Genomic DNA, 126323 nt, shown 5'->3' with positions numbered 1-126323 from the left:
TTAGGGACCGACAGATGGATGGATGGATGGGTGGATGAATAGATAGACCAACCCACCAACCTGTATAGATAGATATCCTCCCTCTCCCTCCCCCCCCCTCTCTCTCACACACACACACACACACACACACACACCACAACACATTGATGAATTCTATCCCAGAGGTTTTGATTTAATTAGTCTGGAATGTAGCCTCAGCATCACAGATTTTTAAAGCATGCCATATTGCTGTGCCATTTAGGCTAGGAAACATTAACCTAGGACCTGGTCAATAAAAAAACCACCTTAGGGTCCTCCCTCACAAGGTCACCTGTTTCATGTTGTTTAATTGTTGGGTATCTTTGTATTTTAAAGTTTTAGTAGTCAAATCATTAAATGCATTACCAAAATATTTACTAATGGAATGATTTTGTTGTTGTGTTTGGAGATAGATAAGTAATTTTTAACAGATCATACTGTATTTTAAAACTAGTAATAAGTCAATTTAAAGAAGATATAGATTTATTAATGTTCTTAACAAAGCAATTACCTTCTCTTTATTAATCCTTCGCAAAGTTGATTGAGATGAGAGAAAAGAGGACCAACTACCTGTTTTAGTAAAACTTCATGGGACTCTTAGGTGATGAAACCTCTCTCTTTCTCCTTCTCCCTTTCTTTTCACATACTATTAAAAGGTTGCTTAGTGAATACAGAATCAAAGGGAGAAAAGTTAACTAAATGGTTTTGATGCTTGATAGCTATCATCACCAACTTCTGAGGCTCCCAAAGTGGGGAGGATGTCTATAATGGCAACCTTCTCCCCTGTGAATTCAGACATGGGCCTTCTTCTTTTATTTATTTATTTTTACCAAAAATAAACCCCAGTCCTCTCAAATGAAGTTACTGTTAACAACTGAACAGCCACTTTCAAAGAGACAGTCTCTTTATGAGATTTACATGTTGAAATCAAATTGTCAGTGGAAATAAACATAAATGTTGATTATTGCAACAGTAAAATGCTGCAATTAATGATGGTAAATTAATTTTATGCCAAAAATAATTATTAAACTCTTTCAAATAGTTTACTATGGGAAGGTTCTGATAGTTAATATAAATCTTCAGAAGAGGGTATTAGCTAAGTAACTTTAGGAAGAAAATTTATGCACCTTGACACTTCCTATTACAGAAATAGTATATATCGTTTGGGGGGTTTTTTGTTTTTTGTTTTTGCATATGACAGAAGACCAAAGTAAAGGTGGTTTAAACATAACAGAAGATTATTTCTGTCTTATATAAGACTGAACATAAGCAGTGCAGGACTGGTATGACAATCCAGTGTTAGGCCCAGGCTCCTAATACCTTCCTGCTCTACCATCTTCAATTATGATGCAATATGGCTGCTCAAGCTCCAGCAATCTTATCTGAAATCAAGTGAGCAGGAAAAGGACAAGAACAAGAAAATCGTGTTTCCTGTCCTTTAAGATATGCCTCCTCTTACATGCCATTGACCAGGACTTAGGCACATGGCCCCTCCTGGCTACAAGAGAAGCTGAGTTTTTATTCTTGGAAGTCATGTGCTCTTCTAAAAACTGGGAATTCCATGAATAAGGAAGAAAAGGAAGAGATCAGGTCTTGAGGGGCAACCAGCAGCCTCTGTCACAAGCTTTAAAAGAATAATGAATGAAGCCAGGAATGATGGTTCATGCCTGTAATTCCAGCTACTCGCTAGGCAGGAGGATAGCAAGCTCAAGACAAACTTCAGCAACTTAGTGAGATTCTGTCTCAAAATAAAAATAAAAAGAGCTGGGTATGTAGCTCAGTAGTAGAGTGCCCCTGAGCTCAATACACAGTACCACAAAAAAAAAAAAAGGAATAATGAATGAATGAGTAGATTCTGCTAGAAATCCAGCTCACTACAACATGAGGAAAAGGTTGGATTTTGAAATCCTAATTTGCTACTTAATAAGAAAGTGACTTAATCTGAATCTCAAATGTCTAAGTAAAATTGCAATGGTAAAGATAAAAATACCTACCAAATGTACATAAAATTGTACATTAATGGACTATTTAGCACAACTTGGGACATGGTAAGAGATTAACAAATGTTAGTTTCTACCTCTCTGTCTTGCAAAGCTAAGGTCCAGAACCTGGGGTACAGTACTCTCTCCTACATTTTTGTTTCTCTGCCTCCTATTTATCTATCTGGAAGACCCCTGAAGAGGTCAGTAAGGAGTAACAAGTACTGACATTGGTAGATGAAAATTAAGACTAATCACAGGGAAGAGGAATTGCCTCTCCTAGTAAAAAATGAAATCTATATATAAGTGAGACAAGTAAGAATGATGAGGTGAGTGTGATGGTGTACTGAAGCAGGAGGATCACTTGAGCCCACAAGTTCAAGACCAGCCTAGACAACATAGGGAAACTCAGTCTCAAAAAACAAAACCACAACAACATAAAGAATGATGAAAAGAATAGCCGGCACATTATTTTACATTCCTTACCTTACAACAGTGGTACTATTATCCCAATATTACTGATAAGGATACTGATTGAATAAGAAAGTTACCCATGTAACCAGCAAGTAACTGACTAGATCAGAGGTTGCACCTAGACTATGTACTCCTGACCCCTTGTCCTGTCCACTGGACTGTGAACACCACAGGATAGGATAGAACAATTTCCTGTTTGATTTGTCTGAGCTCTCAAATTTGTTATAGGTTCCCTTCTTGGCTGGTTTCTTCCTAGAATTGTGTCCTAAATAATCAGACAACAGGTGAGAATTCTTTTTAATATCTCTCAGTTTGGTCAACCTCTGCAGTCACAGAAGCTGCATCCAGGATGTCCTTCTGTTCCCTGTATATGTGATAGAAGGGGCTGGTTACTGGTACTGGAGCCAAGAGTCGCCCACCACTCACCTCCCCGTTGTTTGCTTGTGATGCTCTTTCCATGTTTCACATTGCACCTGGAAGATTTCTCTCCCTCTCTTAGAGGACTTGGTGAGCCTTCAAGCACTTCACCAAGATACCACTTTCCCCTGAAAGGACTTGAAAGGAGGAATATCATTCCCAGGCCTGCTCCAGGGAAAATGCAGGGATACCAACAGTCAAGGGATCCATAAACAAAGAAGAGACACGTTTCTGTTTTTTGTTTTTAATAACTTTAATTGGAGACCCGACCTCTCTAAGTCAGGGAGCAGGACTGACTCTGTGGAGCCCCATCTGGCTCCAAGCAGGCCCAGGGGAGAAAAGCACCACTGTGGTGGAGATAGGGAGCAGTCTCCCTGGTCTCCCATCTAGAGTGATTCAAAATATTGCAGCTGGCTAAGCCTTAATAGAGAATAAGTTATAGTTGCCTTTCTTTTTCTGATGCTAAATCTTCCTCCTCTTATGGGAATTCTATTTAAAAAAAAAAAAAACTATTTGGGATCAAAACATAAGAGTGCAGATGCACTAAACATCTATAATCAGGAAGCTTCTGGAAACAGATACTGAGTTGACCACAAAACACTCAGGCCTGGGGAAGCCACCCTGCCCCAGCCCATTTGCTGTCCCAACCATTACCCAGCTCTGTTCAATGACAGAGTTCTCCCAGACTCTGTTCCAAAAGGATCTTACTGTACAAAAGACTAAAGGCCCACTGGTTAGTTTCTGTGGCCTGACTTCTTTGAGGCCCCTGACACAGAGCCAAATTGCAGTTTGCAGAGCTGTAAACAATAACAGCCATTATAGTAATCTTATATTTCTATTAGCAGTTCTTCCTAAGAACATTTGAAAAGACCTCAGTAAATGTATCATCAGGTTTATCCTCTCGCCAACCCCCAAAACAGGAAAAGGGGTAGACCTCTTCCCATTATGTTAGAGGGAAGCAAGAGGCACTGTAAGGCCAGAGGACTTGCTCACAGTTCCACCACGCATCAGAGCAAGGAACCATCAAGGCCCTCCACCTCCTCCACCTGGACTTTGTTTCTTAGTCTATATTGTTAAAATACTGGATGACAAATGTTTGACTGCTTCTCTGCATTTTCTAATTTGTTTCTTTCCTCCTGTATAGGCATTTTTGGTTTGGGGGTTCTGTTTCACTGATGTGGGATTTCCTCCCAGCCTCCTCCCTCCCTTTTCCAGTCCAGAGTAGACAGCACCTCAGTCCTGCAAGAGTCCTCCCTGCCCTCATGGCCCTTTCTGGCTCAAAGTTCTGTTCTAATGGGTGGAAGACACCACGTAGGCTGTGGCAATGTACTTCTTGCCATTTCCATAGGTAGTCTTGTCCCAGGGATAGGTCTGGATAGCCAAGGGATAACCACCCAGGCTTAACTGGCACCTGTGGGAAAAGATCATGAAATCAGAGGGGCCCACCACTCCACCTTGCCTCTTTCCCCCAGGCTGCAAGGATCCAGCCCCCTCCCCGCTCAAAAAAAAAAAGGGTTCTGTCCTTTATGACAGAGCTGCCACAGATTTCTGCTGCCACAGATTTCTGCAGCCACTGAGGCATCTGGACCTTATTTTCTGTCTTCGGAAAGAGGAGCTTTCCTCATCTTTCCCAGAGCAATATTTTAAAACCCCAGATTCTAGAACTGAAGTTCTCAGAATGAATATTTGTTTCATCTTTCAGAAGCATAGAACCCTGCCAGGTGGTGGCGCACACCTATAATTCCAGTGACTCATGAGTTTGAGGCAAGAAGATTGCAAGTTGAGGCCAACCTCAGCAACTTACAAGACCTTGTCTCAAAATAAAATGTAAAAAGAGGATGGAGTGGGTGGCTCAGTAGTAGAGCACTCCTTGGTTCAAACCCAGTATTAAAAAAAAAAAAAATTAAAATTTAAAAAAATTTTTAAATAGTAGAACCCAAAGTTTCCAACTGATACAGAACAGGAAGGCCAGTTGTTACCAACTGTTCAGTTTCCCTCAAACAGCCTCAAGAACAAAAATAGAGGCTTACAGTCCCCAAGACAACCTATTTCTAACTTCTGTGAATAGTAAGATCCTGCATAAAATTGCACTTGAGGGGAAAGAAGGGAGATGGGTTCTACAGCTAAGATGAAGTTTGGCAGCCTCCAATCTAATCTAACCACTGCTCGAGGGATAAAATGGAGGCACAGCACAATGATCTGTCCAAGCCCTCTCAGCCCCTGAGTGGCAGACTCCAGATCTCTGTGGCTGGCCCAGTACTTACACTTTGCCTGGCCGGGCAATGAAGCACAAGGAATAGAGTGCAAACTCAAACTCAGGGCTGCTGCCAATGAAAGCTGAGCCCACTTCCTTATAGTAGCCGTCCCAGTTGAACTGCATCGCTAACACGTCAGGGTAGGAATCCCACTGCAAAGAAAAGGGCAGAAAGGGGGGTTTGGTGAAGGCCACAGAGTAGCATTAGAGAGGTGCCAAATGCCAGCAGTTGGTCAGTAGTTGTTGAAGGTCCATGAGGAGCCTTCAGGGAGACCGGCTTCCTTAAGTAGAAGTACCTGAGCCCCACTCAGACCCTCTGTGTGGTGTTGACAGTGCCAAGGAGGCCAGAGTCAGCAGCCATAAGACCCAGACCAGAATGCCAGGGATGCAATTGTTCCTTATTGCCCCTATACCTGGAAGAGGACGGTTCATTTCCCCCAAATTATTTGCTGGTACAGGACAGCAAAGGTTTCTTTTTTGTAAATTGTATGTAGTTTAGCTCAGACTATCCAGGTTCAAACTCTCAGCCACATTTGAAAGACATTCGGGCGGGGGTGGGGAGGCGGATAATTGTATGTCATTGGTTCTTCTCCCTCAAAATCCTCCTCTGACCTCAACATCCCACCCAGATATGGTGTCCTCTGCCCTCTGACCATGCAGTTCTAGAGCCTTCCCTGGAAGGGAATACCATCTCTTGGGTGGCTAAACTTGCTGTCCAGCAAGGGAGGACACCACGTTCACAATCCCCACTGGGCTGCAGATGAGTCAGGGGGAGGAACAAGTCTGACTGTTCCAAACACAAGGATAGAAAGTGTGGCCACCAACAGGGCTTTTCCAGCACAGGTACTCACAGGTCCATCATAGTTATGGCTGTAATAGTCAACCAGGCCCTCCTTCTCCTGCAGATAGAAGCGGATCCAGTTATGGAAGCCAGTGACCTTGCCCTTTTTGATTTCACCTATAAAACAGAGCACAAGGTAAGTGATCTGGGCTTCTGGAACCATCCTGTCCCTCCAGTCCCCTTTCTCTCACCCCACACCAAGGCTGCCTCCTTCTCCGGGATCTGAATGTTCACCAGCTCAGTCCCTTACCTCACTCTCCAGAGTCCCTCACATCCCTGTCCTCTCCTCTCAGTTCAGCCAGAATGATTCTTCCCCCTAGCTGATACTAGAGACCACTCTGGAATATTCTTCTCAGCTGTTTCTCCAGGAGCAAGCCTGGCCTGGTGGGAGCCTTATGGGACAGGGCAGTGGGGAACAGACTGTGAACCTCTCAGGAAGCAGCTGACCAAGCTCTGGAAGCAAAGGACTGCTCAGAGGCTAACTACCTTGCCCCCAAACACTTGTTCATTCAAGATGTAGCCCCTTGAGAGCTCCAGTATCTGGTCTTCTTTCCCTCAGACCCGTCCCTCTTGGCCTGATAGTAGAATGTCCCTCCCTGACAGCCAAGTTGGCTGTCTATTCTTCAGGGTCAGGGCTGCCCTGCTCCTGAGCAAAGTCATTCCTTTTCACCCCTTCCACCCTTCCTTTCTAAGCAGGGTGCCCCACCTGAGAAGACATGTTCAAAGCCACTGGAGTCCGCCTCCTCATTGCCTCTTGAATAGAGCCCAAACCACATATTCTTCAAGTCGTCAACGAATTCTTGTTCAGAGACATAGCGGTCTGCAGAGAGGAACACAGAGGACGTTGGAGAGGGGAAGAGAGGTCGGGTCCTGGGAAACAGAAAAGGGCCACCTGCTTCAGGACATCAAGAGAGACATGGGGGCGCTGGGGTTGTGGCTTGGCAGTAGAGTGCTTGCCTAGCATGTGTGAAGCACTGGGTTCAATCCTCAGCACCACATAAAAATAAATAAAATAAAGGTATTGTGTCCATCTACAACTGAAAATATTAAAAAAAAAAAAAAAAAGAGGAGAGACATGGGTTTAATCAATCAACAAATGTGTTCAACTGCCCATTTAGCAATGATCAGCAGGACACCCACTGTGTGCTAGGCCCAGACCTAAAGGCTGAGGATTCAGCAGAGAAAAATAAGGACAGGGTCTCTATCTTAGAGTTTACATTACAGAGAGGGAGACAAATAAACAAACATGGAAACACTAAAGAAATCATGTGATTTCAGACACTAGAGTAGCCTGTGATGACTAGCTAGATGGGGTTGGAGTGTGCTGTTTTGAAGTATCCCCCCCCCAAAAAAAAAAAATATGTTAGGAATACCCACTGTGACATGATTAAGAGGTAGGATCTTAAAATTATGCTCCATTTGTGTACAATGAATCAAAGAGCTTTCTACTGTCACGTAATACTGATTAAAACTAATAAATAATAAAAAAAAAGAAGTGGGATCTTTAAGAGGTGATTACGCCAGGAGGGCTCTATCCTCATGAATTGATTAATGTCATTTTCACAGAAAAGGGTTCCTTATCGAAGGGATGGTTTCCTTAAAAAAAAAAAAAAAACAAGTTTGGCCTTCTTTTGCCTTTTTCTCACTCTTTGTCTCTGCCTCTGCCATGGGGTGACACAGCAAGAAGGCCATCATTAGATACAGTCCTGCGATCTTGGACTTCCCAGCCTCCAGAACCACAAGTCAATAAATTTCTGTTCATTATAAATTACTCAGTCTGTGGTATTCTGTTCTAGCAGCATAAAACATACTAAGACAGAGGACTTCTGAAAAGGAAGACCAGAAAAACCTTTTTGAGAAAGTAGCGCTAATCAAGAGACCTGAAGGATAAGGAGTTCACCACACAAACATCTGGGGAGAAGAATTCTATTAAAAGGGAACTGTAAGTGCCAAGGCTCCAGGTAGAGAGTTTATATTCAAAGAACTGAAAGAAGTTCACTGTGGCTGGAGCAAAGTAAGCAGGAGGAGAGGGGGCCTGAGAGGTAGGCAGGGACCAGATCCTGTAAGCCATGGCAAGAAGGCTAGATCCCAATCAAATAGTAATAATAACAAAAATATCTTAGATTGATTGAGGACTTTATGTGTGCCCAGCACCATTTTAAAGGGTTCCATATAACAATATTGAATCCTCAAGCCAGGTGCGTTGGTGCATGCCTGTAATCCCCGTGGCTCAGGTGGCTGAGGCAGGAGGATCATGAGTTCAAAGTCAGCCTCAGCAACTTAGCAAGGCTTTAAGTAACTCAATGAGGCCCTGCCTCTAAATAAAATATTACAAAAGGCTGGGGATGTGGCTCAGTGGTTAAGTGCCCCTGGGTTCAATCCCTGGTACCAAATAATTATTATTATTATTCCTCACATTGAATCTTCACATTAGTACTAGCCTCATGTTAGTAAGAAAGGTACTTATTATTTCCAATTAGAGAGAAGTAAACTGAAGCAGACATAGGTTATGAAACCAAGGCCAGATGGCATAACTCATAAGAGGTAGACACAGCACTCAAACCTACACAGCCTAGCTCCACAGACCTATCTCTTAACAACTCTACAGCTTTGGGCATAGAGAGACACTGAGGTGTTATGGTTTGAAGATGAGATGTACCCCAAAAGCTCCTGTGTTAATGCAGGAATATTCAGAAGTGAATTGATTAGATGAGGATAGCTGCAACCTAATTAGCCCATTCTAGTTTGAGTAGATTGACTGGGTGGTAGCTATAAGCAAGTGGGATATGGCTGAAGGAGGTGGGTCACTGAGGTCATACCCTGGAAGGGTGCATCTTCTCTGTGGCCCTTTTCCCTCATCCCTCTCTCTCTGCTCTCTCGCTGCCAGTAGTGGAGCAGTGCTCCTCCGCCTCTCCCTTCCACCACGGTCTTCTGGACATAAAGCAATGGACTTACCCACCAAGGACTGAACCTCTAAAACCATGAGCCAAAATAAAGTTTTCCTCTTCTAAGTTGTTCTTGTCAGGTATTTTGGTCAGAGCAACACAAAGCTGACTAACACAGAAGGAATTCGGGCAGAGAAATTATGTGATAAGATCTTTGCTTTTAAAAGATCATTCTGATTGCCTAAGTAAAAAGGTCCATGCAGTTTTAAGAGTGGAAGTAGAGAGGCCAATTTTGAAGCTAATGCTATCCAGGTGAGCAGTTGGAGATGGCGTACACTAAGTGGTAGTTGAGGAGAAGGTGTTTTGGCTTAGATCTGAAGTGTTCCCCTAAAGCTCATGTGTGAGACAATGCAAGAAAGTTTAGAGGTGAAATGATTGGGTTATGAGAGCCTTCACCTAATCAGTGCGTTAATCAACTTGAATGGATTAATTGGGTGGGTAGTGGCTGTAGGCCAGTAGGGTGTGACTGAAGGAGGTGGGTCTCTGGGGGTGTGATTTTAGGGTTTACATTTAGTGAGTGAGAGCTCTCTCTGATTCCTGATTGTCCTGTTCTGAGATGCTCTCATCCTCCATGATGTGCAGCAGCAATGGCACCATCCATCTATGGACTGAGACCTCTGAAACTGTAAACCCCAAATAAACTTTTCTTCCCCTACATTGTTCCTGTCAGATCTTTTGGTCATAGCAGTGAAACTGCTGACTAAAACAGAAGGGATGAAAAGCAGGAAGATCTGGGATATATTTTGAAGGTGGGAGTTATGGATGACAGTGGGGAGGGGTGGGGGGAAAAGAATCAAATCTAACTCCTGGGTTTTGGCCTGAACAGCTAGATGGATTCTATTATCATTTATGAGATGGGAAAGACCCAAGGAGAAGCAGGTCAGGAGGAAAAGTGAGAACTGTGAGTTCTCTTTACACTAAATTTTGTGTAGATAACAGATAGATAGCGAAGTGGAGATGTTGAAATGGCCATTGGGAAAAAAGGGAAAGGTGAGGACTGGAGATTTAAATCAGAGAGTCAGGGCTGGGGATGTGGCTCAAGCGGTAGGGCGCTCGCCTGGCATGTGGGTAGCCCGGGTTCAATCCTCAGCACCACATACAAACAAAGATGTTGTGTCTGCCAAAAAATAAAAATAAATAAATATTAAAATTCTCTCTCTCCCTCTTAAAAAAATAAATAAATAAATCAGAGAGTCATCAAATACTGACTGTTTATGGCCCAGAATTGTGTGTAGAGGATCTAAAAAGAGACACCAGAAATATTCTCTCCTTTCAAGGACTTAAATGCAGTTGGAAAATAAGTCTGAATACATAAAAAAAAAAAATAACAGATTAGTTTCGCAAGCTGAATAGTTGCCCTTACTAGCACTTACTTGGGGCCAAATTTTCCACTGGGTGCTTTACAAATATTAATCCTCAAAGACATCATTTCACAGATGAGACTCAGCAAGGTAAATAACTTTCTCAGGAGTCTTAGTTCATTTTCAATTGCTATAACTAAACACCTGAGACTCCGTAGTTTATAAAGAGTAGAGGTTTAGTTTGCTTATAGTTCTGGAGTCCAGGAAGTCCAACATCTAGGTGCTGGCATCTGGTGAATACCTTCTTGCTGAATCATAATATGGTAAAAGGCATCACAGGGCAAGACAGAGCAAGTACACCAGAGAGAACTCACTTTTATAACAGAGCTACTCCTTGGACAATCCATTAATCCATTAACTGATTAACTATTCATGAGGGCAATCCCCCAAGACCCAGTTGCTTCGCACAGCTCTCACATCCAATTACCATTAATATATAATATTAGGAATTAAGTTTCCAGCACATGAAATTTGGAGGACATGTTCAAACTGTAGCACAAGAGTCATACCACTAGTCAGTATCAGAACCAGGAGAAAACCAAGTCTCTCTGGCCCTAGGTTATTCTGGGTCATAGCCTAATCTCTCAGTCTCCAAAGGGATGCTGAAAACCAGCAAGAACTGAAGCAATTGAAATCTTCATAGAGGTGGTGAGACCTGAGCAAGAACCTAAAGAATAAAGAATAAAGGCTGGGCATGGTGGTGCAGACCTATAATTCCTGCAGCTTGGGAGGCTGAGGGAGGAGGATCACAAGTTCAAGGCCAACCTCAGCAACTTAGACCCTAAGCAAATTAGCAAGACATCATCTTTAAAAATAAATAAATAAAAATAAAAAGGAGTGGAGATATGGATCATTGGTTAAGCACCCCTGGGTTCAATCCCCAGTAGCAAAAAAAAAAAAAAAAAAAGTGGCATTTGGACAAGAAGGGAAAGAGAAATGAGAAAAAGTGAGTAATGAAGAACCTGGCCTCATATTGGAACCAAGGTTCCAGAGCCAGCTCTGCTTCCAACTCCTTTGTGGCCTGGGTCCCATCTAGCCTGGCTCGGCCTCCATTTCTCTCACTGAAAAGCCGACGGCTCACTCCACTCTCATGCGTTTACCACAGAGAGAACACCAGGGGGCGACACAGGACTGCATCATCTCATGGAATCACTCCTGTGTCACCTAAAAACAGCAGAGCTGTGGAGGCCATCCCACAGCCAGTGAGAGGAGACCTGGACAGCGCCACCCCTGAGACAAAGCCCAGCTGCCTGGAATTCGGGGAAGGAATCTGGAGGACACTGACAAACACAACCGGAGCCAAAAAGTCCTGCTGTCAAAACCTTTTTTGGTCTGACTTGAATGTATCTGTATCTGGAGACATTCCCACCAGAACTCTTCCCGGTAGGACATCCTCTCTGAACCTTTGTTGATTTTCTGTAGCTGTTCCCCACAAAAAAAAAAGAAGAAGAAGAAGAAGTAAGCCAAGCCCTTCCTGGACTTAGTGCAGAAAAGGCAAAAGAGTTGGGGACTATATCTGCCTGATCCATAAAGTGACTTGGATCCATAGAGGTGGCTAAGAAGTGCCCCGGGGTGAGGGAGTCTCATAACCCTGCAGAGGACCCTGAGACTGAAGCAGAGGCTGAGGGATCCACAAGGCTGCTAACATTCAGTCAAAAGATGGGGTGACTCAGGTATGGTAGCACACAACTGTGATCCCATCTATTTGGGAGACTAAGGCAGGAGGATTGCAAAATTGAGTTCAGGCTTCATGACTTACCAAGATCCTGTCTCAAAATAAAGTGAAAAGGACTGGGGATGTAACTCAGTGGTAGAGCACTTGCCTAGCATGCCCTGGGTTCAATCCCTAGCATAGAAGAAGCGGAAGAAGAGGAAAAAGGAGGTGATCTCCAAGCCAAACAGAGGATTCTGCAGCCCCTAGTAGGGCCCATAATCTCTCCATGACTCCCCTCTGGCCTTAACTCTGTCCCTCCCAGGTGTGCACTTGCCTCTGTGTGGTCCTCTGCTTCCTCACCTGCTCTCCCAACGCCCCATTGTGCAGCCCTCAGAGGTGTCTGGCTCTCCTGCAGACAGACCCGCATCCTCAACAGTGCCTCATGGGGCCTGGGAATGGCTCACTCACTCTGGTGATGGAGAAAGCTGTAGAGCTCCTTCATCACTGCTGTCTTCATGATCTCTCTGAGGAAGACACCCTGTTCGTCCAGCTGCTGGGCATTGAAGTGCTCCCCATGGCCCGTCGCCCGCTGGTAGTTGTTGAGCAGGTTAATGAAGGCTGCGTAGGTGGGCTTGGAGAACAGCTGCTCATTGACATACGTGAAGAGCCTGGGGCAGGAGGAGGGACACCCACAGAGGGGCCTGAACATGCAGCAAAAACTCTTCCAGAAACTTCCAGAGAGCCCAGGGGCAGCACATGAGGATTGGAGGGGGACTTCAGGTGCTCTTGAAGGTTATGCATGAAGCCACTTTTATTCCACTCCATCTCCTAGAAGATCTTCCCTGTCCTCAACCCAACCAATTCCAGAAACCCTCCCAAATGTATACCCACAGTCCTTCAAGGAGGCTTCCTTGTCTCTGAAGAACTATTTTTTCCCCTCTCCCTTTCCTCCTGCCTGATTTGAGGAGAAAAGAGTAGGAGCATCAAAGAAGGAAGGATTGAGGAGGGACTCTGTGGGCTCCAGGGGGACTCACGGCTCTGGGCAGCGATCCACTTGGTCTCCCGTCTCTGAAGGGGAGATGCGGTTTTGACTGTTGATAACGATGTCTTCCTTCTGGGCTTTGTTGGTGTCTGCCTTGTAGATCTTCTCAGAGATGCTCTGAAGCTCCTCTTTGGTTATGGCATCACTGCTGTGGGAGAAGCCCTCTGGGAGGAAATGGAGAAGGGGTGATCTCAGGGCCAGAGGGAAGGCAAGACAGGCCAACGTCTGTGTGCATCCCCTCCTAAGCACCTTGGAGAAGCCTGCAGGAGGTGGTTGGAGGGCAGGGGCCTAAGGACCCTTAAAATCAACCCATGTCTTTGCCATGAATGTCCACAGAATGTCCACCCTGCCCCTTCCCTCTAGGAAGATTCTCAAATTGTAGCAGGCATCAGAATCACCCAGAAGACTTGTTAAAACAGAGGGGTGAGCTCACCCCCAAAGTTTCTATCAATAGGTCTGGGGTGAGACCCTAGCGTTTGCGTTTCTTATAGATTCTCAGATGCTGGTGCTGCTGGTCCAGGGACCACACTTTGAAAACCACTGCATGAGAGTCCTTGTGTATCTGGGGCTATGCGGAGGGAGCAGACTGACCGTGGTCGCCACACAGGCTCTCGAAATCCTTGCAGCAGTTCCCAAACTCTTGGCAGCGGTCATTGCAGTGGCAGGGGTGGTGCTTGTCGAAGGCTTCGCGGCAGCGGCCCTGGCAGGAGCTGGGTGCCGAGTACAAGCCTGAGAGCCGAGGAGAGGCGAGTCCCCATCTGACCGCTAGAGGGCGAGCCGAGCGCCCGTGCCGCTCCCTCCCTCCCCGCCGGCTCCTGATCCTCCTCACTAGGTCTCCAGGGAAGGAAAACAAACAGGTCCAGTTCCTGCACGCCCTTCACAGTCAGGAAGTCCTTTCTGATGCTGAACTTTATTTTCTGGCCTGTTGTTTTTATAATCTTCCCACTCTAAAAATAAAACCTCTTCCACTTCCCTCCCCAGGCCTCGGACTCTTTCCTGGTTACCCCTCCCCTTCCCTGGCAACAGGCCCCTCTCCCTCTGAGGCTAGGGAGTCCTGCCAACCTCTCTCTTGGAGCCAGGCCTGGCCCTTAGGCCTGGCAGAGCCCTCCCCTCATCGCCCCTGGTGTCCCATCTTTATCCTGAAGGTCCCATTTGGGAAGGCAGGCTCACTATTATCCGGGGCCTCTTCTTCCAGCTCCAAGAATTCCTCTGGCTCCTCCTCGGCTGCAATTAGAAAAATAAAGTTACCCGCCATCCCTAAGGACTTCCATCCCTTACTGGGCATGGTGGCCCATTCCTGTAATCCCCATGACTTGGGAGGCTGAGATGGGAGGCTCACAATCTCTGGGACAGTCTGAGCAACTTAGGGAGACCCTCAGCAACTTAACCCAGACTGTGTCTCAAAATATAAAAAACTGACTGAGGGTGCTCAGTGGTAAAGCAACCCTGGGTTCAATCCCCAATACCTAAACACACACACACACACACACAAAGAAAAATATTTCCCTCCCCCTTTTTTCCTGGTTCTGAAGTCTCCCAGCCTCAGGGACAACCATGTGCACTGGAAGCAGATAGTAAACAAGGGCTGCAGTACAAAGGACTAGGCCCACATCAAAGAGGATGAAAACTGCATTTCCAGTAGAAGGAGTTTATTGAAAGCTGTTATCAAAAAACTAAAATAAGCTGGGCACAGTGAGGTAGCCCTGTAATCCCAGTGGTTTGGGAGGCTAAGGCAGGAGGATTGCAAGTTCAAAGCCAGCCTCAGCAAAAGCAAGGCTCTAAACAACTCAGTGAGACCCTGTCTCTAAATAAAATACAAAATAGGGCTGGGGATAGGGCTCAGTTCAAGTACTCCTGAGTCCAATCCCAGTACCAAAAAACAAAAAGCTGTTTGCAGGAAAAACATGTTCAGGAAAGCACTACTGCAACCTGAGTGACCACCTCCTGTGCTCTGGTAGAGAAGGGTGTGGTGGGAGTGAGGGGGAGAGGAAGGAATGTTCCCAGGAATCTGAGCTCCTCTACCATCACACGCAGAATAGCCCACCTCCACAGCTGTCCCAAAGAAACGGCCATGGTACAGAGTGACTCAGAAGCTTTTAGTGAGGCTGCTGGATAGGATTGTGATATCACAATCAGAACCACTAGTCAGGTTATTTGCTCAGTCAACAACATCTTCTGATCTCTTACTTTGTGCCGGGCTGTGTTCTAAGGGTTAGAAATCCATAAACTGTTCTGGGGATATAGCTCAGTTGGTAAAGTGCTTGCCTAGCATGCACAAGGCCCTGGCTTCAATCCCCAGCAACACCAAAAAAACAAAAAAACAAAGCAAAAAACACACACACACAATACAAAACTGAATCTATATCAAATCAAAGACCAAAAAAAGGGCTGAGGCTGTAGCTCAGTTGTAGAGCATTTGCCTGGCACATAAAAATAAATAAAATAAAGGCATGTGTCCATCTACTACTAAAAGTACTTTTTTTTAGAAAAGAAAAGAAATCCATAAACTCCTTAATTCAGCCACAGTTGATATTCATGGACTTTTGTGAGCTAAGCTAGAGTTACATCATTTACAATATTTTTTTTCCTGTAGGAAAGAGCTTCTGAGTTGCAAATCAGAAACTTAGAGATGAAGTGTTTCCAAGACTGGGTATGGCTACTATCTTGGAGTGTCAGTATGATCAGGCCTTCCTATGTCTGCTGAATGATAAGAAAGGAGAGGGCACAGAGGCAGCAGAAAATAGTGGGCTCTGATTCTGGCTCTGAGCACTGGGTTGGTGTTTTTGTGTAAATTGAATAAAGGGTCCGTGTGAGTGGAAGCAGTTCCATGAACACACAGCTGGTCAGCAGATACTACCTTTGGGCAAATTAGGAAAGACTCTCCTTTCTCTCAGCAGATATAGGTCTGCACCAGAGAACACAATTTGGTGAGAAGGGTACATATTAAATTTTAGGCCACTCAGCCAGGTGCCTTGTTCATTGGACAATCTGTACCACCAGATGTGGTATTTTGCTGACCATTACCTTCTATGGTTTCCTTGATCATGTGTTCCAAACTGGGAGTTAGGGCACATGATTTGACAATGAACTCAGCAAGTCTTCATGTCACAAAGCAAAAGATCATTTCCTAAGAGTTTGTTAAATTGCAAGCATCCGAAAAAGAAGATTATTCAAAAATGATTGTTCAAAAACTATTCACTTAGCCAGGCCTGGTGATGCACACCTGTAATCTCAGCTACTTGGAAGGCTGAGGCAGAAAGATTGCAAGTTCAAGGTCAACATCTGCAACTTAGCAAAACCCTAAGCAACTTAACGAGACTCTGTCTCAAAATAAAAGTTAAAAGGGCTAGGTTAAGTGGCTCTGGGTTCAACCCCCAACACCAAAATAATAATAATAATAATAATTATTATTATTATTATTATTCATTTAAGGCTGAATCATGGGAACAGTGGAGGAACAATTGGCCTTTACAGGTAGTGCATGTCCTGTTTTAATCAGTAGTCTGAGAATAAAAGTTTGAAGATGTGGCTGCTCTGTCCGCTCATTAGAACAGAGGGGTGCATTGTGACAGTCACAATGACACCTGCAGCCTTCCTGGTGGCAAACAGATTGTGAGAGAGCTCATTGCCATTTTTATAATTTTGTGATTTAAGGTGTTGAATAGGGTCTGAGCATGTAGCTCATTGTTACAGTGCTTGCTTAAGGTTCACAAGACTCTGGGTTCATCCCCAGCACCAAAAAACAAAAAAGAAAGAAAAAAAAAGTGTTGAATAACAATTGGTAATGTCACGATGCTAAAATAGAGTTTTACCATTTTGCACAAACTTTCATGACATTGTTAATCCTGATCATTCAGATATTCCAGGTAAATGGCATCTACCGTATTTTAAATTGGACTTCTTAGAAAACCTGAGACAAGTGATAGCCAAATACCTGCCCCCTGGCCCTGCCCCTTCCCCTCAGTGCACTCATCACCTCCGCCCACCCCCAGCCCTGAGCCCCACGCCAGACTGTTGCACACCCAGGTCAGTGGCCCCTCAGGCAGGCTAGACTTGCACCCTGGTCCTGCCTTCCACAGGAGACTGACCAGTACACAGATGTTCGTAGTCTTCACAGCAGTCCCCGTGACGGGAACACCGGCGGTCGCATTGGCAAGCAGCATCTCGGTTAAACTTCTCATTACAGCGAGATGCACATGATTCCAGGTTTCCTGGGGGCAGTAAATATTACAGACTCAGCTCTCTGGGGATCCTGTGCTCCTCCTAAGGGTGCTCCCTGAGGGAGAGTTCACAGACAAGGATGGGGGGCCCCCTGGTAGGTAAAGTTATTGCTATCTGCAGGAAAGAAGCACATCCAGATCCTTCCATGCGCAGCATAAGCCTCCTCCTAGCACCGGCCAGATGCTACAGGGCTCATAGCACTGACCAGACTCAAACGCCTTTTGGGGTAAGACCTGTGACATACACAAGAAAAGGAGCAGATATGAGGCCAGAGGAAGAGTTGCAGACTGTGAGAAATGAGTGATGCCCTGTCTGAAATTTGCACCCATTTCTCAGTTCCAGCCAACTGCAACTTGGTGTTACCAGAGGCTCCTGATTTTCAAGAGAAACCTTTTTTTTTTTTTTTTTAAACTGAGGTTAAGCAAGGGGTTTCTTAACCACTGAGTCATATTCCCAGCCCTTTTTTAAAAAATTATTTAGAGACAGGGTCTTGCTGAGTTGCTTAGGGCCTTGCTAAGTTGCTGAGGCTGGCTTTGAACTCATAATCCTCCTGCCTCAGCCTCCCAAGTGGCTGGGATTGCAGGCATGTGCCATCACATCCAGATGGAACCTTCATCCTTATGTGAAAATTTGCCAGTTTTTAAAACTTCAGGCAGTCCCATGAAAAGGTCTGTGGACTGGACATGGCCCACTGGCCACCATTCACCTGTCACGTAAAAGGGAAGTAACTGTGTTCCAGTGGTGTCCCCTACCCTTTTCTCTCTGACCTACCTCCTTGTTCCCATTCTGTTCCTTTTATGCTCTTTGATTCTGGTTCTTCCCTCTGCCCCAGTCTGGTCTTGGTTGCATCCACTTGTCCCTGTGTCACATCTTTCTGTTTCTTCCAGTCTTTGGAATGCATTCAGATGAGTTTAGGCTCAGGGTGGTGAATGAGGCATTGTGGGTGAGAATGGGGCTTTGGACAGGATCCTGTTCTGTAACCACAGACCACATCCCTCACTCCCGCCAAATGGTTCATGGTTCACAGAAGCAAGCTTCTGGTTACAAGGGGAGTAAAAATTTTTGAAAGGAATAGTACAAATTCACTACCATTCTTTTAAAAAACAAATTAAAATAGAAAGCCCCACCACAAAGACAACTCAGCAAAGACAGTGCCGATGAACGTCAGGAACCATTTCTTTCCACTCAGGGCTTTAAGGGCCACGACAGAGTCTGTTTCCATTTGACGTTCCTGAGGTTTAGATGTTGAGAATGCTGGGTTTAGGGGTCAGGCCAAGAGCATTGCACAAAATGTCAAGATCAAAGTCAGAGTTACCATGAGCATCGGAATCATATCAGTGAGGAAACTGAAACCTAACTTGGTTTTAGTTCACAGTTGGAGTTAGGTTTCAATTAAGGGCTATAGCTAAGAAGTGCCCTTGCATCAAATTTATTGATAAAGTAACAATTTTGTATTGATATTTGGATAAGGAATGGGGTAAGATTGACGGTGATGTTTAGGGTTGACAAATATATCAGGATTAGAAGGAGAGAACTAACTCCAGTTTGGAGCTTGACTCTGGCTGGGATTCAACAGGGATCTAGTATGCATATTTAAGCCTGGCTTGGATCAGAGGTAAATATTAGGAATATGAGTTTAGTAACTGTTTTGAATCCTTGGATTTATACTGTGTCTAATGGGAGATGGCATAGCAGAGAGGTGAGAACCTGTACCCTCACCAAGTTGCTTAGGACTAGAATTCTAGTTCTGCTGTTTTCTAGCTATTTGATCTGGGAAAAGTTATTTAAATTTCTTTGCCTTGTTTCCTTATTTGTAAAAGTGGAGGTATAGCTGAATAGTACAGCACTTGCCTAGCGTGTATGAAGTCCTGGTACTTAAAAACAAATAAATAATGAAGCTGGGCTCCTGTGGCACATGCCTGTAATCCCAGCAGCTCAGGAGGCTGAGGCAGGAGTTCAAAACCAGCCTCAACAACTTTAGCAAGGCCCTAAGCAACTCAGTGAAATCCTGCCTCAAAATAAAAAAGATATGGGGTATGGCACAGTGGTTAAGCAGCCCTGGTACCAAAAAAAAAAAGAAAGAAAGGTGATAAAATAGTGAAGCCTATCTCATAGAATATTTTTAAGAATTAAATGAAATAAAGGGGCACTATTTTATCATTAAAAAAAAAGAACTAAATGAAAGCCAGGTACATCAGTGTACATCCATAATCCCAACTACTAAGGAGACTGAGACAGGAGGATCACAGGTTCAAGGCAAGTCTGCAACTTAGTGAAACCCTGTCTCAAATAAAATATATAAGGCTAGGGTTATATATAACTCAGTGGGAGAACACCCATGGATTCAAGACCTAGTACGGTGACATTAATAATGAGGACAATTAAATGAGTTAAAGTTTGTAAGGCACTTAGAACAATGCATGACACATAATACAGCCATGTATTTGTTAAGCAAATAAACAGCGGGAACATTCCATGCCCATCTTCAAGGTGGCAAGTGTTTAGACTGGCTGGAGTTATTGTCCTTGCACAGGGACCCTGCCCACATACTCCATCTAGCCGACTCCCTCCCCAGGTTCAGCTGGGCCAAGGGCTGTGCTGTCAGCACACACATGTTGCTCTTGGTTTCCTGACTGACATAATCACGAGTGTGTTTTCTTTACATTAGAGAGGTGACAGGTCAAGGTTAACCCAGGTCTTAATACAACTTATTGTGTGCAGGGCTTCCAAGGCATCCAAGAAGACAGGACTGTGGTCCAGGGAATTGTCCCTAAAAGAGACCAAGCTCCGGGGCCCCTTGTTCCTGCAACCCCACAGGAACTCCTCTGGAATCTTAAATGATGCTTTTGGCACTTGAATGCAAAGGTCTTAAGGAGAAATTTTCATCCCAGGAGGAAGGCTCCGCCAGCGGCCCACTCGGTCAGCCTGGCAGTACACCCAGAATCCAAGGGAGAGAATGCAGATGAATCAGGGCAGTGCTTTAATGGGCCAGATCAGCAGAGTGCAAGGAAGGAATTCACTCCATTCCAGCGCTGGCCCTGGTTGAGAAGGGCAACCAGGGAACAGTCAACTGTGGAGTGAGGAGAACTCCCCACCAAACTGCCCGGACTTTTTCCTGTCTGTTCAGGAGTAGCCCTAGTAAGAACCCCTCACCGAGGGGTCCTCGAATGTCTCTGTGAACTAGTTCTGCTTCAAGGTGACCTTGGGATGTGAAGGTGGAGGGCAGGGTGGGAGGGACTTTTCTTCATAGGCGCCTTGCTGTGCTGCTCTGGGGACACTCAGATGAGCAGTCACCCAGACTACCCACTCCAGGGCACCCACCCAGCACCTCCTGCTGACACAGACGCTTTGTGTAAGCCTCACAACCAAGCCAGGAGCCTGAATCACCATCCAGCAGCTTTCCACCCTGTCCCTTTGCCTCATCTCTGGCGCTTGCTTTTCTTCACTTTGGCCTTTCTTCTCTTGGTCCTGCGTTCTCCCACCATTCCCCACAAAGAGCTGTGGTTCCTCCTCCCTCCATGAAGTACGAAATTTCCCTTCACCCTCTAAGATTTTAATATGCCACAGCTTTTACTCCCTATCCCTGCATGAACACAGAGTCCCTATAGGCCCACCCTCATTGCCTCTGATGGCTGAGGAGTCCCACTGTATGCCTCTTGAGGCTCCAGATTTCCACGGAGACCTAGTCAGCCAAAAAATCTTTATCCCCAGGACCAGCTTTGCAAGCTTCTGTTCGTTTGAAACAACCAAGGTCCTTGGCACACACCCAGCTCATTCGTGATGACCTGAGGCTGCCCCCCACTTCACCCAGTGATCCCCATTCTGGCATCCTGGTCCCAAGGTGTTGGGGTGGAAGAGACGTGAGCAGAGCCTCTTTCTTCCCATCTTCAGAGGCCTCATTGCTCCGGCCTCACGGCCCCACTCATGCTTCCCCATCAGTCCCACAGCCAGGTGTGATCACTGCCGGCCCCCAGCAGGCAGTTCTGAAGCAACTGCTGCCTTGCTCTCAGGGACATCCCCTGCGGACTGGATCTCTAGTGCCCTCTCCTGAGACTGAGATATCATGAGCCACCACACCAGGCCCAGGAACTCCCCTTTCTCCTCCATACCAGCTGGCCTGAGGCTGAGGTTCCCAAACCCCCTAACCCTCTCCACCACCCAGGGCCAGACAGAGTTGGGTCCTGGGCAGAGGTACATAGTCCCATCCAGTGTTGAGGGCCTGGGGCTTTTTCCTCCCAGGGTTTTCCATTCAGGCATCCCATTAGGGGACTTCTTATCCATAGCCTGATTGAAAATGCCCCAAGAGTCAGTTCCTCCCAGAAATATTTATAATCACGATGCTAACTGAAGTCAAATTCTCTGAGATCTCACCTCTCCTTGGGTGTTTCTCCACATTATTTTATTTGATCCAGGCAGGAGCAACCTGGGTGGGTGGAATGGGCATCAAGCTCTGACTCTTTCTCCTCGGGCAGAGGAGGATTCCGCCCACACCTCTCAGATGGGCCTCCTCCCTCGACACTTCTCCCTCCCCACCCATTAACTATCAGTTAACACATCAGTAGCAGACCTTTGCATGGTTACTAACAGCAAAGTGCTCTCTTCCTCCCTGGTGCCATCCCTTACACCGCTAGCAACTGTGGGCCAGGCCCCTTCTCTACTCCTAAGGCCCCCTAACACTGGGACCAAGAGCCATTCCTCTGACCAGCCCCAGATGGGATATGACCCACCTTCAGGTCAGGGGCCCTCGGGGTAAAGCCCATCTCCTAAGGCTTTACCCACAGAAAGTTCACACTCTGATAACCTCACTGGCTCTCCAGGAGCAATAGAGGGAATGACCAAGGTCAGACAGTCAAGCCACCCAAATTCAGCAACCACAGCCCCAGTTTTACATCATATAGTGGCCCCAGAAGATATAGTCTTTGTGAGATCCAAAATCTACCCCAACTACTGATGTTTGGAACTGATCCTTCTGGGTGTCAAGAAGGAGCCACCATGAAACGGGTCCATCATTCCTGCAACTTTCCCCACACGGCCTAGCCCACTCCAGAGACAGCTCCTGCACTCGACAGACCAAAAGTGCTGCATGGCTCTAGGACAGAGTTCACCCTCCCTTGTCCCACTTCCCTCACCCACTGCCAAGTTCTCCACCCTCTGTTCTTTAGGCAAGACCCTTACCACCAAACTCCCATGTTGAACAGATAATGACTCACCAGCCCAGGCCAGGCCACAGAGCACAGCCACCGTCAGGGGGACACAGGCCCTCATGGTGCCCAGTTGTAGGCCAACAGGGGACTGGCTATTGGACTTCCACTAGAGTCAAGGTGGATGTCACAACCCTCAGATGAGCCTTAGTACCCAGGATGATTCTTTTAAAGACATCAGGACTTGTGGATCTGGTGCATCCAGATCTGTCCAGGAAGAAAATGGGGAGGGAGGGATCCCAAATGGATGGGTGGTGGAGAGAAGGTGGGGCCTCACTGCTGTTTGAAGCCAAAGAGAAGGTGATTAAGCAGGCAGTTAGTGCCAGATGTTTAGAACAGGTCATGCTAGCTGTTAGTAGCTGGAAAATAGGCCAGATGAGCAGGCACAGCAAGATGGACCTAGTTCGGCAGGTTCTTTATCCAAACTAGGGATACCCATGGGCTATCTTTGAGTAACCCCCTAAATACTCACCCATCTGTGGTCACTTGTAACCATGAGGCTACAAGTCTAGGTTCAGATTCGGTGTGATTAAAGAAACTTCTGCTTTTTATATGATGCTATAACACTCCCCACGAGTTCAAGTTGTTGTCTTGCCTCCACTTGAATCCTCTGGTATTGGGGAGGGATGGAATTCACCTTCTGAGGGTCCCTTCACAGACCTGATTCCCAGCCCCTGGGACTATACAACCCAAGGCATGCTGGTGGAGGCAAAAGTAGAGAGTATGGGGAAAAATCCATTAAGTGACATATATCAGCACATACACGCAACAGTGACTCACAGATAAACTTAGATACCAGTACCTATACATACACAGATAAATTATATTGTATTTCAAGCAGCTTTCTCTACCCTGCCAGCCTGTCTGGACAGAGAACTCCACTGTTCTAATTCTCCCCAGTCAGGGTCCACATGGGTTTTCTCCCCTTCTAAGCTCTTCCCAGAGAGCCACAGTGGGGACCAGCCAGCAAGGTGGGAGTCCCAGTAGGTGGGGTACTGGAGACCTGGGGTGGGGAAAGGGTAGAGGGAGATGCATGGAGGAAGGTGGAGGGGCCCAGAATGAGGATACTAACAGGGATGGCTCCTCCAGAGCCCCAGAGGAGAGATGGTGCAGTTGTGGTACAGAGGATTGGAGGGTGGGGAAGAAGCTCCAAATATTTATTGAGTGCTCATTATATGCTGGATGTTACACTGTAATTGAACAACAGGGTTCAGGCCAGCCTGGAAAATTCTTTTTGGAATGGATTGTTTTCTGGTGGGACAGAGGACAGATAAGCCCAGCATTAGACAGCTGTTTGAAGTAGGCCCCACATGTCACTGGACTACTACTGGTGGCCAAAGGCCTGACAGGATCAAGAGACTGAGGGAGAGACTGGCCCAAGGAATTTGTTCCCAGGACAGCTTATTCTACCACTCATGTCTTCCTGAGAAACCAAGGTCAAGTCTTTTCAGCAGAGAACCACAGCCTGGAAGGGCTCTGCAACTGGCCCAGCACAGCTAGGCCTGGATTCACCTCCCAAGGGGACCTCGGCACCTGAAGATGATGCATCTCCATCCTCCATCCTAGGGATTCTCTCCTGGCCTCAGGAGCAAGGCCTAGGGTGGTCACTCATACCTGATCTTACTGAATGTGTCTTAGAAATGGCCGAGTGTAATTTCTTTCTCCACATTGGTTTGAAGGCCAAATGCTACATTGTCTTTCCAGGCTTTCTGTTTTGAAGTTTGTGGCAGCCTTGACATCCAGCGTCACACACTCACTGCCTGGCCTGCCTGGGCACATTTGTCAGAACTGCCAGCTGAGCCCATTCATCACAAAGTCCCAGACTACGCATCCAGTTCTGCCGGTCCTCTGCCTGGAATACCCTCTGCCCACCATCCTTGATGGCTGGATGGCCATCTACTGCTCACCTCCAGCCCACAGGAACCCTGTCCATGGACTTAGTCCTAGATATTTGTCCCATGTGCCTTTGACACATCACAGCCATCACTGATGGTCTGTTGCTGGCAACACAGCTTCGTTAACCCCAGCACTGCCATTTAACTTTCCATCCAGTTATTTCTTTAGCTCCCGTCTGAAATTCCTTAAGATCGTGCCTCCTGAGTCCCCGCCACCAGCTGCTTCAGATTGCCATCCAATGGGTAGATGAACTGTCAACACGTGTCTGGGACAAGTAGTAATCAATGAGGACGAGGGAACCTGGTAGCCCTACAGTGCCACTCGTTACTTAAGACGTGAGTGACAGCGATTAGCAAAGCAGAGGTGACTGGATGGACCCCGTTGAGCTGTCGAGTTTGTGTGTAGCACAGTTTGTATGTAGGGGACCGGCAGGCAATGGATGGAAGTAAGGCCTAGGAATTCATCTTAAAGTTGTGTTTTCATGGCAAACACGTTATTTTTGGCTATGTATGTATGTGCATTTGGGGCCAATGGAAATTTGGGTGGGGACCTAAATCCCAGAACCACCTGCTATAGTTTGGATGTGGTATATCCCCCAAGGATTTTTATGTTGGAAGCTTGGTCCTCCATGTGATGGTGTAGAGCTGGGCCTAATGAGAGGTCACTGGGAACACTGCCCTCAGAGAGGATTGAAGAAGTTTTCCTGGGACCCCTGGGTTAGTTCTCCTCCTGGTTCTGTCTTCTTGTCTGATGATATAATCTCTTATTCTCCAATGTTCTCCTGCTAAGATGCCATAGCTGTTAGGCCCTCACCAAGGAAGCCACTGATCTTGGACTTTCAGCCTCCAAAATTATGAGAAAAAGAAACCTGTTTTCTTTATAAAGTTAGCCAGCTTCCAATATTTTGTTATAGTAACACAAAACATACTAATACACCATTCTTCGGCACCACCACAGGCATCAGGCAGAACCCAGGATTCCAGCAGCCTCTGAAGCCACATGAAAAAGATGATTCAACTTCATCCTGCTTCTCTAGGATTCCAGAGTAACCACCTGCCTACACTTTTGCCAGCTATGCTAATGTTTATTTTAAATTGCCCAATAGTGATGATAAAGTAAATTTGCTATTGCAGGTCCTCAAACTTCAGCAGCTTCGGAGAGCATCTAGAGGCAAGGCATGAACAAAGACAAGTGAACGAGACAGGCAGACAGTGACAAGGAGACCTGGAGAGACAGCAAGGGAGCGAGCAAAGAGGAGATGGAGAGAGTGAGACCTGAGGAGGCCAACCAGGAGCCAGGCTCTGAGAGAGGCACCTGGCTGACCTCTTGCCCTAGGTGTGCTGGCACAACTGGGCTTTCCTGTCTTACAATGACAAGACAACAGGACTTGGAAGAGCAGTTCCTGACCTATGTGTGAAATTCTGCAATCTGTCAAAATTCTCATAATTATCATGCAAGGTAGTCAGGTTGTGGGAAGCTTCCCCCTTTCTCATGAATTCATTCGTTCACCTGACAAACAGGAACTGAGCACCTGTGCGCCAGGTGCTATGCTGGGAAAGGTGGATACCAGGGTGAGAGGCTCAGCATCTGGGAGAAAGATGACCAGCAAAATGCACCTAAAGAGGTGATTGGGGGGCAGCAGGGCATGATGTGTATACTGTTGATTCTGAAGCCACACTCCTTGGGTTCCAATTCCAGCTCTGCCACTTACAGCTGTACAACCCTAGGAAAGTTCCCTGACCCCTCTGTGCCTCAGTCTCCCCTACAGATGTAAAATAGAGGCAGTAAGAAGACCTAACAAAGCTCTTGTGAGGACTGAGTGAGTTAATGCTCACAACATTTAGAATAGTGCCTAGCACATGAAAAGACCGGGTAAGTGTTTGTTAAAAAATAGGAACACAAAGGGTCCAATTTAAAAGGGTAGTTAAGGAAAGCCTCCCTGGAAAAAATGGCATTTAAAACAGAGACATGAAGCATGAGAAGGTGGCACCTTCTTTAAACTCTCCATAATGTAATATTTCTTCCATACTTCCCAAAATCAAGTTAAAAACGTGCATTCAGTTTTTTTCAGTCCTTTGAGTCGGATGATCCTTCCTTGAGTCGCACTGCCTAACTCACCTGGTTTGATGCCAAAGGTAACCAGCTGGTTTCTGGGGGTGTGGCCTGTGGCCTGAGGCACTGTGCTTTGCTGGGGAAAATTAAGAGCTTCAGTGGGGAGCAAATCCGGGGTTCCAGCCTCCCAAGCCTTGGGCTATTAGATGAGATCACCTGCAGCTGACCTATGGGAACCCAAGAATCAAGAGAACAGAGGTGGCTGACCTCTGCTGTGAGCCACCAGGAAACCCCGCTCGCACATGCAGCCACTCTGTCTAGTACACAGGTGTTCCTACAAGACTCAGTCCTAGCAAAGCTAAGTAGGTGAAACTGGCCCCCTACCTCTCCTTCTGATTCCAAGCTTGGGGTGCCATGTGATCCCCAGGCTACTGCAAAATCCTGTAGGTAACACTCAGGACCTTGTCACCTTGCCCTGCCATAAAAATTTCCTTAATGCCTTTGGCTTGGGTCTTCTTCTGTTTTTCTCCTTAAAGTGACCAATAGAAGTATTCCTGAGAATCTTTCCAAGTTGTGCTGCTACATAACAGGGTCTTTGAGCTCAGACAACTAGAGCTCAGAAGAAGGTGAGCAGTCATGCACCTGGGCAGATTTATGAGTAGAGAGCCCTTTAAGCAAAACTGCGTGTAGTGGACTAGCCCTCCCATAGGCATCCCTGGCTAGAGGTCACCCTGGGAAAGTGCTCAGCGGGATCTGCTCTGCCTCAGCCTTGTGACACACTGAGCTGCCTAAGAGAAGGAAACTAACACTAAACACTTCTAATTCGAATCCCTGGATCTCATTGAGAAAACTGAGGCCCAGGGAGAGAAGAGATTTGCCCAAGGCCGCATAGCTTTTAAGGACTGAGGCTCTGCCCACCTATGCACGTTGCCCATTGCCCACCTGTACTGCCACAGCTCTAGTGGATGGGGGATTTTCTAGGTGGTTGAGGAAGGTTTAAATGTCCTGTGGTCAAGGTCCTAGCAAAATGTCACTCTCCCCACTGGTTTGTGGCTGGAGTCCTCTAAATGCCAGGAAAGCGAGAGCTGCCCTCTCTTCAGCAACCCAGAAACGGCTCCAGCTAAGTACGAATCACACCCCAGTGAGAAAACTGAGACTCTGAGCATTTTCCAGTGGCCTAGAGCAAGATGGGCATGTCAGGGCAATGCCCTAAGTGTCCAGCTCCCTGGCCCAGGGTCCACACCAGCCAGTCTCCATACAAACAAGCAACCAGAATCCCACATCTCCCAGCACACTGAGCTCAGCCTTCTTCCTGCTTCTGGGCTCCTTCTTGGTGTTCCACCTACCCCAGGACCCCATCAAGGTCACCTGCTCCAGGAAGACCCCCAGGCATGGGAGAGAAGATGCTCAGGAGCAGCTGAGTCAGACTTGGCTTCTTAGAGTAATCCAGTTTCATCATCAGTGGGAGTGAAGGTAGCCTTCCATCTCCTGGGCCACAAGCTCCTCAAACCTCAGGTATCATCAGACTAGGCTGCAAGGGGGCTGCCCCACAGGTCTTGAAGACTCTGGGAGGATCTGAGAGAAGGATGCCTGAATTGTTGGTGCAGACCACCCTGAACATCTAGCTGGGCAGGCCCAAGAGGGTACTTAGTGTAAGCCCATGGCCTTGGCAGATGCACAAGGAGACCAATACTTTGTATATTGGCAGGGTATAAGAACATGTTTTGGAAACATAAGTACCTTCCAGGCTATAGATTTGTGGGAAAGAGGGAATAATTAAAAATGACTACAAGGTCAAAGTTAGCTCCAACCACCTGCTGCCCTAACTATCTGATACTTGGGTGGTTTATACCAGTGGTCAGCTGGGAGCATCCCAACAAGAGAGGCAGAGCTGTGCAGATTGATGAGGGGGGATGCTTGGCTGGGGCTCTGGACCTGCATTCCAACATGGGAGCAGCTCTAGGCCTTGATGTTTGGGGGTGAGGGGGAGACATGACAACCCAAGGTTTCTACCACTCTCTGGATTTGACCCTGAAGCATGACTCCGTGAGGGCTAGGACTACCTGTCTTGTTCACAGAACCCCTACCAAGCCCATAGGTTAATCTTTGAAAACAAAGAGTTCTGGGAATGGAGAGAGGAATATCTCTGCCTGGATCTATTCCTACAAGAGAAGAAAATGTTGGGGTTCAGGGAGATAACACTGAGAGTGCCAGGACATTCCCAGGGCATGGCTGATACACATCCAATTACACCAGCCACCCAGTTATTAAGAAGCAGTTATGTGACCATAAGCAAATCTTCCTGTACTTCCATTCCTTAGTAAATATCAGCAGCACTTATTCTATCATCCGGATAAAAGTGACACAATAGATGGGAAAGTGTGAGGATGGGAAAGGGTGGACGCACTGTTCAAATCTGTCTATCATTGTAAGACCTGTGAATAACAGAAACGTCAAGATGAATCTGTGTGCTTGGGAGGCAGAGTGGCCACAGCTGTGAGGCCCGAGAGAGCAGGCCTGTCCCCTGCAGGCTCTGACTCAGTTGAAGCGGGGCTGGTGCTAGGGCTCTGTCTCTGTACTGATGGAGTTTCAGGGAGAGGGCAGGGCTGGCTCCCGGGAGAGAAGCTGGAGCAGCCCAAGGGTCAGGAGCCCCCCAAACTGTTCCAGCCCTTCATCAGGCTCTGTCCAGCCTCCCAGAGAAGCATGAACCTCCCTAGTAGGATACTAACCTGGCACTGCTTGCCTCCATCATCACAGGGAAACCAAGCCAAAGGAAAAGGGAGGAGTGTGTGTGTGTGTACACACATGCACATACACACATACACACACACACACACAGGTACAAGAATGACATTCTCTGCCCTGTTCTCCCAATGTACACACACACACACACACACACACACACACACACACACTCCCTGTTTTCCCTCTTTTTAGGAAATGGGTAATTTCAAGGATGGATCTCAGACCATACTCCCTCCCTCATTCTTCCCTCTCAGTCAGCCCCTGAATTCTTCCACCCACTGTGGCTTTCCTAAAGTTGGGACAAAAATGGGACCCCCTACACACAACCCGGACTGATAGGAAGCAGAAGGGGATGCCTCCCCTCCTTGCCCACACCTGGGCAATCACAAGGCTGCCATAACAGAGAGCCTTGTCCTCCTCCTCAGCCTCCTGTCCTTGAGTGCTGACCCACCCCTGCTTCTCCTGCTCCTGAGTGGGTCCTCCTGCCAACCCTGAGCACTGTTTCCTGACAAGTCCCCTGCACACAGCTCTGTGCCCTGTCTGAGAAGCTGAGGCAGCTCAGAGTTTCCAGAGTTGGTCAAGGTGGAAGGAAGACCCACCTGTAGCCCAGAAATTCTATCAGGACATAGGTGTGACTCAAGAAACTGGGGAAAGACAAAAGCCTGTCACATGGTTGGACTGCTGTAGCATTGCCACGCTGGTCTCACCCTGGAGTCTGAGAGGATGGCAAAGAGCCATGGCTTGGTGACTGTCGTGGGCTTGGCTGAAACATGGACAGACAATGGGCTCAGAAGGGAAGGCTCCTGGTACTCCTGACTCACCGATGCCTGGTCCTCAAGTCACAATTGCTCAGCTGGGAAAGCTCCGGCGCCTGTCAGCCTCCATCCCTTCCTTCAGGCAAGGGAACTGGCTGGGTTACCTGTGCACTGGCTCCACCTCAGAAGCTACCTTGGACATCACCCAAGGTGATGCTGCCCCTCTATGGGACTGTTCTCCACAGTCATTTCTGCCACAGAGGCAGGAGCTGCTGGTTTTTTTTTTTTTTTTTTTTTTTTTGTGCGTCATTAACAGATAGATGACAATCATCATAGCCATCTTGCAAATGGAGAAGTGAAGGCAGAGAACTGTTAATTGATTTAGATTCATTAGAAATCCACGGTATGATCCCTGCTGTGCTGCCTCCCCCATCAAGAACTCTTATCCTTTCTGGGAGCAGCTGGCATGCTGGCATGCGTATCCATGCGTATCCATGACCTCAGGGCTGAAAGGAGGCTGGCCATGTGGAGGTCAGGAGGAGGTGGGGCATGTCAGGGTGTCCAGCCTGAGCCTGGTTGGCTGGATCTGCTGAGCAGGTTTGGGAGCCACACCAGCGCCTCCTCTCCTGCTGCTGTGGGCCTGCTGCCTCAGAGGCCTACTCTGGGTCATCCTGGAGGCCTGAGTCTCTCTCGGGCCAGTGTGGCTCCTGCTGCCAGGCTCCAAGGCAGAGGGTAGGGTCCTTGTCTGGAGCTTGCTGGCATGGGTTCTGCCCCACAGGCAGGTTCACAGGGGATGTGCTGCAGGGGAGGGAAGACAGGACGGAACTGAACGGAGCTTGCAAGGCCCTTCTCATCACTGATCATAAATCCTGATTTCTGGAAGACTGTTAGTCCTCAGAAGGGATCAGCTGTCCTCAGAAGCCTTTGCCCAGATCTTCTCTATCCCTAGCCACCAAGATGTGTTCAACGGCAGAGGATTGGGGATTGGAGTTATGAGGAAGAGGGAAGAAGATGCTAGTTACATCTGGTCTATAGTAGTCTCTACCGTGGAGAATTGGTGGTTTCCCCTGACTGGCTGAGACAGAGCCTCCTTGCCTGGGAGGCACATCTGGGAAGCAGCCAGCCAGCCTGGAGCCCTGCTGTGGTCCCAAAGACCATGCAGGGGCAGTGGGGTTGCTGTCAGCCACTCTGGGAGCAAGCTCCTCCATAGCTCCTTCCCAAGGGGCAGGGTCTGGCTTTCTCTGCCACACCCCCACACACTGGCCTCGGAACACACATATCTTTGTTAATTTATGGGAACAATAAGGCTCCTCAGGGACCACCACTCCCAGCCAAACAGTCCTGCCCACACCCAGCTGTTTATCTCAGCTGCTGTGGAAAGAAAAGCAGGGCTCCCCGCCCCCATGCAACCAGGGCAAGGCCCCAACGCTGCCACACACATGCCATACATATGCAGTCTCTCTCGGTTCACTGTGAAAACAAATGCCAGGGCCTGGAGATGGCTGGACAACAGAGCCGTGAGGACAGAAGCTGGAAGAGGCCTGGTGTGGAGAGCTCTCTATTGAACACAGAGTCCTGCCTCTGCCCGGCTCTCCCACCCACTCCCAGGGCCTCACTGTCCCCCGTTCCTCAGCCTTGGGCCCCAGCGCAGATCCAGTCCGAGGTCCTCCTTAGCCACCGGTCATCACAGGGGACAGGTGCCTCCATGCTGCCCGCTCCAGGGCCTCGAGTTACTCCACGGAGAGCCCTGCCCAGCTGTGGCTGCCCTGCAGGCCTCTTGGCCCAGGCTTGCTCTGGCTTTCCCCGCAGGAAGTGCCTGCTCCAGCCTCAGCCCCTCCTCACGGCTCCAGCTCCCGGGAGAGGCGGGAGAGTTCACGCTGGTTGTCGATGACCTTCAGCTGCTGGACATAAGCCCAGGTGCTGGCTGGACTCCGGGTGCTCAGGGACTGCTCCGAGCCTGGTAGGGGGAGAGCTGTCAGGGAGGTACCACTGTCACTTCACAGAACCCACCCTGAACCCCTCCACGGAGCTTTCCTGCCTCCACCACCACCTGCCAGAACTCGTCACCAGTGCCCAGGACTGCCAACCCTGCACACCCCCCCCACAGATTTGGAGGACAAACTAACACTACAGCTAAGAGTACAGTCTGAAAAAAACAGATTAAAGGTTTCATACAGCATAATACCTCTTTACTAAGTTCAATGAGAACTAAAACTAAAAATATTTTGTCATTTTATACACACACACATACATATTTGATTTCAAAGGTGTGTATATGAGAGAGAGATAAAGCTATTCTGAAAAACAATGAATGACTTAAAATTCAGGATAGAGGTTACCTTGAGTGGGGAGAGGCAAGAGGACGGGGTATGTAAGTCATCGTTGATGTTCTCATACTTGACTTGGGCCCAGAGTAAATGCATACATAAGACAAGGGGCAAGGATGGCACTGTTGTATGGACCATGGGTTATGATTGACCCCACTTAATGCAACTAGGGTCCAATCAAACAGATGCAGGCTGGAGTCAAGGGCTTGGGTCCAGCTCCATCACCCCCACTCTGTCCTTCAGCAAGCTGTTTCAATGCTCCAGCTGTTTCCTCATGTTTAAGTTGGGACAACAGCATCGCCTGTCTTGCGGATGTTGTGAAGAGGTCCCCATATCAGGAATACAAGGGCTTGGCTCTGTCCTGGCACATGGCCAGTGCCCAGAGAATGTCTGCCATGCTAACTATGGTCAGCGTTCACCCCTGCCCCACACTTACATGTGGAAATCCTCGATGCCTGGCTGTCCTCGTGAAAGTGGGACACTCGGCTTCTGAGTGGTGAGAGAGGCACTGGGTGGGGCGAGAGGTAGGAGTCAGGGAGATGGGCCATGCCAGAGCCTTACAGGGGACACGAGGCGGGGAGGGGTCCCGCCCAGGGGAACCAGCCCTCTCACCGGTGCTGTGGCTTCGGCAGTGGTGCAGCATCCTCACAGCTCTGGCCATCATTCGCTGTGGGCAACACAAGGGCATGAGGTCAGGCTGCAGGATGGCAGCCCATCTTGCCCATGGGGAAGCTAGGAATCTGAGCTCCCTTGAACTGGGTGCTCCTTGGGACTAGTGGGTGGTAAGAGATGGGGTCTTGGCTGCTTCACCCTGGTACACCAGAGAAGGGACCGGGCAGAGGATGCAAGACAGCTCAGGAAGGACATAGAGAGAGGGGACTGGAAAAGGCTCTTGTATGTTTGAGGCTGATCCCTAGCAGCCCCCAATGGAAAGCAGGCCCCCCAGTGGGCTGTGGAGTAAGGCAGGGGCTACTTAACAGGCATTCATATTTCTATTATTAATAACAAGTCTCAGGCACCTCCCATGCTGCCCCTTCCTGGACCATCATCATACACCCCAATCACGCCAGTGGCAGATGCTCCTTCTGCCTGAACTCACCATCTTCTCAAAGTTGATGAGATTCTCCACTAGTGTATGGTTTCCCTCGTGGATGAAGGTCATGTCTGCAAAGGGATGGTTTTGCTTGAAGGTCCCCAGACTCCGTTCCCCTCCTGTAGCCCAGGAAAGGGGAAGGGATAATAACGGGGAACCTGGCCTGTTCCACCCACATGGGCCTTTGCTTCTAGCTCCTCTCCAATCTGCAGCTATTCCCAGTTCCAGGGCCTCAGATCATGGCCCTCCAGCATCACCCTATTTACCTTTCCATCTTAACTCTTCTTCTGCCTGAGAGCTCCTAACTCATGCTCCCTGGGGCATCAACACAAAAGTGCTGGAAGGTCCCTGATGACTCAGGCATGAGGAGCTGGCCCCCTTACCTTTGAGGAGAAGGGGCATGAAGGGGATGACGGGAGGGGAGAGCTTGGTGAGGGCCAGTCGATACACTCGGTGGTTCCACGAGGGGTCCTGATGCGGGGGAAGCCATAGAGAGAGTCCTGCACACCACAAGCCACCACAACTCCCAACAACCAAACATCCCACCCCACCCAGAAGGGGCAGAACTCCCATCCACATGGCCACAGCAAGAGGCTCCATGTGCAGCTTCTCCTTGGACCCAGATGCCACTGAGTGGCACTCTGTGGCAGGCTGGAGAGGGCCTGAGGCCACTAACACTGCCAGTCTGCCTGCATGTGGCTTCCCAGTCTCCCACTGGTCCCCAAGGAACTTCATGGCTATTAGTCACAGGGCCCTGAGGGTTCTGGGAAACCTCTGTGTGTCTCTCTGGTGAGTAAATTCCTCTAAACCTCTTGAGCCCCATGAGGTGAATTGTTTTCTCAAGAGCTCTAGGGCTATGCCAATACTACCTTGGCTCCATTCTTTCCTGAACACTTCAAAACCCTCAAAAATTCCAGGAGGTGGAGAGTTCAGCCTCTCAATTTATTCCTTACCCTATCCTTGAGGGTCCTGCAGGGGCCTCTGCCCAGGCCTGGCTCACAGAGGGCACTTAGCACCAGGCCCACTCCCTGGGTCCTTGAACAAAAGACCTGGAACCCAATGTCTCCCTGACACTCCCTAGCAATTAAGACCCAGGCCACCCCATATGCCCTGTCCTGGTCTCATATCCTACATATATTGAGTGGTATGGCAAAGCACACAAACTCTACAACAACACTACATACCCCATCCCTAGCCATCTCCCCAGACTCACAGACCAGGGGGAACTAGGCCCTAGGTCAGCATTAGGAACTCTGAAAGTGACCAAAGACAGGCAGAAAGGCTACTGAGAAGCCGACCAGGGTTTCTGAGGGAAGGAACAGAGCCCAGCACTCACCAGCAGCCTCTCCAGGGCTGAGTATAACTTCCGGACTTTGTGGGGCAGTCGCTGTGGAGGAGAAATGGGTGAGCTGCCACCATGGGATGGGACTCCAAAAGTGAGATCCCCACCCCCAACCAGGACTCCCAGGATAGGAAGGAGGCCTGACCTCAGGACAGGGATCTTCCAGGGGTACCTACTTCCCAGGTGTGGGCCAGGCGACTGATGGCTGAGTTGCTAAGGCCAAACATGATGGCAAAGAAGGAATTGAGATTCTTTTGCTCCTTGAGGCTGTGAACAGAAGACCCAGAGACCTTCAGGGCAATCAGCACACCCACAAGGCCCCCAAACAACAGCCAGGCCTGGGCCCAGGACCAAGCAGGCCAGCACTGCCTCTGCAGTGGGGTGGGAGGCAGAGCCTTTGGGGGACCCAGGAATATAAGGGATGACAGATTTGGCAACACAGTGAGCAGGAAGGGGGCGTTTAAGAAACGGGGGCCTCAGGGCTCCGACCACACACCCAACAGACACTCACTGAGCCGCGAGCTTGATAAACTTCCTGAGCAGCTGGGCCCTCAGGCCGGGCACAGGGCAGAGACAGAGCTCCGTAGCCACCCAGTACTGCAGCTCATTGAAGCGGCGCATGAAGCGCTCCAGGTTGGCAGTGGTGACATCCCGCAGATGCTGGGGGCCCAGTACATAGTGGATCAGCTCCACCTGGATGGGACAGAGAAGAGGTTCAGCGTATGCCAGGCCGGGCACCCCGCCACAACCTCTCCTCCCTGCAGCTCTGCCTCCTGCACCTGGTGGATACTGTTGAAGAGGTTCCAGTCGTGGTCTGTCAGCTGGCCTGCCAGGTCCTTGGCGCTCACTGACTCCAGCCCCTCAGCAGAGCCCACAGTGGGTCCCAGCTGCTCTGGGTGTGGGGTCTGCAGGTAGGAGAGTGCTCAGGGGGTGCCTGAGGAATCCAGGGAGAGGGGTGGGGTGGGGAGAGAGGGCTTGGGGCAAAGACTCTGTGGCTATGTTCAGAAGGACTGTGGGATAGGCAGGGGACGGCAGGAAGTGCAGGGGGCTCTTTGGGATGTAGTAGCTACATAAGGGGGCTTCCCAAGGAGGGAAGAACTCCCTCTCGGTGGAGTTCCTGTTCCCAAGGGGTGCCCTGATTACGGCAGGTTCTCTTTCTCCTTGGGAGCTGCTCCCATTCAGCATTATCATCCCCTTAATATTTGGAATCTTCCCATGAGCTGAAGCCCCCCTCCTTTCTCTTTTCTCTGAAGACCTAACAGCAACCAGAGCTAGACCTCTCCTTCTTTTCCCTAAGGCCCTCCCACAGAACCCACCCCTTCCACCCCCAAAACAGAGTTTCTCCCTAGGCTCTGGCTCCTTGCCTGGTCCCTACCAGCTCATGCATTTCCTGTGGGTCGACAACAAAGAGCCGCTCGTTGAGCCCCAGGGATGTGGCCACACCACGGGCATCTGGCTGCAGGCCAATGGCATCTGCAAAGACAGCAGAGGCTGCACTGAGTGGGGGCAGAGAGGGAGGCCCCGCAGAAGCCTGCTGGGGAGCTTCCTTCTCCCCATAGTGGCTAAAGCAGGGCATGTTGTTAATGCACAGGTGCACGTGCCTTCTCTCCACACCACCCCCGGCAGAACGCCCAAGGAGGCAACAAAGAGACTCGTCCAGACAGGCTGACCTTGGGCAAGGTTTCAACTTCCCTGGGCCTCAGTTTCCTCCTCTGTAAAATGGAGACAGTAAGACTTGCCAAGTCAGATGAGTTGACTTATGTAAATATGGCTGTAAGTAGGTGATGTAGATAAAAATCCCGTTGAAAATTGGGAAATGTCATGTATGTCTTGGTGTTAATTTTTTTATTACTTTTATTTATTTATCTATTTTTTTAAATATTTTATTTACATTTTAGTTTTCGGCGGACACAACATCTTTGTTTGTATGTGGTGCTGAGGATCGAATCCGGGCCGCACGCATGCCAGGCAAGCGCGCTACTGCTTGAGCCACATCCCCAGCCCTTATTTATCTATTTATTTATTTATATGCAGTGCTAAGGATTGAACTCAGTGCCCCACACATGCTAGGCAAGCACTCCGCTGCTGAGCTGCACTACTGGCCCTTGGCCTTGATTTTATCAGCTCCTTGTGGACTGGGACTGTATTTTTAGTCATGTTTGAGTCTTCAGTCCCTAGACCACCAAAGTAAAGAAGACTTTGTGTACAAGGAAAACATTAGCTCTTCTTATATTTATTGTTCTCATCTGTTTTACATTTTTTTGTGTGTATAGCTTTATAATTACATAATATTGATGAGATGATAAGTACATATAATTTATAAACAAATATATACTCAATGGGAGATTGGTTATAAAATGTTGGTTACTGACATGGGGGTCAATCAGTGGTCTAAAATGTGCCTGGCACATAGTAGGGTCTCAATAAATGTGGACTTTGGGAAATTGCAACTCACCAGGTGGCCACCAGAGGGCAGTGCTTCCCATAGCAGAGCACACAGGTGACCTCATTGGTCTTTCCTCACTTCCTAAAGGGAGAAGGCTTTTCTCATCTCCACCCCTTACCATTATTCCCTGACTGCCCCAATTCCTATCACCCTGGACTCTAGCTGTCTGTTCTGGGATGCACCTTTCACAGAGAACAGTGTTTTTCAATGTCCCAAGTTCTCCAATGGCAGGTCACGGTAATCCTCATGCCACCATAGACTAGATACCGACTTTGCCAGGCCCCCTGCTGCTTGCTCCACACACATTACCTTTAGTTTAATACCCACCACAACACCAATTGATAGGTACGATAATAGTGCCCATTTGACAGACAAGAAAATGGAGGTTCAGAGAGGTGAAGCAACTTGCCCAGTTAGCAGTTGATCTGGGATTCCAACCCAGACATGGCATTGGGCCTACACTCTTAACCATCCAGCTGATCTATCTTATCTGCCCATGGTACCTCTGACTCCATTGCTGACCCTCAAGAATATTTGCGGAATGTCTAAATGAACAAGGACTACCTAAGTCCAAAGGCCAGCTACCTTCTCACTGTAGAGCTTGGGAGAAACCACTGAGTTCCCTTGACCTTCAGTTTCCCTGTCTAAATATAGGATAAGGACCTATGTCACAGGCTTGTTATTAGGAGTAAATGAATAAATACATGAGAATGAGAACACTAGCAGCCAATACTCATGTGGTGCTGACAGTATGCCACAGACCATCCTGAACACATTACAGATGAGCTCATTTGATCCTCACAGTTCCTCTAGGAGGCAAGAACTCTTATTATCCCCATTTACAGATGATGAGATTGATCACAGAGAGTTTAAGTGCCCTGCTCCAGGACACGCTGCTAGTGAGCTGAAGGTCTAGTATCAGTCACGGGCAGCGGGCTCCAGAGTTCCTGCTCCTGAGCATTCTGTGCAAAGGAGAGAAGAGGGGAAAGAGAGGAGATGAACCTCTGGAAATGCTGCCAGTCACTAACCCTGACGGCGATGGTAAGATGATGATCTTAATTCGGAAAATCTGGACGTAGATCAGAGGGGGACCCTCCCTTGAGGTCCCTCCAGAGACAACTCACCACCTGCAGAATTGACCTTCACCAGCACCTGCCCCTTGGTCCAGCCGTCCTTCTGGGCCAATGCTGCCATCACCTCTCTCACAGAGGCTGTCACAGGTAGCTGCAGGGTCAGCACGGAATGGTCCGGGCGGCAAATGTCATAGGGGACTGGAGAGGAGGATGGGGCTGAGCTGTGGGAGAGGTCGCCTCATCCCCTGCCCCAGGAGGGAGAAGGCAGCAATTGCCTCGGAGGGACCCCAAGGGATGGGGAAGGGCGAGTGATGGAGAACGTGGTGGGTAAGCTGAGTGCAGCCAGGTGTGGAGCCCAGGAGGCAGATGTGCCAGGCAGCCTGGAACCCCCTCAACCCAGGCACCCTGAGGTCGAGGAGAAGGGAGGCAGAGACACTAGGGGCAGATTCAGGCTCAGATCACCAACCTTTGTCCCCAGCTCGAATAGCACAGTTGCTACTGGGGAGCGGCTCTTCCTGGCTGGGGAGCCAAGCAGGCATATTCCGGGCCTGGGAGAAACAGAAAGTAAGGCTTGGAGGACACTAGGAAAGAGTGGCGGGGAGGGGACAGCGAAGGGTGTCACTGGGAGCAGGAATGACAACACATACCACCAGAGGGGTCTGCTTGTCACATTAACCTGAGCCCAGATAAGGCACTGGGGCTCCAGAGAAGAGACAAAACAGGTCTCAGGGTGGACATGTGTGTGCCTTACACACTGTAAGTTCTTCCCTCTCTGGCAAATAGGTCAGACTGGGCTGGGGCTGGGGCTCAGTGGTGGAGTGCTTGCCTAGCATGTGTAAGGCCCTGAGTTCGATCCTCAGCACCACATAAAAAATTAAATAAAGTTATCGTGTTCATCTACAACTAAAAATATTTTTTAAATGTAGCTCTAGAGCTTTTCCAAGATGGAAAGACCTCAGCAATTGACCCTACTTTCTCTTCCTTTCCCTTCTTCAGCTGCCATCTGCCATGAACTAGGCATTGTTCTAAGTATTCTCAACAGTCCTTTAACAAAAGCATTATTCTCATTTTATGGATGACACAATTGAGGCTCAGAGGGGTTAAGTAACATGTCCAAGGCTACACATCTGCTACAGTGGCAGAGTTGGAATCCTAACTTGCCCCTTCCTCCCTCTGTGCTCTCATCTCCTGTCAAGCCCCATAGCAGGCCCACCGTGGGCTGCTACTACTATGGAACTTCTGCTGATGGAGCTTCCCTGACATGGGTTCCTTTTCCCACCCCTGACTGTTTTTCCCAACTCTGGCACTAACTCTTTCTCCTCCCAGCTCCAAGGTTCAGAATTCTGCCCACTGCTCTTCCCTGGACTTCCTCCCAGCCCCTTATGCCTGCAGCATATGGATGACACAACACGCTGCCACCAGGGCTGGACTCTCCCGGGCCCTGGTCTGGAAACCTCCCATACCGCTCCACAACCATGATCCGTTGCCCCAACCTCACACCCCCCCCCATGGCATCCCCCCACCAGCCTTCCAGACCACGGCCCCCTGGCCACTCTCCTGGGTCCCAGGCTGCTCCCCAGCCATGAGACCAAGCTGACTCCAGCTCCAGCTGCCCAGGCCTCACTCTGGCCTACCACGATGGCCCAGCTATTCTCCTCCCAGCTCACCTCTTGGGTCCCTCCATCCCTCCTGCTCCAATCTGCCTGACCAGGGCAAGCTTAAGCTCCTAACTGGCTTAGATGACCATCACTTCTGCTGGGAAAGCCCAGGTTATTCAGCTGACCTATTCAATCGCAAAGTAGATCTTGTCAATCCTTGGCTCCTACCCCTCTGTCATCTGCATTAATCCTAGGACAAAGACCACGCCCATTACCATGGCCCAAGGAGTCCCTCAGGCTCCGGCTTCTGCTTCTCCAGCCTCCCCTGCTGTCCCCGCTCTGTCTCCCTCCTCCAGGGCCACCTTGGGTCCTCTTTCTCCTCAACCCTCAGCCTCTGCAGCTCTCAGCTTCAAGGGTCACTTCTCCAAGGACCCTTTCCCTAATCCTGGACACTCATTTAGCTCTTCCCCATCTCTGCTTTCAGAGACTTCAGTCTTTGTCTTTATACATCATGAGGTTGTTTCTCGGTTCTGCCCTCACCCGACTGTGAGCCCCGGGGCCAACACCACATCAATGGCAGCTAGCACAGTGCCTGGTGCTGGGAGTGTGAGGCAGTTCCTAAATGTCAGCCAGGAGTCAGGCAGAGCATGAACACAGAGGAAGCAGAGGCAGAGACCCCAATCATGAGGCTGACGTTCCCCTGGGATGTGATAAGTTAACCGGCAACAGGTAAGTAACAAACAAAGTGATTGGACAAGGTAGTGTGCCTCAAAGAAAATCATACAGGACACCTTGCAGGGCACAGGAAAGGGAAGGAGTGCTCTGGGCAGGGAAATGGGAGGGGCCCTCTCGGTGAACTCAACGTTTTTGGCTGAGATTTGAAAGAAAAGGATCTACTTAGGTCAAAGAACGTTCCATGCAGGGGAGTATACAAAGGCCCTGAGGTGAGACCAAGGGAAGAGGAGGCAGGCCAACAGGCATGGTGGTGCACGCCTGTAATCCCAGTGACTCAGAAGGCTGAGGCAGGAGGATCACAAGTTTGAGACTAGCCTCAGCAATTGAGTGAGGCCCTAAGTAACTTAGTAAGACTCTGGCTCAAAATAAAAAAATATATATATATATATATATTTTTTTTTTTTTAAAAAGGGCTGGGGATAGAACTCAGAGGTAAAGTGTGACTGGGTTCAATCCCCAGTAAACACCCCCCCCCAAAAAAAAAAAGAGAAGGAGGCAGAAGAAGCCTGAAGCAAGCAGGTGGGTGGGACAGATGAGATGGGGCAGGTGAGGCAAGGCAACCTTTCCAGCCCTTTTCCCACTACTCTTCATCAACATCTCAGCTCCAGTCACATTGTATGCCCCTCTGCTCCCCCATCCACAGTGAGAATGACATTGACCACCTCTTCTTCCTGGGGAGGGAGTGTCACCTTCCTCTGGGCTCCCGTAGCCCTAGCTACCAGGAACCTTAGGGCCTCAGGGGCAAACTCAGCCATCACATTGCATCTCCCGGCTCACCACGAGCATGAATAATCTCTCAAAGGAAAAAAAAGCCCCTCAGAGCCCAGCGTGATGGCACATGCCTGTAATTCCAGTGGCTCGGGAGGCTGAGGCAGGAGGAACATGAGTTCAAAGCCAGCCTCAGCAACTTAGCGAGGCCCTACGCATCTCAGAGAGACTCTGTCTCTAAATAAAAAATAAAAAAGGACTGGGAATGTGGCTCAGTGGTTAAGTGTCTCTGGGTTCAATCCCCAGTACCCTAAAAAAAAAAAGCCCCTCAGAGTGGTGGGGGGGTGCCTCCTTATAACTCAGTGTCTCCCCAGGGCCCAGCTTGGGTGTCACACACAGCAAGGGCCTCAGGAATGTCCATCACAGACTCAAGGGCTGATCTTTGGGTGGGGAACCCTCCCACATGGGCCCCTCCAGGTGAGGGAGCTAGATGGGCAGAGGGAAGAAGGAGGAGCCCTGCTGAGACTGGGCAGTTACCTTCATCATAGGAGAAGCGTTCCCACAACCATTTTCCAACCTGTGGAGAGAAAGAGAGAAGGAAGGTGAGAGAGAGGCAAGGCATTCCTGGGGACAGGGAGCCTTGCAGAGTCAGGAGCAGATGGCCCCAGGCTCTGGACTCCACCCCTCCCCCACCAGCAGCTCAGAGGGAAGTGCGTCTCTATGAGTAGCCCAGAGTGGGTCAAAATGGGCTTGAAATCGGAACCCTGGATTCTGTGACTTTCCCAGGCCAGCTGGGGAGGAGCAAAACTAGAGGGAGACTCAGGCCCAGGGTTCCAGATGGAGCACTGTTTCAAGTGAACTCTCACCCACCCACCAACCCTAGCCATCCATGGGAACATCTGGGAAATTTGCCAGGCGGGGCTGGTGAGGCCGGGCACAGAGGGGTAATAAATGTGTACTGAATAGAGGAAGTGAGAACTACAGGTGCACGCTGGGCAGAAGGAGCAAATGAAGAATTGCATGTTGCTTGAGAACGGATGGTGAGCTGAACAGCAGAGTGACTGACAAGAACAACTAATTGAAGCTGGGCGCAGTAGCCTGTAATCCTAGCAGCTCAGGAGGCTGAGACAGGAGGATGGCAAGTTCAAAGCCAGCCTAGCCTCAGCCATGGAGAAGCACTTAGCAACTCAGTGAGACCCTGTCTCTAAACAAAATACAAAATAGGGCTGGGGATGTGGCTCAGTGGTTGAGTGCCCCTGAGTTCAATCCCTGGTACCAAATAAATAAATAAATAAAAATGAAAAAGGGTTGGGGATGTGCTCAGTGGTTGAGTACCACTGGGTTCGATCCCCAGTATTAAAAAAAAGAACAAGTAATTGAAGTTAGTGGTGCTGCCTAGACTTCAAAATCCAGGTGCTCGCCCGGAGTGTTCACTCCCAGTTCCCATTGCAATGCCGGGTACGAACAGGACAAAGTAAATTAAGTCAAAGGGCACCTGTGGTGTCGCCGCCTCTCCGGCCACTGCTCCCTCAGCAGGTTGCTAAGTCGGGCGTCCCTGCTCACCAGGTCTGAGAGTTTCTGTAAAGAATCAAGATTCCCTAAGATGGCTGTAGCTGTGCCAACCCTGAGCAGCTTGGCCAGTCCTTGCCTCACGCCCAGGTACCTGGAGGAAGTTGGTGGCCACAGGGTCTGTGTGGAGCATGGGGCCATAGAGGGCCACCCACTGGCTGACTAGACGCAGAATCTGCTGCCTCTTATTGCAGATGTAAGTGCTGCGCTCCTGCTCGCTGCCTCCCGCAGGCTCTGCGGGCTCCACATGGAAGGTGGGCACCAGTCAAGGGAACCAGAACTGGCAGGCAGGACCACCCACCACACCTGAGGCAAAGGAGCGGCAGGATGCCCAGGGTCCACCCACAAGCTGGGCCTGGCATGAGGCTGGTGCTGGGGGTTCACCACAGCCAAGCTGATGGGGAGCTCATCCCTCAGCTCCACATACCATCCCACCCTCGACACACATCACCCTGGGGCTGGAAGGATATTGGTGCAGGAGGGCAGCACAGAGCTGGGCGCTGGGCATGAAGACGCTGTGGGTCAGGAGGAAGTCACTGAGGAATGTCTCTGTTGGACAGGTAGGGGGACATGAGGAGCTTCAGAGGCCAAGTCCACTGATCACAGGTGTACGCACAGCTGGAGTCTCCCTTCCCCAAGTTCCAGCACTGGCAAGGTACCAGCAATGCCCAGTCCCTGAGACAGCACTCCCTGCCCAAGCCAAGAGCGTGGGGAAGAGGACTTCCTGCCAACTGGCTGTGTGGACCAATCCTGCTCCCAGTCAGGTCAGATGCTAGGTGCCTGGCCCCCTCCCAGGCTGCGCTGACCACCCAGTGAGTCAGAGAATAGGCAGGGTGTCTCCTGCCCTACCTGTTGGGTCATGAGCACTGGAATCCGGCCGCATGGCTTCTAAGAGAAGTTCTAGGATCTTCTCTGGGGTGCCAGACATCACTGTGTACCTAGCAGAAACAGCTCATCTATAGTGCTTTTGTGCCACTCCTCTCCATTCCCACACCCAGGACAGACATCTGTAGTAAATCATATGACTCTTCTTAATTTACCAACCCTGTCCCACCTTGGGATGCGGGTGAGGCTGATTCAGGGGCTACATCCTAGTTCCTTGATACTTCCCCACTCCCAGGGGCAGGAGGGCAGGGATATGACACAGGGAAAGGGGAGAAGCGTGGAGAGGGCACCACAGTGCTTCTGTTACCGGTTCCTGCCAGGGGTCGGGGGGCGAGAAGGGCCAGTGCCCTGAGAGGTTCTCTCCAACACCAACACTACTTTGCCGTGTTCTTCCAGTCTCATGGTCTTCGCTTCCACATCCTGGAAATAAGCCACATCTGGCATTTAACACAACCAGAGCTCCTCTCTGGACCCTCCCCACACCTCCTCCCTCCAGACCCTAAGCCCAGGAAGTTTCCACAAGGCTCCTCAGCTGCCTAGCCCCCAGCCTGAACCCCCTCCTCCACCCTTTTCCTATATGGACCCTGCTTCTCCATGGCACTGCCTTCCCTGGCACCCTAGTCTCCCACTTGTGCACCCACCACTCCCCTCCCTCCCACATCAAGCCTGAGGTCTCACTGAGCCCCTCAGCATGCCATGGGCATTCACCTTCTCACACACACCTGAGGTCCCCACTCCCAGTCACATATCCCAGCATCTCCCTGTAGGCTCTCTCTGGTCCCTACCCTTTGCCCCATACCACCTCCCTAGGCCTCTGTCACCTGCTTTCCCCACCCCCATATTGGCACCTTGACAATGCGGTTGAAATCCTGCTTGTCCACACGTAGGAAGTGACAGTTATCTTCTCTCAGGATGATGGTGGCCGCCCGGGGTGCATCATTTACCAGAGCCAACTGTCCAAAGTCATCTCCCTCATGCAGTGTGGTCACCAGTCCCTGTAGCCAGGTCTCAGTCACAGCCCACCCCACTCCCAGCCCTTGGGACAGACCCAGAAAGGAGACATGGGGAATCAGCAGCCTTGGGACTTGCAAAGGCACTGCCCACAGGACAGGGACCTAGGAATAGTCACAACCAGGATGCTGAGGTGGTCAGGAGGGAGGACTCACCTTGCCATGGGTCACCACGTTGACAGACCCCTTCCAGATAATGTACCATGAGGTGCCTTTGTCCCCCTGGCTGAACACTGACAGAGGCACAGATCAGACACAGCCCCTTCTGTCACCCACCACTCCTCCATGGCTCCCGCCCCCGTCCAGGCCCCTGTGCCCAATCTGACTTACACACAGTCCCTGCCTTGCTATGTGGTTCAAAGAGCAGAACTGCTGCTAATTCCCGCTTCACCTATGAGTAGGGAGAAGAGGGTCAGTGGGGGAAAGCTCAGGTGGAGGGTCAGGCTCGGGGAGAGGTGAGTACTGGGTGACAAATGTGGCCAGGCCTCCACTCATCCCTGGGATACAGCAGGAGATACAGCAAGGAGAAGAAATGACCAAGAGAGACGGGAGTATATTCAGACTGAAGGCTGGGGCCAGAAATTAGACCGAAAACCAAGCCACAGACAGAGGAGAGCAGGCTGTCTCCTGGCCAAGCAGTGGAAGTCACAGAAGAGGAGATTCTGGGGAAAGGGCTAGCCCAGCGGGACAGACTGGGGGAGGTGGACTGACCGAGTTGGAGAGGTGGGCCACAGCCTTGATGTGCAGGAGCTCCTCGAAGATGAGGTCCAACTCCTCATCTGTGCGCTGACCGGGGCTGCGGGCACAGGAGTGACAGGAACACAGGCTGAACTGTGGCCCAGGGCCAAGAAGGGAACCACCCCACCCAGCCAGCTTGCTTGCAGGGCCAGATGGCACCTCCGTCATGATCGTTATCAATAACGGGCTAACCTTTGCGGAGTGTGCCCCAGGTGCCGGACACTGTGCTAAGCACCTTACACGCGTGATTTCATTCTGTCCTCATAACAGCCCTGTGACGCGAATACTGTTATCCTCTCTTGACAGAAGAGGAAGCTGGCATCGAGAGGCCTGAGGCCACTTGGCTAGTAGCTGGTCAAGCTGGAATTTGAACCCCAACCTGCCTGCAGATATCAAAGCCCACCCTCCCTCAGCCATGACTGCGTCTCAGAGTGGGACGGGTCCTCCAGAGATCCTCTGGCATTGAGAGAGAAAGAAATAAGGTAAGGGGGGGGGGGGTGTCTCAAGATCAAACAGCAAATTCATGGCAGAATGTGGGTCAGAGCTCAGGTCTTCTGGGTTCCTTTCCTCAGAGATGAATCTGAGAGCCTTTGGGGTCTGAATGCAGTGTGGGTCCTGGCATTGGGGGGTGCAGGGCTCCCGACTTACGGCTTTCGAAGTGCTACAGTGAGCAGGGCATCGGGCCCCCGCTGGGAGAGCAGCGCCATTGCCTCCACCAACTCCTCCTCCATCTCATGAGCTCCTGTGGGCTCTGGCTCTGGCCCAGGGAACCGGTAAAACTGGGCATCTCGGTCCTGGAAGGTCCAGTCGTGTTTCACTGGGGAGCCGAGGCCCAAGCATGGAGAAGGAGAAGAAATTGAGGCCATGTAGGTATGAGATCCACACGTTGATGCCAGCCTCCTCTGTAATCCCCACTGGTGCCTGATCCCCAGGTCTGCCCTGTCCCCTTTCACCAGCCCTAGATGCCCTGTCCTAGGCTCAAGCTCACCATGGCAGAGGGCACCTTCATCCAGCAGCACCTGGCAGATGCCCACAGCCTGGCTCCGAGAGTGGACCCCAAGCCCCAGGGCCAAGACCCAGTCCACCAGCTCCCGACCAGAACAGCACTGCCTGTGGGAAGTGGAAGGAGACCAGAAAATCAGATGGAAGGCAGGGTGGGCGGAGGCTCTCCATCCAGACAGGCACCATTGGATGCCCAAGCCTAGTGCTTCTCCCAGAAGCAGGGGTAGGAATAAAGTAGGAAAAGAGAGAAAACAGCAGGCACCCCAGGGCCTCCACTCACCGGTAGAGCCTGAGATGATACTTTCGGTCACGGATGAGGGTTGGGCAGGTGGCCAGGAGATGTCGGTGCAGGTGCTTTCCAGCCCTGAGCACCCGCTCTGTGGAGGCCTTGGAGGGAGGAAGAGCATGACAGCCTCAGGTCCTGATCCCCTCAGCTGGTGGCTCTCTTCCAGTTCTGCCCCTCCCCCTCTCATACCTGCTCCAGGCTCACACTGAAATCCAGGGACTCCTCGCTGTTGGTGAGCGGCGTCTGAGGGCAGTGGGGAGAGTCTGTGGGTCAGCGCAAGACTTTCAAACAGCTCTGGAGCCCCTCACTGCTCCCCTAGCTCCCGCTCTTGCCCAGTCCCCAGCCCCAGATGCATTCAGTTAGCCATTCATGCAACAATTAAACATTTGCTGCACACCTTGTGAAACCAGGAATCACCTCTCCTCACACCGCCACCCCTATCACTAGACCCTTCTCTTTCTTGCACACCCAAGCACTGTGATCCTACTGATGAGACCCCAAGATCTCCATTCTGAGCTGGGTGTGGTGGTGCACACCTATAATTCCAGAAGCTCAGAAGGCTGAGCCAAGAAGAAAACAAGTTCAAGACCAGTCTCAGCAACTTAGCTAGGCCCTTAGCAGCTTAGTGAGACCCTGTCTCAACAAAACAAAACAAACAAACAAACAACAACAAAAAAAAAAAACGATGCTATATAGGGGAAAGAGCAATAGAGCTGGAAGAGCATAAGGATGTGATATAAGAAGACATGAGACTGGACAGGACAGGAGCAGCTCAGGGGACCTAGGAACAAATTTTGAGCTGTAGCTGCAGGCTGATCTCAAGCCCTGGTTCTTTGCCCAACCACAGGATGGTAGGCAGGTTTTATGCTTTCTGTGGGCTTTGGTTCAGCATAGTCATTAAAAACAGAAACCCCCAAGCCAAACTGTTGGATTCAAATTCCTACTCCTCCATTCACAGGTTGTATTATATTGAACAAGTGATTTACCCTCTCCCTGCCTCAGTTTCCTTATGTGTAAAGTCTATAAAGCACTAATATTACCAGTGTACAAGCCTTTGGAAGGACTACATGAGTTAATACATATTAAATGTTGAAGCCATTGTCCGGTATGTAGTTGTGTATACATGTTAGCTATTATTATTCATCTGTGAAGCACAGGGTGGGGCTGCTTGCTCGAAGGCTTCTGCAAGATGCTGCGAGTCCATAACCCTGTAAAAGCGAGTGCAGCCTTGGCAGTACACAGGACTGCTCAGAAAGATGGGGCTTATTGTAGACGCACTGGTTAACAAGGTTTCCCTGTCCTTGGTATCAGTTGAGCTCCCCAGACTCTAGATCCTGGATACCCTGGGATATCAGTCATGAAAGCCCCTCACAACCCTTCTTTTCCAGTCTCCTGAGAACGGGAGTTTGTAAACAGCTCTGGACAGGATGCTCTGCCCTCTATGAGCCCTCCCAAAGGCAGAGCACTTCACAGTTTACAAAATATATCCACCTCCTTGATGTCATTAGATCCTAGGTAACATAGGATCCAGGGTGAAATAGGCATAGCAGATATTATCTGTCCTGTGTGACTTACAGGGAAACAATGTCTTGAGGTAAAATGCCCTGTGTAACTGCCATGCAGGCTCAGGACCGCCAGCCAGCTATGGATAAACTGAGTTCTACCCACAGTGCTCACATTCTTGGTCTCACTCCACCCACCACAGTGCCTGTTTCCTCTTCCCCACTCCCCCTTCCTCTCAGCAGCAACACCTCTCCTGCTTTCCCACCTGCACTCTGGGCCCTGGGAAAGACCTGGTCAGGGAGCTAGGACCTAAGCCCTCTCCCCTGAGCTGGCAGGTCCCTTGTCGCAGGCATCTTGCCACTGTGCCCAGGCAGAGGCCTGAGGTCTGGCATGCTTGGGTGCCTGGTCCAAAGCTGGGCGGAAGTCACTAGGTGTCCCAAGGGTATCCCTGCCCGGGTCATGGGGCCCAGTCCAGTGCCAGACACAGAGCCCTGGAGACTTAATGACAGGAAATGAGGAGGAGGAGGAGCCAGGAAAGGAGGAAGGGCAGGAATGCTACCCGGCCAGACCCCTGTGTCGGAACAAACAGTGCCTAAGTGCTGATGACTTCTTGTTGTTCATGTCAAAATGCCCAGGTCGTCCCGGTCCCTGCCCCAGCTCCCTTTGGTGCCCACAACCCAGGTTTCAGCACTGGCTCCTTCCTGGTATTATTCTGACTTAGGAGGGCACATTGCAGGGGGGGGGGGGCATGTTCCAGGCCATGTGAGCAGGCTGGTCTTTCCTGTTCTACCCCAGGGGATGAGCACAATGGTCAGAAAATGCCCCTCCATGCCCGCATGCAGGGGCTCAGGACAGGATCTTAAGGCCTCTCTGTCATTTCACCAAGGAAAGCAGAAGCCCAGAGAGCTGAAGTAACTTACCAGAGGCACACAAGCACTTAGGAATAGAAGATTCTACTGATTGACTGCTCCCAATGCTGACCCTAGAAGTAGGTATTTGTATCCTATTTCACTGCTAGAGAAAAGGAGGCTCAGAGGTTGCATAACCTGCCCTACAGTTGGTAATCACACTTGGCTCCAAAGTTCTCAGCACTGCGCCCCACTGTCTCCTGTGACGCCTACCCCCAGCTTCCCCTGCTGTGTGGATACAGAGATAGCAGAAGTATTCTGCCCTCAGGAATGTTCCATGGGTAGGTAAGTTTGGAAAACATTGTGTTAAACAAAATTAGACAGCCTTGTTATGAGCTCCTCTATGCCCCGGGAATGTTCATGTGCATGGGAACCTCAGGGATGGGGCGAGGAGGGGCAGTGAGTGTCAAGTGTGTGTGCTCCTGAACCAGACATCTGAGTTCAAATTCTCGATCTTGCATTATTATCTGGTTGTGTGATCTTGTGCTGATTATTTAAACTCTCAGTGCTCTAGTTTCCTCATCTGTAAAATGGATTTGATAATAACAATACCCATCCCCTAAGGTAATTATGAGATCAAATGAGTTAATGATGTCAAGCATGCAGAGCAGTGCCCAGCACACAGTAACTGCTTAGTAAATGTTAAGTACAGTAACCTGACCAATAATTTCATGATGGGCACCTATTACCTGGACACAGTGCAAAAAAAAAAAATAAATAAAAATGCAGTTCTATGGCTGGCCCTGCACCTGATCGGATCACCCTGAGTGTCAGTTTAGTGGTTCTCAGTTGGAAAGAAGTGTGGGTCAAGGTCCTTGCCCTCCTCCTCCTCTCAGTCCTGAACAAGAAGGATTCATGGTGGAAGAGGAGGTGCTAGGTCCCCTGGCACTAACACAGTCGCCTACCCCACCCTCCCTCCCTGTCACTGAGTGTCAGAGCAGGGCTGGAGGGACAGGCACAGAGCCAGACAGCATGGGGACCTGTCAAACCAGTTCCCTTGGGCCATGGCTAAGGTCCCAGGCCAGGCTGTGCATAGTGGCCAGGGAAAGAGTGCATGGGGCGGGGATGCCATGGAGGTCAGTGCTGGACTCAGCAACTGGAGAAAAGTACTGCGGGGCAGTATGAGCATGGAATCCACAGCTGGACTGCCAGAATACAGTGCCCAGCTCTGCCACTTAGCAGCTATGCAACCCTCCCCTGTCACTCAACCTCTCTGGGCCTCCATTTTCACATCTATAAAATGGGGACAATGACATTAGGACCCATTCCACAGGGCTGTTGTGAGCATCATTTGATATAATAAAGGTAAGGCTCGTAGTACCTAGGACATAAACACTACGTTACTATAAGCTACCACCATTATTTGCACAGGTTGGATGAAGTATGTTTTCTGTCTTAGACAAGAGGGCCACCTTCCCCCACGCAGTCACTCCTGGGCTTCCCTGAGCCTACGGAACCCACCAGAGGTCACCCTGATCTTGCCCTGCCCCCAGATATCAGATGAGATCTCATTTCCCCCTTATAATTTCCGAAGAAGATGTTCTTCATCCCATTCTAGTGTCATCTTTGCCATAGTTGGTAAGTTCTTTCTGTATATAACCTCAAGTCCTCTTGTTGTTTTCATTTCTACTTGTCCTGGTTTAGAGACAGAAACAGCTGTCTTCAGACCTCTTCTTTGAGAGGTTGATGGGTTTTCCCCTGGGCTTTGTGAGAGGTAGGCGTGTTCCAAATAATTCCCAGCCTTGTCCTGAAGCTGTAGTCTTAACCTCCTTCAACCAGTGTGTGCACACTCCCTGTGGGTACTTGTCCCCTCATGGGAGCCCTCCAAGAGCCAAAGGCATCATCGAGAGGTGCAGCTTTACAGGCACCCAGAGCCCCTTAAACCTGGGCACAATGGACTGAAACCACCCCATCCCCCTTCCCTAGGGATGGCCATCAGGAGAGGGTGGGCCTCTAACAATTTAAGCTCCCTCCAGTCACCAACTCCCACTACCCCCCACACCCACCTGGCATGGGAGAGGCCTTGATTCTGTGCCTTTGACCCCATTTACACTCCAGCAACCCTCACCCCCACCCTTCCAGCTTCCCCAGCAGGCCAGCCCTTCAATTCTGGGGCCTCAGGAGACAGTGTGGCGGCCTCCTCTGCTCCCTCCCAGACTTTGGATCCCAGGAGATCCTCCAGTGACCTCATTGTCCTGGTACCTGACCTTCCCCCTCCCATCCCCTACCTTGCCTCTACAAGCTGGGAAGGGGACAGGAAATGCACAAGTAATTATAGTCTGAGAGGGAAGGAGGGAGGGAGGGTTCCAGCCCACTGACTCCAAGCAGTAGCTACTGCTGTGACGGAGAGCCAAGGGGTAGGGGAGCACGACCGATGGCCCCAGAGGCACCTATCAGGAAGTTCAGGGACAGAGGAGCTGGGGGAGAACTGGGATGGACACTCTCTCAATTCTGATTGCAAAGAGGACCCCCTCATCTTGAAAGGCCTTGGTTTTCTCAACTCAGCCTCATGTTTTGGTAAATAGAAATGGCACTTAGGCGAGGTAGGAGGAGGGAGAAGATGGTGGCGGTTCTACATGAAGGGCCTTGCTGATAAGAGATGAGATCTCCCGGGTTTGTCACCCACTCCTGCTTCCCCTAGACCCCTTTACCTGGTACCATCCTCCCTGCCTACCCTGCCATACATACAAGTGGGAACATGCAGTGGTCACACAACTGACTCTCAGGTGAAGGGACGCTATTAAGCCTGGGTGGTTGGAGAAAGCTTCCAACTGAACAGACTCTACAGTCATTATCCAGCCCCCTTTTCTCCCTAGCACCCCATTTCCCTGCTCCTGGTCCCTCTTTCATTCTTTTAGCTCAAGAGACTTTTTTCCCACTGGCAAAAAGAACTTCAGGATCCTTGATTATCCATATTTCTTAGAATCCTCCTGAGTGCCCCCAAAGTCAGATGCCTGGCATTGTCCACATGATCCCAAGATCAAAAAGCGGAATCAGCCCAGTTCAATTGCTCACTAAAGGAGAATGTTGCCACGGTGACATGTCAAGAGCAGTAACCAAGCTTACTTCACCTCCCACTTGAGCCGGCCCCCATATTTCCCACCCCCACCTGGAGAGAACACACAAGCACCTACTCAATGCTTGGCACACACAGGTGACAGATATTTTATAAGCTTTTTTTCTCTTTCCCTGTGCCCCGGTGGGGGTACTTGAGCACCACAGGCACACAGATACACAGGGTGCCGCTGTGTGAGCCACCCCCACACACTGCAGCCACACTTCTCCACTCTCCATCCACACCAGCTGCACCACACTGCACCCCCAGAGCAAGCTGGACCACCAGCAGCACCTGACATTACAGTACAGGCTCCCTCCAGTCCTGGTGACCTGGACAGGCAGAGGACACTCACCCATCGAAGCCCCTGGATGCGGCTGGGGCGCCGGTGCTCAAGCAGCAGCTGGTAGGAGCAGCTTCTGGGTCGATGCATCCTCTTCAGCACCATGTTGAGCAGTGTCCCCTCTGGCACCAAGTCAGGGAGGCCTCCCACTTGCGGTGCTCCCAGAGCCAGGTTATCCTCCACAGCCGGGCCCACCTGCCAGCGGCTCTCACCTGGCAAGCCCACCTGTGAGGGGGGGAGGAAGGTGGACAGCCATAGGCAGTGGCTAGGGCAGCTGGATAGCCACACAACTGCCCCAGGCAGAAGAAACACTTCCTTAGAGTCCTCTGGACTGGTCAGGCGGAGGTGCTGCTCCCCTGCCAGGAGCCGGGGGAGGGACAGGAAGACCTTCACCGGAGCCTGCTGGTCTGGCGCACTTAGGGGTCTCCAGCTGGCTTACTGAGAAGACCAGGCCCTTCTTCTCAGTCTCTCTGGAATTCTGCCCCACCTCACTGCTCGTGCCCTTGCAGGAATCTCCACTCCTTCCAGCCCGAGGCTATAGGCTCATGGATCCCCCAGAAATGCAGCTTCGGCTCAGATCCTCCTCCCCATTTCCCTCCCCCTCCAAAACTCTCCCCCCTTAAACTCCCCACGGTGTTGGCTTCCTCTCCCGCCCACTCCTGCTCCTCCTCCCTGACCCTGACCCCACCTCACCCACCTTCATGTTCCTTCTCAAGATCGCACAGCCTTGCAGCCTCTAGCCGAGATTGGGGGATCCCGAGTCAGCCCCCCGTCAGTTCCACAGGGGTACCCTGGACGGGTGCCGGGTGCCGGCCGTAAGTCCCAGGGGCAGTGAACAGGGCTAGTTCCGACCGGAACCGGCTCTGAGGACAGCAAAATGCAGGACTGGGTGCAGAGGCTCGTCTTGGGTGAGTAGAGGGTAGAGGGTGTGGGGGGAGCACCCCCCCACACACCCGGGCCCAGCGACTAGGAGCCCCGAGCCTCCGCCTTCGTCCCAGACGAAAGAGCCAGCTGGCACAGGGCGCTGAAGCGAGGCTGCCGCTGGCACTGGTCCGGGAGGGAGCTGTCACACCCCCTGCGCTGCCCGCCCCCTTCCCCTCCCTGGACTGGCCGAAGGGGTGGGGAGCAGCCGCTGGGCCTGACCGTAAGGGAGGGTGTAGGGGAAGGGGGCGGGCACTGGCGGGGGCGGGGTGGAGTCGGCACCCAGGGGTAAGTACAGTGGGCACCATCTGGAGCCCGGAGAAACCCCAGTGGGTAGGAAGGCTCTAGGGTGTGTGCAGGGGCAGCAGAGGCCGGGGTGTCGAGGTTAGGGCGGTGAGTAGCTGCACCGATCGCCACGTGGCCGGGAGGAGAAATGCAAACAAGGAAACCGAGGGAAGGGGGAGGGGGTGAGTCATTGCTGCCCCACCCGGGAGGGAAATCCGGGCTGGGGCCGCTTCCCGGCCGGGGGCGTCCTGCCTCCTGTTTCGGTTCAGGGTCTCTAGCATCCCCGGGGAGGGACTGGGCGACTTTCCCATGGGGAATCCCGCTACTGAGCTTCACACCGTTGTGTTCCCAGACACACTCAGCCGGAGCGCGGGCGCGGGTAGGGAAATTGTGGCTGGAGAGGAAGGAGCGCGCTCCAGTTTTTCATGGATGCGTGGTGAGGGACAGAGTTAAGGCCCCAGTGGGGAGGTTGCGTTTCTGGCAGAGCTTTGTGGAAAGTGGGTTTAAGAGAGCCACGCCCCTCCACCGCCGGCTTCCTTGTGGCAGGACAGGTGGAAGCAGAGACCTAGATTCCATCCTGCCAGACCGGCTGCGGACTAAGTACAGAAGCCCTCCACCTCTCCAGGCCTCAGTTTCCCCAGCCGCACAGATAGCCAAACGCCACCCTCTGTTGCACTCATGCTCCGGAGAGGGCAGAGACTGTGACCCTGGGACAGCGACTTCCGTGGCGCCCCATAATTGTAATTGCTCAGGACGATAATAAGGGTTTAGAAGAAGGCTCACAACCCGCCCCCAGCTTTCTAGGACTTACTCCCTTTTTACCCCCTCTCAACTTCTTTCCCATTGCTGTTGAGCCTGTCGGTATTGGAGGAGAAACATGGCAGCAGGCAGATCCCCTCTGCTTTTGAATGCTGAGCTCCCATCCTCCACTGAAGATTATTTTCTTGAAACAGAGAGGGGAATTTTAATTGTAATTAAAATCCCAGTTTTAATGTGCATGTATATAAGTTTTTCCTCAGGAGCTTATTAAAATGCATGTTCCAACTCCCAAATTTAAATTCAGTTTTATTGGCATGAAATGGAAAATCTGTGTTTTGGACAAACATATGAGGTCATCTGCAGGGTCCACACTTTAAGAAACATTAGTAGAGTTTTTAATGCCCCTCCAGGGAGTGATGGAAGCCTGAAAATATCTCTCCACAGATCCAAATCAACCCAACTACCTGGAATTTGGATAAAGGAAGACTAGCTTGGATACTGGGAGTCTCAGGTAGGAATGGGGAAAAGAGTTGGGAAGGGAGGGGGTAAAGTAATGAAGTTTCAGGTTGCTGGTGACAAAGACCTGGACTAGAAGTTCTTGCAGGAGTTGCCTGAGATTGTCAATGGAGTCATGAAGTGTCCTATTCCCTATTTCTGCTGCCCCTGCTTTGGGCAAGTGGAAAAGATACCAGGGAAGTGAGGCAGGACACCTACTTACCTGTAGACCTTTCAGTAGAGCCACAAAAGCCAATCATGTCCCTTACAGTCTTCCCAAGTGCTTTCCCTAACACTGTCGTATAAAGTAGATACTACTACCATCACCTCCTTACATATGGAAAAACTGAGGCTCAGAAATATTAAGTAACTTGTCGAGGTCACATGGCTAGTGAATGGTAGAGCTGAGGCTAGAAATCAGGTTGTCTGGTTATACTTAACCCCATGAGCTCTGTATGCACTCTATTCAATCTTCTAGACTTTACTGCCTAGGAGAGGATGCTAAAGAATGGTAAATGGAACGTGTGCATGGCAGGGAGGCCTGGCTGGGGACAAGCATCTGAAGAAAACCATTCAAACAGATAAAAATGAAACTGTTCCAAACCTACACACATACACACACACGCACACACACACACACAGTCCTCTCTCCTGGGAGACTTAGAAGATGGCTTGAGTACTCAGGTGGCCTGGGGACACCATAGGGATTGAACCTCCCATTTGTGTCACTTTTCTTGCAGCAGGCAAGGCCCCCAGCCTCCTGCCAAGGCAGGTGATGGGGCAGGGCTTTCCTTCTCTGCATGAGGACTGGACAATGGAGTTATTGCTCAGTCGATATTTGATTGAGGCTGAGACCTGGAGAAAAGCAAGAGACTGGGAAATATGTCTGAGAAAGACATCCAAGTCAGATGGTAAATCATCTTGGGGACCATCATACCATGTCCTAGTGTAGCCTCCACCCTACGCTGACTGTCATTAAATGTCTGGCAGGTGTGTTAGACAGAAAAGAAATAATAACACTAGTAACATTTGCCAGGCCCTGTTCTTGATACTTTCTATGCATTCACGGATTTAATTGTCACAACCAAATGTGATAGGTATTATTGTGATCCCAATTTACAGATGGGGAAGCTGAGCCTCAAAGAGATTAAATGACCTGCCCCATGGAAGTAATGGAGCAGTGAGTGATTCTAACCAAGTGGTTTTGAGTCTGTGTGCTTTACCACTTTATAGTGCTACTTCAGAAACATTCTGACAGCTCCTACAGAGACAAGCCCACAAATGGATAATGTCTCCACCCCTGAGTGTACTAGCTCCACAGGTAGGAGATGAATAAGCAGATAGTGGAAGCTATACAACACGCCCCCCACACACACACACACAGTTTGTCCATGCAGTGAGCTCCTGTCAGAGCATGACTGTCCTCAACCCCTTCCTATCCCTTCAGGCAAGTGACAAGGGCCCATGGAATAGTCAAGAGAATGGAATGAGGAGGAGGACTAAGAGGACCCTGGCTTTGACTCTGGACTACATTTCTCCCACCTTGGCCTCTTCGCTCAGCTCTACACACATTAAACCCATAACTTCCTGGATTTCCACAGGAGCCTTTAACTCCATTTGTCCAGAACTCCCTTCGGGCCCAAGGCCCCCTCCACCTGCCTCACTTCTCTTAGCTCTTGGAGACCCCCACTGCCTAAGCAAAGAACCTGATGGCCTGTCCCTCCTCCCACATCTAATCAGGTGCTAAGCCTGGTTGATTCAACCAATGGAACGTCTCTTGGGTACCTCTATTGTGCCGTTTTCCACTGAAAGTGCTATAGTCCAGTTGTGGTCTCTTCCAGCACTTTCTGTCTACAGCCTGCTGTGTTACTCTGAGGTACTTTGTGGACACCTTTTTATCCTCAGAACAACTTATTTGCAAGTGAGGAAACTAAGGCACAAAGCAGTGAAGTAACCTGCCCAAAGTCACACAACTAGTAAGCAGTAGAGTCACACTCAGGGAATCTGACTGCATAGTCATGTACTTCACCACAATTTTGTACCACAACCTCTCCCACTTTCATCCCTGATTGCTACTCTCAATCTTGCCTCCCCCGGTCATTCCCATGCCACACCACAACATCTCTAAAGAATCTTTAATCTATTCAACAATATTTACTGTAGGTGCCAGGAACTCTGCTGAAAAACTGGGCAGGAAGATCCCATCCTGAACTTTCAGGAGCATAGAGCCTAAAGGAATTATCTTTATCCCAGTAACACACCAATCTCCCTCCCCAGTAGAGCATCTTGCATAAAATAGGTGTTTCACTGCTATGAGTGGAATGAAATGAAGAGGAGCCACGAAAGTCAGCTGGTGCCTTGGTGGGCCTACAGACAGGCCGTGGAGAAGGGAGAAGGACTAGTTTTCCAGTTCATTTTCAAGCTGTTTCCCTCCATCTCCCTCATTCCTTGCTACTTCCTTGCCTCCTATTCTTTTCTCTTTCTGTCCTGTGCTGCAGACTTTGCTCACAAGGTTCAGATGAGTCATTTGAGGTTGGTTGCTGGGATGGAGAGAGAGGTTGGGGGAAGCTTTAACTAATAGGCCTCTGGTGGGACTGCAAAGAGTGAGTTTGGAGATAGAGGATGAAAGACCTGCTGCCAGCCTTTCCCCCTTATCCCTAACCTTCCCTCTTGACCAGGGGAAGAGGGAAGAACAATGATGGGGAGAAACTGAGATGAGAAGCCAGGTATCCTCATCTGGACTCTACCTCCTGGCGACCTGGTCTAAAGCGCTCTGACTTTTGCCCAGGTTCCGGTTCACTTCATCTCCTCCCCTGCTCATTCCTGGGGTGGGGAGCAAAGGCAGGGAGCAGGTGTTGATGGGCATCAAGCCAAACCTTCCTAGGGATAACAGGCCACAGCCAGCCACTCACAAGCCACTGGTGACAGTGATCAGTAGCAGAGGAACCTGGGTTCCTGCCTTTTCTTGGTGGGGGAGTGGGCAGGCTGGGGCTCATGGTGAGGGTTGAGGGCCAGCTGGGAGTTTGCTGAGGCCAGAGTGGGGAGGCAGTACAAGAAGCCACTTTCCTGTAGACGCATTCTTCTGGCTGGTATGCAAGCTACCCATGTATGACAGGGGCAAGGATACAATCGCTGAGTAGATCTATGGTGGTTATGGTGGTGGCTGGAGGGCGGGAGAAAGCAGGAGAGCAGGAAAGAGGACCAGGTCTGGAGGTGCCCAAACGGGGGAGCAGGCCTACCCCCTATGCAAATTTGGTGTTATGTGAAGGTGCAGATATTAATCACCACTTTCTCTTCCCAGCTTTTGCTTCTCAAGTAGTACGTGTGTGTGTGTGTGTGTGTGTGTGTGTGTGTGTGTGTGTGTGTCTCCCAAGTACCCAGGAGCCACTGCAACTGACCTTGAGTGGTCAGTTCTCTGAAACAGCTACTTCATTCCAGCTACGGCCACTGTCCCTTACACTCACTCCTAGCCTTCCATGCCCTTCCCCAGCCTATACCAGTCCCCAGCCTCTCCTGCAGCTGATGTACTACCTGTGTTACCAACTAACTCTTTACAAGGATCCCCTCTTCCCCCAGCACTGCACTCAAGCACTTCTACCCTCCAATCCATCCTGGGCCAGCAGCATCTGTTCAGGATGCAAATTCTGCACCCTCCTGGCCTTCTAATTTCAGAGTCATGGCAGAGATGGCCACAGGAGCCTGGGGGAGGGATCCCAGTAGGGTCCTGGCCCAAGCTCATGAGATACCCAGTTCTGTCTTCCAGGATCTGTGGGTCACTCTCTCTATATCCAGAGCACTGGTGGAGGTGTGGGGAAAGGACATGATTATCAGGCAATCAGGCCAGGAATAAGGATCCCTTCCTAGCATCACAGCAGACCCCAATCCCATCCCCAAATCCCACTTGGGAATTGCTGAGGCCAGAGAGGAAGCTGCGCAGTCCAAAGACTTCCTGGCACCAGACTCGCTGCCTGTTTCTTCCTTCCAGAGAGGACCTTGTGAAAGATCAGGGGAGAGTGCAAAGAATGGGAACAGGGGGGCTGGGGATAGAGCTCAGTTGGTAGAGCGCTTGCCATGCATGCACAAGGCCTCATGTATAATCTCCAGCACCACAAAAAAAAAAAAAAAAAAAAAAAAAAAAGAATGTGGATCTAGAGAGGGAAACAAAAAATAGTGGCCCAAAGAGGGAAGCAGATTCAGGAGGGGAAGTAAATCTACAGTTCTGACTGAGAGAGACCTAGGCCACTCTTTCAGTCTTTGTCTTGGGATGGAGAGGCAGCCCTAGCTGCTTAGACTTCTGACCCAGGGGGGAAAGGAAATCCTTCCTGATCCCCAGCCTCTACCCTTCTCCTCAGGGCCTTCACCTCCAGTGGAAGTGGAGAATCTGGTCTATGTGCCCCACTTAGGCACTGCAGGGGTGGCCTGAATCCTGGTCTAACCTTCCCTGCCTGCTCCAGTTCTGCCCAGACCTGGCCTTAGTGGAGGGCTCTGCTGGGCCTGAGAGCTAAGCAGCAGTAGCCAGCCTGGCTCCTCTCCCCATACAAGGCCAAGCCTGTGTCACAATTCCCCCACAGGGTCCTATTTCCCTGCCTCATGTCTGGCACTCACCACACTGAAATTAAATGCTTGTGCACTATCATCTAGCAAATCCTTTCTGAGAATGTAAGCAGCCAGCAGGCAGAAACCGGCTCTGCTTTGCTTGAGGTTACATACCTGATTGGTCATTGCCTTTGTACGTTGAAGTCTGCAGGTAAGGTTTCCTGAATTATAGGTCAACAGATTTCCCCTCTCCTGCCACAGGTCTTTCTTACCTCCCTGGTGGCTCCCTCAAGACCTGTCTTTCTTCCTGCTATTTTTCCACCCACTTCTTGGCCTATCTCCATTTCTTGTACTGCCTTAAGCTATCACTGGTCCATCCCTTCCTCCTCCAGGAAGTACCATGAGGTGTGGCCACCTGAACTATACCTCTGGGGTGCTGTTCTTGGATGATGTAGCAATAAGGTGATGCCTTATTGCTAGTCTTTTTTTTTTTTTTTTCTTTTTGGTACCACAGATTGAACTCAGGGGCACTCACCCACTGAGCCACATCCCCAGCCCTATTTTGTATTTTATTTAGAGACAGGGTCTCACTGAGTTGCTTAGTGCCTCCTGTTGCTAAGGCTGGCTTTGAATTCGTGTTCCTCCTGTCTCAGCTTCCCGAGCCACTGGGATTGCAGGCGTGCACCACGACACCTGGCTATTGCTAGTCTTTTATTTCACCCAGTGCCCTAGCAACTGGACTCCAAGGGTATCAACCTATACTGAGGAAGCCCCTGCAATGACTTTCTCATTCAATAAACCCCAACCCAAATTCTCATCTAAAAGCCAACATTTATTAACCCCTGTGCCAGGCTTTGCCCTTTGGAAAGAGTTAATATTGTTCCCTCCTACACTCACACCTTGGTGTGTAGCCTGCCTTTCTTCACCCCCTTGTCGCCTCCAAGGAGTCACCTGCCCCAGGCTCAAGTCCTTGCTGAAGTGAACTGCCAGCTCTTCCTGTCCCCTCCTTTCCCCATCCAGCAACAACCACCCAGTGAGGGAGGAAGAGAACTGGATGACAGGTGAACCTATGATTGGAAGATTCAGGCCAGGAGAAGAAGGTTCCCCACAGAACTCCAGGAGAGAGGGTGCAGGTCTGGGCCCTAGCTTCTTCAAGCTGCTCTCCCTAGGCTGTAACTACGACTGTGATAGTATCCCCTTCCCTCTGATACTCTTCTAGCTGTTGCTCAAAGACCTGTTGCCTCTGCCCAGCATCTTTATACTCAGCATCATACCCTCTTCATGGACCCTAGGCTGTCAGTGGACAGGCAGAGGAAGTGGGAGCTCAGCAAGAAACCAGACTCCCAACAGTTTCACTCTATCCCTGAGAAGTGAGGAAATCCCCTTTTAGGGGCAGAAGGCAACCCTAGTTCTGGGGAGGCACATTCTGGGGCCAAGGTAACCCCTAGATCTGGGTTCTTTCTGCAGCCTCAGAAGCTGAGATGCATGGTGATGGAGGATTCCCTGCAGCCATCCAACTGCTGCTTCCCTCTGGGACAGTCCTTTCTGCTCTGTGGCCTACAGTTCTGACCTCAGGAGGAAGATGAACATGCAGAAGGGGAGAAGATCGGCTGGGAGGAGGCTCTACCTATGAGTCAGGCATAGCCTCAGGCCACCACATCCAGGCTACTCTGCCTTGAACTCTACAAGGGTTGGGGAAGGACCAATGACCAGGTAAGGTGTAGGGAGAATATTGTGGAACTTATTAGCTAAATTTACACAGATTTTAGCCCAGCCTGCACAGCTGAGTTTGAAGGCACAAGGTTAGGAAATGCTGCCCCCTAGAGACAGGATCAAAGAATTTTTATGGACTGCCTGCCATTATTTATTGCAGGGATATTTATTGGATTATCTACCTACGCATCCACCCTGACATCCTTAGTACTCGAACTACAGAAGTGATTAAGGCAGGCCACATGGGGACTAACCATAACGATTTGCCTTAGAATGAGGGATTTCCTGAGATATGAGATTTTCATGGTAAAACTGGAAAAGCTTTCAAGGAGGTTGCAATCTGATGCAGATGGTGGGCTGGGTGGAAAGGATAAATTCCCAAGACAGTTTCACAGAGTGGTGAGTGCTGTGGAGAGAGAACAAGGATGGCCTCTTTAGGGGGGAACCTTTGAGCTGAGACTTGAATGATGAGAGACCAATCTTATAAGCCCTCAGAGAAGAGCTTTCCAGACACAAAGTACAAAGAGCCTGATGCAGGAACAAGTGTGGCACATTTGTGTGCCTGAAGTGAAAAGCAGGGTGAGGCTGGTTGGAGTGGGCAAGATGGTGACCAGTTTTCACTAAGAGCTAAGGGAAGCTCTTCAGGAATGGAAGCAGGGGAGTTCCATGTTCTGAATGTAATTTTCAAAAGATCAGGCCAGCTTCTGGGTGAGATGGAACTGGAGGGGAGGGAATGAGCAGAAGGACCAGGTAGGAGGCTGTTGCAAGTGGGCAGGTGATGATGTGACTGGATGAAGTTGGCAGTGGGTATAGAGAAAAAGGACAGGGAAGATCATCTGGATTTACCAGGGCATTGGATGCGGCATGTGAAGGAATGGGAGGACTCAGGGATGGAGCCTGGTTTGAACCTGTGGTCATGGTGAATAAGGACATGCCTCAGGGGACATCAGCAGTCCTTCTGTGTGGTATGAAGGAAGAGAGAGGGGGAAGTTCTGACAAGTCAAATAAACTCAATCAACAAGAAGATAGCTCAGGGCAGGTGTCCTTGACGTAACACTATGGGAGAAGATAGATGTTTGGAATGTGGCTTTTTTTGTGGGGAGTGAGGAAGGAATTTCTTAGGAGGCAGAATGTCTGCAAATGGGAGTTAGAAATCTGTTTTAATGGGATGAGGACATAGCTCAGTGGTAGAAGTGTCTGCCTAGCATGCACAAAGCCCTAGGTTCCATCTCCACCACTATTTAAAAAAAAAAAAAATTCTGTGTTAATATTGGTGAGGCCCAATTGAACTCTTTTTTTTTTTTTTTTTTTTTTTTTGTGGGATGGGGTACCGAGGGTTGAACTCAGCGGCACTCAACCGTAGAGTCGTATTCCCAGCCCTTTTTTGCATTTTATTTAGAGACAGGGTCTCACTGAGTTGCTTAGCGCCTCACCTGGCTGTTACTGCAGCTGGCTTTGAACTTGAGATCCTCCTGCCTCAGCCTCCTGAGCTGCTGGGATTACAGGGGTGCACTACCATGCCCAGCTGGTGAAGCCCAATTCAAAAGTGACTTCAGAAGGATTGCCGATTCAGTTAATCTATATAGAACCTGTTTAGATGACTTGAAATGGAATGAGGGATAATATTATAGGATAACAAGTTAGCTGTAATAAACAACACCCAAATCACAGGGGCTTAACACAACAGAAGTTCATTACTCATTCAAGTTACAGTTCAGTGCGGTTCTAGGGAATGAAAGGGGGTGGTTCCGCTCCATTCATTTGTTTATTCAGGGCTCTTAGACTCTTTCCATCCTGTGCTACCACCATCTTCAACATATGGCCTCTTTAAAATCATCACACATTGAAAAGAGGGACTGCAGGACATAAGGGAAATTGTCATGAATCCAGCTGGAAATGGCACATATTGCTTCTGCCTTCATTCTATTTCTCAGAGCTCAGTCCTGTGGCATCCATTCAACTACAAGGAGGCTTGGAAGTGGAGTTCAAATTTAGTAGGTCACATGCCCAGAAGAGATCCACAGATATTGGTGAGTATTAATGGTCTCTGCTACAGACAGGGACAGTTGCTGTCATGTAGGGGATGCAGGGATATCTACCCTGGGATGGGATAGGTGTGTGCTCTTAGGAAAGGAAGTTGATGTGAGAAGACTCGTATGTGTGATAGCTCCACAGTCCATTCTTTCCCATTCCCATGGTCTCTCTCCAGATAAGATCTTAATTATCCCAAATGGCCTTATAAAGGCTTTCTCCTCTATAATCTTCTTTTCCCATCAAATCTAACCAGGATGTCACAGTCTAGCTAATCTTCTGAAGACATTGCTTATTCCTGGTATGCATTTCAATATTGACAATAAACAATTTCAACAACAGCATTAATAATTTGTTGAGCCAGGTGTGGTGGCACACACCTGTAATCCCAGTGGCGTGGGAGGCTGAGACAGGCGGATCTCAAGTTCAAAACCAGCCTCAACAATGGCAAAGTGTTTAGCAACTCAGTGAGACCCTGTCTCTAAATAAAATACAAAATAGGGCTGGGGGTGTGGCTCAGTGGTTGAGTGCCCCTGAGTTTAAGCCCCAGTACCCAAAATAATAATAATAATAATAATAATAATAATAATAATAATAATAATTGCAATAAAAAAAATTAGCTCCACAGTCACATTAGCCACATATCATGCACTCAGTAGCCGCATGTGACTAGTGTAGAATGCAGATATAAACTGTTTCCTTTGTGGCAGAAAGTTCCACTGGGCAGCTCTGAGTTAGGGAAATCTGTCCAGGGTCATACAGTAAATGGTGAAAATGGGCCTCTGATCCCATTTGAATCTCAAGCCTTTTAATAGCTGCTTTCTGTTTCCACAATTTAAAAAAAAAAAAATCTAAAATACAAAATTGATCATGTACAACCTGAGCCTAAACTACTGTTACATAATTGTCTTTTTTCTTGCACAATCTCACTCTCCAGCTCGTTTGCTCTCTCACTGCCCTCTGATACTCCTACTATGTCCACTCAATATTTTTGCTGTCCTCCTTTCTGTTGGCCCAGCTAATGAATTCCTGCCTGACCTTTAGGTTCAAATAGCTTAAGTGTTTCTGGAATTGGCTCCCTCTCTCCCTTCTCTCCACTTCCACCTAATCAATTCTGAGGCCCCTTGTCACCTCTCGATATGACAGCCTTCTGCTACTACTAATTACACTTTCTGGCTTTTGTCAAGTACCTCTGATGTGCAAGGCAGTCTTCTCAGCACCCACTCCTCGTCACAACAACTTGAGGAGATATCACAGCTGTCTTCATCTAAGAAATGCAGTAACTTGTGCACCAGGAGTTGATCAGGTGTCCTACTGCCCTCTGCATCTAGTCTTTTCTGGGTACTCTGCCCTCGCACTGTTACTCTCTTCAGTATTTCTAAAGCACAGAGTTGTTACTCCCTCCACTACCACATCCAACCCAGCCCTGGGTTTGATCTCTGTTCACTCATACTCACTTATTCAACAAATGTTTATTAAGGGATTATTATGTGCCAGACATTCTTGTAGGTGTTGGGGGTTGGGGGGAAGGCAGGGGCAGAGGCCAAACAAGAGCCTTTCTAATCTCAAACCCACCACTGGAAACCTGAGTGTCTAGCCACATACTTTCTGATAGTTCCTGAACCTGCCCTGTTATTCCTTCCCTCTGGGAGGTCATCACATGTGCTGTTCTTTTTGCCTATATTGTTGTCCATCCTGGCCAGCTCAGAAGGCATCCATCCATGCAATGTGCTCTGGACGATGGAGTTCACCCTCACTTCTGAACAACCAGTAGCTCCTAAAGGAGCACTGAGTGCTCAGCTTGTTGCCTTAAAATAGCTTCTTATTTAAAAAAAAAATACACTCTCAGAATCAATACGTAATAGGCAGAAATAGGATTTGGACTTAATGTTTTTATTTTTTGATTTATTCTATTTATTTATTTTTGGTATCCAGGAATCGAACCCAGGGAGACTTAATAACTGAGCCACATCCCCAGCCCTTTTTATATTTTATTTTGAGATAGTGCCTTGTTAAGTTACTTTGGGCCTTGCTAAATTGCTGAGGCTGGCTTTGAACTTGTGATCCTTCTGCTTCAGCCTCTGGAGTTACTGGGATTACAGGTGTATGCCACCATGCCTGGCTAATTTTTTTTTTTATTATTATTTTTAAATACAATCTTCAAATTAATCTGAAGTAATGCAAAGGTAATTTTCACTAGTTTATATCACTCATTTGACAATTAAGCATGTCCAACTAGGTTCCCTGTGTGTAATCCCCTTTATTATTATTTAATTCTTTATTCACTCATACTCACCTATTCAACAAATGTTTATTAAGGGATTATTATGTGCCAGACATTCTTGTAGGTGTTGGGGGTGGATGAAACTAGCATCGTCCTCGCTCATGGAATTTACATTCCAGAAAGATATGGTAAGCAGAATAATGGCTCCCCCAAGATGTCAACATTCTGATCCCCACAACCTGGGAATGTGTTATCTTAACTGGCAAAGGGATTTTGTTAATATGATAAAGTTAAGGATCTTGAGATGTGGAGCTTTTCCTGGATTACTGGGGTCCTCAATCACAAGGAAAGGTGGGAAGAAGACAGCCCCAAGTCAAGGCCCGTGGGCAGCCTCCAGAAGCTGCTGAAGGCAAGGAAACAGATTCTCCCCCAGGGCCTCCAGAAGTAAGGCAACCTGACAGTCCCTTGATTTTAGTCCAGTGAGACTCCTATTTGTATTTCTAACCTACAGGATGATAAAAGTTTGTGTTGTTTTAAGCCACTATATCTGTGGTAATCTGTTAAAGCAGCAAGAGGAAATGAGGCCAAGGAGTACTGGTTACCTATTTTGTGCAGGTCTGTGATGAGCCTCCCCAAGTAGACTTCAAGTATTCCATGGCCCAGCCCTGGTTAAGCTTTGACTCTCCCGCCAGCTCCCAGCATGAGCTGGGCCCACAGTGAGAGATCAGGGTACTGCTGCAGATTCAGGCTCTACTCGGGCATCCTCTGATTCCAAGTGTTGGGGGATGTTTAGTGGGATTTGGAGGATGAGAATTGTGAAGACAAAAGGAAAGGGGAACTTAAGTGAAGATAATGTGTTTGGGGTTAAAAGGTGACTTTGGTGTGTGGAGGAATCTTCTGAAATGTACAAAAAGTCTGTGGGAAGGGATTGGTTGATAGGAATGTGGGTGGGATAAATTACTACTATATTCACTAATTTTTCTTTTTCTTTCTTTTTTTTTTGCGGGGGGGGGGGGAGTGTAGATTATTGAACCCAGGGTCTCACACACTGAGCTCTACCACTGAGCTGCAACCCAGACTTCCATATGTAAATCCCAGCACTACCCCCAGATGTGTGTGTGTGTGTGTGTGTGTGTGTGTGTGTGTGTGAGTGTGTACATACACACTCATAACACATATATGCTGGGAATGGAACCCAGAGCCTTGCATGCTAGGCGAGTGCTCTACCACTTAGTTACACCCCCAGCTATTTAGTTACTTAGTTAGTTAGTTAGTAAGTTTGTTCGTTATTTTTGAGACAGGAACTCACTAAATTGCTGAAGCTGCCTCAGCCTCCCTAGTTGCTGGGATTACAGGCATGTACCACCACGACCGGCTCTGTATACATTAATTCTTAACGAGAAACTGCCGTCTTAAACTTTAAATGAGAATGCACCTCCTATTCAGAGATATTTTTAATTTAAAACGTAATCACCGAAGCTGGTTTGTTCAAAGGCATATTGGGCGCCGCCAAGGCCCAACTATCCTAACTCGGTAGCTCTGTCTGGGAATGAGCCGAGGAACCTGCCCTTCCAGCAGACACCCCCAAGCGATCAGGTGGTTTGTCAAATCCGGGGTGATGCGGTCGCCGATCGCGGCGCGGGCGGCCTCCGGCCAGGGAGGGCGCTGTGCCGGCGGCGCCGGGGGCGGGCTGGGGCGGAGCGCCGGGTGCCCGTGGCTCGGGCTCCGGCTGGGGCTCCGGACCCTGCACCTGTGACTCGGCCACGTTCGCGCTCGGTCCTCCTGGCGCCGCAGCCCCATGGCCCCGTCCCGGCTGCAGCTTGGCCTCCGTGCCGCCTACTCGGGCATCAGCTCGGTGGCCGGCTTCTCCATCTTCCTGGTCTGGACGGTGGTCTACAGAGAGCCAGGAACTGCGGCGATGGGGGGTCTCGCAGGTACCCCGGGGGCGCTTGGGGGGACGCGCGGGGGGCGCGGGCCCCGACTCGGGGCAGGGCGGGCGCTGTCAGCGGCTCTCCGCGGCTCCTCCTCGATGGCAGCCGCCGCCACAGGAGCTGGCAGGGTGTTTACCCAAAAGCTGCCGTTGGCAGCGCAGGCCCCGTGCGGCCCGGTCTCCCGGGCATCTCTGGTGCCTCCGGGACCCGATGTCCGCCAAGCCGGCGCAACCCGGGGGTGCCAATGGCCCACCCCTGCCGATGGCACGATCCTGCTCCCTACCCGTCAGCTCTCCTCCCAGTTGCCCCACGACAGCGTTCTTTGCGCGCCGGGCTTGGCTGGCCACTGCCTTCCACCGCTGAATGGGAAGACCCCTTGCCCCGCAGCACACAGACACTCATCCTGGAGGATCCTCGCTGCTCCTGCGCTCTTTATAATAAGTGGGAAAGGAAGAGGGCTGGGCGAGGACGCGCGTTCCTGGGGAAGCTCTGCTTCTTTCCAGTGTGGATCCCCAACCCAGCAGAGCCCCAGCTCAGCGGAGAGCAAGAGTACTGTTTTAGGGATCTGATGCTAACTGGACATTTTCTTTCCACCCACATTGGTGCCTCTTTGCCACCGCTTGTGGGTTCCTTGGCCAAGGTCTGCCAAACCCCTGCAGACCCCATTTTTTTGTGTCTCAGGCTATCAATGTGCTGGTAGAGGCCCTGTGCTCAACACTGCTCTGTTCTTAACTGTGCAACTTTGGGCATGTGATTTAATCTCTCTGTGTCACAGAATTGGTGTGAAAATGAAAAATATTATTTCTATTTGCTAACATTTTTTTGATGCTTTCTTTGTGCCAGGCATTGTGTTAAGCAGTCTAACTCCATAATCTCATCTAATCCTTACATTTGTCCAATGATGAAGCTTTAGTGTTATACCCATTTTACAGATAAGAAAACAGGCTTAGAGTAAATCTCTTAACTAATGTTATAACAGTTACATGAAATAATACGTGTGGGAAAAGGACTCTGGAAAAACGTACACACAGGATAATACTTTTACATATGATGAACTTATTCCATTATGAAAATCCTCTGCCAAAGTCTTTAAATGGAATAACTAAAAATAATAATTTACTCACTACCACTGAGCTTTCACTGAGCGCGATCCTTGGGTAGAGAAGGAACATTTTTTATAAGAGGGTCATATGTTGTCAGGCCTAGGCCATGGCAAGCAAGGCACTGGGGTCACCAGGAAGGGGCAGGTGGATTCCCTGGCAGGGATGTTCACATGCCTATCTGGATACCCTACCTAAGGGGTCCTGTCCCTCAGTTATCCACAAAACCCTGGCTCCTCTCTCCCTCCCCCACCTCCTCCCCATATTTCCTATTGGTCCTGCTGATCTCTCCTTTAGAAGGCTCTGCCAGCCCCCAATGACTGTGTTGCTGAGACCTCAGATAAGCAGAATGTTTGGCAGAAGGAGGGAGGACCATTCCAGGGATCCAAGCTGAGTGTGTTGAGAGTTTGGCCTGTGAAAGTGGAGGTGAGCCCTATCTAGCCATGTGACCTTGGGATGTCAATGCCTCCTGGGCCTGGGTTTCCTCATATGGGAGGAGTGGGAGGAGATGCCACTGAAATACATATCTGACTCCCTTCTAGATCTAAAATGGTACAATGCTGCTGTCCCCTCCCTGAAGCTTTCATCTCCCAGCTGTGGAAAAGACTCTATCTTACTCCACAGGGAGTCGCCCAGGGTTTCCTTCTGACCCAACCGCTGCTCTCTCCCTCACCCCAGGCTTCACTGGGCCTCCGAGGCAGGTGTGGAGCTGCGTTCAGGGAAGGGCGCCAGGGCAGCAGTAGCTGGAGTAGGGTCCGTCTCCCTGGCAGTCAGAACTTTGACAACCAAAGGTGGCCACGTAAGAGCCAAACTGCTTGATGACAGCTGCAGAGGCTGATAGAGGGGTGGAGGCCACACCTTCCCCACCCTGAGTGGGTTCTGAGAGGTCTGCAGCTAGCCAGCCTTCTTCCTCTTTTGGGGTGAAGTGTCAGCGGGTTTCTGACTGGATGTACTCCACTTCTGACTTGATGTTTTGTGGCCCAAAAAGTTGCTGAGTCACTGGAGAGCAGCCTCAGGGTTCTCTGACCTGTGCTGGGCCAGGCGGGGCTGATTGGGCATGCCAGCTTTTGGGCCTAGTGGGCAGAGGGTTTGGGGATGGGGAGACACTGATGCTGTTTTCCTGGAGAGGCTGTTGGACTCACCTGCTCCTGCTTTGCTGTATAAACCCCAGGGAAACACACTGGTGCTTGCCCGAGGTCTGCTGGACCAAGTGAAAAGAAAGGAAAAAATTTGCCACAGGGATCTAAAACAGCTGGTGTGCTTCCCACTTGACCTGAGTGAGAGGAGCCCTGGGCTCTGGGCCTCTTTTCTCCCCAGGGCAAGGAGAGAGAGCCAGAGTGCGTAAACAGGCCCTGACCCTGGTCATGTCCTACCTGTCTGAGTGTACCTATGACCTTCCTTGATGTCTCCTGGGTCCTCACCTCCAGCCCTGAAACTGGGGATACTTTCACTGAACACCCCTGTGAGCCCAGGGGCCAGGCAGGAATAAGAGTCATGTCTCCCAAGGGCTTGCACTCATGTGGGGTTGGGGACTTATCCCAAATCTTCCCTGACTTGTGCAGATGAGGCTCTCTGTGGTCCCAGAGTATCCTAGGGAAGCGTGCAGGGTGGAGGTGCCTCCTGCCTGAGAGGGGACCAGGGAGGGACACTATCTTTTGAGGACCCCTCAGGGAGACTTGATGGGGATAGTCTTTCTTCAAGAAGGGTGGTGAGGCGGGGCACAGTGGTGAATGCCTGCAATCCCAGCACCTCAGGAGGCTGAGACAGGAAGATCATGGGTTTAAAGCCAGCCTCAGCAATAACGAGGCACTAAGCAACTCAGTAAGACCCTGTCTGTAAATAAAATACAAAACACACCTGGGGATGCGGCTCAGTGGTTGAGTACCCCTGAGCTCAATCCCCAGTAACCCCCCATAAAAAAAGGAAAAAGTGAGAGCCAGGGTGGGTGGGAACGGGCCTGCCTCCAGGATCAGCATGTGCTTATCTGCGGAGGGTCTGTATGCAGGGCTGGAGCAGGGTTGAGGGGAGATGGCATGTGGATAAAGTTGTGCGTGCTTATTAACAAAGAACACCCCAAAACAGCCATCTTCCTTTTCTTCCTGCTGTCTGCCCTTTTTGGTATATAAGGGGTAGGACTTTGCAGCGACCTGCTGGTCATGGTCAGTGAACTAAGAGATGGCATCCTCACAGTTCCCTACTTCAGCATTTTCTAACCCAGAAATTGCTGAGTCACAGAGGATTTGCTCTGACCTCCTTATTTCCTCCTTAAGCTGACTTCCAGAATTTTCTAGTGGGAAAGGGTATTAGAGCTCATCTATTGCCTGCATGGCATGAGGAGAGAGGATATATGGGCCTGTTACACAGGGGTGCCCTTCTGATACTTTTTGAATGTGCTTAGTGTCAACACGCCTCATCCCTGGGGCCCTTAGAGAAACCAAAGAGCTTCCCCAAATGAGGCCTTTGGGTGTCTGTGCGAGGAGCCAGAGAGACTTCTGGGACAGATGGCTGCCAGAAATCCAATCACGTAGGATGAAGCCAAAGCCATGGATTATTATTCTATCTATTGCAAGCCTATCCAGCCTCCTGTGTAGGCAGGATGGAGAGCTGCTGATCGTGGTCCACCTTGATCTCAGGGGTGGAGAAGGCCATGTTCCAGGCCCCCAACCCTGGAGAAGGTTGAAGGTAGACAGGGGCAGCACTGAAAGTTTATTGAGTCAACAGGGTGGGAGGGGAAGCTGCAGAGTAGGTGGGTCTCCACCCTCCTACGGTGGAACCCTGGGGCCCCCCTTTTATCCAAACTGGCAGGACCACAGGGTTTACCCATTTTTAGAAGTGGGAATACCGAAGCTCTGGGGCACTAGAGCACCAGGCCCCAGTTTTATTGGCTTGCAGTCTCATAGAGTTTTATCCCTCACTAGGCTGCCCAAATCTTGACAGACAGCTGAATTGGTTACCACAGCATAGCTCCAGGATAACTAGCTTTGCCCTGCCTTTCTCCTCTAACTTAAAAAAAAATGTGAAATATTTCAGGCACATAAAAAAGGATAGCTCATTTAATAAACACCATTACACTCCCCACCCAGCCTAAGAAATGAAGTATCAGCTAGAGATAATCACTTTCCCAGTCAGATGCCTGGCTTTCCTGTGCGCATGCGGGAGACTGCTATGCATGAAATGCGTGCTGCTCCCTGTTTGAAAGGTCTCCTGCCTCAGCTGACTCTCTCGGGCCAGCCATCTGAGTGCTTGGCAGCTGGTTCTGTCTTCCATTGCTAGGACCCCATGGCCCTGCTCCGGACCCTTGCCAGTGGAATTGATATTTGTTCCACTCTTTGGGTCATGCCAGCAGGCACTGCCTGGTACAGAGGCTTGCTGTGTTCTATTGTATTGGCTGAGTAGCAGATGGCCTCCTTGAGGGAAACTGGAAGGACATCCAGGCCAGAGGGCAAGCCCAGGATAGGCTCCAGAGTGTTGGGCCTGCCCTTTGCTGCAAACTGAAAAAAAAATGGACCTAGCCAAGATCAAGAAGGTCTCTTGGGTGCTAGGTGGCCCTGGGAGCCTCCTGGCTGGACTTCCTCTAGGAATGCAGAAAGTCTGGGAAGATCCCTGCTGCCCAAGAGCTCTGCTATAGGTCCTGAGCCTTGGTGATCAAGATGCGGGAAGAGCATGGGGGGGGGGGGGGGTGAGGGACTCCTTACCCCTCTCTGTAGCCTCTGGGTAAGTAGTGGGAAATGCTCAGAAAGCAGGCTGGACTGCCACAGTTCTCAAACTTTCTGGTGTTCAGATCCCTTTATTTAAAACTCTTGAAGTAAAACTCAGAGCAAATTTTATGTGAGTTCTATCTATTGATATGTACCATATTGGAAATCAAAGCAAATGTTTTTATGCACTTTAAAGTCATATTAAAAAAACATTTTTCAGAAAGATACTCATGTTTGAAAAAAAAAGAGGAATGGCATTGATTTATATTTTCACAAATATCTTTACTGTCTGGCTTCTTAGAAAGCAGCAAGAGTTTCATGTACTTCTGCATTAAAGTTGTGATGTCACACTCCAGGGAAGACTCCACAGTCATGGGGTTGTGAGAGCACGAAGATCTGTCCTTTCAGTATTATGCAAATAGGTCTGGCCTAGTGAAACGAAGACTCCTAGGATCCTGGAGTCACTGGGCTGGAGTAGGGTGAGGAGAGGGGGCTGCATCATGGTGGGCAGGTTCGCAGGTCATTCTGACAGAGTTTGTCCCCCAGGTGTGCTGGCGCTATGGGTCCTGGTGACGCATGTGATGTACATGCAGGATTACTGGAGGACCTGGCTTAAGGGACTACGTGGCTTCTTCCTTGTGGGCATTCTCTTCTCGGCCGTCTCCATTGCTGCCTTCTGCACCTTCCTCACGTTGGCCATTACCCGGCACCAGAGTAAGGGTCCCCCAGGGAGAGCAGGGTGGGTATGGACGGAGAAAGCCTAGGAGTAGACCCTGAGGTTCCGATCTTGGTTCCACAATTTATATCCAACGGACTGGGCAAATCACTTAACCTCCCCATGCCTGGGTTTTCTTATGTTTAATGTGAGGAGAATGAAAGTCCCTGCCCCTGAGGGAGAAGGTGTGAAGTGTTGAGCATAGAGCATGGCCCATGTAAGTATCCTCCAGAATGGTTATTGACACCATTTAGTCTCGGCCCATCTCTGAGAAGGGTGCGCCCTCTAGTGGCTGTAACAGGAAGTGGACAGAGGCCCCGCCCCCTGCCCCTCTACAGGCTGATGCACAAACAACTTGCAAGTGGCCTGGGGTACATACATGATACAAAAGCAGAGTGTCAGATACAGACCTGTGACTGGCCAGTCCTGGCCTTCTCTCATCTCCATGGCTTCCTGCCTGCAAACACTGGAGAACTCTTAAGACTTCCTACCCGCTTCAGTCTTCCTATAGGACTGGAGTGGCAAGAGGTACAGGGATGTTTAGTGGGAAGGGTGACCAGCTGGGGAGTAGTCATCTAGTCACAATTGGGCTCTTCTCTTCTGCAGGCCCCACAGACCCAAGCAGCTACTACCTCTCCTGCGTCTGGAGCTTCATTTCCTTCAAGTGGGCCTTCTTGCTCAGCCTCTACGCCCACCGATACAGGGCCGACTTTGCCGACATCAGCATCCTCAGTGATTTCTGACCCAGGGAGTGAGGTCACTGTGGTCCGGCGGGGGGGGGCCCTCAGGACCTGGACTTGGCCTTTGAGGCATCAGGAGGCCCTGCCCCCACCCCCTGGGGACCCAGAACTGTGTCAAAAGGAACATAGCAGTTTGAGTGCAGTTTCCCGGGAAACTGCCTGGTCCCTTTGGGGGGAGACCTGGGTGCAGTGGAAAGGAGGTCCAGCCAGGTAGCTCATCGGCCTGGCTGGAGGGCAGCTTTAGACCTTTTCAAATGGATCTATTTTCTTAGCACTTGGTGAGCAATCTTTGTAAGTAGGACCAGGGCAACAAAGTCAAAGGGTCAAGGGTAGGACCGTGAGGCCTTGACCTATGCCTGGTGCCAGGGGCTAGGGGCAGGTGGTTTGGTCCCTGCCACTCCAGGCCCTCTCCCTGAGGCTGGGGTGGGAACCTGGTGAGGTCACATCAAGGGAGAAATCGCTAATGGAGACCTCTCACTTCCCACCTCAGCACCCTAACCTGTTATTCATCAAGGGTCAGGTAGCTGAAGTCATCAGTCATAGGCAACTTTTGGCTCTTTCCCCAAAGCCTGGGGAGTTGAGTGGAGAGTTCTGTGACCTTCTTCCCACCCTTTCTCCCAGAGCTGGACTTCTGAAAGTACACTATGGCCAGACAGCCATTCTCCCCTCCACCCCCTGTCACATGCACACATCTACACACCCCAGAGCAGGCCTGTTTAAATTAAGGGCCACGGGGATCACACTCCTACCCCCAGAAGGGTATTGGGAAGTGGGTAACACAGTGCAGGCTGAAAAGGAGCCCTAGGCCTTGTGATTCCACCTGTTCCTCATTGCACCAGACCAGCCCCAGCCATGAGAACTTCTCCCCCAACTCCAGCCCCTGCTCACTGCCCTTCAACTAGAGCTTTTATCTTTCTAAATCTCCCTCCTGAATCTCCCTACACTGGCCCAAGGGCTCACCTAACTTGGGAGGGAAGGGGCTGTTACATGTATCTTTTTTATATTAGGTTGCCATTTTGCACGTCTCCTCCTTCTCCACTGCCCCCAGCTCTTTGCCTTATCTGTGTCACTGTCACTTTAGCGGAAATACAGCGGCCATTTATATCAAACAGTCTCTGCTTGGTTCTTGGGAGGCAATCATGGGGGCTGTGGGAGTGGTAGAAGGGTTTCTCTAGCTGAGTAAATCATTTCCTAGCATGCCCAGCCAGGGAAAGGAAGCCCAAGGTAGAGCCTCAGCAGCCCCTTCAGGGACCCGTGTCCTCTCCCAAGCCAGGACAGGTGGGAAAGGGTTGAGCACTTCTTCCCTCCACCCCTGCCAGGCTGCTCAGGGCTAGGGGCCAGGCTGGGAAGAATGGTGGACTCAAAGCCAGGAAGGCAGGCACTGGCGCCTCCCTTTGCTTACACTGGATGGGCTTGTCCTGGCCTGTTGCCTCGCCCATTCTTTCTTCTCATCTCATATATGCTAAAGAAGTCAGGGCACATTAGAGCAGGAAGGAACCAGAAACAATGCTACTTCTGGAGACTTGTACTGATAAACAGAGGTCTCAGGAGGTGATGTGACAGCTGAGCTCCCAGATGGGACTCAAGCCTGGGTGTGTCTGCTTCAGGACCCTTTGGGGGTGCACTGGCTAGCTATGTCTGAACACACTCCCTCTTCCTCCTACCTAGTTCCTGGATCCATGTTTCCACCCAGGGCTGCTTCCTCTTTCTCACCCTGTGGTGGAGAAAGCAGGGGCAGCTACAGTGTGTTCAGAGGGCTTCTTCCTGCAGGGCAGTAGCCATGTAAGGGCAAAGGGCTGGAGAGGAGGCTGAGCCCAACCTAACTGTGCCCCTTCTTGGCCTGAATCAGATGCACATTGTGCTTTAGAGCCATGTACCACGTGCTTACCCACTGACAGCCACTAGTCATCTCCAGGAACCCTCTCACAGGTACTTTAAAGCAAATAGAACATTTATTGTTCAGATTTTTTTTCCTTTTTTTTTTTTTTCTTTTTTACAAAAACATGCAGACATACACAAGGTATGGTGGGTCCCGGGGAAGACATGCATGCACACGCATGCGTGCATGCGCGCGCGCAAACACACACACACACACACACTCACACATACACACACACACACTCACACATACACAAATACTTCCTTCTTGGCCCCAGGCAGGGATCCCAAAAGCCTTGAAGATTTTGCCAGGGCAGTCTGTGTCTAGTCTCCTGCCCTCTTCCCCCTCAGCCAAGCCAGTTCTACATGGGGCAGAAGTCAGAGCTGGGGCAGGAGAGACCCCAGAAATAGGCTCATGAAGGAGGGCAGTGACTGAGGGATCCCTGGGGGTTGTGTTGTGCTTCTGAGGGGAGATGAAAGTTTGGCACCATTGGATCAGGAAGCACAGGGCTCTGACAGCACCTGTCTACTCCACCAGGGCACTGAGATGGTTGGTATAGGGTGGCCTCTGGCAGGGACAGTGACCAAATGGGAGGTCTGCAGGTGACTTCTCTCAGAGAGTTTTCAGAGGAGCTTTCAGTGCCCAGTGGTGCAGGAAAGCTTCCAGAGGCACTGGAGGAAGTAGGTGAGAGACAGAACTCCCTTTGCACTCAAAGATAGGGGCCTCCTTGCCACCCACCTCCAGCCCACAGAACCTAGGAAGGGCCACCCTAGCTGAGGTCAAGTTCACATTTCTGCATGGAGCCTGGGACTGTGTGCAAAGTCTGGGGTCTGGAGAGCCAAGAATAGTGGTTAAGGGCAGGCCCACTTATGCCAGTCCTCCTCTGTGTAGTCCTGAGGCATGGAGGCCACAGCTGAGGGCCCAGACACAGGAGGGTTAGACTCCATTCATAAGAGCCCTGCTAGGGCCTGGTGCACAGCCTGTCTGCTTTTAGGGTCTTCTCTGGTCCCCATGCAGTAATCGTCAAGGCAGTTCTCAAGCCTTGATCTTCTCAAGCCTCAGGCCTTCTCAAGCACCCATGCTGTAACTGTCAAGGCAGGCTGTTCTCTGGCCCCAACAATCTGTGCACAGGATCTAAGAAGACCCAGGAATAGGGCTGGTGGCAGAAGTTAGGAGAGCCATGTCCGAAGGGTAGAATGGGTGAGCGGATGTGTTCCAAAGTCTTAGAGATTCATAGGTTCTTCCTCTTCCACCAGCTGTTCTGAGGGCCTGAGGGAGGGACAAGGGCTTCAGGCACAGCCTTAGCAGAGCTTCCCTCACAACCCTGGTAGTTGGGTAGCTGCATGGGGTTTTGGGGTTTTCAAGTTGGGAGGATCTGAGGGGGTGAAGAGACCATGGGACCAGGAGCAGGGGTCTGGCATTACCTCTCCTCCGTGAGGAGGCCCACAGAGAGGGACGCCAGCGCAGTCACAGCTTCTACTTCTTCTGCATCGGCCCCTGGCACTCTGGGCACCCAGGAGTCTGGACAGGAGGCCAGGCGCTGCATGCAGCCCCAATATTTACCTGAGACAAGAAGCCAGGTCAGAAAGGTTGGGGAAAACAGTCCCCCCACCCTGCATCCCAGATCAGACATGATGCTAGTGGCTTGGGCCGAAAGCCCAATAGTGAATGAATCCTCAGCTTGGTATTGGCTCTCTTCTTGGCCCCTTCCCCCAACCCACCCCTCCCTCCATAGCTCTGAAGGGTGAGAAGAGCAGGTTCAACATGGCTATGAGGTGTCCTTGCAGTTGCCCAAATCTTTCCCATCCCCACTGACTAAAAGGCTACCTCCCACCATTCCCCATATGTATGGAGATCTTGGAAAGCACGAGAAGGGCCCACTTGCCACTAGATGGGGTCTCTGTCAATTATCTCATATGTCCCTGAGCTCTGGCCTCCTGGAGCACAAGGTCTCATACAACCACCACCTGTGCTCAGCCCCACCCCCAGGACAGGGGAGTGTGGACTTGGGAACACGGCAGCCCTATCTGGACATGGGAATGCTCATCCTGCCCACAGCTGTGAGCAACACTGGACATGGAACAGTCTAGCACAAAAACTTAGGAAAAGTTTTGGCACTTAGGAAAGCTCCGCAAAGGCTCAGCCATGTCTATACTATTTTGTACACCTCTTTGGCCAAGTCCTTGATGTGGGGACTCTATTTTATTCATTTTTTTTATCCTTAGCATAGATCATGAAGTGCTCAACATATGTTATGTTGAAGTTGAAACTTTAAAGTGCTTTCCAAATATGGGGGTTATTCTAAAACCCCAGCTCTAAGCATGTAGAACTCCCAAGAACCCTATGGCCAGAACTGAAGGGGAGGGATAGGAACCAGCCTTTCAGCAAATAAGGCCTGAGTGTTGCTGTCAGCCTGGCCCTGGTGCAGGGCTGTGGCGAGAGATGTGAGGCCAGTCCCCTCCTTGAGGAGGTCACTATCTGGTGGTCCCTGCTGGGTCCATCTGGAGAGCTAATGGGAGGCTGCCCACCAATACTGCTGAGTGTTTTGCAGGAATCCCTAAGATTCTGGTGTCTAGAGTCATTGGAATCCTTGGGATCCTTTCCCCTGGGGGTAGTAGATCGCTGAGTTTCTCCCAGGTTTGAGATCAGCAGGTGTCCTGTCACACACTCACTGTGCACCCGGATCACGGCTTCCAGAGAGCGGATTGCATTAAGGTTGGGTTTCTGTTTCCAGCCTTCTTCTGAAAGGGGATCCACCTACAGAAAACAGTCCACCAGTCACCAGTCTCTCAAGGACTTACAGGCCCAGCTCTCTCCAGAAGGGCCCTCGCCTTCTGGACAAAAACAGGTATGTGCTCCTGGCTCTGCCCAAGTCAGGAGATGCTGACCCCAGATCTGACTTGGAAAGAGGTGTCCACTGTGCCTACCTCATTCCCCTGCCTTATCTGTCTGCCTACTCTTGAGAGCAGGCCTGTGAGAGCTGGCTCACCTGTCCTATAGCAGCAAGGGGCAGGGGCAAGGGGCAGCTCACCTTGTTGCCTAGAAGAGCAGCCACACAGGCCTCAGAGGCGTCACAGATGGCTGTGAGGTCATGGCCACCCTCCAAGGCCAGCACCACTGCACCTCCTGCCAGGTTCATCAGTTGCTGCGTCATGTACCCAAAACCTAGATGGTTGGTTAGTGGGGAGAAATAGGAGGGAACAGGGATGAAGGAGAGGTGGACCCACTCTCCATGTCTGATGTTTCTCTGCTTGCTTCCTCCATAAATAAGGACTCAAAGGCAAAGTGCTTTCACATGGAATCCCATACAAAGCCTATCACGGTGCCTCATCCAAGGCTCAGAGCAATTAAGAGACTTGCACAAGACCCTATGGCAGTAAGTCACAGGGCTAGGGCTCGAACCTGGGGCATCAACTCCAGCCTGAGCCTTTTTCATTGAGCCACACCACCTCTTCTCTGTCCCCAGGGCCCATGACCCATCAGGCTGCATGGGTACCCTCTGTTCTCAGGACACTGCTCCTCCCCATCCTCCCTCTAGAGGAACTGCCAGCCCTGCTTGGAAACCAGAGTTGGGGCGGGGAGTTCTTTGGCTGAATTTCCATCTGTTAGATGTAAGTCTCCAGAGTCAAGGCCTCCATAGTAAACTGACCTGGTCCTGAGAAGGGATCTGGGCTATGCTAGGCTGGGAGATCCCAGTGAATTCCAGGGCCAGCTGCCATACTCCAGTCTTCACACTCAGCCCTGGGCTGGCCACTGCCACCTTCCCCTTTAGATGTGGGAAGTGCATCCCCCCCACCCCCTCCATCCCATACAGCCTGGCTCTCATTCCCTACACACCCTGCTGGCTGGGGCCCCCTTACATTTGGCAGAAACATGATAGCCACCCAGTGGAGCTGGGTGACCCTCAGCAGCATCAAACCCAGCAGACACCAGGACCAGGTCTGGAGAGAACTCACGGGCGATGGGCATCACGACTATCCTGTGAGGTTGCAAGGAGAAGAGGGGCCTGGCACACAGCACAGAGAAGCCAGGGCCAAGGCCGAGGCCCTGCCTATGCCAGCCCTCTCCTGCCAACTGTGCTGGGGGCATCCTGCTTTCAGGATTCCAAGACACTCAATCTCCTAGCAGGATTTAACGGATCCCTCTGATTTCTTTGATCTTGGCTGGCCACCATGTCCCTGTTATACACAGCCTGAGAACTCAGTCACACAGGGAAGTTAGCTAGCAAGAGGCAGAAAGGGAGGATGGGCACCAGATGGGAAAAAAGCATAGTGTGTGTGTGTGTGTGTGAGAGAGAGAGAGAGAGAGAGAACCTTTAGAGGGCAATGGGCAGGGTCATAGGGAAGGGACAATCTCACAGCCAATTGAGCAGGACTCTGGTCACTAAGCCTTGGGCACTGAAAATAATCAACACCCCACTACTTGCCACTGGAGAGCTGACCTGGGCAACTAGACCCTCAGGTACTAGGCCACCAAATTCCCAGTATCCTTTCTCCTGGAAGACTCCCAACAGCTACACGCCCCCTAGCCCTGATGCAACTCTGGGGTCCATTTTGGTCCATTCTTTAAAAAGCCCTGGGCACAGATGCCAGGAAGTCCACCCAGGGCTCCTATGGAATTAGCTCTCATGGAGAATATCTCTAAAATGTCTGGAGATCTACTTCCCAGATCCCTTTCCCTGAAGGAAGTACAGGGGCCCAGAGTGAAAGAGGTAAGGGCTCCTGACAGAGCCTGAAGCTCTTCTATCTAGTTTTTTGAAGTAGCTCCTTCAATATGGCCATCATCTCTTTTCTCTTTTTCCATAGTTTTTCTCCTCTCTTGCTCAATGCCCACCTCCTCCAGGCAGCCTTCTTTGAATATGATGTCTCTGCTCCCTACACTCTGACCATCTCCTGACACTCAGCTCAACACTGGCTCTTGGTAGTGTGTGACTTTTTTAAGTACTCTTAGACTTTCTCATTGTGTGCATCTCATCTTCCCATTAGGGCTAACCTACAGCGTCTAGTAACGGAGTAAGAACAGGCAGACATGCCAGCTGATCACCTCCAACCTGGTGCTGGAGAAGAAGGGGCAGGGCAGGGTGGCCTTGCTGAGCTGGGCCTCCTCTGGGTTCCTAGAGTATTTTTACCTGAAGGCAGCCAGGTACTCAGGATCCCCTATGGGGGGTTCCAGGCCTCCAGCCCAGGCCACGTTGACATTGAAGCCCTCACCACTGCCAGCCCCCACCTGGGAAACAGGACAAGAGAGACATGAGGAGAGCAGAGGCCCAGAAGAGGAATCTCAGGATGCTGGTGCTGCAGGAAGAGCTCATCAAGACTCTTCACTTCCAGATGGGGAAACTGAGGAATGGAGAGGTTAAGCAATCTGCCCAGGATCACATAGCTCCCATGGCAGGGACAGGGCAAGGGCAGGAGGAGAGTCCTGATGTGTGTTTACCTCTTCTACAGCCCCACTGCCTGGGAAGAAGTTGCCGTCATCGTGGCGATGCAGGGAGATGTAGAGTACACTGGGATCCTGATAGAAGGTTTTCTGGGTGCCATTGCCATGGTGAACATCCTGTGCAGGGTGGTGGAGATTAGGGAAGGTCCAAAAGCAGAGAAATGGAGGCCAGGATGTGTTGGAAGGATTTCAAGGTTGGTGACCATTCTGAAGGTCAGAAACCTAGACCGGAGGTTAGGAAACTAGGGTTCCTAGAGCTACATGGTTGAGTAGCCCCAATTACTCTATGGAACCTTATCTCTCCATGTGGAAAGACATTCTCTATGTATACATATATATGAGTAATATATAAATCATTTCTCTCTACCTATCTGCCTTTCTATCAATCCATCTAGATATCTAGATATCAAGATAGCTAGCTAGGGTAGGCCAGACCACAGGAGAGAGGAGTGTGTGGGGGTGAACCAGTATCAGGTAAGGAAAAAGTACAGAATCATGCTCATAGTCCTTCTACTGCATCTTGTCCAAGTGTGTGATCAGAAACCAAGCTCAGTGACAGAGGGTCAGGTACATGAGCCCAGTCCCATCCCTCCTAAGAACTGGGTCCTGCACTTGACTCACGGGACCATGCATGGGGTCAAGTGTGCAAAGTTCCTCCACTGTTCTCAACTTCTACTTTCATGGCTGTCGGTGCAGAAGAAATGTAGCTTAGTTGTTAAATGCATGTACTCTAGAGCTAATAGGCCTGGGTTCAAATCCTAGCCTCACATATCATGAGGCGAGTGAGTGTGCAAGTTACTTCACCTCTCTGTGTTCACTTTCCTCATCTGTGAAATGGGTTATGGTCAGGATCAGATGTAAAACCAGTGTTTGGATGGGATTAGTGATATAATGATGTTCTCTGATGTTATTGTTATTGTCACTACACATAGGGAAAATGCAGAAATCACTAGATCTGCCAAAAGAAGCCAACAGAGACCAAAAGACAACACTCAAATGGAGCTCCTACCCACTGTGGGAGTTTGTATGAAAGTCCCAACACCGTCTTCTCTGGGCCTCCCAACAGCTCTGTGATGTGGTGCTATCTATCTTCACCCAAACTTTGCACAAGAGAAAACTGAGGCTCAAGGAGGCTTAATGCAGGACCAAGGCATGCAGCCACAGTTCTCATGCCAGGCTCAGGGCTCTTGAATCTAAAGGTGCGAGGAGCCAAGACCTACCCAGTCTACAATGAGAATCTTGCTGGCCTTGCCCTGTTGTTGCAGCTGCCGGCAGGCTATAGCCACTGAGTTGAAGAAGCAGAAGCCCCTGTGAAAAGCAGAGCGGGTCCTGTCAGCCTATTCATTCCCCATGCTGGCATCTGTCCAGTTCCCTATCCCCCAGTACCTAGCGTGGCCCAGCCTATGAGAAGGCTCAGAGGGCCTGTCCCCACCTCATCCCACCCAGGCTTCTCCCAGTCCTTACATAGCTGTGGAATGATCTGCATGGTGTCCTGGGGGCCGCACCACAGCAAAACCATTCTGGAAAGGGAAAGAGTGCTTGTCACCAAACAGCCAGTCCTTGACCTGCATCTGCATGAACCTTCCCCCAGGGCCCAGTCTCCTCTTCTGAGAAGTGGCCACAGTGCAACAGCTGCCAACATGTCTAACAATGTCCTGGCTGGTGCTGAGTGGCCCAGGCCTTGGCCCCCATGCTGGGTGTCCACTGCTTTTAGGCTGAACTTGAACAGAGAATCCTTCCCTCTTGTGTTCTGGTGGTAATTACTTGGCAGTGACAGCTACTGAGTGTTATGTAAAAATTACACACCTGGCCCTGTGCTAAACACTTTCTATGTGAGCCATAGGATAAACATTATCACCATTTCCAGTTCATAGATGAGGAGGAATCCAGAACTTAGGTAAGTTAAGTAACATGTCCCAAGATGCCTGGTTGTAAATGGTGGAGCCAGGATTTTAATACCAGAGCTGTGCTAACTGCAAAGCTTGGCCAAGGAGAGCTGACACTGAGCACACTGTGAACACACTGGGCTATAAGGTCCTACATGGCAGGCATGTACACTTCAGGACAAAACCCTAGAAGGTGCCCCGCTTAGAGCAAACAAGCATGACACCAACAGTTGTAGAGCCCCTTGGCCCTACATAAAAGCAACAGGCTAATGCATGAGGTCCAGAGATGGCCTATGATTTATCTACAGCCATGCAGTGGGTCTTAAATGGTCCTGGATGATCAGGACCCTGTGTCTCTAAGAAACCAGAGTCCAGGGGCAGAGTGGCTTGATTCCCCAAGTAACACAAATCTCAGGTTCAAATCTTACCCTGCTCCTCAGAGCCCTCGATTTTGCCTCCCAAACCCTGTGGCAATATCCAAGAGGAATGAGAGGTCAGGGATTTGGGCTCTGAATCCTGCTTCCCCATCCTCTGCCTCCTCCACGGTGTGCCTGCCTTCAATCAAAACCTCCTACCTTTAGCTCACGGGAAGCCACTTTGAAGGCGAGGTCAGTGACGCTGCCAGAGGCCCAGCGGGCTGCATTGGAGGAATGCAGCTCGTTCCAGATGGTGTCAGTATCCACCTGTGGGGGCCAGAGTCAGAGCCCGCATCATCCAAGGCTTCCCACAGGAGCCAGCACCCAGTGGGGTGGTACCCATCCCATGGCCAGGACCCCAGGGGCAGGGAGCTGGGCAGACGGCGCTGCCTCCCCAGTGCCCCACCGCCCAAAGGCAAGGCCTCCTGTGTCCCCCAATCCCAGCAGGGCTTCTCCTTCCCAGCATAAGTCCCAGCACCAGCCTATTTGTGGCCAGCATTCTGCTGGCAGCATCACGCCTGCCTCCCCGGTCAGGGGAGGGGGCATGGTGTTACCTGGGCGGGATTGGGGTTTGGGCCGGGAGGGGGTTTTAAGCCCCAGCTGACTCTGCTCAGGCCCTGCGGGACGGTCGGAGCTGGAGGGGCCGTCTGCACCACTGTCTTCCACTCAGGGCCCCTAGCCCAGGCTGGGAGGCCCCCCAAACCCAGTCCCTGGGCCTCAAGGCTAGGGAGGGGCCGGGGGGCATGATGGGGAGATGGGGAGGGCGAGGCGGACCAAGAGAGGCGAGGAAGGCAGAGAGAGTCGCAAGAGGCTGGAGAGAGAGAGAGAGAGAAGGACAGAGAGGGAGAGGAGGGAGGAGAAAACAGAAGCAACAACAGTTGGAAAAACCAGAAAGTGGCAAGAAATGGGGAGTTGTGAACAGGGCACTGACTGGCTCCCAAACAGCCCCCCCACTACAGCTCCCATTTTCGCTGAACTTGACCTCCATCCCCTGCCTTCACACACCATGCTTGATACCACCACAGGGAGAGCCTTGCCAGAGCAGGCAGGAAGCCCTTGACAGGTGAGGAGTGAAGAAGCAAAGCTGGGGGTTGGGAGGCTGGGTCCCGGCTAGGGAAGTTCCTGGATCTCCAAGGACACAGGGAGAACCACCTCAGCCCCACACTATGCCTAGTGGGGACCAGCCTGAGGCCACTGTGACTGCTGACAGGCCCATTGCAGGGCAGACAAAGGAGCCTGGGGGCTGGCGTGGAATGGCCCATGCCCAGCCACTGGCGCCTTAATGAGAGGGGACAATCTTAAGCCCCAATTTTGGCCTTGCTCTTTGGGCCTCAGTTAATATCTACCAAACATCTTCTAAATAGGTGGAGGCACTGGACTCCACAATCAGGGACACTGACGGACCCAGGATACACCCATCCACAAGGAGATTCCAGCCAGCAGAGGGGCATCATGGGAAAGTCCCTGGCCCACCAGGTCTGGCAGAACCACAAGAACAGCCAGTGGGGGCTGGGCCTGGGAAGACTGAAGGGAGGAGAGTCGAGAACACTAAGCAATGCCCACTGGAGACCTCTGGGCACACTTACCCCAACCCCACCACAGGGCAGCATCACAAACATCCGCTGTGCCAGGAGCCCTGTGGGGAGAGGACCAGTCCATGTGAGTGTGGATGTTCTCAGCCTCTGGTGTGGCTGGGAGCAGGGAGGCCCAGAAGAGGCCAGGTAGGTGTTGAGGGAGAGAAACCGGGTAGGGAGAGGAGTAGCTGGGCAGCAGAGGGATGGGAGCAGTGAGTTCAAACGGGGATGTCCAGGAGGCTGGAGGAGGCCGGCCCGGCAGGATGGAGAAAAGAGCATGGGAGCGGGTAAGGTGGGTGTGCTCGGGGATATCTGGAGCCAAGCACCATCCATCTCCTACCTTCTAGCTTCCCATTGTCCAGTTTGAGGCGGCTGAGTGGGTTGGTGCCATAGAGGAGCACATGTCGCTCAGAGTGGACTGACTGCAGTTCCTCCAAGGAGGCCTTCCGGCCCCGGAGACACTGAGGAAGAGCCCACAGAGTTCCTAAGCCTTTGTCTACCCCTCCGCTTCCATCTCTCACCCTTTCTTCCCTCCCATTACCTTTACCTCCACGGGCTCTGAGACCCCCACCCAGCCTCCTCACCTCACACTGGCTCCGGAGGCCTCGCTCCTGCAGCCGGGACCAGATGCTCTGGATGCGGCCAGCGTGCTCAGGGTGCCTGCTGTTGTCTCCACAGGAGCACTGATGCTTCAGCATGACTGAGTCATAGACCAGCCCTGCCGGGAGCAGGGTTCAGGGCAGGAGTGCCAGAGAGCACCCCAAGCCCCCAACAGTGAACTACTGACAGACCACCCAGTGCCCACATGGATCCACCTAGAGTCAGGCATGGCACCACACACCCCATACAGACCAGCATTCCTCATCCTGCTCCGCTGCTGAGCCCTAACCCTGCACTTCCATATGTACAACTCCACGAGTGCCAGGGCAACTGGACAGCCTGATGGACACATCAACACAGGGCCAGCCAACAGAGCTGCCACACGGCCGCTGTCTCCCCACATGGCCCATCACATCTACCGTGCCCTCAAGGGCTCAGGGAATAAACAGCCGGCCTGACAGCAGGCATTTCCCTCTGGGTATCGTGAACCCAAAGGCCACTAAGGGGGAGCAAGAGGAGAAAGAATTCCTAGGGAACCCCCAAACTGGGAGCTAGGTACTCCACAATAACACAAGGCCATGTCATACAATGACCACAGCTCTGGAGAGTGACTATAGCCAGCTCAGCCAGCTCTCCCAACTGGGAATCAAAGTATTCAGGAAAAAAAAAACAAATTCCTAGGTACTGAACATGTACAGACATTTCTTCTTTGTCATTATTCCCTAAACAATATAATTATATAACTATTTGCACAGCATTTACATTGCAGTAGGCATTATAAATACTCTAAAGATGATTTAAAGTATATTGGGAAGGGCCGGGGATATAGTTGAGTGGTAAAGCGCTTGCCCAGGATGCATGAGGCCCTGGGGTTCAATCCACAGCACCACACACAAAAGAAAAAAAAAAAAGAAAAGTAAGTGTGAGGATGTGCACAGGTCATATGAAAATCCTATACCATTTTATATAAAGGTCTGGAGCATCTGTGGACTTTAGTATTCCTGTAGGGTACGAGGTAGGTTTCTGGAACCACTCCACAGGGACCAAAGAATTATTTCAGCCTGACCCAGGGGAAGCTTCTAGAGGTCGGTAGAGTACACTTCTATGGCAGGGTATCTGCATATCTTGGGACACCACAGACCTTCAAAATGCTCAGACCGTTTGACCCAGGAATGCTACTCCTTAAGAATGACCCTCAGAAAATAATCCCAGGATGAGTAAAGACTTATGCATAAGAGAATTAAAATGAGGAAAAATGAATAACAATCTAAACATCCAACCAATAAGAAATAAAATAAAAATAAAACCCTGAGATGAAATAAAAGAATCTCAGTTTTGAAGGTTAATTATATCAAGACTAACTTAATAAAGCGGGGTACAAAATCTAGTCAATGTATTCATGGCATCTGCACAAGTGCATCTAGCTAGAACACAGCCTGTACTGACTTACAGCAGAATTTAAGATGAGTGACTTCTGGGTGGTGGGATACTACTCAGTGACTTTTATTTTATTATTATGCTTTTCTATATTTTTCAAAATTTCTGAAATGCTTTTGAGCTTTTTAGAAACAAAACAACAGTAATAAATAACATTTTTGAAAAGGGGTAGACATGGTGGCAGGGGACTCAAATTCTTATACTGGCCAACTTGTTACATTACCAGAGGCTTGTCACAGGTTCCCTGAGTCTTGGTGTCCAAGTGTAAAACAATAACTTATCTATCCACCTGCTTCATGGGATACTGTAGGGGTCCAGTAAGACTAGGAAAGCACTCTGAAGTCTCTAAAAATGTACCAAGTGCCATCATGTACAGACAAGGACTCGTGTTCCCAGGCCCTTCCTTCTGCCCCGCACTCTAATCCTGGCTTACCTGTGGTGAAGGGCAGGGTCCTGGGGGGTGCCTCTGGATTGGTGAGGACTCGGGCCTGGCAGGTGGGCTCTGGGGTCGGTAGAGAGGCAGGTGCAGCTGGGGAAGACTGAGTCCTGGACAAGGGCCGGTGTCTGCCCTGGGCCAGAGGAAGCAGCACAGAGTCCCCGATGCTTCCCCGGGAAAGCCGCCCGGCCAGACGCTGCTGTTCCCAGAGCAACATCTGAGGGAAAACAGGCGCCTCAGTCTCTAGTTTCTCAGAATCTGCTCCATCTTCTCCTAACCAAAGTCTTAGGAACCTCCAGGCATACTCCTTTCCTGAAGAGATTCCAGGATGCATCTAGCCCTGCTTCCCACCTAGGCTCTGGCTTTTAACTCTCCGAGACTCCTACCCTCGACAGGCCCCTTAAAGACCTACACCCGAGATTGACCACCCTGTTCCACCAGAGCTCCCTAGGCACTTCAGCTCACTCTGACCAGGATCTCCTCATCTACAAGAGCTATGCTAGAACACAGGGACTTGCAGAGGCACTGTATATATATGGACTATTATCAAGTATTATCATGAAATTGTGTCCTCCACCAAATTCATACACTGAAGTCCTAACCCCCAGGACTTCAGAAAGTAGCCTTATTTAGAGACAGGCAGGATCTTTGCAGAGAAAATCAAGTTAAAATAAGGTCATTAGGGTGAGCCCTAATACAATAGAACTGTTGTTTTTATTAAAAGAAAAAAATTTGAACACAGACTGGGGGAAGACAGTGTACAGGGAGAAGACCACTGTCTGTAAGCTAAGGAGAAAGTCCTAGAACAGATTCTCCCTCACGGCCCTCAGAAGGAAACAATCCTGCAAAGACCTGGATTTCAGACTTCCATGATTGCCTATCTACCTCCTTTCCCCATCTTAGGCCAGGCTCTAGGCCTTCTGACTACACTTTCTGACGGGCAACTTGGGCACAGCCATACCTGCTGGTGCTGTGGGAGAGAAACGGGGCCTCTGGCTTCAGGCTGCCCATGGCTTGACTCCCTGTGTTCCAGGACATCATCCACCACCTGCCCTACTCCCCGGCCATCGGTCTCTAGGTCCTCAGCTGAGGGTATCTGTTGCAGTCGGGGCTTCTCACTCATCTTGGCTGGTCTCTGGGGAGGTGAGATGGCTGGCTAAGAAGCCAGGTGGAGCAATAGGGGTGAGGTAGGAGGTGGTGAGCTGGGCAGGGCAGCCATTCATCTTACTAGAACTCTGGTAGTCATCTTCTCTTTTGCCTCCCAGGTTCCTGCCCTCCATAAGCCCCCTTCTTCTTTCCCAGGATCCCAGTTAAGCATCCCCTCAGTCCCTCCTCTACCCAGTTCCTCTCACCTTGATCAGCTGGATGTGAGGTTTGAGCCGCTCCGGGCGGGTCTGCAGGGGGCCCAGCAATGGGGAAGCAGTGGCACTGGGGGGCAGGGGCTCTGAGCGGGTCCAGCTCAGAGGCCAATGGAGGCCTGACCCAGAGAGCCGCTCGGTGGTCAGTAGGGACTGGGCTAAGTGGAAGGGCAAGGGCCCAAGCCCGGGCACTGGAAAGAATGGGGTGGGGCATAAGGAGGGAACCATGGGGAGCCAGGGAAGGAAGCAAGGGCGTGGTGGGGGCAGGGGCTTGGCAGGGAGACGCACAGGACTAAGTCTGGAAGGATGGATTCCCTCCTCAAGCGTGGCCCTTGGCAGGGTGCAAGATCCAGCCCCTTCCCAGGAGAAGCCGTAGGACTCACCAGTCAGCAGAGGGGTGTGAGAGACTGAGGGATCCAGAAGGAGAATGGGCTGCAGGCGAGAGGGCAAGGTGCCCCCAGCCTCCGGCTCCAGACCGTGGGGCAGGAAGAGGGGAGCATGGGGGCTCCCCAGGACTGGACGAGGGCCCAGAGCTGGATGGGTCCTGCGGTCACCATCACCCTAGGGGAGAGGCAGGGAGAAGTCATGGGGAGAAGATTCCAGCAGAGGACTGTGAAGGTGATGGGGTCAGACAGGAGGACAAGGGTGTGAATGAGGCTGGATGAGCTTGGAGTGGGGGAGGGGCGCCCAGCCACTCACCCTGGCAGGGGCGGGCAGCCCCAACGTGATTGTGGGCAGCAAGGACACTGTCGGCAAGGCGAACGGGGCCAGAGAAGTCTCCTGCAGCCGCAGCCTCTGGCCCAAGAGCGCCTGCCATGGGGAGCAGGGCGACGGGTCACCGGTTCCAGACCTCTACCCCTGGCACGCCTTTCCCAGAACACCCAGGAGGCCCTGGTGGGGGCTGCCCAGACCCTGTGGCCCCAGGCCAGATTGGGCCACTTGCTGGAAAAAGGCTGAACCTCAGAAGTGCCCCAGGAAGCCCAGTCCCCACAAGGCCTTACCTCCGAGCCCAAGACAGGGTTGGGGCCATGCTCGCTGTCATTGGGGGAGCTGCACCCTGACGCAGGCGTGCTGCTACTACTAGGGGAGGAGTCTGAGGGTTGGGAAGAAAGGGAGGTGTAATCAGGGCCAAAGGGTAGATGCAAAGGCATAGTGTCCCCTGGTGCAGGATTCCCAGGCACAACCCCTTCCCCAACAGGTTGCCTCTGCTTCCTGACTTATTCCCTGACGAGCAGGAAGATGGCAGGCCACAGCTAGGCTACAGCATCTTGGGCAATTTTTTTTAAAGGTGCTCCCTTTTCAGACAAATGTCAGTTTGCCCAGTAGGAGCTGCCTATCAACCCCAACTCACCTCACAGTGGGTGTGTGGGATATAGTACAACACACTTGGTAGCCCCCAAAGGGAGACTCCTGTCTACTAGGGGTAGGGGGGACCCAAAGGGTCAAGACCAACTAGGGCCTAGGACAACCCCACCCACTCTGCTGGCCCTCACCTCCGAAGGTCTCTGCCGGCCGGCGCCGGAGACTCGGCGGCGCACTCTCTTTTCTAAGCAGTGGGTTCTTCCTCCGCTCCAGGGACTTCTTAGGTTTGTAGCGTAGTTTCAGGTTGGGCTCAGAGACTGGCAGGGAGTACCAGCATTACTCAAGCCCCATGGCAGCCACCCTTCTCTCCTCTGCCCTTAGGTCCCTCCCCTTCCGGTCATCTCTGAGAGCTATGTAAGAGAAAAGCCCACAGCATGCTGTTCCTGCCCAACCCAGCACTCCCAGCCCTCCTGGCTCTGCACTACTGACCCAAATTCAAGGCCCTTCCCCTAACCCTAATCTGAAGAGTTCCTGTCTGTCTGTCCAGCTCACCTGTCTTACGCAGGGGGAAGTGTTCTGGGGGGTCACTGGGCAGGCTGGGAACAGGAGGCAAAAAGCTGCTGAGCATGGAGCGGGCAGCTCCTTCTGTATCCAATGGTTCAAGGGTTCTGTGGAGTGAGTGCCAAGGTGCTTCAGAGGGGCGGACACCCAAAGGCCCACAGAGACCTCACACTGCACAGCCGCCTTCCTGAATGTGGGCCCTGGGACCTGCCAGGGAGGCAGAGATGACAGGGCCAGGCAAAAATGGGAGCCATCTCCAGGTGGCAGCAGTGGGCTACCCATGCTACCCAGCAGCCATAATGCAGACCTCCAATCTAGGCATAGAAGCCAGAGTCTGGGTGCTTGGTAACAGGCCCACTAGGGACTTAGTCCCCTGCAATAGAAACCTGCTCTAGGAACTAGGATATTTTTGTGCTTAGGGGAAAACAAAGAGAGAGAGTCTCATGTGCAAAAGAAAGCCAGGATGGGGTGTGAGTATGTGTACAGGAAGGGTCTCAAGTGAGAGAAGGAGAGAGAATGAATGGAGAGAAGGCAGACATTGGTTGAGGTGTGTTTGGAGGTGCATTATGTGTATAGGAAGGGCGATGGGCCCTGGGGAAGAAAGGGGGCTGACAGGGTAATATGGGGGTGGGGGGGAACGGATGTGGGAAGAACCCGAGGGACAGGTGGGGACAGGGAGCTACCTGTAGGGAATGCTGGGGCTATTGGGATGGACTGTTCTCTCCAGGGCTGCTTGCTGTTTCTTCAGGATCACTTCTGCCAATTTCTGCTTGACCACGCTGCTGGCTACAGCACCTGTGGGGCAAAGGGTCAGAAGTGGGCTGGGAGAGGGGAAACAAGTGGCCTCCCAGAACATTCTCTGCCATTGCCCTGTCCACATCTCCAGTACACAATGTCTCAGGGACTCCTCAGGCAAGAGCCAAGCCTACGGCCTCACCTCTCCCATGAAGCCTGCAGACACCCCCACACCCACCTCCATTTACAGGCACGCAGAGAATGACCCAGCAGCTGTGACCCTCCCATTTAATGCTTCCCAGACCCAAGGGTAATCACAGACACCCAAGTGGGGGCAGGCAGAGATCCCATCCTTACTTCGCTTGCTCTTGTCCTTATTGAGAAGCTGCCGCAACTCTTGCTCCTGCTGTGCCCCCTGCAATTCGGGCATCATCGGTGGGTCCATTGAGAGCTGTGGGTGGGGCCAGCAGCCCAAGAAGAAGCAGGAGTCGAGGCCTGAGACTGGGGTGGAGGAGGCTGCAGGGAGAGAGGGAGGGAAGGCATGTGCAGGGAGCTCCGTCTTTACCCTCATGGGCTCGGCTGTGCGCTGCTGCTGCTGCTGCTGCTGTTGCTGCTGCTGCTGCTGCTGTTGCTGCAGGCCTGCTAGGAAGAGGTGGCGATGAAGGCGCTGAGGATGCTGCAAGGCCAGCAGTGTGGGCTCTGGCTGGGGCTCCACTGCGGGCCGCTGGCCCACTCGCAGGTCCATGGGCTGGAGCTGAGGGCTTGGCGTGTCTGCACGGGGCGTGGGGCAGCCTGTGAACAGAGGGGCAGGGTCACTGGAAAGCTGATCTCCAGGGACTTGAGCACAGGCAAACTCAGCAACAGCAAAACACCTCCAATGGGCCTTTTCTCTTCTTAATCCTGGCCTGCAAGTAAGTGCTATCAATTCTATTTTGCCTGTAGGAAAGGCAGTCATAAAATTACAAAGCCCCTCTACCACTGCATTGACCACTCCTCCCCAGGCCTGGGCTGAGGGCTATGGGGATTTACTCACACTGCATCACTGCTGCAGCGGTACATTCTAGGCTCCACCCTCTCCTTCCCTTCCTTCCCTCTGGAATGAGGGGGTTTGCCCAGCTACCCTCTAATGGGTTAGGCTCACCAGCAGAGATCAGACAACAGACCCTAAATTGTGACCTCTTGTACTCTGTCGTGAGTCCTGGGATTCAAAAGTGATGGCTGGGGCCCATAGCCAGCCCTAGTTGATCACCCTGGACCTGTTCCCAGTGTGGAACACTGTTCCCAATGCAGCTTCCCTCAGCTCATCAAACCCACATGCTCACGGAGGCTGCTCCCAGCCCCTCCAGGCCAGCTCTGGGCCTGGCCTGGTGAGGACAGCAGGCTCAGCTGCCTCTTCTCCAGTGTCCTCTGCACCCACGCCAGAAGCACCCTGCCAAGCCCGTGGGTGCAGGGGTTATTTATAGTTAGCCACCAGACCAGGGTCCATGCCAGCACAGCCAGCTGGGCCAGGCTGCACTGAGCAGCCAGAGACTTGGAGATACTGGGAGGTGGAGCTGCAACAGGGGATTATCCTGGGGAAGGGAAAGCAGGAGGAGGTGGGAGCAGGCCATTCCTACTACAGGACACACCATGAGGGAAACTTCCCAAGAGAGCCTCCTTCAGGCATCTCTTTATGGAGCAGCCACAGCTGTCCTCTGGGCCTGGAGCTGAGGGGACTGGAAAAGCATCCTGGCAAAGTACCAGTTAGGGAAGCAGGAAATGCAGCCTCTAGGACCAACACAACCACTAATCACCATCTTAACATCTATAGTGCACCATGTGCACAAGAGTCTGCAAAATCTGTCATCTCATCACCTCCACCTGTCCTGGGAGGTCATTATTACTATTCTGATATGCTAGATGAAGAAACTGAGGCCCAAACATAAAAGGCCTGTTCAAGGTCACCCAGCTAGGAGCACGGTGAGCATGGTTCCCAGTCTTACAGAAGTCAGTGCTCTATTTTCCACCAACTTCCAGGAAGTTACCTCCTTTGGAGGGGGTTTCTTGCTGCGCAAAGGAAGAGAGGCTGACAATAGGTTGTCACTAAGGGAAATCACTCCAACACTATGACATAGACTCAAGAGGGGCAAAGCAAATAGAAATCCACCGCGACTCTCCAGATATCAAGAAACCTGAGGAGATGGGTGTGCATCCAGATGTGGCCACAGTAGACAATGCACAGCTTTGTCCCACCTCCTCCTGCTTTCCCTTCCCCAGGATAATCCCCTGCTGCAGCTGTGTCCTCACTCCTCATTCATGTGGCTATTTAGGAGTCTAGAGTCCCATTCTGGTTGAGTCTGGGTCTCCAATGCCAACACACTCCTGCTCTATGAAAGGTCTCAGTCCTCCGAGGTTCTGGTTTACTGGCTTCCTGGGATGACTCCCCTAATGATACAGGGCTTAGGGGAAACCAAGGTTGGTCACCCAGAACTAAGGACAGTCACTTCAGCCACACACACAGGCTAGGAGCAGTTCCCCAACAGTCGCCCCATTCCTTACTCTCAGTACCACCACCACCTAATGCGCAGGAGGCTGCTGAGAACTTAGGGAGGGCTCTGCCTGGAGTCCTGCGGAGCCTGTCAGGGTGATTTAGCATTTGAAGACTCGATAATCTGGTCCTAACTCGGCTTCTCTCAACTTGGTCTCCTACATCTGAACTCTCCTACATCTGAACACAAACCTTCCTCCTCAGCTATCAGCTTCCACCCAGTAACAAGCCCACGTACAGAATGTCCTCTGAATTTTTTCACAATGTCCTCCTACTAGTGCTGTCCTCACACTTCTACTTCTACCTTTTCAAATCCTACCCATTGCTTAAAGCCCAACCAGTGTCTTTCCTCTTCCCTGGACCCAGTGCAGAGCCCAGAGTCCCTCCCTCTCAGATTTTATGTTCACTGCTCCCTGGCATGATAGGCACTTTGTGGGCAGTCCCATACCTGAGTTAAGCTCCAAGGGCAGGACTTGGTTTTGTGAATTGCTCATTTTATTCCCAGGCCTAAAATAGTACCTGGCAAATGATAAATTCAACAAACATGGAATCAATGAATAAATCTCTGTATCCCTCCTAAAATGCTTCAGAAGGTACCCTGGCACAGTTATGGGGCTCATTAAAGATTCTGGAATGAATGGATGAACTCATGAATCAGACACCTCTCATTGGATATTCGTCACATATTGCATTGTACTATTTTTTCTCTCCTTTCATTTGTGTGTTGTCTCCCCAAACAGCCTATAAGCTTTAGGACAGCTGGGACTGAAACAAAGATCCTGAGTTCCATTCTCCCTTCCATACCAAATTACTAGGCATCAGGCTGTGCATTCTGAGTTGTCATTAAGGAAGAGAAAGCCTCAGACCTCTAGTCCCAAACTAGCCCTGTGGGCGTGTCCTAAACCAATGCAGCAACAGAAAGTCCACTCTGAATTTTTTCCCAGAGTGGCCTAATAACAGAGGAGGTGTGGGCTAGCAGGGAGGACAAGGAAGAGAACCTTCTCACCAAGGCAGAGGAGTCTTTTCTGTTCCACTGGAGCAGCCTGGGGCATCTTCCCACCCCTCAAGGTCTACCATGCCCTCCCTGCAGGGTCAGCTGGGAACTGAACAAGTCAACAAACAAGGACACACCTTGCCCAGTGCCTGACGTGGGGCAGGGGTCTGAGAATAAATATTAGCTTCCTACTTTCTTTCCTGTTTCACTAAACCCAGCCAGGACAAGAGGAGCATCCCGTCTTTCCTTTTCATGTTGTGCTTCCCAGCACTGCAAGCAGCCTGGACCCAGAGGTGCCTATGATTCCATTCCTCCCCTTCAGCTAGAACCCCAACTTTGTCCCCTCCACTGGAACCCCAACTTCCCAACTCCGGCCCATCAGCCAGATCTCTGCTTTTCCAACCCTGAGTCCTCACGCCTCTTATGTCCCTTCCATCCACTTCTACCTCCCACCACAGTGTCCCTCAGGCCTGACTCTTACCTGTGCCAGGAGGACTGGGGCAGTGGGCACCCGGGCTCACCTGGGTCCCATCTGTAGAGAGAAGAGAGACGGAGTAAAGGAGTGCTGAGAGGGGACAGGGAAGGGACAAGGGAGTAGAGAGGTCCACGCCAGACAGGCTCCCTGCTGCTGCATGCTGACTGAGAAGATCTCCAGCTCCCTCTTCTTCAGTCAACTACCGAGAGTAACTCAGATACCTCAGTCGCTTGGACCCGGTCCACAGCAAGAACTGAAGGAGGTCCCGGCTCACCCAGCAATGCCCTCAGCCTGCCCTGATTCAGTCAGATACAATCTTCCCTGGGCAGCCACACCAGGCTCCCATAGTCTGAAGGGAAAGAAACAGACTGGGGGGAGAGATAGGAGCACAGGGTGAGGAAGTCAGCAGGGAGTAGGGGAGACCAGGCCTGGAGAGGAGAAGCAGGAGCTAACAGGCCTTCCAGGTTCGAAAAGAAAGGAGCAGGCAGGAAGAAAAAGGTTTCTACAGTTGGTGACTGGGTTATGGCCTGGAGGGCCGCCTCTGGTGGAACCTGTAAAGTGGTTGGATCTGGAACTGAGGACCCCACAGTGAGGACCCCTTTCCTCCTACTGCCCCATCCTTTGTCCAGCTGCCTCTGTTGTCCTAGAGAAGAGACCCACCTCATTCTCCTTCTTGGATAATCTGAGCTCCTAGGCTCCTAAGTCTAACTCTGGCCTCCTATCCCATCAGAACCTAGGAATCTAGAGTAGAGCCCGGGGTTGATTGGCAACAGAAATACCCCTGAGTTGGGCTGATAGGAGAAGACAGAGGTGAGTCCTAAGGCCACCTGTCCAAGGTAGACATCTTTCCCTCCTGCCATCCCAATTCAGGGACAAGGACCAAGAGGCCAGCTGGAAGAGGCATTTGGGGGACACCTGGGCCAAAGTTGGAGGAAATATTCCCTTTTTTTTTAATATTCTTTGTTTTTTTTAAGTTGTAGATGGACACAATAGCTTTATTTTATTTGTTTATTTTTATGTGGTGCCAGGGATTGAACCTAGTGTCTCATGCATACTAGGCAAGTGCTCTACCACTGAGCCACAACTCAGGCCTCAGAAGATATATTTTCTGAAGCGCAAGCAGAAGGTGGTGTGCTCTAGACCTGAGCTTCAGGGACACTCACAGTTCCTCTTCCAGAGCTGAGAAAGGAGTACTCCATGTAGGCAGGCACTGTGGGGGAGGGGAAGCTCCAAGCACAGGGACTCCCACACTTGTGCCCTCAAACACTAGTGCCCCATTTGCTTTGGTTGGTTGATGAGAAAGTTCAGTCAGGACATGTCATCCCACCTATTCAAATTCTGCCCAAGCCCATCCCCTCTTGAGGATCACCCTGACCTCTTCTCACTTCCCACAGATTTGCTCTTTGTCCATCGCTTCACTAATCATGGTCTTGGTGGTGTGATTTGTCAGAATATCTGCCCCTGATTGCTTGCTGGGCACAAGGCAGGCCCTGATGGTGATGGGTGAATTGAACATATGATGGTCTCCTGACTCCCTACCTAAAACATGGCATGAATATTTCTCAAAGTTTGTGATCCCCAAGGAACATGTATGCTAGAGGCAGACTGCCCTCCCCCTGTCATGGTAACCCTCAGGCTGGGTGTCCTAGGACCTCTTCTTTCTTCTGTGGTACGTGGTTCCCCCAAGAGAGGTCTCTGGTCTGGCTCCCAGTGTACTCCCAGAGACCACGTCAGCCCTCGCGTCCCCTGCCTTCTGAGAATTCTGTCCCACTTTCCCTTTAGTCCCTGCCCAAGGACTGGTTAGCAGCCTTCACACTTAGGAGCAGAGCCAGGTTCTCTGTGCCTCTCTCCCTGGTAACCACAGATTCTGGACACCAAGCACTCTCTGGACAGAAGAAAAATTAATGACCCTGAAGTGTGTGTTGTCAAAGGAACTATTTCCAAAAGCACTTCCTAGAAAAAAAGTCTTGCTTCTCCTTCCATTCCCTGGCTCTGTGCTGAGGGCCTTCAAGTTCAGAGGAGCACAGCAACTGAGACAAGACCTTAGGAACAGCTCTCTTTGTGTCCCAGAAAGACAAAAAGCATCTCATGGCACCCATCAGTAGACAAACTGAAAGGAGAAAGCAAAACCTGCATTCAGGTTCTGGCTTGAGTTTAGGAACAACCCCCCACCCCTTCTCATTGACCTCACTGCCTCTCTTAGAGGGCTGTTAATCACTCATTTGGGGTCAGACCAAAATAAAATGAGGAGTAAATGGACCCAAGGGACCAAGAACACTCACTGCCCAGGGTTGGACTCTTCTCCACACAGCTCTCTGCAGGTTGAAGAGCTCTCTTTCTTAGAATCCTGGCTACTCCCCATTTCTATCTTCTTTGGAAGCAACTGTGTACAGTTTAAGAAGTAGTTTACTCAGTATTGGGCATCTGGGCCTACTAAGTCACCTTCCTAAATAAACCAGAGAACCTGATCTCACCCAGAACCAAGAGTCACAGAGTCCCTGACCTGCAAGTTTCCCAGCCCTTGGTTACCTTCAGAGTAGACATAAACACCACAATCTACCCCATGAGCACCTAAAACAAGCTAGGTTCCCCACTACTCCTACCTTATTGCCTCAAGCCCCAGCCACGGGCTTACTTGCCCAGCAGTTGTGACTTTACCCCCTACAAGCCTACACCAGATGGCCAGAAGACTGAGACTTGGTGATCCCTTATCTCCCAGGGGCTTCTGGCATTGTGTTGGGGTACAGTCTTTTCCAGGATCATTGTCACCCAAATGCCTTCTCCCAATGTCTCTGATGTCATTGTTCAAGATGTTCCCACCTCCCAGGACTCCTGACTAGCTGAAAAGGAAGCAACAGAAAGGCTGGGAGAAAGCAGGCAGTAGTAGGAAGTCAGCATTCAGGGCTGACCCCTTTCCCAGCCTGTGTTGCAGCCTTGGATTCTCTGTCCCTGACCAGGAGGGGAAGTTTGACTCTACAAGGTGGCTGGCAGAGAAGGTGATATGGCTTCAGGAAGATTCAAAAATAAACTAAACAGTAGAAGAACACTGTGACGGCCAGGCCCCTGAGACCCAGCGAGGGCTGAGCATGGAGAAACTGCTCCTCTTCTAGGCATCTGCCTCTCAGAACCCAAGCTCACTAAGAGCTGATGGGGCCTTAGAGGTCATTCAGGCTGATGTTCTCTCACTTGGCAGAGGAGTAAAGAAAAAGGGGGAAGATGCTAGGTCATGACCTCCCAGAAGGCCAGAGGTCTAGCCAGGCCAGGCCAGTGCAAGAAGTGGATGCAAAATAATAGGTGCTTGGGCTGGGGTTGTGGCTCAGTGGTAGAGTGCTCGCCTAGCACATGTGAGGCCCTGGGTTCGATTCCCAGCACCACATATAAGTAAATAAAATAAATGTATTATGTCCACCTACAACTAAAAAATAAATATTAAAAATATATATATATATATGCTAACTCCCTTCACAGGAGGCCACTGATGTTGGGGCTGAAGAGAAGAAAATATGAATGAAACTTGTTTCTTACTCTCAGAAATTTCAAATATAGCCCTTAATTTTTTAAGGGGTACTACTTAGAGATACTTAGAAAACTCTAATAATAATAATAATAATAATAAAAGGGAGATCAGTAGAGTAGACAAAGAGAATCAGGGGGAGGGAGGAGGGGAGGGAAAGGGAGGGTAACTGGGGAATGAGATTGATCAAATTATATTATATACATGTATAAATATGGCATACTATTATGTATAATTATCATGCAACCAAAACCAAAAAAATTCAAAGAGTCCAAAAGTATAAGACAAAATCTCAGTTCCTCACTCATCCCAGACTCCCTAGAACCAGCCCTTTGTAACAGCATCTTTCTTTCTTTTTTGTTTTAAACAGTAGTAGGGATCAAACCTAGGGCCTCGAACATGCTAAGCAAATATTCTGCCACTGAGCTACACCTCTAGCCCAAACAGTGTCTTGTGATCCTCCTCCAAAAACTTCTATATCACTATCTTGGTACTAAACTACTTTTTTTTTTTTTAATTCATAACACAATTTCTATTTCCAAAATTCTGAATAAAAAACAAAGAAATTTAACAACTGATTATCAATTTATTAAAACAGTTAACTTACATATCTGCAATGGTGACTTCAACCTCCAATCCTGACTTAATACTGATGGAAGTAATCTGCTTAACGATCTCAAGAGGGCTGTGCAAATCAATGAGTACTTGTGGATTCTCATCTGGAAATGTTCCCATGCCTTGGAACCTTCACCATAAGGTGTTTTCTAAACTGCTTCGTGTTCAGATTTATCCAGAACCCAGGGGCTGAGACTGAGCTGGAAACCTCTGCCACGTGAAACCTGGTAGGCCACAAACTGTGAGAAAAGTGAGGGTCCAATGCATAGAGGTCACTGGTTTTGAGGTCAGGCAGGAGTGCCAGAAACACACTTTAACCTGGTCAAGCCCGGCAGCCCTATCTGCCATCAGGAGATAAGAACACCTACTGGAAGAGGCCAGCTGAGCTCAGCAGTGCCGGCTGAGAGGTACCCAGCAGGTGAGGCTGTTCCCTCAAAGCTAGCGATCCTCACGGTTTGCCTCCCAAACCTGTGTGCAGCCTCCGTCTGCCATTAGTTATGGAGTGTCTGGTCCCCACTATCCTGTCTCCTCAACCACAGACCATTTTCTCCTGGATGCCTCCCCCACCCAATCTCTTCTCCCCAATCTCTCTTAAGTACAGCCTCTTCCCTTTCTCATCCACCTGAACTTTTGTTTTGGTGATGGGGACTGAACATGCTAAACTAAGCATGTGCCCTAGCTACCCTCCAGCCCTAACGAACCTCCATAGGCTAAAATTTCATCATGTGCCACAAGCTGTTCCAGGTGCCTTACACTTGCTCGGTTGTCTAACACTTATGACAAGCCTATGAGGTGGTTACTGGTTTTATCCCCATTATATACATGAGCAGACTGACACCCAGCAGCATTAAATAACTTGTCTGAGGTGACACAGAGCAGCTCCAGAATCCCTGCTCTCAAGCAAAACATCCCACTGCTCTCTCCAGCATTTACACTTCTCTCTGGTGGGCCAGCATAGGGCAGTTGCTGGCCCTTAATAGGCATGAGGAAAGATGGGAAGATCTCAGAGCAGAGCCCCCGAAACTAAGTGCCGGTGGTAATCCCTAGGCCTGCTGCAGGTGAGAGGGCAGCAGCTGCCCTTCTGGTCTCTGGGCGCCCTTGAAGGCAACCTTGAAGAAACACTTATAGCAACTGCTGACTTGCAGAAACCAAGCAGTGATTTGGGACTGCATGCTAAAAACAAGAGCTGGCAACAGGTTGGGTCTTAGAAGAGCATCAGCTCCATATTCCCTGCTCTTGGTGCCCTGCCCGGTGCTTTTTCTAGAAGATCCCAAGTCCTTCTGAGACTCTCATTAGTATCCCAAAGCAAGCTGCATGGTTTCTGTGTACAGACAGAGGGGCCAGCTGGCCCTTGGGGCAGAAGCTCAGCTGGCAGGTGAGCAGCCTGGAATGTCAGTCTGCCCAGATGGAAGCTTCCGGTCATCCAAAGCAAGGGGACAAGAGGCCCTGTAGGTTCAGCAGCTGTGCACCCAGAGGGCAGAGGCTGGATATGCAGACTACAGACTGCCCTCCAGCCTCCACAGTGAGCATGCCCCTTTCCCCGTCACCTCTGGGTGGCTGGGGCCCTGTAGCAGCTATTTTTAGCTCTTGACACCTGGGTATTTTGCAGCCGCAGGATGTCCGGTTTGGAGTCTCTTTCTGGGAATCCCACATGCGGCTGTTGTAAACAGCCCCACGCAGCGGTGGCCTGAGCTGGGAGCCAGTACCCACCCCCCTCACTTCTGCTGTTTGAGATGAATCAAACAGGAAGCAGAGGTAACCATGGCAGTGGCAGCTTGAGCTCCCCAGGGGTGGGAAAGCATTCTTCCTAGCTTCTTGTCCCCCACCCCAGATCTGTCCCACTCTGGTGGCCTCGCCTCATGGGAGGAGACCTGGCTAGATCCTGGGACCAGGGGTGCTGGGCCATATCTCAGTTACATGTGGACGTGGTTCCTGGGCCTGGCACTCTCTGGAGAGTGCCGGGTCCTTCAGGCCCTGCCACCTCACCTCTCAGACCACCCCTCAGCCTTCCCTACATTGTGGAGGGAGGGCACAGATGCTTCTTCAGGGTGCCAGACCTGGCAAGCCTGCATCCAGTTCCTATGACCACAGCTGCCTCCTTACAGCTAGGCCTGCTCCCCACTGCCCTGCTCACTTAGGGAATTCCTGAGCAAGCAGGCTTCCCTTGAATCTGAAGTTCCTAGATTCAAACCCTCAAATACGTAAGTTCCACATTCACCCTCAACTCCCCCACTCCAGTGTCTTCAATCCCTAAGATAATAAGTTCCCCCACAAAGTCTAACCACCATCTTTCCTATCATAAGCAAAACATCCTGAGCAGGCAAGATTTGAGGCCCCATGGTAATATAGGGATAAGAGTTTAGGTCCTGTCAGCTTCTGCCTTAGTCTATTCCCCCTCCCCCACCCCATGGCGCCCCACTTAGACCAGCTGCTCCCTCTTAGCAGCCAGTCTGAGCCAGTCTTTCTCAAGTGCTTGCCCCAACAGGAAGCACAGTCACCGCCCTAGGGCTGCCTCTCAGGGCGGCTCCTTCTCCCCTCTGAGGTCTCACAGGCATTCCCTTGCTCTCTCAGTTGGCTCCCCCTGGGCCAGACCCTGTTTCCCGGTATATCCTACTCCTGTCTGCCTCTCCCAGATACACCATGAGCCAAGAGATGTCCTCCTTTGGCTCCTCTTGCCTATGCCACCCAAAAACAAGCCAGCCCATTCACAAGACTGTGACTATTATAACCAGCAAGTTATAATATTAATAATGATAATATTATCCTAATTATTAATTAAGAAGATCAATATTAATGGCATGTGTTAATTGCTAACAGTGTGCTGGTTACCATACTAAGCATTTCACTCTAACCATCTCATGTAGTTCTCACAACAGCCTGTAAGGTGGAAACTGTTATTACAAAGAAGGAAACTGAGGCTTAGAGAGAGAGGTTAAGTAACTTGCAATGGTTGGGGGTGTAACTCAGTGGTAAAGTGTTTACTTAGTATGCACAAGGCTTGGGGTTCAAACGCCAGCACTACAAAAAATAAAAATAAAAATGAAAGAGAGAGAGACTTGCAAGGTCACATGGATGGTACATGGGGCAACTGGGACTCGAGAACCTAAGGTCATAATCAATACACTGGTGTGTATAGTTAACTCAGCCTACCTCCTAGTAGATGGTGATATGAGGCCACAGAAGGGACAATATAACCCAAGGGTGTGATTCCCAGCATCAGCATGTTCCTACAAAGTGTGCTGTGCTCCATCCAAAAGATATCAACAATAACAAAAATAAAAACAGATCATGATCTTGGTCTGTGTCCCTCACTGGCCTCCTGTCTCCAGGAGGCCACCCCCCATCTTCACTTCCTTTTTCATCTTGTATTTTCCCTGCTTTTCAAATGTACATTTTACCATTTTATTGTGTTTCCTGTGGCTGCCTCCAGTAGGGTATAAGTAAACTAGCAGACCTCCCAGGGCTGCTTTGGAAGATCACACGCTGGGCAAGCACTCTGGAAACTGTCAAGCCCTGTAGAAAATTTGAGTTGCATAACCAGAGCAAGTCACCAGTGGAGTGGTACTCGGGGTGAGTTCCCTTGGAAAGAGATAGTCTCTCCCTCACTCCCAGGCCTCACATCCGGGCAGATCTTGGGCAGGTGGATGAGGTAGAGGCAGAAGGAAGCACCCACCTACAGGGTGGCTTCCTGAAGACTAGGTACACAGCCAGATGGCATAAAAAGGCAGAGGCTATCCCGAAGACCCTGGCCTTGGGGTGGGACACTCAGTAAGAACAGGCAAACTGAGGCATCTGAATGAGTCCAGGAATTGCAACAAGCTCAGAATACTAGCACTCACAAGGATGTCACTAATATTAATGACAGTTAATACCCTAGAGATCCCAATCTAGTCATGTCTTAATATCCCCTCTTTTTGCCTATTTTTGGAAAATGGAAGAAGTCTTTTGGGGAGATTCTCCAGGTGCCCCACTTCCCTTGTGCAGCTAGGATTGCCCTTGACACTTAGTCCGAGATTTTTCCAGATCACAAATCCAGCCAGGGTGCTTACACAGCTTTCAGGGAATTCAACAGACAGATGCATGATCCTGGCACCAATTGGAAAAACCAACTGTAATAAACAATATATGGCCAACTGAGGACCTGATGAGATGAAAGTTAACTGCAATGAGAAGAGATCCTTGACTGAAAAACAAAAACAGTATGTGCAGTGTGATCTCATGTTGATAAAAAGGGATGTGAGGAATGTAAAGGTGTGCACTGTGGGCCTATGGTAGTCTCTCTGACTGCGGTGTTACGGTTTTTATTTTTTAAGGTTTGCGGCTCTGTATTGTCTGCTATCTTCAATGCCCATAAAGTACCTCTGCAATAAGTGCAGTGTATATATGCATGCACATGCACACAAAGATGGTACAACCTATGGGAGCAAACACCTGACCCCAGGTTCCTGTGAGAACTAGGCCACAGGACTTTCTTCGCCTCCATGTTTTCTTGGACCCAGAATTCTCTGAGGTTCCATGTTATCTACAACCTAGAGTCCTCTGCCTCTTCTGAATCATGCTCAGGGCCTAGCCCAGGCTAGGCATAAAGTCAGGCCTTCCATTAAGAATGCCTGTTGGCTGAATAATGATCATTTCCTGAAAGAAATGCCTCATGCCTCTTCCAGGGCTGCTGTGCTGGGAATACTCACTGCTGACGTCACTAACCTGCCCACCCTCCGCTGCTTCATGTTCTTCTTAGGAGCTGTCACCAAGGAGCTAAAATAAAGGTCACTGCAGCAAAGGCTGGCAATGAACCCCATAGCAAGGCCATTGGGGTGGCCTGTCCCAGCCCCTCCCCTGGCTGACATAGCAGCCCCTCCCAAGGGCCAGCTGGCTGCATGCTGGGGTCTCCCCTCACCCTGCCCCACTGGGAAGGGAGTTAACAAGAGAAGTAAGGGTCCACCCTGTGACTTCTGGCTACAGATTCCTGCTGTTCCAGGCCCTTATGGGTGGAGGAATCTGGAGCAGGGAGTTTGGCCTGGTTTATTCTGTGAACTGGGGCTGGGCCCAAGTTTCTGTTCTTCATGTCTTCAACATTCCCTGTCCCTGACCTTCACAAATATGAACAATAACATCAATAATAATGATGAGTATTCAGTGTGCACTGACTTCATACCAGGCAACCAGGCATAGAACTAACTTTACTTACGCTAAGTCCTTTAATCTTAAGTGGGTTTTTGTTTGTTTTTTGGTACTGGGAATTGAGCCCAGGGGCACTTTACCTCTGAGCTACATCCCCAATCCTTTTTCTTTTTTTTTTTTTTTTTTTTTTAGGCTGACCTTGAACTTTCAATCCTCCTGCCTCAGCTGGGATCAGAGGCCTGCACCACCACACCCAGCTCCTTTAATCTTTACAGCAACTCCATGAGATTGAGACTATAATTATTTTCACATTACTGATGAAGAAACTGAGGCACAGTGAGGAAGGTGCCCAAGGTCATGTTTAACTGCTTGCAGGAAGAAACAGGGATTATGCCAAGGCCATCCATTCCTCCCCATCCCTTATAGGATGAGCCTATTAGACTCTGCAATGGGCACACAGGGGTCTAAGGTGATAATTAACATCTATCTGTAGGGTACTTTAGAATCCACCAAGTGTTCATGTTGGCAAATGGGGGGCGGGGGGGGGGGGGCTGGACACTGAGTGCTCTCAGCATCCTTGTGCACCCATTCCACTGGGATTCAAACCCAGGTCCTGGGCCACTTCTTCCCCCATATCACACAATGCCCCGCGGCCAAGCTCTCAAGACAGCCCTGAAGTCCCAGAAGGGAGAGTCATAAACCCCTTTAGCTCTGGGCCTCTGGGGACCCGGCCTGCGCACGCAGCCCCTTGCCAGGCCCGGCCGGGTGGGGTGCTGTGCTGTGCCCTCACCTCCGCAGCTTCTCCACCGTGACTCACTCCCGAGACCCGGGGAAGCACAGCTCTGTTTGCTGCCGACGCCCCGCCTCCAGCTCCCCGCCTCCACATTTGCTAACCGAAACCCGGCTGCTGCTATTTTTAACCCTCCAGCTCCCCCTTGCCTGGGGCTCCCCCCTTCACCCTCCCACCCCCTGCCCCAACCGGGTGCCACCAGTCTGTCATTCTGAGAGCAGTTCTACAACCTGAATGCCCCGGAGGGTGCAGCGGATGCCCCGGACGTGCAGGTTTGTGGGGCAAGCAAAACAAGACGGTTGCAGCCCTGTCGCCGAATTCCCCCACCCCGGACTCTTTCCGAACCTGTAACTCCCAGCCTGCCCTGCTCCTCCCGGCCATCCTGGGGAGCGGCGGTGGGAGGGTTGGGGACTTCTGGGGGCGGGCGCGGGGGATGTTGCTGTAGGACCCAGAGCTGGACTTCTTGGAATGGGCACTACTGGGAGTTAAGCGGAACCCAAGGGGAATGGGGTCCACACATTATTCCTAGCTTGTGAGGCTGGCTCTGAAGGCCCAAGGTTTCTGACCAACAGGGTTTCCATTCCCTGTAAGAACATAGGGGAAAAGTTAAGTGGTGTGGAGACAGGGTGGGGATGGAATTGTAGCCCAGAGCCTTCCTCATAGGAGCCTGCTGTGCTGCTCCTGCAGGGAAGGACTGGGAGGGCACCCAGCAGTCTGAAGAAAGGCCCAAGGAGAAGACAGACCTGGCAGCTAGGAAGAGGAGGAAAGCAGACCCCGCCCCCTTCTCTTACTTGAGGGCTCCTCTAAGGAAAGGGCTGCACTTCCCTGCTGGAAGCTCTGGGTCTCCCAGGGAAAACTTCCACAGAGGAGAGGTTGGAGGCCAGAGAGTCTGAAGGCTGCTTGCTGACCTAGAGGAGGAACTTTTCACCCAAGTTGCTAATGTGAAAGTTAACCCCCTGAGAGAGGATGCAGGGGCAGGGCTGCAGGTGGACCCAAGGGGGCATTTCCTTCTAGCAGATGTAGAGCAGGTGGCTCGAATCAGATCCTTCTGCCTCTCTTATCTCAGAGGCTCACCCAGTTTGAAAAGCAGATGCCAAGGGCCTACAAGAGGCTTTGGAGAGCCCAACCAAGGGTCATCTGGGTTCAGACCTCTCCATACTCTCTACTATTCTGGGCCCTGCAGGGCCAACCTCAGCCCTCTCTTGAACCCTGTCCTCTTTCTCAGGGCCCAGGTCCTCTCTAAGCCTTGACTCCCTCTAATTCCTGAGCCAGGTAAATAAATCCCAGTGGCCAGAGGTAGCCAGGGTAGGCTCAGAGGGGAGGGACTGGGTACAGTGGTTCCCAGGCTCAGCAGTTCCCAAGTGGGGAGACCTGGAGGAAGGGAATGAAATGAGAGGAAAGGAAAGTCAGGAATGAGGTGGTGCTTGGGAGCTCCAGCAGGGAGGCTGGCTCCTTTCTAACAATTCTATATGGCCACAAGGTCCTGGACTCGACCTCCACCCCAAGCAAGGGAGCAACCTGGATTTTGGCTTCTTTCTGCTCCCCCTGATTTCCCCCTGCTCTGTCCCAAAGGGGCTGCTTAAGTAGAGGAGACTACTGTCCTCCATGCCAGGAGAGAGGCCAGCAATTCAGCACCAGTCCTCAGCCCAAATCCCCCACCTGGGTCCAGGAAGTCCTCAAGCACGACTCAGCAGGCTTTGGGGGCACATTGTCAGTCCAAGGAGGTAGAAGAAGTAATCAGTGTTTCAGCTGGGCCTTCCATGGCCCTATCTAAGGAAGTTCCACCTTGTTATTTTTTATTGCTATAGCTAGTCATTTCTATGTAGGGCTTATCACGATGTGTAACTAATCACATATACTCATTCCTTTTTTTATTTTTATATTTTTTTCTGTTGGTGCTGGGAATTGAACCCAAAGCTTTGGCATGTGAGGCAAGCACTCTATTAACTGAGCTATGCCCTCATATACTCATTCCTTTACTTGCTTTCTTGCTTCTATTTGTCTCCTTCACTAAAGGGGAAGTTCCCTGAAGTTAGATGGTGTGCCTTTGTGTCCATTGCACATCTGTGCCCAGGCTGGCTGGCATACATAAGGCTCAGCAAGCATCCAATGAATGGATGAACTGCTGATTGACCAGCTGGGTAAACGAGTGTCCCTGGCTGCCAACATCAACCTTTAGGACTGATATGCAACAGTTCCAGGATTTCCCCCAGGAGGAAACAATGTAACAAGAAGAACAAGGTCAAGAAGGCTGGGACCCCAGAAGAAAGTTCATCCCCCATCAGAGTCAGAATCTTCACCAGCCCGGTCTGGTCCCCTTTAACACACCATGTGTGGGTGTGTGCACATACAGGATTCATGGTTGAGCACTAAGTCCTGGACAAGTTTTGGAAGACTTGCATCATATCTTGGTTCTTCCTTTTAATAACCCTCTGACCTTGGACAAATTATATATCTTATGCAGTTCTGTTTCTTTAAAGAAAAAATGAAGAGGTTGGCCCAGATTGGGTTTTCTCAAACAGCTTTGCACCAAAATTACCTGAGGTACACGTTAAAATCTAGATTCCAAGGCCCCCAACCCTGCAGATTCTGACAGATTCTGGAATAGGGCCTGAGGATGTTTATAACACATTCCTCATGTGATTCTGAAGCAAATGGTCTAGGAACTGGCATTTGAGAACCATGGATGAAATGGTGCTTTACAAGTCAACATCTGGACTTTCATTTAAAAGCCACTGCTACACAGGTATTCATTCCCCCAAACATGTCCATATACCCCACACAGAGCCACAGATTGCAAAGGTATATACTATACAGATGACACACATCTGTACTATATGTGAGCATACCCCCCTCCCAAATACCCAGCACAGAGCCACAACATTGGTCACAAGATGCCATGGAACCACAACATCCATATTCACAGCTCACAGCTGGGGCAAACAGACACCTACCCACCACACACCCAGTGTGTGTGCACATACACATCATATGGAGACTCACACTTTAGAGATGCTATCCTGAATTTATTTTGCCTCTGGGAACTGGTCCAGAACCAAAGGAGCTATGCTCTGCTGATGAAAACATCCCTCCCACCTCTGCCACCCACACCTCTCCCCCTTGCCCCAGGCAACATGCTGTTCACCTCCCCCTTGTGTGGCTAGAGGAGGGCAGTAGAGAGAGATGGGATGAGGAGAGGCAGAGACTGAGACTGATGACTCAAGTTTCTAGGAGCCCTCCCATATCCAGCACCCTTTCTGTTCCACGGCCCCCCAAGAGATGACAGAGGGCCACCACTGAGCCTCCAAATCAATGCTCCCTCAGGCTACTTGCCTGGATTCCCAGGCCCTGGTCCTAGGAAGCCAAAAGGGTTAATAGGTGGCTAGATCTGGGGACTCCTCCTAATACGTAGGCCTCTAAGGAAAGGGCTGTCTGGGGGCACTTTCCTGCAGCCCTAAGGCCTAGGTCCCCCAGGGAAGGTTACCACAGAAACAGGAGAAAATATTATAAAGGAAACACAATACCCGGCAGGGTCACCTGCTGACCGGGCTTCCTGCTGTGTTTCCCACCCCCATCTCATTGGCCTCATAGCCTCCTTCTCCAGCCTCAGCCTGGGCCTCCTGGCCAGCATCTCTTTCCTGCCTCCCCTGGATTGGCGGAAGCAGCCTCAAGGAGAAACTCTTTGTGGTCCCAAACATCAGGGATAGCCCAAAGCTGAGCCCCCCATTCCTAATCCCTACCAACCTCCCCACCACCACTACCACCACAGGAAATCAATGCTTCCTGCCCCAGAGGAAGTGCCCATCCACCTAACAAATCCAACACACACAAATTCATAGTCTAGGAGCTTGAGCCTCCAGGGGACATATGCCCTCCCCCAGTCCCAGGTCTTCCTGGGGCCCTGTTCCAGCAATATCCTGCACTTCACTGGAAGCCCCAGCTCCACATCTACGCATGCACCAGGGTCAGGAGAATAGGCACCAGCAGAGGCAGAAAGCCTGGTCCCAGCGCATTCAGGCTGCCTGCCATTCCCTGGCTGGTTGACCCTGGCCCTTGCATTAGTTCATCTTGTCTCAGGCCTCTGCCAACTTCAAAACTACCAGTTCTTAATGAAAGGTCAGGGGAAAGAAGACAAAGAGGAGGTGGGATTACAGAGGCTTCTGTCTTCCAGTGAGTCTTACAAGAGGGTCTCCATCCCCCCCGATCACCACCACATACAAGTTTCTCAATTGCCCAAAAGTTTTATATCACAGTTGTGAAAGTTTCAACTCTGATGTCCAAACACCAAAGCTGAGGTCCACTATTCCTAATGGAAGTCGGGGGTTATAATACACACACACACACACACACACACACACACCTAGTTAGACACTGACTTATGTCTTTATGGTCAGCCACTCTTGCTCTGTGCTCTGGATAGTGCACTTGGAATTTCTGCCCCATTTAGTGACAAGGAATCTGAGCTTGAAATAAAAGTGGTTAGAAATTAAAATGTCCCTGCCTCTACAACCCAAAGTAAGCCTTGGTGGCCAGGGAGATACCCACACAATAGGTTGAACTAAGGGACAGAATGCTCCTTATAGGAGCACTACCCTCAACCATTCCAGGTGCAACACCAAGGGGTAGCTCTGAGTTTGACTCTGCTCCTGATGCTGCTAGGCAGGAAGGAGCTAAAGGCAGGGGACTAAAGGCAGGGGACAAGTCACAAATGGGTCCAGGACTTGTTCCAGTTTCAGTTCACTGGGTACCATACAGTGAAACTGCTGTGTGCCTCAGTTTCCCTCAGCAGTGACTGAAAAGAAAAATTAGGGAATGAGGGCAGAAGGCAAGGAAACAGCAGGGAGGGTGAGGGAAATGCTAAGCAATGAGAAGCCCAGAGATGGTTTGCAGACGCTGCAGAAGGGCTTGGAATGTATAAGAGGGTCAGGATGAGGAGGGAAGTATGTGTGTCAGCCCAGAAGCCTGTGGGATCCTGTCATGGAGAAATGGGCCACCAAAGTGCCCCATTAGAGCACAGTAACCTGAGTCATAAGTCTCCTTTCTTTCGGCCCAATGGCTGGATGGGGACTTGAAGGAAGGTACCCATGGGTTCAGGTGCAAGTCTGGGAACAGGCTGATGGTTCGGATGTTGAGCTCCCATCATGGTTGTTGAGAACCAATGCCCATTCACACCTTAGAAACTGGCAGGCAGTGGGGGCTTGAAGTAGATGTTGAAGAGGGGTGTGGGAGGGATGGTTAGCAGCAAGACAGCCAGTGTTCATTGCAGGAGGCCTTCTGGTATATCGTACAGTCAATAAGGACAAGGAATGAGGCGCAGCAATGGCTGGTCGAGGTCAGACACAAATGGGCAGCCAGAGGGAAGGAAATGGGGGGACGCACACAAGGTGGCCTGCAGGCCTCAGATAGCTGTCCCCTAACCTGCAGGCCTAAAAATTGGTAATCGGAATCCAGCTTAGTTTGCCAGATTTGCCTCTGCCCTGCTCTCACATTCACAGGCACCAACAGACCCTAGGACTAGAGATCACATATTCAGGTCCCCAGCCTTCAGTATACAGCCAGTGGTCCCCACCTTCCGGTTCTCCTGCAGGTACTGCCCTTCCCAGCTCACTTGGGCACAGGTGTCTCTTTACCCTGATGGGTGAGCAAGAGTCAGTGCTCGGATAAGTCTCCCAACCCGAGACCCCTCCAGAGGACCGTTTTCTCCACCCAAAAATCTGAGTAGGGCCCTGCCGGACTCCGCGGGATGAGGGCGCTGATGTCCAGCCCCAACAAGCTGGGCTCCAACTTAGTGGGTCCTGCCCTTTGCCCCTGAACTTCCAAACCTTCCACTTCGGAGTACCGCCCCCTCCTCGGGCCACGGCAGCCGTCCCTGCTTCCCCGGTCTCCCAGCTTGTCCTCCCCGGGAATAGGGGTGATGGAACGCAGGGCCCGGGCACCCACGGCCCGGGGCCTCCCAGCTCCCTCCCTCGGGCCTGTCGCTGCCCCGGGCAGGCGGATGTGGGCGCCCCGCAGGAGGCCCGAGCCCTCCGGCCCCGGAACCAGCTCCGGCCCGGAGGCTGCCCGAGCTCCGCGGAGCCAGGCAGGGCGGGTGCGGTCGCGGGGCGCAAACCCGGCCCGGGCCGCGGAGCTGGTCGGAGCCCGAGCTGGAGCCGGAGCCGGAGCCCGAGCCTGGGCGGGCGCCGCTGGGTGCCGCACAGGGCGGGGCGGGCGGGGCGGGGGGCGGCCGCCCAGTACTCACCAGCGCTGGGGCTGTGCATCCAGGGACCGGGGCCCTCAGAGCGGGGGGCTCATGGCGGAGCGGGGGGCTGGGGCGCCGGCCTCACATCCCCCCAGTCGCCGGAGGCTGCAGAGCGACTGAGAGACGGCGAGAGGAAGGGAGGGGGCCGGGAGGGGGAGGGCCCTGGCAGCCCGGCCGGCCGGGTAGGATGACAATGGAAGGAAATGCTTTATCTGAGTCTGAGAGCGGGCCAAGGGGGAGGGGAGGGAGGGGGCAGGCGCTCGCGGCCCTGGGACACACCACCCCGGCAGACACTGCACTGCGCGGCGCACAGGCGGGCCGCAGACACTGCGCGCCGCCTGATCGCGGCGGGGAGCGGTGCACCGCCTGGCCTACAGCGCCGAACCCGGAACGCCGGACGCGGTCCGACCCGCGCGCTGCTGCCGAGCCCCAGCCGCCGCGCGGCGCTCCGACCGGAGCACAATTCCCGGAAACCCAGATACCTGAGCGCACGCACCCTTGCATACAAAACGAGCATACATCCATGTTTACACAGGGGCAGGATCATTTACACAGACACACGCTTCAGGGAAGGACCCCCGTGCACACACCTATGTACACATACAGTCCACGAGCAAATAGCCGCATAGAGGGAAAGATGGACACGCTTCGAGTCCCATGCAAAGTCCCACGCAAGGATTCCCAAACGGACACCCCCAATCTCTCTCTCTCTCTCTCTCTCTCTCTCTCTCTCTCACACACACACACACACACACACACACACACACACATACACACACACTCTCGCCTCGGGAAAGTTCCAGGATCTGATTTGAATCACTGCCAGCCCTCCCCCACTGGCACCCCCCCCCCATTTCTGCTGAAGGGAATAGAAGGGTCCAGCCTGTTCCTATTAAAAGAAAAAGGGGATGGGGGTGGTGCAGATTTTGAAAGTTTTCTTTTCTTTCTTTTTTTTTTTAAAAGAAATTTCTCAAGGGATTTCCTTCCCTCCTCTCCTCTTCCTCTCTTTCTCCCATTCCTCTCCCTCTACAACCCCCCCTCCTTTCCCCCTCCCGGTCCCTATGAGTCAAACTTCAGCAATGTGCCCAGTGTCCCCCAGTGCATTACAGCGGATCACAGAAATGTTCCAGTCTGTGAGTCGGAATGTAGCCGCCTCCAGCCCTCCCTCAGCTAATAAACTCAGCTCAGGGCAGGCTTTGCAAAGCGGCCCTCCCTGCCTCTACCCTCCTCCCACCCACTCACTACCCCTCTTTGGGCTGGAGAGAAGGTCAGATTCAGAGGTCAGGGGCTGAGGACCTCCCCGTTGTACTTCCTGGCCTACTATCAGCAGTGTCAGCCTCCAGCAATATGCTGGGTCAGAAAGCTCCTGGGAAGGCCAGAGGTCCCTGACCCAGAAAACAGGGCTCTCCTATAGTGTGGGTGAGGTGCCACTGGAAAGCAGGGAGGAGTTAGTTTCCTTCTGACCTGAACCTACTCCCTCAACCTAGGACCTCCAGAGTTTACAGAAGTTGAGGCAGACGCAGTGGTGGAACCATGTTGGATTGGAAGCAAGAGTCTATAGGGGCCTAGAAGTGTTTAGCCATGCTGAAGAAAAACTTCTGACCACAGACTTATTCCCTCAGTCACTGCTCTGGCCTGTGATGCTTAGCTGCTGACTTCCTATTTCAGGTGCTTTTCTTGTCCCAGTGCTCACTGGCAGGTAGATGGAACTCCTCTGAACTTGTTAACTTATATTCACAAACTCCTTTCCTGATATTCAAGTTCTCCTATAACATGGTACCATGCTACACACCCCTGACCTTGCCCAGTGCTTCCTGATACTTAGTGATTAATGATTTTATTTACTATTGGTACTATTATTTTTTTAGTAGACTGAAATAATAGCAGACCATACCCCTCCTGTCTTCATGCTTTCTCACTCCATGCCTTTGGCTCATTGTTCTCCCTCCAAAAATAAATGTCCTCACCAGTCTCTTTCTCCTATTGAAATCTTTCTACTTCTTGCCGGGCGTGGTGGTACACACCTGTAATCCCAGTGGCTGGGGAGGATCACAATTTCAAAGCCAGCCTCAGCAAAAGCAAAGTGCTAAGCAACTCAGGGAGACCCTGTCCCTAAGTAAAATACAAAATAGGGCTGGGGATGTGGCTCAGTGGTTGAGTGCCCCTGAGTTCAATTCCCGGTACAAAAAAAAACAAAAAAAAAAAAACTTTCTGCTTCTCAAAACCCATAGTCTTCTCCAGGAAGGCAGATTCCATTGCCAGTAGGATTTTTCCCTTCCCTGAAAGGACCTGCCCCCAGTGTATTGGTTTTTCTCTCTGACCTTCACCCACCTCATCAACTAGTTTCAACTCTTCCTTCTTCCCCAAGAGCTTCAAGAGTAGATATCTGGCTTGAATGCTGCAACTACTGCCAGCTACTAGCTGAGTCATGGCTGCATTTCTGATAGTGCTTTGAAAAGAAATCAAACTCCATGTGGGTTTTTTGTTGAACTGGGACAGATGTTCATGGCCTTCAGGAACCTTCTTTAGCTGGTCACCCCCAAATACACTCTTCTGTCACATGAGTATCCATGCTAGCTCTGCAAGACACCTGCTCTTACATCTCCCCAATGCTCACTTCCTAACCAGATCAACCTCTTCCAATCCCTCCTGTAGGCCCACAGCCCCCAACAAAATTCCTATTTACTGCAGACTCCAGTAACCCCAGTTACTACAGACAGCCCCTATTATCTCCCTCCTGTATCCCCACTATACACCCGCCCCCCCATAACACATGTACCTCTCGCTCTGCTATGTCTATTTCTGTGCTGAAGTTGGGTCCTTTTTTGCTCATTTCTACCAGGTGCATCATTCACATATTTACCTATAAATCTGCTTTTTCTTTTCAACCTGATCACTGACTTGTGAGTGACCCGAACAGAGATGTCTTGCTGCCTGTCTGTCCTTACAGTGTTCAACATGTGGCTTTCTATACACACCAGGACTCACTGCCTGCCAAATATAGGCAGACAGTGTGTGTGACCTGCAGCTGAGAGGCTGGACTGTGTCCCTCTTTCCCCCACTAGATTTACCTACCACTCCACCAGCCCCTGCCCTATTGTGGAGTCCTAAGACAGTTTCTAAGTCACATGTGCCCTGCTGGGATATGTTAGAGAGCCTCCATGAACCCTAGAGACATGAGACTATAAAATGCAGGCTATCTCTCTCTCCTCTACCCTGGTTACCATGGGGAGCTTCTATAAAGTCTCTCAAGTCCAGGCCTTTCACAGCCTGCTGAGCTAAACACCTAGCATAAGAGATTGGCCCCAAAGGACTTGCCTCAAGTCTTCCCTGGGGTCTCTGGCCCACACAAAGCCTGAGCACACCCCTCTCGGCTTCCCTTTGGGGCTCTGGGACTACTTGACCTTCTCTTTATCCTTCTTCTTTCTTCCCTTAGTTAGCTACCCTTTACTGACTGTTTACCATGTAGCAGACCTACGCTAGCCCTTAGACAAACATTAGATCATTTATTCTTAACAATAATCCTTGTTATGCTCGTGAATAAAGTATGGCCCATAAAGATGAAGAAACCTGACCAAAGTTGCACAATGGGTAAGTTATAGGGCCATTCATTCATTCAATAAATATTATTGGGTGCCTACTTTGTGCCAGGATTCAAAGTTCCAGAAAGTCCTCAAGTCTAAACCTCAAGATCACTCCTGTCCCAGCCTTCTCAATGTGGCAGCTTCAGCAACAAGTCCTCCCATAACTGTGCACTTACTACAGACAACCTCTTCCCACAGAGGCATGCTCACTCCCCAGGGTCTCAGTGGACAGCCATTGCATGGGATTGGGCCAGGCCTTGTGCTCCAGTTTCTGGGCCTGGGATCGAATGCCAATGCATAGAGTTTCAGACTTGTAAATTAATAGGGGAGGTTAAATCCCCAACTCCAAGTAAAGGGGTTTCATGGGACAGAGAGAAGAAGGAGAAGGAAGGAAGAGAGTGGGAGAGGCAGGGAGGGGAAAAAAATTGAAGATTTCTTGAGCATCTCCTATGTTTCACATGTTGTTCAAGGTCCTTTTGCTTACACCTCATTATCATCCCCATTGTTTTAGTGAGCAAACTACAGTTCAGAAAGACAAAATGATTCGCCTAAGGCCACAGAGACAGTAAGTGACTTGATCTCAAGTATATTCTGATTCAGAGCCTGTGTTACTTCTCCTAGCAGGTCAGAACAGTGGCCAAGCTTTGTCAGGGTCTCCTATTCCTGAGCAGCCTGATTCCTTGAGTTCCCTGTTGACCTGTGCATATCGTTCCTGATGCCAAGTCTCCTGTCTTGCTGGCTCCAGTCATGTGGTCATATCCTTGTTCCCTCCGCCCCCTTTCTCTGTTGCTTTGCACAGGATTAAGGAGCTAAGTAAGCATCCTGGGTATGGCTTTGGGCTGCAGGCAGGCAGACACTCATCTAAGATTTCAGGGTCTAAGACAAGAGGTGCCAGGTGCTTCTGGACCAGAAGTGAATGAATAAATCAGGAAGAGGCTGCAGCATGGCTGCCAGTCTAGATGGCCCAAGTTGGCAGGGGAGATGACCGTGGGATCTTGAGTTGGTGGAGAACTAAGCAAGTCCCTTCCCCCGGCGTGCCCTTACCTCCTTTAGAGTCAACAAAGGTGGTGTGGTTTACCCTGTGGTCTGTTGCCCTAGACACCTGCAGTTCTGAGTAAGCTTGTATGTGTCTAGGTGCCAGCAGTGTGGTGGGGGGACATGAGGAGAAAGCACTGGGACAGGATGGGGAGGGGCAGGAAGTCAAAGACAGGGTCTCTTCAACCCCAAAATGAAAAAGGTACAGCCAATGAAAAAGATGACAGAGGTCACTACCTTGATAACTACATCCAAGCACATAAGGAAAGAGCCAGGAGAGAGGCATTGTGGGTATCAGGGCCCTGGGTTGGAAGTCAGGGAGCCTGAGTTCTACACTCAGTTCTGCCACAAACCTCCTGGGTGATATCTTTTTGTTTGTTTGTTTCTAGAGATTAAACCCAGTGGCACTCTATCACTGAGCTACATCCCAGCCCTTTTTAAATTTTAAAACAGTCTCGCTAAGTTGTTCAAGTTGGCCTCAAACTTATGATCCTCCTACCTCTGCACCCCCAGTAGCTGGAATTACAGGCATGAGCTACCACGCCTAGCTTGAGTGATACCTAAATCTAAGTTTTCTGTGTAATAGCAATATCTTGGCTATCTACCTCACAGAGCTGCTCTGAAATTATACGAATAATATATGCAAAATTTTATACCACTGTTTTTTGCTTTTTGATGTCTCTGTGTGGCTAAACAGCACCACTATGAGTAGTAGTAGAATTTTTGCCCTGATACCATGTGAAATACCTTGATGTCTCTCTCTCTCCTTCTCTCTCTCTCTCTCTCACATACACACACACACACACACACACACACACACACACACAGCCCTCCCCAGAGTATGGGAATAAAGAACATTAAAGATAAAAACACAAACACAGCTACTGCCCTCATATTAATCACGATGTGTTGAGGAAACCAAACAAGCATAGAATATACTTGAAACCCTCTTACAAAGCCAACTATTCAAGAAATCTCACAATCTGGGTGATCTTAGCCAAGTCACAGCCTCTCTAGTCCTGAATTTTCTCATCTACCACAGGAAGGGGGTTGATTTAGATCATCCCTACTTATTTTTCCTAGTCTATAGCCATTTTTCTGATTCTGTTATTCTAAGTGTAAATAAGCCTATGACGAAGAGGAGAGAGCTGAGCAGATCAAGGCAGAACAGGGCCTGGATGAAGTGGGCGAATGTTGAGCTGGATTTTGAAGGAACCCAGAAATGTGAATCAGTGCAGGGAGAGCAGGGGGGTGACATTCCAGGTAGGGAGAATGGCATGTGCAAGGGCGAGGCAAGAAAGCAGAGGGGTGGCAGACAGATTAGCAGGCTCAAGAATGAGGTTGGCAAGGGCTCCAGGGAACCTGGGGAGGAAGTCAGGAAAGGAAGGGTAGAAGGGGCAGTCCCCAGAGCTGAGCAGCTAGCTGGGAAAATGGGGGAGGAACATGGGTGGGGAGAGACTCTCTCAGCACCAGAGGTTGGTGCCAAAGCCCATGTAGCCAAACTCCACCCAGGAGAGAGGGAAAGCAGAAGTTCCTTGCCAAGAGGCTCCACCCACCAGAGAAGGCCCTTCCCACCCTTCCCTCCTCTCCAAAGCCCACTCCCAACCCTGAAGTAACCCAAGACCCCCTTAGGCCAGGGCCTTGTTCATGGCTGAACCCACAGATGGGGCACCACCACATCCCTCTGTGACACTAGAATAGCAGCAAAGTAATAATAATGATAACATTAATGATAGTGATAATGACCAAAAAAAAACCCTACCCAGGCTGGGAATGTGTCTCAGTGGTTAAGTGCCTCTGGGTATAATCCCTGGTAGGTAGGTAGATAGATAGATAGATAGATAGATAGATAGATAGATAGATAGATAGATAAAATAAACTACCCACCACCTGCCCTCTGATAAAACTCCACAGCAGCAGAACCTTGACATGGGACCATTCTGTTTACTAGAATCTGCTTCCAAGAGTTGCAAGTGATTTATAAGATTATCTAGTTTACAGGGTCCCCCAAACCTAACAAAACTACTTAAGAAAACCTGTGAAAAGCAGCTTCCTGGGGCCCCATCACAGATGCAATCTGACTCTGCAACTCCCCAGGTCATTCCAAGGCATGGTCAGGTTTGGAGCTCCTTGATCTAATCCAAATCACTTCTCTTACAGGAGAAGAAACTGAGGACACAGGAAGAAATAGCTTGCCAGAGATGACACAGTTAATCAGAGATAGGAGCAGGCAGAGAACTCAGGCCTCCCAGCTTCTAGGTCAGTGCTCCTTCCGAATGAAGCCTGGTGGCCCAGCCCAGAGATGCCTGTGCCAGCTGAGATTATGGTCAGGGAGGCAGCCACTGGGCCATGCTCTAATCGTGAACGAGAAGAAATTCATCTGAGTTGCAAAATGCCTTTCTGCAGCCAGATCATGATTATTTGCTCCAGTGGGCCCCTGCAGGGATGCAGTGGTCCACCACTTGCCCTATCCCCCAGCATGACCCTCTGTTGCCCCAATGGCTGTATTGGTTGGTGGGCAGGATTCCATTCTGCTACAAATCTCAATGGTTCCTCTTTGAATGCATGAATATATGGCCCCTGGAATCTCCAGGAGAGACCATTGAGAAGGTCCTGGCCAAAGAACACCCACCCATTTCCCCTAGGAGTGCCTTTTAGGGTGGTTTGGATTATGTCTCTGTGTGTCAGGGGAGAGGAGGCCGCAAAAAGAGCAAGGAGCTGAGACAAGGGTGAAATGGGCTTGAGGGTGGCTAAGCTCAAGAGGGGGTGTCCTGGCTGAGATGGCAGGATTCAGCACATTCCTCTTCATCAGCTCATATTTATTGAGTCCCTATTCTGGACCAGACACCATTGCCAGGCTCCTGAATACAAAGACAAAATAAGCCACAGTCTCTGCCATGCAGGAATTCATTGTCTTTTGGGGGGCAGGGTGCAGTCTAAGAAAATAATCTGGAGTACTGACAACTGTCCAACCAGGGACTCCAACAGCACAGGCTGCAGAGGACACGGTGTTTCCCATTAGAAGGGACCTGACAGGCTACTGTCTACTGAGGCAGGGATTCTGCTTTCACCCGCCTTCTGGGTGCTGGATATCAGAGGAAACCAATTCTACACGTCTCTACCCCATTGGATCCCTCACTCCAGCTTGGCCTGGATGACCAGGGATAGGAGGGCAGAGGAAGCCCACAAGGTGCAGACTGCACATCTTCCCCTTGGGCAGCCCCTGAGGCTGGGCTGCAGGGCTCTCTCCCGGGCTTTCAGGAGGTCGTTTAAAAACTTGCAGCAGAACACAACAGACACTAGTATGGCAATATATAAATCAATGGATGTGTAACTGATGTGATTCTGCAATCTGTATATGGGGTAAAAATGGGAGTTCATAACCCACTTGAATCAAAGTGTGAAATATGATATGTCAAGAACTATGTAATGTTTTGAACAACCAACAATAAAAAATAAAAAAATAAAAAAACTTGCAGAGGAATGGAGCAGGGAGGTGGTGTTCATTGTGGCTAAGAACAAGTATTAGGAGTCTGTGGCCAGGGCTGGAGTTTGTAACTTCCCCACTGTGTAATCTTAGGCACATTATTTAACCTGGGGGAGGCTTGATTTTCTCCTCTGCAGATGAGGGTATGAAGGGCTTGCCGTATTAGGGTTGCTGGGAGGGTTGCTGAGACCAGGACATGCAGTGCTTAGCACAGTGCCTGACGCAAGCTGGGCTCTGTTAGAGATAGAGCTCAGATGCCAACATTGGGAGTAGAAGAAAGTGTCCTGTCTCTTCTATCTCTCTAAGCCTGTTTCTTTACAAATTAAGTTTCAAAGTGAGCACTGACCTAATTTATGCAAATGAATCCAATCAGTTTGGTGTCATCCTAGCTGACTGGATAGCCTGACCAGGCGATGGAAAAAGGGAAAATAAGTTCAAACTTCTTTCAGCCTCCTAAGATACTCAGGTATGGTCTCAGAGTCAAGAGACGCCTGGGCCAGGCTGCAGGGGATGCCATATGAACTTCACAAAGGGCCTGATGTCCTCTTCCAAATCTTGGCACTACACATCTGGAGTGATCTGCACATCTGGCTGCATCCCTGGGGCGATGGCCACAGCTGCTGACATATGAGGGAGGAGAGCGCCAGCTCCTCAGCAGGGCCTAGGGGGGCTATAAATAACTAACTAAGAGGACCCCGGGGGATGAAGTTGACCTTTGGGGGGGCGGGAGCTACAGGCGACTTCCCCCTCCCCCCTCGGGTCCAAAGCCAGAGTTTTAGCAAAACAGGAAGAGGCAGTGGCAGCTGCTGGGAAAGTAGGAGAGGTTGCCCCTCCCCCACTTGCCTGGGGCCTTCGGATCACAGCCAGGACCTGGGAGAGGTGGAGTCTGCTAGGCACAGAGAAGGAGGGCTGGCCCACAGACTAGGCCCCTCCTCTGTGCCCCGCTGCGGCTTAGCTGGGGCACAAGAAAGGGCGAATGAGATGAGAACCCCCCAGCCCTTCCCTCCTCATGTTCTCTTTCTTTTTCCCTGTCAGTGGGACAATAAGATAGTTTTAAGGCTTTAGAAATGGAACACAAAACGTGCTGAATACTAAGGCAGAGTACCTGGAGGACCAGGTCAAGGTGAGCCTCCTTCTATTTATCACCCTTTAGGTGGGCTGAGCCTAAGCCCAATTCCGAGGCTGTGAAGTCTCACGGGAGGAGCGTTGCCCCGGGAAAAGATTCCAGGGCCTGGCCCAAGAAGAATGTGCACCTCCTGGTGAGCTATTGAGATGAGGTGACCCAACACTCTAAGTGGTCCTTGGAGACTATTTCTCCAGAAGAAGAACAGGGCATCTGTAGGACAAAGTCAGGAGAACTAAGGCCCAGCTTAGAGGATGGCATGAAGTCAAGACTTGAAGGAATTATTCAGAAAATGTTGCTTTGCTTGGCCTGGGAGACAGGCCACTCTGGTTGGCACTTCAGTTTGCCCACAATTCCAGTGGGGGTTGTACCTGCATCTGGCCATTGCTTTCTCAGCTTGCAGCCCCAGGTTTCATCTTTTGGAAGAGTCTAGACCAGAACTATCCAGTAGAAACAGAATATGAGGCCCATGCAATTTTAAGTTTTTTAGTAGCCATCCCCCAAAAGTAAAAATAAATAGATTAAATTAGGCTGGGCATGGTGGCGCTGGAGTACTGGGACTCAAATCCAAGTACACAAGGCAAGCACTCTACTACTCAGCTGCATCCTCTGTCCTTTTTATTTTATTTTGAGACAGGGTCTTGCTAAGTAGCCCAGGCTAGTCTTGAAATTGCAAGACTGAGATAGGAGGATTGGAAGTTCAAAGCCAGCCTCAGCAAAAGCAAAGTACTAAGCAAAGTACTAAGCAACACTAAGACCCTGTCTCTAAATAAAATACAAAATAGGGCTGGGGATGTGGCTCAGTGGGTGCCCCTGAGTTCCATCCCTGGCACCAAAAAATAAAATAAATGACAGAACAGAGAGAGAGAGAGACAGGCTAGTGTCTTGTTCCTTTCATAGATCTTAGGTTTCCTTTCCTCTCCTGATCCCTCTTCCTCTTACCTTGACTACAAGAGGAGCTGCCCAGGAGATACCTCTCTTTATTTTGCATATCTTACCAGAAAGGAAGGGAGCCACCCAGGAGGTATTCATTAACAGCTCCTTTTTGGGAGGAACAATTCCCTGCAGCAGGTGACCTTGGCAACTGGTGGCTGAGGAGGGGAAGTGTCCTAGCAGTATTAGCATTTTATTTCCTTTTGAACTAGCCACCACCTTCCCAAACCAATTAATCATTCATCATCACACTTACTGTCCTTTTTGTCCCATCTCAACAGCAGCATTCCCCACCCCCCCACCTGCTGAAGATTGAACCCAGTGCTTAACCACTGGGCCACATCCCCAGCTGTTTTTTTTTTTTTTTTTTTGAGACAGGGTTGCTTAGGGCCTTGCTACATTTCTGAGGCTAGCTTTGAATTTGCAATCCTCCTGCCTCAAGACTCCCAAACCACTGGGATTACACGTGTGCACCACTGCAGTCAACTCACAGCGGCATCTTGCATTAACCATGAAGCTAGCATTCTCCCCATCTTCCCAGGCCTCTTCCTCTGAGTCGAAGGTTAGTAGAATCCTGCTTCCTCTTCAAGTGCTTCTACCTCCTTTTTCTCAAACAACCCAAGATCCAAAGGCATTCAGGTAACAGAGTTAGGACATATGGGAGGAGAAGCAAATTTGGAGGGAAACGCAGAATCAAGCTGTGGACAGGTAAATTTTGAAGTGCTAGTGGGGCATTTAGAAGATGTGGAACAGACAGTTTACCCTCTGGAGTTCAGAAGAGGGGAAAAGACAAGTAAAGACCCAGAAATTGGACTGGCATGGTGGTGCACATCTACAGCCTCAGAGACTCAGGAAGCTGAGGTAGGAGGATTGCAAGTTCAAGACTAGCCTGGGCTTCTTAGCAAGACCCTGTCTCAAAATAAAATAAAAAGGACAGAGGATGCAGCTGAGTAGTAGAGTGCTTGCCTTGTGTACTTGGATTTGAGTCCCAGTACTTCAGGAACTTTTTTTTTTTTTTTGGTACTGGGGATTGAACCCAAAGTTGCTTAACCTCTGAGCCACATCTCCAGCCCTTTTTTCTTTTAATTTTTTAATGTGAGACAGGGTCTCACTAAGTTGGTTAGGGCTTTTCTAATTGGCTGAGACTGGCTTTGAACTTGCAATTCTCCTGCCTCAGCCTCCTGAGTCACTGATATTACAGGTGAGCACCAGTGTACCTGGCTCCTCAAGAACATTTTAAAAGGTAAAAATAAATGAACCATAATAGACATCTCTCATCAGTGAGAATATGGTGAAGTGTGCATACTGTCAGTGATGGCATAACTGCTTTTGAAGTCAACTTGACAATATTTATATATCTATAGATATAGACATATATCTATATATCTCTATCTATCTATAGTAAGAGCTATAAAATGTTTTTACTCTTTGCCCAATACCCCATCCAGCATATCTTAAAGTAGATTTCTCTAGTTAAAAAATTAGGGATGGGGGCAAAATACGTGCATAATGACATTTACCATCACACTCTTTTGTAATATGGAAAATCAGAAATAATTTTAACACCTACAATTGGAAAATTGTGAGATAAATTATGGTAGTTCCACTTAACAGAAAATTATGAAGCTGTTAAAAAGATGTTTATGAATGTAAGAGCATCAAAGAAAATATAGATTTGTGCATGCCCAGTGATGGTAACTAAATTTAAAAACATGAACAGAAGAAAAAAATTAAAAGGAAATATGCACAACAGGTAATGATTATGTAGGATGGTATGAGTATACATGTTTTTCTTTCTTTCTTTTCTTTTTTTTTTTTTTTGGTACCAGGGATTGAACTCAGGGGCACTTGATCACTGAGCCACATCCCCAGCCCTATTTTGTATTTTATTTAGAGGCAGGGTTTCGCTGAGTTGCTTAGCACCTTGCCACTGCCGAGGCTGGCTTTGAACTTTCAATCTTCCAGTCTCAGCCTCCAGAGTATTACAGTTGTACGCCACCGAGCCTGGCTGAGTATACATGTTTTTCTATCATTTAATAATTGTTAACATTGTGGAAAGCAGGGACGAAATCTCACCTAAAGCCTAGACTTGGCTATGAAGAGGTCCCTGACAACCTTGAGAGATCACATGTTCATTTATCTAGCAAGTCGGCTTCCTGAGCTCAGTCCATGTGCTGTGTCGCTGTGAGTATTGGCTCAGCACACTCCTGATGGAACAAAGCTTGTGGTGGGGGCAATGGCCAGGTGCTCACCCCCACCCCATTCCCTGCCAGGCTCCTAGAGCTCTGTTGTCTCATCTGCTACTGCTGAGGACAAAGCCATAGCCTAAGAGTAAAGGGACAGGGTCCAGGATGTGGAGAGCAGGCCCAGGAGGAATGGTGTGCTGGTGTGCTACATGTCTGTAGGAGTGGCCACAGCGAGGTTGGGGAGGGTTGGGGGGAATCACCAAGATGCTGAGAGGATGTGAGGTCTATGTGCTCTGGGGGGAGGGCTGGTGGGCTGTGGTCGGCCACCTGCTGTTTCACATCGCCCTGAAGGTGACATGACATGTGAGTGGGCCATTACTTCCATCACTCCCCACAGGAACTCTACCTGAGCCCCCACCTACAGGCACCATCCGGCCTGGACAGCCTCTAGATCTTCCCCCACTCTCTTCTCTTCCTACAATGACACACTGAAGCCTTGAAATAACACATCTTTATTTACGACATCATTTCCACATCATTTGCCTATGATTCATTTGTTGTCAAGAGGCATTAAAACCTCCAACCCCAGCTCTCAGGCACCCACTAGTCTTTGTCCCCCTCCCTCTTCCTAGGACCCACAACTCCCCTTCCCACGGTGCCTTACACAGCTGTCAACATGCCCTGTCTCAACTCCTCTTCTGCGGCCACTATCACCCCTATGTGGCTTCCATTGGAGGCTGGGGCTGGTCCAGATCATACCCACCCATCTCCCTAGCCCAGACCCTGGCCTGAGGAGGGTCCTACTGGGAAGGCCTCTAGTCCTCAGACTAGATATGACCTCATACAAGCAGGAAACCCTGGAAAAGGGGAAGAAGCTTCTCTTTGCCTAGAAACAGGAAATGGCAGAACTCCCAGCCCCAGAGGCTGTACCTTTCTGAGACCCCCCACCTCCTCACTTTGTCAGACTGGATTTTCCTAGTATCTCAAGGCCTGGTCCTGGTCACTCCCCTATCACTGTTTCCGACTAGGCACAGGGGTATAGTTTCCATTGTGTGTGTGTGTGTGTGTGTGTGTTTGCAGCACACACATGCTGGGGGTAGGAAGGGTTGTCTCTCACACCCTCATTCCCCAGCAGGGCTTTGGGTGCCCCCCTCCCCTGGCCCTGGTTCAAGGAGATAGAAGGGGGGGAGGCAGGGGAGGAAGAGGATGAGGGGCGAGGAGGGGCTGCTGGGAGCTGTGGTTGGGTTATCTGATGTGGGACCAGGTGTGCAGCTTCAGGGCTCTGAGGTGGGGGAAAGTCAGCTTAAGAGAGAAGGAGACACTGCGGAAGCAGCCTGGAGACCAGCAGCGAGGCAGAGATAGGAAGACCCGAGTTGGAGAGAGGATGACCCCGAATATTGCCATTTCCGGACAGATGCCTGGGTTCTCCTGGTTACACCTGGTTCAAGGAGCCTCTGGGGTGCCCCTGCTCCCAGAGAGGAAGGCAGACTCCTGTCAATGTGTGGCATGGGGAGGGGTGGCCATGGGGTCTATGGACTGGGGACGGGGTCCAGCCTTATCCCTGAATCAGAGCAGTTGGAGACAGTTGCGGGTCTGTAATCTCGGTTGGGAGTTGATGGGTGGAGAAGGCTTTGCAGGAGGAGATAATGGAACTGAGATGATGGTGCCCCCGCACTAGACACCCTCAGCCTCAGCACTCTCCACCACCAGGTCTCCTGCCTCCTTAGAAGCTGCCCCTATCTCCCCTCAGAACTGGGGAACTGAGCAGGGTTGGAAACACTATAGATCCGCATGGAGTGTACCCCAGCTTTTGAACCTCATTGGGGTTCCAGCTTCCAACTCCTATCTCCTCCAACCTGGCTTGGGTGTGGGGGTAGGGCTCGTTCTAAAGAAGACCAAGTCTGGATAGAAGTTGGGATCCCCAGAAGATGATAAAAAGATAATAATAATGGCTAATATTTGTTCAGCACTTAGCAACAGGCAGGCACAATTTTTAAAACTATATATTAACAGGGTTGGGGATGTGGCTCAGTGGTAGAGTGCTTGCCTGGCATGTGTGAGGCACTGGGTTCGCTTCTCAGCGCCACATGAAAATGAATATATTAAATAAGAGTATTATGTCCATCTACAACTAAAAATTTTTTTAAAAAACCTATATATTAACAAATTTAGTCTTCATACCTTTGAGTAAAGTACCACTATCATCTTCAATTCACAGAAGAGAGACACAGAGTACAGGTAAGAATCAGCCTGCTACTTCTGGATACAGTGTCTGCTGCTCTTGTTTTGTTTGTGTTTTGTACTGGGGATTAAACCCAGAAGTGCTTCATGATTGAGTCATATCCCCAGCCCTTTCTATATTTTATTTGAGACAGGGTCTCCCTAAGTTGCTCAGGCACCAGCAATTTAGTGAACTTGTGATTCTCCTGCCTGAGCCTCCTCCAATAGCTGGGA

General features: G+C 50.5%; 4 protein-coding genes and 2 long non-coding RNA genes across 16 annotated transcripts; 3 read left to right on the top strand and 3 right to left on the bottom strand.

The window, feature by feature from the left end:
* Positions 1-3220: 3220 nt before the first annotated feature.
* Endou (endonuclease, poly(U) specific) lies at positions 3221-22911 on the bottom strand. The gene is made up of 10 exons (XM_071609192.1): positions 22880-22911; positions 17074-17196; positions 14156-14209; positions 13577-13714; positions 12978-13149; positions 12412-12611; positions 6690-6803; positions 5994-6100; positions 5153-5295; positions 3221-4299 (listed from the first exon to the last, which is right to left on the bottom strand). Exons 1-10 carry the CDS (start codon positions 22881-22883, stop codon positions 4179-4181), a joined length of 1176 nt encoding a protein of 391 aa, XP_071465293.1. The 5' UTR covers positions 22884-22911; the 3' UTR covers positions 3221-4178.
* An 8221-nt stretch (positions 22912-31132) lies between these two features.
* Rapgef3 (Rap guanine nucleotide exchange factor 3) lies at positions 31133-53261 on the bottom strand. Of its 5 annotated transcripts, none has more exons than XM_027949813.2 (29): positions 53174-53261; positions 52489-52701; positions 46857-46910; positions 46662-46768; positions 46368-46489; positions 46028-46196; positions 45353-45437; positions 44972-45032; positions 44798-44874; positions 44480-44626; positions 43939-44051; positions 43596-43684; positions 43217-43295; positions 42841-43000; positions 42673-42755; positions 41715-41754; positions 38603-38684; positions 38188-38334; positions 37073-37144; positions 35993-36090; positions 35397-35522; positions 35129-35310; positions 34794-34884; positions 34612-34662; positions 33659-33746; positions 33282-33394; positions 32795-32849; positions 32619-32690; positions 31133-31812 (listed from the first exon to the last, which is right to left on the bottom strand). In XM_027949813.2, the coding sequence occupies exons 1-29, from the start codon at positions 53177-53179 to the stop codon at positions 31694-31696; spliced, it is 2901 nt and encodes a 966-aa protein (XP_027805614.2). In that variant the 5' UTR covers positions 53180-53261; the 3' UTR covers positions 31133-31693. The 5 variants fall into 5 exon arrangements, with proteins under 5 accessions (XP_027805614.2, XP_027805615.2, XP_027805616.2 ...); XM_027949814.2 differs by having other exon boundaries at positions 33282-33346; XM_027949815.2 differs by lacking the exon at positions 37073-37144.
* Positions 53262-53296: 35 nt separating this feature from the next.
* Positions 53297-65977, top strand: LOC114103940 (uncharacterized). Of its 2 annotated transcripts, none has more exons than XR_003584751.2 (4): positions 53297-53384; positions 54886-54952; positions 60940-61185; positions 63120-65977. It is a non-coding gene; the product is annotated as an uncharacterized lncRNA (long non-coding RNA). The 2 variants fall into 2 exon arrangements; XR_011707086.1 differs by lacking the exon at positions 53297-53384 and adding an exon at positions 53655-53685.
* Positions 65978-67125: 1148 nt separating this feature from the next.
* Slc48a1 (solute carrier family 48 member 1) lies at positions 67126-74733 on the top strand. The gene is made up of 3 exons (XM_027949812.3): positions 67126-67374; positions 72716-72883; positions 73491-74733. Exons 1-3 carry the CDS (start codon positions 67239-67241, stop codon positions 73625-73627), a joined length of 441 nt encoding a protein of 146 aa, XP_027805613.2. The 5' UTR covers positions 67126-67238; the 3' UTR covers positions 73628-74733.
* An 821-nt stretch (positions 74734-75554) lies between these two features.
* On the bottom strand, positions 75555-111685 carry Hdac7 (histone deacetylase 7). Of its 6 annotated transcripts, none has more exons than XM_027949806.2 (26): positions 111522-111685; positions 95250-95300; positions 91813-92039; positions 91605-91698; positions 91196-91307; positions 90504-90619; positions 90143-90268; positions 89651-89742; positions 89349-89459; positions 89033-89210; positions 88644-88840; positions 88253-88447; positions 87289-87508; positions 85403-85536; positions 85159-85279; positions 84831-84880; positions 83404-83511; positions 82407-82462; positions 82163-82250; positions 80940-81059; positions 80632-80729; positions 79364-79482; positions 78535-78668; positions 78176-78260; positions 76928-77066; positions 75555-76772 (listed from the first exon to the last, which is right to left on the bottom strand). In XM_027949806.2, exons 1-26 carry the CDS (start codon positions 111538-111540, stop codon positions 76727-76729), a joined length of 3036 nt encoding a protein of 1011 aa, XP_027805607.2. In that variant the 5' UTR covers positions 111541-111685; the 3' UTR covers positions 75555-76726. The 6 variants fall into 6 exon arrangements, with proteins under 6 accessions (XP_027805607.2, XP_027805608.2, XP_027805609.2 ...); XM_027949807.2 differs by having other exon boundaries at positions 88253-88426; XM_027949808.2 differs by having other exon boundaries at positions 91605-91662.
* Positions 78238-81312, top strand: LOC117794875 (uncharacterized). The gene is made up of 2 exons (XR_004618746.2): positions 78238-78351; positions 80489-81312. It is a non-coding gene; the product is annotated as an uncharacterized lncRNA (long non-coding RNA).
* Positions 111686-126323: the final 14638 nt, after the last annotated feature.

Source organism: Marmota flaviventris, chromosome 3, assembly GCF_047511675.1.
Source record: "Marmota flaviventris isolate mMarFla1 chromosome 3, mMarFla1.hap1, whole genome shotgun sequence".
NCBI classification, from domain to species: domain Eukaryota; kingdom Metazoa; phylum Chordata; class Mammalia; order Rodentia; family Sciuridae; genus Marmota; species Marmota flaviventris.
This window is presented reverse-complemented; position numbering and strand designations above follow the sequence as displayed.

What these genes read in the sequence shown, in the direction of transcription:
- Slc48a1 (XM_027949812.3), top strand. Translation starts at nt 67,239, where the DNA reads ATGGCCCCGTCCCGGCTGCAGCTTGGCCTCCGTGCCGCCTACTCGGGC. An exon ending in GGCGATGGGGGGTCTCGCAG is followed by an intron (nt 67,375 to 72,715) that starts GTACCCCGGGGG and finishes TTTGTCCCCCAG; the next exon opens with GTGTGCTGGCGCTATGGGTC. An exon ending in GGCCATTACCCGGCACCAGA is followed by an intron (nt 72,884 to 73,490) that starts GTAAGGGTCCCC and finishes TCTCTTCTGCAG; the next exon opens with GCCCCACAGACCCAAGCAGC.
- Hdac7 (XM_027949806.2), bottom strand. An exon ending in CTCACATCCAGCTGATCAAG is followed by an intron (nt 88,448 to 88,643) that starts GTGAGAGGAACT and finishes CTGGCTTCTTAG; the next exon opens with CCAGCCATCTCACCTCCCCA. An exon ending in GCAGATCATTCCACAGCTAT is followed by an intron (nt 82,251 to 82,406) that starts GTAAGGACTGGG and finishes TGCTTTTCACAG; the next exon opens with GGGCTTCTGCTTCTTCAACT.
- Endou (XM_071609192.1), bottom strand. An exon ending in CTTTGAACATGTCTTCTCAG is followed by an intron (nt 6,101 to 6,689) that starts GTGGGGCACCCT and finishes TCTGTTTTATAG; the next exon opens with GTGAAATCAAAAAGGGCAAG. An exon ending in ATTGCCCGGCCAGGCAAAGT is followed by an intron (nt 4,300 to 5,152) that starts GTAAGTACTGGG and finishes CTTTTCCCACAG; the next exon opens with GTGCCAGTTAAGCCTGGGTG.
- Rapgef3 (XM_027949813.2), bottom strand. An exon ending in ACGTGGTGACCCATGGCAAG is followed by an intron (nt 44,627 to 44,797) that starts GTGAGTCCTCCC and finishes ACCTGGCTACAG; the next exon opens with GGACTGGTGACCACACTGCA. An exon ending in GGCATCGAGGATTTCCACAT is followed by an intron (nt 31,813 to 32,618) that starts GTAAGTGTGGGG and finishes TCCCCCTACCAG; the next exon opens with GCTCGGAGCAGTCCCTGAGC.